Source organism: Nelumbo nucifera, chromosome 6 (genome assembly GCF_055504915.1).
Source record: "Nelumbo nucifera cultivar China Antique chromosome 6, China Antique-T2T, whole genome shotgun sequence".
In the NCBI taxonomy this organism is placed as follows: Eukaryota; Viridiplantae; Streptophyta; class Magnoliopsida; order Proteales; family Nelumbonaceae; genus Nelumbo; species Nelumbo nucifera.
In genome coordinates, this window is record NC_142654.1 from 40,186,333 (window position 1) to 40,300,872 (window position 114,540).

The window sequence follows — 114,540 nt, forward strand, 5'->3', positions numbered from 1 at the left end:
ATAGTTCTTTTTTCTTTTTTTATAAATGTTATAAATAGGGGTGGAAACGAATCGAGCTTTTTACAAGCTATTCAATATTAGCTTGTGAAAAGCTTAATTTGCCACAATCTAAACCAAGCTTGAGCCCAATAAATAGGCTTGTTTGCTAATCGAGCTGAGATCAAGCCTAATGAAACTTGGCTCATGAGGCTCGCAAGCCTAATCAAGGTTGTATACACACACACACATATAATATATATATCTATATATATATATATATTAATAAATAACTTTTATTATATGTATAATAATATTTTTATGTTTTTATATGTATAATAATAAATATTATATATAATATTTTTATTTTTATATATATGATAATAAATAATTTTAATAATTCTTAAATATTTGTATGTAAAATAAAAAATATTTTTTTACATGTATATTTTTTATAGGAAGCTTGGCTCACATTCAAGCTTAAGCTGAGCCGAGGTCAAACATATGAGTTTTTGAGTTAAGCCAAATTCAAGCTCAAATCGAGCTAGGAATGGATTCGAGCTTGACAAAAATACTTGACACCACATTAAAGGAAGAACTTTTTCCCTATTTGTCTTTATGGCATGGTGTGCAACTTCCAATACCATTGGATCCTTTATTGAGGATTCAGATAATCCTACTTCTAGCATATTCAAGACTCCAAAGAGGAAGTTGTACAAAGTATTTTCTATGCCTTAACATAACAATAAATTTGTTATTGGCCCGGGAATAGGATCTCGTCACGGGTCGGTCCACGGGAAAACCCTCTTGTTTTCCCTTGTCCCTTCCTTTTCTTGAGGTACCTATCTTGGCGCCTTAATGGTGATTTGTCCAAGAGATCACCAACTCTCCTTACTCTCTTCTTGATTGAATATTCAATATCTTTATTCAATAATAGTGGCTCCTTAAATAGGAGATTACAAGAGTCCTGTTCTTAGGGAGACTCCTTGCTGAATAGGGAGACCTCCAACTCTATCTTGATAAGATAAGACTGATAAGATAAGATAAGTCTCTCTTAATCCTAATCTAATAAGATAAATATCTTTTAGTCCTAATCTAATAAGATAAGATAATCCAATCTACTAACTTAATAAGATAAGATAAGAATAACAAGATAGTCTAATCTAATCTACCAAATGGATAAGACTATTACTGTCGAATTGGATTGGACGAGAACACCGGATCATTACTGCTGCTGCTCCCAATACGCGTCCACATCATTACTCCCCTGTTGGACTACGAGCTTGTCCTCAATCTCGAATTCAGGATGGGTGTCTTAAAACACAGTCAAAGGAATCCCGGATAGGTGGAATGACTTTGCCCTCCCGGATCAGGTTCCAATGAAGAGGGTTCATCTTCATCTTCCTCTTGTTTCACCAGGAGGCAGAAAAGTCCCTTGCACTTGTGCCCCACTGAGTAGAGTTCATCGCAATTAAAACATTGTCCCCTCGCCCTACGTTCCGCCATCTCAGCCCTGGACAAGTGCTTAATAGGGGGTGCAATGACGTTGCTCCCCACACTGGATGCTGATCTGGAATTGTTGCTCGTCTGTGGCTTCCGTTCTTGGCTAGCTGCTGAATATGGAGCCATTCCGAGTGGTTCCAGGGATGCCCATGTTGATAGAGGTTGCCCCATACTGAAGGTTCCGCGGCTGAGTTGTAGCTTGCGTTCGAAGGCGCGAGCTATATTCATGGTTGTGACCAGGTTGGGGGGATTCTACATCTCCACGTCCACCCGCAAGGGTTCTGCTAACCCAGCGATGAACATGTCTACCTGCTGGTCCGGTCGCACTGAAGATGCCCTTGCGATGAGGGTCTGGAACTGGCGCTGGTATTCTGCCACCGTGCCGGTTTGTTTAAGGTTAATCAGCTCGCCTAAGGGGTTGCTTGTCAGTGGGGGCCCAAATCTAAAAAGGCAGTAGGACTTGAACTGGGTCCAACTGAGCCCAGATTCTTCTTGATCTAATCGATAGAACCAAAGTTGCGCTTCCTCTATTAGGTGAAAGGCGGCTAGGCTTAACTTATCCCAGTCGTTTGTCCGTTGATTTCAAAAAAATTGCTCACACCGGTATAGCCAGCCCAAGGGATCTCCGTTGTCGTTGTACAACAGGAATTCCAACCTGCTGTACTTGGGGATGATTGCGGCCCCCTAGTTGACGAACTGCTGTTCGCCGGAAGACTCCGGCAGATCTGGTCGGCGGCCGCTAGTGGCTGTCACCCCTTCTGTGTTCCTCTCTTTGCTAGAAAGGAATAACTCCATCAGACGACGCAGCTCCCTGACTTCGTCCTTGATCTCACGTACTTCTGAGCTGGTCTCCATGAGCTGGTGCTCGAGTTCGTGGAACCTAGACGGTAGCTGCTCCAGATCACCCATGACACCTTGCTTTGATACAAAAATGTTATGGGCCCAAGAATAGGATCTCGTCACGGGTTAGCCTATGGAAAACCCTCTTGTTTTCTCTTGTCCCTTCCTTTTCTTGAGGTACCTATCTTGGCACCCTAATGGTGATTTGTCCAAGAGATCACCAACTCTCCTTACTCTCTTCTTGACTGAATATTCAATATCTTTATTCAATAATAGTGGCTCCTTAAATAGGAGATTACAAGAGTCCTGCTCTTAGGGAGACTCCTTGCTGAATAGGGAGACCTCTAACTCTATCTTGATAAGATAAGACTGATAAGATAAGATAAGTCTCTCTTAATCCTAATCTATAAGATAAGATAATCTAATCTACTAACTTAATAAGATAAGATAAGAATAACAAAATAGTCTAATCTAATATGCCGAATGGATAAGACTATTGTTGCCGAATTGGATTGGACGAGAACACCGGATCATTACTGTTGCTGCTCCCAATACGCGTCCACATCAAAATCCCATCACAATGATTATCGGTTGACATACCATTATTGAATATCCCAACATACCTAGGTAGTTGACCCCAAAAAGATCTCACTAATTAGCATATCAAAGATAAACAAGTTTCATACTTAATTTGATATCAATATCAAGTCTAGGGATTAAAGGCAACACTCAGTTATTCCAAGAACATTTTGGATTTGGTTCAATTCAATGTTTCTTGTAAACACTCATCCTCACACCTTAGGTCACAACCCGAGCAATTGAGACCCACTGCTCCACTACCTGGGTAGCGTGAGAATGATAACCTTGTCGAGATAGACTTCACCAAGTTTGTCTACTAGTTGTGAATATTTGAGTCCATATTATGACAACTATGTGGTGTCATACATAATACTAATATGAACTAAGGAGATTTAGCAAAACAACCCAATGACATGTGAAATAAATGTTTTTTTATTCATAAGAAAAACATATACAATACATCAGTTGAAGTTAAGGTTATACACATTGTTTAACACTAATTTCACCATCAACATTTAATTTCATCTAATTGGGTAGGGGAGGCATCCACCTAGCTGAAGAGATGTGTGTGGTAGCATTAAGAACAACATATAAGAATGTAAAAAATTATGACTAAACGAAATCAAAAGAAGCATTCACATCACTTAAGATTTGATTTGGATGAAAAGGTTTATGTTGAAAGTGGAGAGAATTTTGGTGTTTCCAAATTATCCACAAAATCAGGGCTGCATACATGAATGGATGGGAGCCTTGTGATGACATCTTTTCTTCTTCCTTCCATCAATGGTACAATCACTCAACCAAGTGTGGTTTCAAACAATTCGGAATGAACATGTAGATAAGAGCCAAACCAAACTGCTTGTGAGGCTATACAATATAACACTATATAGTGGGAGGATTTAACAAATGAATGACAAATGCCACAAATGGAATCAGTATGATTGTTTCTAGAGTTGAGAATATCCCTTGTAGGCAGCAACTACCGAATACACTTCAATAGGAAGAGCTTAATGACCAATAGAGAATGTAAGGTCTGTTAATGATGATGAAGCATCCATGCGACTTAAAATTCACACTGGATGATGTGGTGTATCTTCCATGAGGAATAGGAGACCATATTAGGCAACCAACATATGTAGTACCTAGCTATGCACTACAAGAAAAACGATTTAAGGTGGCGGTCATATAACCACCGGATTAGATCTAAGGCGGTGATCATTGGTCTGCATATAAGTAGCTGTCGGGCTAGATCAAGACCACTGCCTTAGATAAAAGAGACCGCCACCTTTAGTGGTTGGTCCGAGGCGGTCCAAACTTCTTTAACGTGGCGGTCTGTCAAAACCGCTGGCTTAATTGTTATTAAAGGCGGCATTTTTTACCATCGGCTTAGGTTTTGTCAAAAAATGTTTGGTTCTTTAGGTGGTGGTTCGAACCGCCGACTTTGTTCCCAGTTGACTGCCGCCTTAGGTTTAGTCCAACTCTTAGGTGCTGGTCTGAACTGTCGGCTTAGATCCAAATGACCGCTGCCTTAGGTCTTGTTTATGGCTAATCCAACAGTTACATGACTGCCCACTTAGATATATATACATTTTTTAATTTTTAAGCCAGGTTAAAATCTGATATTTGTTGGCACCTCCACTTTTTTAATTTATTGATTCATTACTTTAATACCTACTTAATAAATAATTCATGATAATTGATACATGAAAAGTTAAGCAACTTAAATATAAAATGCAATTTAAAACAAAATATATTAAATTAGAGATTAATTAATATCCAAATCAAATTGTTCAAATACAATATCCAATTGACATATAAAAATACAAGGACTTTAAAAAAATTCAATTTATCGAATAAGGTAGCACAACTTCCAATGAAAATCCACTTAGCATAATTGTTAAACCAGTAAATCAAAAACATATAAATTGTTAGAGAATGTAAAGTAAATGAGATAACCATAAAAAATGTATAAAAACAAGACATTCAAGGAGGCATCACAATTTAGCATTCATATATCAATAAATGAATTATGCAACTAGTAAATCAACCAAACCAAATTGTAACCTCTATGTCATGGCAGAGTTAATGTAATCAGATTGGAGCACATAAAAGCACATTTGGATGACTGGTTTGGATTTAATAGATAAAAAATGTAAAATATTCCAAATAATGAATCCAATCTACCCATTTAAAAGTTGTGCCATATATATCCTTTCACTAACCTTGTAAAGCTCAGAATCACAACTTATAGTTCTATTAATTATATTATTTTTCTTGGAAAATGTCAGTTTGCATATATCGATCATCAATGTTAGTAGCAGAAAGGCTATAGCTGAACAAGAAAGGTAAAAATATTAACCTTATTCATATGGTATAAATAAGCAATTTAGCACTTACAGAGGAGCTCCATAGAGCTCTTTCAACATCATCAAATGGTGTAAAGGAGTCCCCAACTTTGCTTAGTTCCCGTGTATAACCATCAACGAAGTAACAAATCAATCAAACCCTAATGAAATCAAAAGATGAGTTTATAGCATGCTCAACAGGATGGTTCTAGTATAAACAGAACATACACATCAAACATAAATAGCTCAAAGTCTTACCATATAAGAAAAAGTAAAAACCATACATGAGCCATTCAAGAATGTCTGCTTCATGTGAGAAACCCAACATTCTTGTCTAGAATCTTTTATTTATGAGGAGGGAAGAACAGATGATTAAGATCAAATTCAATTAGATGGTATAAAAATACTACCATAGAAAATTAGTGATTTATGGATTACCTTTTTTATTATGGTTTCCTTTTTCCATGTTTCAACACCCCTAAAAAATGTCTTAGTAGAAGTGCCTGTAGCCCACAATGACAAATCAAGAATCACAACACCATAATCAATCAAGAATTCATTCGAACTCAAATATGTAGAATTGGAGAAATGCCACTGGAACAACCATTACCTATGAATATGAAGAGGATAATGAGTAGGACTATAACCATCCAGTCAACAAAGATCACATTGAAAATTCTTTAGTGAAATTTCCTTGTTGGCCTTGTTTACTTCTATGCAAATTGAAAATTCTCCAGTGAAATTCCCTTGTTCTATGTTCACAAGGTGAAGGTTTCCAGAGATGTAAATTTAGCCATCCATTTGGTTCCCCCTTCAATACTGATTGACAATGGTTGTAATATGTAAAAAGTTGATGTCATTAACTAACTAACAAGATGATCTATGTTAAATTGCTAATGCTAAGCAAAGCTATAGAAGAACAAAAGAATAAAATGAATAAAATGGCCCACCCTGTTTTGAACCAGACCCAACACTAACCTAAACCAAACCCATAATGGTAATGCATTGGACTAGAGTAAGGACTCTAAGATATATTTTGACTTCTAGATTTTAATTTGGGCCATTATTCAACTAATATGGCCTACAATATCAAAATTAGTTGTTAATCCCATGTGTGCCTGTAGAGCTAATGGCATTTGTCCAATAATAAGCATTCCTACACAGAAAATTTTAAGATCTTGAGGGGCTGTTGGTTGTTATTGTGGTGTGCTAAGTATGTATGAGCTATTTGGATTGCTCTCCAACATGTAGAATATTCATCTGGTGAGAAAAAAAAAAAAAACAAATTTTCTAGTAGGAGCGATACCAAAAGTAGTCAACCCAAGCTTCACTCCCTTCAACCCTAATTCAATTTTCTTCATAGCCTTTCTATAACATGTGTGTGTAAGAATAGTTTCTATGTAGGGTTATACATACAAACAAGTTTGGTTAAAGCTTTTGTCATCAATGTCAATTTTGTGATTTGAAAGGAAGAAAGAAAACCCCTTGAAAATAAAAGGCATGACTTCTTGGATGAATAACCTCTGCACAAGTGGTTCCTAGTTCAAAGAACTATGAATAAATGAGGAGAGGGTCCATTCATGGTACAAAGAACTACAGCATACTGTATCTTCCTCTATCCAAAATGATAGATAAGAACCTTTTTTTCCCTAATCACAATGTTTGATAATATAATTTAGATGATGAACAAAACAAGAAAACCAATTATCAAAATCCCTTCTTTCTTTTAACCAAGGTATTTGAAATCAAATGAAAATTAAATGGAGTCAAATAATCATCTATGTATTGAAAATTTGAAAAAAAAAATAGAAAGTATGAAAGCATGAACCTTTAAAGTGAATGTTCTTGTAGCCACTTGAGCAGTCCTGCAACCATTTGCATTGACTACATTCCTCATTAATAACATGCAAATTAATTAGGATAACCAACAAAAATTAATCTACTGTTAGAGTAATCCCTCAATGACCAAAATTTAGAAATCAAGAAAGGAAATCACAACAAGATTCAATGAACTCCAAACTCCAAAACCGTAACCCCTTGAACTTTAAAGTTGAATTTCCTGCATGAGGTTAAACTATCTGTTGTCCCTGGGTTTGCAAATTAGCAAGGTAGAAGATTTAATTAAGCAATTTTTACTGATTACTTTTAGGAAAGAATCTGTAGTTGATATTAGAAACTCATATATATGATATATTCTAAATACACACCAAAATATTGTAGCCAATTAAATAGCAAACATCCAATAGCATGGGCTACTTTTGGATTTCATATAAAAACTTACAGGTACCTTTGAAATACGTTGAGTCAAATGGTCATACACCAACCAATCACTCCAATGAGGCAAAATGTTCAAAGCAAAACAACAACGTCTGACCCCAAATCCCTTATGATTTTGTAGGAAATTATAAAAAAAATGACGAGGGAAATTAGAATGAATTTACCCATTAAGAGTTCACAGATCAAGTAAAAGAAAAAGGATAAACGAGAAAGAAAAAGAAGAGTAAAAACCTGGGTAAATTGCAATCTTTAGGTTGCCACCGCCACTTGGTGTAGATATTATCAGGCCTTCCATTCTAAGAAACCGGAACCCTTCATCCAAAAATCTGAAATCTTACTGGTACAAGGGGTATTGTTCATCCTAGACCCACTCTCCTTTAAACAAATCATGCCCTTCACCATCCTCTCTTAAGAACCCTGCCCTTTCATCCCGAGCAGTAATAGTAAAACCTAATCACCTAAACTTTGACTGTCCACGAATGCGAAGCCCTCTAGTGACAACCATGTATGTAGTCCAAGTAAAAGAAACAATACATAAAGAACAAGGCTATAACAAAGAAAAACCCAGGAGTCCCCAAAGATGGCTTATGCGGTTTCAGTCGCTTAACCCTTTTCAAAATCTCCCAGTAAGGCATGGTTACAAGGTCTTGAGCAAGTGGGATTTTAATCATTTGGAAGGAAATGACTGATGAAATGGGCTATTCTTGAAGAAACTCAAAATGGGTTTTGAAAGGGACAACTATCTTCCCTTGTGCAAGCCCAACACCGATGAAACATTTCTCCACCAATGACTCAAAGAGCAACGAAGAAGAAAGATTGTTTGGAATCTATGGCTTCCTCTGCGAAGAACAACCGAGAAGAAAGATTTTCGGAATAGAAGTTAGACTCCCTCTCTTTGGACTTGAACACAATGCACGAAGGAGCAGAACATTGCGGGACTCCCTCGAATAAAATAGGGATGGATCTGTTCAAATCCGGTTCAAAATTACAAACAATGGAAAGACCGCTGTCCAATGCGTGTTCATAAATGTTTTGTTTTTCTAGGCGGCGGTCTCTTTGAAACCGCCACCTTAATATTCTGGTACCCTAAAACTGCCGCTAGAGTTTTTACCGGCAGTCAGCAAACTGCCGTTAAAAGAACTGTCCCTAAAATGTTCTGGCTGCAGTTGTAACGGCTGCTGATATAAATGCTCAACTGCCGCTAAAAGTATATATATATTTTTTCAAATAACCAATTTTTTTCTAATTTTTTCAAACTACCTGTTTTCTCTATATTCATTTATACGGAAATAAAATACAAAAAAAAAACATCAATTACAAGATAGTTTGATCAAGATCAGAATTCACCTCAAAAATTTTTCATTAATAAATATGAAAAAGAATTTATTGATTAATGTTTGCATTGGGGATATTTTCTCCTTGGTCATGTACAAAAGTAAATTTATATATGCATTGGAGTGGCAAAGTAGATGCTTAATTTGCAAATTGATCGAGTTGAAGAGATTGATTCAATGTCAATGTGCTTTCCCTGCAGGTTGCTTTGAAAACCAGAGATTTTAAGCTTGAATACTAGTCCTTTCTCAATTCAACGGCTTTGAAATATATTTTGCCTTCCCACTTCTTTGTAACCACTAACCAGCAGTGTGATTTAATTTAGACTTGGGATCTGGTGATGTTGCAGCAGAGAATGTCAACCAAGCTGCAGATCTGTTAATTCGACCTCTTCAATTGATTTGAGGCTCCTGCATTCCTCTCCTCTCATGATCACTAGCCACTCAAACGAGAAGTAAGGTCGAGAAATTGATCTTCATTGCAAGCTGCAGATCTTCAATTGATTTGAGGCTCCTGCATTCCTCTCCTCTCCTCTCATGATCACATGCCCCCAGAAAAATGAAAAGAATAGAGGAGTGCAGTTGGCTTCTTCCAACTGCCAATTCTCAGACTCCTATAGAATGACAAATCCAAAATAACATATTAATCATTTGACATTTAGCAACTTTGGCTGACTTTTGAGATGTGAAGCTCAGTCATGGATCTTTATTTTGGAGGCAAGGTAACACAAATGGGGGAAGGAGAATAAAACTAACCATATTCTTTATGGATCTCAAAAAAAGAAAACCAAATTGAGTGGAAAGGCATGACAAAGAACAGGCAAGCAAAAATAAAAGAAAAAAGAAATAATTATATCAACATACAGACTATAATTCCTTTAATTAAACAAAATGCACCCCATCATTAAGAACCATCTCCAAGGTGGAATATAAACACGTTATAAACTATAAAGCAACATTTTAAAACCCAAGCCAGAGGCTGGACTGCTTTGTCCTTTGGCTGGACAGATCACCAGTTCAACCATCTGGGTCAACAGGTCAACCCATGGCATCGTGACAAGAAAAATTTCAGAAGAAATAAAACATTATAAAAGCCCAGCAACAAAGCAAAGATTTTTTATAAAATAGTGAGATATAGGTTGATCCAAACAAAAACTGTGAGCAGCTTTCTCACTTTATCTTCCCAAGCAAATACAAAATTATATATTTTTGTACATGAATACAAGTAAAGAAATTTGTACCCCCGATGGGCTGGAAGGTCCTGTCTTAGTCTCACTTGTTTTGACATAAAGCCATTGTGGAGACAAAAGTATGCTGCTCTCTGACATTACCTGATCTGCAATATTTACCAAATAAACAACCAATGTAAGCATTAAACATTTCCATAAGAACAAAACCCACAAAGAGAATAAGTTAGGTAGGACATGCCAGAACAGGAATAAGTATGCTGATGGAAGATGGTCATGTTTCATTTAAAAAGGGAGAAACTGTTTAAGATGTGAGAAAAAAGATACAACCTTTGGATTCATCAAGAAACCCCATTAGCACCTTGTCTTCGTCATTTCCTCCAAACATATCATCATCTAACATGGCATAAAATATATGAGAACGGGAAAAACCTCCACTTTAGTTAAGTTCAATTAAAATAAAGAAGTTAGCATTGACAAATGCCACAAACCAGAGGGGTGCAAATTGGGTACCCTGTTTGGAAATTTTCTACAGCATCAGGCAGCATTGGGCCTGGGCCCTTTCAAAATTTAACAAATGCTCAATCCAGGCCCAGCCAAGTTGCACCCCAAAATCGGAAACTGATCATAAAGATAGCAGAGAAATAAAAGTCACAGAAATGCACATTTCTTATAGAGAGAGTGAACATAGAGGGAAAAATTATCCTGAGATGTACAGCTTCAGTTCCATAAGAAAATTGACAGAACAATCTCAAGTCAATTCAAACACTACTGGCACTGGCAACCTGTTTACCATTTACTGCTAAGGACCAAAGTCATGCAACAAAACTTACAGGCAAAATCCTAGGTGAAAGCAGAACTGGCAACAAAGCACTAGTAATAGAAAATGTGTAACACCATACATAATGAATTCAATGAGAATATCGAATTTTTACATCTACTTACTAGCTACTTTCCTTATTCAAACAGAAAGTTTGAATGCCTTCAACTCCAGAAAGTGAATGCCTTCAACTCCAGAAAGTGAATGCCTTCAACTCCAGAAAGATCAGTTAACTAAAGACAGAGGGATCCAACATCAAAATTTAATAAAAAAGAAAAAAAAAAAATCCAGAGTTTGAAATCCATCAAACTTCAGACTTAGGGGCTATTTGATAGCATCTGAAGTGGCTGAGGTGAATCACTAATTGTTTTTTTTTTTTTTTTTGGTGAATAAGTGATTAAGGAGATTGTGAGCTCCTTAATTATTTTACCCACTATAAGATAATGCAATAAGTAATTCAGGTCAACCACTTCAGTCATTATCAACAGTCTCTCACTATAAATATGGAGAAAACTCATAGAAAAAACTGGGCATATGCCTAATATTATATATTCATCATGTTAAACAAAAAATAAATGGTGTTAGAATCTTGCATCCCTTTCATGGTGTTAGAATCTGATCGCCACCACAGCAAACCCAAGATAGTTGCAGTAGCAAGAACTTGAGTAATTCTCAACCAACTCAAATAATCATGGCGCCTTTCTTTCAGGCCTCTCTAGAATAGGATGGAGTACTGTTGCCACCAGCTTGACCCCCATTCTCGTCTTGGAGAAGATACCTTTGATTTAAGTTCTTCATCAATGGAGATTGACACCATAAGCTTCTATTTATCCTCTGCAACTCGTGTCTCATAGGCTTCCACATGGTACTGTTTTCATCCAGCATAAGCGACAGTCAGAACCTACTATTTTCTAGTTACAGCAAGAATGACTTATTATGTCCGACTTTATGACAATTTAGCATAAAAATTGATGAGAACTTGATTTTCTAAATGTTGGTATAGAATTAAAGTAAGATTTCAGCTTCTAATATTCCAAGTGAATTAAATTCTGTTATTTTTAGAGAGATCATGTCCTTTGGAGATTCAAAGACAACTTTTTACCTCATGCACAACTACTGGAGATGGCTTCCCATTCCTTGTTTCAGTTTCCAAATTTCCCAATTGCACTTTATCCTCTAGTTCTGATGGTACAGAAACATCATTTATGTTTCCATTGGCAAGATCTAGCAAAAATTCTGCCGGGTTCATGGCTATAAGTGCGGAGCATCCCATGGACGAGACATAAACCATTGCTTCAGATGCCTTTCCAAAGTATGGCAGGCTCCCTTTCCTGAGAAGTATTTATAAATAAATACTTCTTTCTCTAATTAATTTGTACCTTTTAGCTTTTCAGCATTTATATCTTATACACACACAACTCTTTCTAATGCTTGTTAGCCGTGTTTATAAATAAACCATTGCTTCTGATGCCTTTCCAAAGTATGGCAGGCTCCCTTTCCTGAGAAGTATTTATAAATAAATACTTCTTTCTCTAATTAATTTGTACCTTTTAGCTTTTCAGCATTTATATCTTATACACACACAACTCTTTCTAATGCTTGTTAGCCGTGTTTATATTTTGTCTGTTGTTCATTATTCAGTCTTGTTTTTTTCCCTTCCCACTTTGTATTTCAAATTTGTTACGAACTTTGACAGATTTTACTCTGAAGCTAGTCTTGAGATTTCTAAACATGGTGCTTTGGCTTATCTTAGGTTGGCTCGATAGAGGGAAGAATTGGTGTTCATCACTTGGATGATGCTCAACAAAGTAAAAACTTTACTTTCAAATGCCACAGAGAGGGAAGTGAGATCTACTCAGTCAACTCTTTAAACTTCCATCCAGTAAGATGATTGACTTTCATTTTGTTTTTTTTTTTTTTGTCACAAGATGTTTTTCTTTTCATGTGTTACTGTTTCCAACAGTTTCAAGTTTGTCTTTCTTGCATTGGCTGGTAGAAGGTTGTCTTTACAGATAGTAAAGTATATTTATATACTTGCCAAGAAAAAATATATTTATTTATTTACCGATCAAAAGAATATTTATTCATTTATCCATGTTGGTAGAAATTTTCCAGCCAACCCAATAAATTTGGGAAAAGGTTTAAATGATGATGATGAGCAAATACATACTTCTGAAAAACTGAAATGTGGAGTTTAAAAATTCAAAGCTAATTTAGTTTTTCTCTTAAGACATTTAAATAATGGCAAGAAGAAGGGAGAAGAACAAAAAATCATGGTTATGGATCTAAAAAAGATAAAAAGAACTAAATTATGGAAACAACCAATAATACATGAGTAAAAGGAGATACAAATGCTACTGGTGAATCATAGCCTTTTATAATACATACAAACCACTTAAGACAGTACTTACAAGTGAAAATCAGAATGACCAAGACAAACTATATTTTTTGCTTGCTAAAAAGGTAGAAGAGAAAGAACAAAAAGGAAACACTCCACTTAAGGCAGTACTTTAAATGTTTGAGGGTGATCCCCCACTTAGATGAAAGTAGGAGAAGGGCTACTCCCTGCCTTTTATACTCATTTTTTCTTACATTTTGTACCAAAAGGTGGGGGGAGACTTAAATATTTTATTTCTTTGAAATGAGTAAACTTTGCATCGGGCGTACTAATACATGGTTTTCATTGACCAGGTGGACTATTGATACAAAGTATTATATAGCTGATGTTTTTGTATGGATGTCTCATCTTGATGAGGAGTTTTCTATTGGGATGTAGCCAATTTCTAATCAGTTGGCTTCCCTGGTGATGGTTTTTCATACAAGCAATGTTAGTCTTTCTGTTTCCTTTCTCTTTGGGAGCAACACAATTTTACACCACCTTAGTCATGCAAGTCACCCTCAAAGAATAGTATCTTGGTAATGCTAAGTATAAAGACAAAAATCCCCCTAAGCCTAAGAGTAAGAATAAACCAATAGAGCTAAACCCAAACAACCTAGTAAAAAATGCAAAGTGTGTTTGGTCTTTGCTTAGTTTTTACGGCTAAACTAGCAAAGAGCAACTGAGATAGAAGGCAAAATTTATTTTCTCCTTTTTTTCTAGAATTTTAGCAATAGAAGATTAGTTATGAACAATTGTAATTACATTCAAAATGAAATTATTAATGAGAACATAAAACCTTTATGGCCAACTTGATTGAAAACTCTTAAGTGATCTTAACCATTTAACTAACTTTCCTAAAAAAATCTGATTAAATTAATAACAGCTCTATGACATGGTCAGTTGGTCTGCATAGCTTGGAATAATATTTATATATAGTTGCATGGTTCAACAGCAAGGTGTAATGTTCAAGTTGCCCTTATTCTTCAATTCAGTAGGACCACCTTGATCAGAACCCCAATTTTCATAGCAGCTGTCGTTTGGTCTTGACTTGGGAGCAATCTGCCCCCCCCCCCTCCCTTCCCCACCTCTGTGTATGGATTTGGAAGATTAAGGCTTCCTCAAGAGTATCTTCTTCCTCTAGGTTGCCTAAACAACACAAAAAAGGGACCGATTACTGTATGGGTCTTGTCCAAAGGAGTTTCTGAACTCTGTAGCAAAACACAGAATGAACTCCAACCATATAATTCATGGCATTGAAGGCTTTTAAGTGGATCTACCTGCTCTCCTTGTTGCCTACACATTTAATGGTGGGCCCTCAACTTTGAATTATGGGAATGAAGTGTTTATTGGAAAATCATCAAGGGCTTAGATTGATGCTTGCCTTAGTACAAGAGGGTGGTCAATGGGAACTCCTAGACCACATTATCATAATGAGAGATGTTTTGGGTGGGGGTAGAGGACACATTATCATAATAAGGGCAGATCTTCACAAGATAGAAAAATTCAAAAAGTTGGGGGAAAGTTCTCAAGGAATTTCACAAATTTTTTTTAATGACTCTCCCTTAATGTTCAACTTAAAGACTAAGACATGATCTATGTCATAAGAAACTAATATAGCCTATAAATCAATAAAAGATAAGAAAATCTAGATGTCAGAACTGTTGCCATATAGCATGATAACCAAATAAAAATATAAACAAACCTGTATTTTCTCCTTTCTAGCAATGGCATACCACTCTTGATTCTTATCTAACATGCTAGCTCCCCTTTATTGGTCATAGGACTCATGGCATTAACTGAAGGAGTTGTTAGAATTAGTATGAGTATGATTCTAGATCTCATCAGATATAGAGTAGTAGCCTACTGGTGCAGACAGAAAAAGGGAAAGCAACAATGGAAGAAGAAATCCAGTTTTCAATCCATGGAAGAAGCACTCTGCAAAGCATACCATTGTCTTTCACTCAGTGGAGCAGAGTCAATATAATAAGGTTCTATCTCCCCTCTGACCTCCTCTGGAATTTTAGATAACTTTCTTGTTTGCTTATTCATCATCACCCACACACTGTATAAAGCCAAAGAAAGAGTACCAACCACCAAATATCAAGTCAGCCACAACAACCCCATTTAAAACTAAAATCTTGGATAGCACCAACATATCATTAGTGAGAAATAGTAATCAATCCAACAAAAGACTTATTAGGTTGAAATATTGAGAGTTGGAACTCAAATAATCTGTTTTAACACCAATAGAAATTTTATCCAGTATAGGAACTCCTAGCATCTATTGACTACATGATCTACACAGCCGGACTTCAAAAATAAATAAATAAATAAATAATCAACTTGTTACTGATCAAAACAATAGAGATCCAATTAACTCCCTACATCCAGATTGTCATGGGTGGAACTTACCTAGGAGAGAACAGGGGAAGAGAGATGCAACTGGCTTGAGTTTACTTGAACAGTTAGCTAAAAAGCTAATCCAGTACTTAAAGTTGAGGTTTGAAGCCAGGACTTGGGTACCAATTACCAAAATCACAAGCACATATAACTGAGCAAAGTCAAGATGTTAGGTCAAACTCCAATTTACAGTTAAAATAGCATCAGAATAACCCTAGTTTGCAGCTTGCACTTTGTACCTTCCACCAAACAATACAAAGATATGGGACACGACAAACCATGGAGGAAAACAAGCAAAACTTATCCCTCTGTATGGACAGAACATAGAATCCATCCTAAAGTGATTCCTCATATTGAATCCCTTGCATTTTTTTTTTCTAATTAAACAGAGGGACGATGATTCAAATACCAAGAAAAGAAAAACACAGGGAGAAAGAAGACAACAAACATGTGAACTAGGAATTATCCAGGCATATATCTTACCAAGTAGGATAACGTTCCACAACAACCTGCATTTTAGTAACCACCCATATAAGGTTCCTTCTACTCATTTCCGGAATTGAACCAAAACCACCACCTAGGAGTCCCACAGACATGAGAAGTCAAATATGTATTCACTTGCAAAACAAGAAAGGAAGAAAGAAATATACACATGGTGTATGCAATGACACATAATTTTAATTTTTATTGCCCACACCATGAAGAATGATTTTTCTAGAATCAAATAAAAGGAAAATGGATATTCGGTTTAACCTGTAAATGGTTCATCACCGTCTCTAAAGACACAGTTGGATCAGCACCTATTTCATATGACCTAATTGAAAATTTCTGCCAAACTAAATGGTTAACAACAAAAGGAGAGTCAAGAAGGAACCTACCTCTAATTTGTCCTTCGAGGCATTGGTTCAATGCTGTGGTGAAAGACTGAATCAACCACTAACATTGAAGTCACCGATTGGTTCTACTCGGTGGAAATCTAAGACAAACTCCACCGGTATGGATAGTAGAAAAGTGAGAGAGAGAGAGAGAAGGCGGGAAGAGAGTGGGAAAATGAAAGAGGAGGGAAAGTTATTAGCGGCAGTCGTTATACTCTCTAGTTAAACGACTGCCGCTATAAAATATTATTTCTACCGGCCTTTAGCCCACCATTTTTCTTATAGTGGTGGCAAGATAGAGCTTGTGGATTCCAACACATCTCAGCATAGTCAATTAATGCAACCACTTTGTAAGTATTCATATCAAGATTATTGTTCTCCAATTGATAGCCACCAAGCGCAGCCAAGGGTTTGTATAGACATCAACATTCTAACCATGATCATATCCCTTATAAACCATTCACAACCTTTTCTTCATAGAATCTTGACATTTCAACATACTTTACCATGTTAAGAGATGCTTCCAGTTTGTTTAACAGTCCATAAGGAACAGCCATGCTTGGCATGTAGCACGAGCACCTGAATGAATAGATACATGCATAGGTTCAATAAGAAATTTCCAATCTAGCTTCAAAATGAGACAACATTTCTTCTCTGAGCATTACAAAACCCCAATTAAACCATCTTTTTCTTTGGGTTGAAGAAGAGAGGACCATGAAATGAGATGATATTTCTTTTTGCATTATCACAATCAACCCACCATTTTTTTTCAAAGGGAATGCATGTGATAAAGATCTAGGAATGCTCTCTAATTTTGATTTTAGGAGGACAATCCTTCCTACTTGAGAAAGGGGTTTGACTTTCCATCCAGAAAGTTTCAATTAAACTTTCTCCACCGGTGATTTTCAACTTTTAATTTTTGATCTCTGAAAAAATAATAGTCCTCTTAAATTCTTTTCTGAATTTGGTGGTCATCATCTTTACCCCTAGATAATTAGATGGTAAAGTTAAGAGGAGAACCCAGGAGAAGAAAGCACCTGCATCAAGAAAGATCATTCCACTCAGCCATATACGCTTTTAAAAAAATCTAATTTCAAAGCAAAATATGATGTTTTTTTTTGTACTTTTAGCCCTTTAATTTCATCTTTAATAATAATAGAACTCATTTTTCACACATATTTTTTGTTTAATATAATGAATTTACAATATTAAATATATTCTCAATTTTGCATTCTATTTCCATCGTTAATAAAATTACTTTTTATGTGTAATAATTATTTTTGTTTAACATTATCAATATATAACATTAGAGACATAACCATTTTTTTTTACTTTTTATAAATATATAACATCAAAATGTGCCCAAATTTTTATTTGATTGTTTGTATTTTCATTTTTTAAATTTTATTATTTGACTATGATATCATTTCATTTTTAGGTTGAATTCAAATTTGAATATCATTAATAAAAATACTTTATACACATCATGCTCATTTTTGTTTAATATGATGAATATATAATATTAGAGATATGCTCGATTTTTTTTATTTTCTATATTTTTATATTTTATTTATATGTATTTTTAATTTTTTATTATATAATTATGGTACTATTGGTTAACCCATTTGACCCAAATGATTGAGTTGCTTACCCACCACTAGAAAGGAAGAAAATTTTTTTTAGGTTACTTTTTAAAATATTGATTTTTATACTATTAAAATTAATGTTGTAAATTTAATTAATAGAATTTAATGATGAGAAACAAATATACCTTTTATATATGTGACTTAATCAGAGCGAATTACAAAATGATTCATTTCTAATTGACTTTAAATTTTATGTTCCATTTTCATCATTAATAAAAATATTTTTTATTGATCATAGATGTGCCCAAAATTTTTTACAAATTTTCTTTGTTTTTTATATTTTTGTATCTTATTTACTTTTTAAATTTTTATTGTTTAATTATGACATCATGGATTGGCTCATTTGACCCAAAATGATTGAACTTCTTACCGTCACCTAGATGAAAATACGGTTTTGTTTTTGGGTTGATTTTAAAAATATAAGTTTTTTATATTACTAAAATTATTGTGTTGATTTAATTAGCGGAATTTGGTGATGAAAAACAAAAATGCCTTGGATTTATAATTCAAAGAGGGAAAGTAAAAGGTAATACCTTAATAATATGTTTAATTTGAAGGAAAAAGTAGGGAAAGTAAGGGAAATGTAGGGAAACCTTTACAAACCTTATATAGGTTTCCCTACCTTTCCATACTTTTTCCTCCAAACCAAATACAGCCTAAATGTGGAACTTAATGAAAGGGAATTGAATGAATTTAGGTGATGTTTGGCACCGATGATGATTTCCCATAAATCGATGCCATGTAGGGTCCACATCAGGATTTGAAGAATCAATGTTTTTTTTTTGTTTAGTTGGTCGATTATGCCGATTTCTAAGAAATCAACCAAAAATCAATTATTGAAATCAGCCATTTTCAAGGATCACCTTTTTTTTGGTGATTTCCTGATTTTTAACTAATTCCTATTTTTTGAGGATGACATAGCACCCAACATGACATTAAATAATAACTCTAATACAAAAACAATCGGCATTTGAAAATTAGTACCAAACAGACTCAAAGCCGATTTCTCAAAATTTTCTAAAAAATCAACGTCAGAACCCATGGAGATTAAAAACCATCATGGAGGAGTGTTCCGGACTTGTTGAAGCTATCGAGTATGGCATGGTGTACAAGCATGCATTTATGGAAGCAAATCAAGTGACAGACTAGTTGGTGTGTGAAACTTTATCTCATAGATGCTTCATCTGCTTAATCTTTGTGTTCTTCCTTCTGAATTAGTTTTCATTTGTTTGAGTGATGTTAAGGGCCAAGCTACCCACCATTTCTGCTCTTCCTTTTCACAAAAAATTTAAATATACTTTTTGGCCTCACAATTAAGAGGGACCATATTTTAAAAAGAAGGGTATTTTAGTCAAAAAATCTTAGAAAATAAATTTTATTCGTACTTTTTATAGTAGTATAGATTAAAATTATTGGATATAAATTTAATCAATAGAATATTTTGATGAGAAACAAAAATACCACAAATAAAAGATGTAAGAAGAGAAAATGATAATTAACAGCTTAATGATAGAAAATTGAAAAGTGAAAAGTAATAGTCCTTTAAATTACATTTCCCCAGGCATCCAAAAAACAAATATTAACAAGAGATGGGTAAGACAAATAGGAATTAGAGATCTCCGTTGAATAACCTAAGGTTGTCAATCTGTTAGCAGCAAAGCTCCCTTGTCTGCACGCGTGCTCTCATATGTAATCTGGAGTCCACTGCGGGTGCCAATTTCCTAGCAATCACAGATGAAATGGCACATTCCAAGGGGGATCCATACACCCATGTAAGCTGTTGACAATATTAATGGTTGAGTCTTCTCCACTAATAAACCTGCACTGCTTGAAACGAGCCACAAAGAGATGCGCTTTCACTGCCGCCCATGCTTCAGCTTCATTAATCGAGCATTCCCCAATGTCATTGCAACTTACCTATAATACTCGACCTCTATTCTCTCTCATTATTATCCCAATACACACCTATCATCTGCCCTCCTTGATGCATCAAAGTTTATCTTAATTAAGTATGTGTTTGGTTCTGTTTACATTTTTTCGTTTAATATTTTTATTTTATTTGTTTGCAAAACCGAGAAAGGTAATAATTACAATTATTTATGACAATTAGATGCCACTAGGCACCATATTAGTGTAATAATTTAAAAATGCCTAACCGCTTATAGAAGTTTTAAAAAAATAACTTCCTCAACCAATAGGTGTGCACAAAAACCAAAGTTCACTTTTACCATTCTCAATGCGTATGAAAGAGCAAGAAAGAGGAACTACCAAAATAATGCCTATACGGAACCAAACACCCTGCAAGTCGTTGTTTGGTTTCATTTATCTCACCAAAATGTTGTCTCCATGTTTCCTGTTTGAGTTATAGGGGGGCTTACATTCATGGTTTCCACATAATCATATCTGGTTTTATCCACTAAGCTCCATACCGGTTAATATTTTTTCATTAGGCCTTTTCCAAATGTTCCACAGTGCAATACTCGCACTGTTTTGGTTCCATAAATATCCACTCTATCCCACCTTTTTTTTTTAATGTTTTCATTCAAAACAGAGATGGGAATGTTTTCACTGAGGGTAGCCAATACTTGATTTGATTCCACGCAGTGAAGGAATAGATGATTCACATCTTCCTCTTCACCACAAAAAGGGGCAGTTAGCATCACTTGTCATACCCCAATTTCTCAATCTATTTTTGGATAATAAACTGTTACAAAGCATGAGACATAAAAAAAAAATTAGATTCTTGGGGTACAAATAAGCTTCCAAATATGATTTAATCTATGATTCACATTGGTTTCTCCCTGACTCATTTCCATTAATTTGTATGCTGATTTAATTGAAACTAACCTCTTTGAGTTGGGTTTCCATACCATACTATCCTCTTTGTTATGATTGGGTATGGGGATTGCTCGAATTTTATTCCATAATGATATGGGAACTCTTTCCAGAATTTTAGATTTATTCCATCTATTCTGGGCACCTCTTCAGGCCCAGAATAGATTTATTAAATGGAATAGGTTTTCCATTTCCTAACTTCCATCCTATCCCCTGTTTTAGGATATCTCTAAATTCTAGGATACCTCTTCAGGCCCAGGATGCATTCTTCTTTGGATTTATCATTTAAAAACTCTCTCCTTAGATACTTATGTTTCACCACTCTAACCCAAAGATTATTTGGTTGTGTGAGGATCTTCTAATCCAATTTTGAAATGCAAACAGCATTTACCCAATTCAATCTCTTAATCCCCCATTCACCATTAACTGTTGATCTGCACACCGACTCCCATTTGACTAAATTGTTGCCCTTAGAATCATTTTGTTTCCAAAGGAATCTTTTCTGCTTTCTTTCTATATTTTCAATTACTGTTTTGGGTAGCTTGAACACTCTCATTAGAAATTGGGGCATCATTCCAATTGAAGATTTAATTAAAGTTATTCTACCAGTAATGGATAAAGAATTCATTTTCCAACCCGCCAATTTTTTGTTCACATTATCCATTACCCTCTTGAATGTGTCCTTAGTGACTCTACCCTCAATGAGCGGGGCCTCCAGATAGATTTCTTTCTTTTTGTCTATGGCAATCTTGAGAATTCCAGAAATGAGCCTCTGAATCCGACTATGAATATTTTAGGAAAAGTAAATGCTCCATTTAATGAAACTCAAACATTGTTCAGATGCACCTGCATATAATGAGCCTCTGATTTCTTTCTTTTTTAATTTTTGTTGCATTCTCCAATGTTTGCTTTTGCAAAAGTAAAACAGTCATCTGTAAATTGCAGAATTGGAATATTAGGCCCACCCTTTGAAGCTTTGAATCCTAAATTCTTCTTATTTTCCACATTCCTTTTGCATATCATTCTGCAAAGAGCCTCACTGCATAGCACAAATATATAAGGAGACAAGGGATTCCCCTGTTTGATACCCATAGCAAGTGTAAATGATTTAGTTGGGGTCCCATTTATGAGGATTTAATACGTAACGGAAGTAATACATTGCATTATCCAGTTTACCCATTTTCCACTGAACCCTAGCTTTATTAGAGTACTTACAATGATTTCCATTCCAATCTATCATATAATTTTTTCATGTCAATTTTGTAGGCCATCAACCCTTTTGATGGAATTTATCATCTCATTGGCCACCAAAATATTGTCAATTATTTGTCTCCAGTAGAGGTTTCAATCTTTTTACTAATATTTTAGCTATTATTTTATAAATAGTGTTACAAAGGCTTATTGGCTTAAAATTTTCCACTCTTCCTGGGTTATCAATCTTTAGAATAAGGGTGATAAAATTTTTATTTATGCCCTTTGACATTTTATCAGAATGGAAAAATGCTTTTATAGTTTCCTCAACAGGTCTTCCAATAATTGTTTTATACTCTTAAAAGAAGTAAACATTCAAACCATTAAGCCATGGGGCTTTTTAAAAAAATGGAGGTGTAGAAAAGTCTAATGAAAGGGAATATGAGTTAATATCTTAGAAATAAGACTTATGAGGGGAATAGAATGAATTTACTAATAGTAGTTCAAATTACATTTTTGCCCTGCCAATAAAGAGGAATCAAATTCAAAATAGAGGTATTTTATTGAATAAAAAATCCAAAATCTAGACTTCGTTCCCACTTTTAATAGTATTTGATTCTCTTCATTGTCACACAACACATCATGAAATAGTGACCCTCCTAGCAAAGTAGAAAGTCATTGACAAGCAGTTGAATTACTAAAATTTGGAATAGTTTACACTTTACAACGGTTTGCCCAGGTTAGACGGTTTTTTGTGGTAAAAGAGGAAAAAAAACTAAAAAGTGGATTGGTCATCAGTTCATTGATTACCTTGTCCAATTCGATCTTATAACATTGTTTTGTTGTTTCTTTCATCCTCAGGAATGATTTCATATTTTCCATTTATCAAAAATAATCACAAATCACCATGTTTTTGCAATTGAAACCCCAAAACACATTTATCAATTGAACATGAATGATCAAATGAAAAATTACCACCGCACCACCTCTTCAGCTCTTCCTCTTTCTTATTCCTAGCTAGGGACCATCTCTAAATGAACGTAAAATTCAAATTGGAGTCAGGATCCCCTGCAAACAGAAACTTTGCGCACACAACATTCAACCCTACATCAAAACTATCTTCTATGCATATATGTTAAATTCATAAAGAGATGTTTCTAATGTGCAGCTGAGTGTTCATACTTTTAGGCCTCATTCGTTTTTTGGTAAGTTACATACTTGGATAAATGCAGGTACCTGGGTAAGTTTTTCCGAAGAAACATTTACCCGGGTATGTGCATTTACCCATGTTCTTTTATTTCTCATATAAATAAGGCAATGACCATTTCATCCATAAAAATTCATTATTGAAAAGGGCATTTTTGTCTCATTCAAGTGTTGACAACTTTCCCCTTAGGTGGGAAAGTTATTTACCCACCTAGGAGATAGGTAGTAAGTGATACTCAACTCAGGAAAATAAACATTCCCTGATCTTCACATAAATCTAAAAAAAAGAACATGGGATTCTTGGTCAATGAGAACCAAAAGCCCATTGACTACTTTCCCCCCTCTCAAAATCCCAAAAAAAAAAGAATGTCCCCTTAGAGTATGTACAGATCTTTTGCTTGTGAGGATCCCATTGCCACAAATAAGGGACAAAAAAATGACAGGCAGTAAAGTTTATCAAAAATTGAAAAGACAGATATTCCGCCAATGTGATGGAATAGAATTCATTTTTAAAAAGAGCATTTTTGTCTCATTCAAGTATTGACAACTTTCCCCCTAGGTGAAAAAGTTATTTACCCACCTAAGAGATAGGTAGTAGTAAGTGATACTCAACTCGGGAAAATAAACATTCCCTGATCACCACATAAATCTGAAAAAGAACATGGGATTCTTGGTCAATAAGAACCAAAATCCCATTGACCTACTTTCCCCCTCTCAAAATCAAAAAAAAAAAGAAAGAATGTCCCCTTAGAGTGATCCCATTGCCCCACCCCCCCGGATACCGGGCACCTTACCCAGATATGATACACATTGTATTGGACATGTGACATATCAACACTTTGAACCTTCGATAATGAACCAGCTACGATGTTCTTTTGCTTATTGACTCTGGTTTATGAAACTGAGGTGGCGAATTGTGATTGACCCACATAACGATGATTTTTTGAACAGTAACTTGACAGGAAAATGTGGAGCAGAGGTATATTTTGGTCGATCGGAAAAAAAAGTAGGTTGATCGACTAGACATTGCACGTTGGTTTTCTTTCTCTCTAATAAAATCGTGCTTCCATACACAAGTTTTCCGATCAACCAACCAGACGAGATGTCTCCATCATGCCATTATGCCAATCACCCACCAGCGAAGAAAAAGACCCTTCATCCAGTAAAAGTTTTTTTTTTTGTTTCTCCATAAATCCCAAGGCTTTGCAAGTAAAACAGTTATATACCAAAGTGCCCACTGCTAAGCACAATAATAACTGAACCATGATAAATAATATCATGTCAACGGAATAGATGTATCTTACAGTTAGAAGAATAAGAGAATGAACAGCATATCACCCCCTCCCCCCCTCTTTTTTCGTCATCATCCTAACGCTCGGCGGCAGTGCTGCCCTTGATCGCTGAACCCCGACGATGGCCACCCACAATCACATCTTTAAATCGAGAAATTGGACCCAGCATTCGGTTCATCTTCTGCCAATATATTTAGTCAAAAGAAATCAAAAGGAGACGGCGTTAGCATTCAAGAAAGGACGGATAGTGCTCAACACTGTAACAGAAGACTGATAATACAACTTTACAGTAAAGGTTCTACGCTCACAATTGTTATACCAACTCAGCAGAAAAGGCATGCAGGAGTTACAACTCGCATCCTACTAAGTACACTAGCCTAAAAATGTCTTCATCTTGGATCAATCTTCTGGTCCCAACCTACATGTTGCACACGTGCAATGGCTCTCCTAAATGGACAACATTGGATGTGCAACTTGGGTTGGGTTAGGTTGAACATTTGTGAAGTTTTGAATGGACCGAGCCTGATGTAGTTGAAATTCTTAACTCAGGCAACCCAACTTGCAACCCCAGATGACATATCCATGTTATGCATGCGTCAGATTTCATGGACTCTTGAGGGTCACCTCCCTGTAACATTACATTTTTTACCTTGGACATGCATTGGGTTCTGATTCCTATGCCCATGTCCATTAAACACTTCATGGATAGGAAAAATCTCCTGCGTACCAACCTTCATGTTTATGAATAAAAGGTTTTGTGTAATCAACTAGAAAAGAAAAGACACTAAAATAACATGGTCGAATGCTGATTAACTAGCAAAAACCACCATTTTTTTTCTTTTTTACCTTTTCTTTTTTTTTTTCAATCCACACCCCTCCATTTATCCCATCCTGCTCTATTCTATAGGAGGCGTCCTCTTTAATCTCCCCCTGATGTTGTAAATTATCAGACCAATGTAATGAAAGAGATCACATTGAGGTGTTTTTTGGTGACACAACTTCAAACATAGCCCTCCATATCTCCCATCCTGCTCCAATTCTATGGGCAACAATCTTCCTTGATATCCCCCTTGTCATGAATTATGAACCAAGGTAACAAAAAAGGTCATATTGAGGTATTTCTTGATCTCCAATCCTAATTGTACCCTGGTTCTTACTCTTGTTATTAATAAATTTACAATGCATATATTCGGATTTAGCCCTACATAGTTTTAAACATCTAGACTCTAGACCATCTCTTTTTTGAGAGAAAGGTAAGGTATTGTATTGATCTCCACTATCAAAATACAAGAGTGAGCCTTATAGCTAGCATGTACAGCCAGGAACTATACATTTCTAGGGCCAAATGAAGCCAGACCCCTAAAACAAAACCCAAAAAGACCCCTCCCGTAGGGAAATACTCCAGTGAAAGCTTTACACATTAGCAAAATAAAATACTAGGATCTTCTCTCCCCCTTTCTATTCACTCTTGTTGCTGATGCGTTAAGTAGATTGATTTCAAAAGCAGATAGGGAGGGATAGTGAGTGGTTTGGAGAATAGAGAGAAGTAGTGTGCCTGCAACTCACCTTTAGTTTGCGGATGATACTATAATCTTTTGTTAAGGTAGTGATTTGAGGAAGGTTAGGAACCTTAAGAACTTAATAAATTTCTTTGAAAAGGCCTCAAATTTGAAAATCAACTTTGAAAAAAGTTGTGGGGTTGGAGTCATTATGGATGATCAAGAATTGGAGGCCACTGCAGATTGCTTAGAGTGCTCCACCTCGTCCTAGCCCTTAACTTATCTAGGTCTTCCCCTAGGAGCTAACCCAAAGGAGAGCTGTTTTTGGAACCTCATTGTGGAAAAGTTTGGAAAGAAATTGGCAAGCTGGAAAAAGAATTATATCTCTGTGGGGGGTAGAGTGACTTTTATCAAATCCACACTTGCTAATTTACAGGTTTACTTTTTGTCCGTCTTTAAGATTCCTACTAGGGAAGCTAAAAAGATAGAGAAGATGATGAGGGATTTCTTGTGAGAGCCGGGGCAAGAGAAGAAAGATCATTTGATTAGGTGGGAGATAGTCGAAGCAAGGAGGAAGGAGGAGTAGGATTAGGGAATATTGTTTATAAAAATGTAGCTCTTCGAGGTAAGTGGTTGTGGAGATGACCTTTAGAGAGGGAGAGGTTATGGCATGCAGTGGTGGCGAGTATCCATGGCTGTTTCGGAAATGGTTGGGATGCAGGGGTATCCAGGCGGGCAACTCTTGCAACACCTTGGAAGGCAATTCATGGCATCCTCCCCCAATTCCTCCGCTTTGTAAGGTATGATGCGTACTCTAGGACTCATGTTCTTTTCTGGGAAGACACTTGGGTGGGAAATTTGCCTCTTAAGGACTTGTTCCCCTCTCTCTTCTCCATTTCCCTTTATAAAAAAGAACCTGTCTTCCTTTATTTTGTCCCCGTATGCCCCTTTGTCTACAAATTGGGACCTTGGCTTCCATAGAGGGTTGAGGGATGAGGAATCCTTATCAGCTTTTGAGCTCTTATTGTTACTTGATTCTGTTTGTTTGGACCCACTCAAGTCTGATAGGAGGATTTGGACTTTGACTCCAAAAGGGTCGTTTACTTGTGCATCTTTCTTCAATTCCCTTTACTCTAGTTCCTCTCCTTGGGCTTTCCCAGTTAAGGAAGTTTGGTCTAGGCCTATTCCCCCAAAGATAGCTGTGTTTTGTTGGGAATTTTTCTATGGTAAAATCAATACGATGAATAACCTGTAGAAGAAAAGACCCTTTTTGTGTTTACCCCTAACTGGTGTATTTTGTGCAAAGCACAGTTTGAGGACTGTTACCACTTATTGATTTCTTGTCCTTTTGCTGCAGCCATTTGGAACTGGGTTTTTGATTTGTTTGAGTGCAGGTGGAACTTGCCAGCTGAGGTAAATTTGTTGTTTTCCCCATCTACCTTTGTGTGGACCACAAGAAGAGGGAGAATTATGTTGAAGTGTATAAGGCAGCTCTCCTATGGACTATTTGGGAAGAGAGAAATTCCAAAATTTTTCAGGACAAGGAAAGAAGCATTCTTGAGGTCAAGGACTGTATTCTTACAAGGACTATTTTGTGGCTGAAATCCTTAAAGTTCTTTGATAATTACTCCTTTGATGATTTAATGGGGAATTGGTCTGCAGTTGCCCTCACCTCCTCTAGGAAGCCTAGAGTTCAAGTAACTTGGACTCCACCAATAGAGGGTTTTGTTAAGCTGAACTTTGATGGAAGTAGTCAGGGTAACCCAGGACTATCTGGGATTGGTGGTGTACTGAGAAATGAGAACAGGAATATCATTGCCATTTTCTCGGGACCGGTGGGAATAGGAAACTCTGTGAGGGCTGAACTCCTAGCTGCGGCACAAGGGATACAGATTGCTTATCAACTTGGAGTGCAGAACTTAATAATTGAAGGAGATTCCAAGGTGGTAGTAGGATGGTTGGCTGACCCGGGTACTGTCACTTGGGAGTTTAAGGATATCTTAAAAAAGGTCAAATGGCTATTGAGGGACATGACAGTCAGATTTCAGTGGTTGGGTAGATCGGATAATGCCTTGGCTGATTATCTTGCTAAACAAGGGGCTACTCGGGTCTCCTTGTTGGGCTTCTCTGTAATTTTCTTTGTCCATTGTTATGTTTAGTAACTAAAGGGCTGATGGTTTCCTCCATCTCCCCTCCTTAAAGGGGAGGTAGCATCTTGTGCCTCTCCCTAAAATGTACCATCTTTGGCTATGAATTAATAAATCTTACAATTCACTGATCAAAAAAAAATACTAGGATCAAAAAACTGATGATGCAGTAGACCTCTGAACTGCTCACGTACTGACAGCCATGGGTGTATAGTTGCTGTAGCCCAATGCAACACATCATCATCAGAGCTCCCCTTGGACCCAAACACCTTACAGTTCCTTTTCTTTCAAATAATCCAGTTGATTACTAGGGGAATCATACCCCACAGCTCTTTACCCCTCTTGTTCAGCTCCACCAGCTTCCAGGCTTTCAGTAGATTGCACAAATTCCTTGGAAGACACCAACTGACATTAAGAAGCTTACAGAAATGGTTGAAAAGCAAAACCACAGCCCTACAATGCAGGAACAAATGATCCACTGATTCTTCTACCTGACTGCACATCGAGCATTCCAGAGATTCCAACCCCATGCCCCTTCTAGCTAGCTGGACTTTAGATAATTAGACTCCCTCCCTTCAGCTAGAATTTTTGTAGAAAGACTTGACTGTAAATTTTCTATCCTTAGACCACTTCCAAAGTCTTTCATCAGACTGGTTTTGGGACAGTTTATACTCTTGAAGCTGTAGCAACAATCTAGTCAGGTCTTCAATCTTCCATTCGTTCAACTGCCTCCCAAACCTTGGGCGCCATAATCCTTCCCTGCCCACTATTTCCCAAAGATCAGCCACCCTAGCACTCCTGTCTTCTACTATTAAAAATAGGGATGGATATTCCTCCATTTGTGCCCTATTGTCGCACCAAATGTCTTGCCAAAAACAGACCCTACTGCCATCACCTATTTTTAATTTCATCCCCCTCAAGAAGTTCGAGTGTACCTTATCTATACCTTTCCAGATGGAACAGACAAAGGAAGCAAAAGATCTGCCTGGGTCCCAACCATCATTGCTGAAACCAAATTATTCCACTATTAACTTCCGCAATAGATTTTGAGGTTGTGCATTGAGTAACCAGAACCATCTGTCTAGGAGGGCTAAACTCATTTGCCTCACATTCCTCACCCCTAGGCCTCTGACCTCCAAAGTACTACACACCCTATCCCACTGAACCTGATGGATTTTATATTCCCCATATTTGCCACTCCACAGAAAATCCCTCTCTTAACTTTTCCAATCTGTCTGCTACACCAGCAGGAATTGGGAATAAAGACAAGGTGGGAAGATTTTTTTTTTTTAACTAGAGAACTTTTTAAAAATGTCAATTTAGCACCATTACAGGTACTTGGACTTCCATCCAGCTAATCTCTTTTCCAGCCTTTCAACCACTGGCTACCAAATGGATTTGGAAGTACATTTTGCTCCAATAGGAAGGCCCAAATATTTTGCAGGTTAGCTGCGTACCTTGCAGCCCAGCTCAGCCACCAAGTCTTGGACATCTAAGTAATACCTACCATAAATAATTCACTCTTCTGAAAAGTTTACCCACAGCCCAGACACCACTTCAAACCAGGCTAATAACATTCTAAGGTGTGACAGCTGGTTCTTAAATAAGATTCTAGACCATCTCTCAATTTTCTCCATATCTAATTTTACAGTTAATACACTCTAGTTTCATAAATTAATACTATGTTATCAGAAAACAACATACCCCATAACCTCCTGCTGCACATGCTTAGCCAACCCAGTGATTTAAAAGGCACGCCTAGGCACACAGGCGAGTCACATTTTAGGGTATGTGCCTCGTCCAGGTCCTAGGTGCACCCCTTTCAAACCTCAGCCCAGCTGTGCGCCTTTTTAAAATTCGCTTGCTTTGCTCACTCACTGAAGCTCCGAGAACCCCCTATCTGCTATTTTTTTTTTTTATGAATCCTATCTGCTAATGTTATCCATTCATTCATTCCAATATATCTTCTTAAAAGGCAACTAAAGTTATAAAATCATTATTTTTATGTGAGAAATAAGAATTTAAGACCCTAACATGGACTGGTTCGGGCTTGCCTCGAGAGGCGTAGTACAAAGGTGACTCATAGAATCAAGATTGCAATATGTTTTACATCACATTAGCTTCTTGAAGTAATGCGATTGAGGAAAAAAAGAGATTCTGGGTTTTACATGCTTGAAAATGCTTTATATGTTTGCTTTTATTTTTAAATGTTCATTTGAATAAGCTTTGCATGTTATGTTTATGTATTTTAACTTTAGATAATAGGTTTTTTAAAACATTTATTTTAAAATTTAAGTTTATATATTATTATTAACATTATGTTTAATATTTTTTGAATTTTTTGCATTTTTTAATTTTTTTGACATTTTTTTCAATTTTCTGATTTTTTTATTTTTTAGCATTTCTTTTGGAAATTTTGCACCTTGCTTCAAAAAGGCTCGTGGCTCGCCTTGCGCCTTGCGCTTTTAAAACATTGAGCCAACCTTTCCATGACTAGGGATGCTCACAGTTTGGTTAATAGTGGGCTCATTTTTTAAACCAAACCAGGGTTACCGGTTTTTGGAAAACCGATAACCAAAACCGAACTGAAGTTGATCGGTTAACCAGTTGGCCAGTTCGGTTCACCATCTGTTTGGTTCGTCATTTTTTTATTATTTACAGTTTTTATTATAAAAATATATAAGTATATAATAAAACACTAGAAATATATATATAAAATATTATATTTTAAATACTAAATAATATATTATATATTATAAATATACATATGTTTATATATAATGCATATTTATTAATTTATAATGTATAGAAAATATAAAATATATATAATATACATAAATATACATAATATATATAAATATATGTATACCAGTAGGTTTGGTTAACCACCGGTTTTCTATTTTGGTTAACCGCAACCGAGCCGATACCTTCAGTTTTTTTAAAATGTTGAACCAATCGGTTCGGTTAGCCAAATTTTTTATTCGATTTCAGCTGGTTTTTTCGGTTTTTCTTGCTCACCCCTATCCATGACTAAACCAAACAAATAAGGTCAATTGTTGAGCCTTGATGAAATTGCATTGTAACTGGATTTTTTATTTTATTTTTTGATAAGTGAACAATTTTATTAACTTGTCAAAAAGTTAAATACTGATACACTAAAAGGACCTACATATGATGGAAAATAAAATCAATGTCTTAAATAACATAAAATTTATGAATCAAAAAAATTCGTAGGGTTTAAACAAAAGTCGTCAGAATTTTGCATAAAAGGATTAGGACATAATATTCAAGGTCAATTTGGTTTCCAAGAATAAGTGTCTAGAATCAGAATCCAATTCCCATTCTTGGCAGAATGGGATTCCCACCCTAGAGTCTATTAATAAGTAATAAAGAACTTGTAACAAAAATTTAAAAAAAAAATCTCAAACCAAATATTAAGAAAATAATAAAATACTATTAATAATAAAAGGTAAGAATATATTAATAATAAAATATTAGTAAACTATTAACAAAATATTAGTAAAATAGTAATAAAATAATAGTACTATAATAAAATGTTCATAAATTAATGATAAATACAAAGATATTAATTACTAAATACAAAGAAAATAATAATAAAAAGCAAAAATTTATTCATTAAATAATAATGACAATAATAGTAATTAAGTACAAATAAAATATTAATATAATCTAACTAAAGTAATAATAAAATAATAACATATAAATTATTCAATAATAATAAATAAAAAATAATAGAATGTTAATAAACTAATAAAAATAATAATAAAATATCATTAATAATTACAAAGTATTAGTAAAATAATAATTATATATCCATAAAGTAATAATAAAATAATAAATAAACTAATACAAAATTGAAAAATTTTCAGTTGATTCCGATTCCAACTCCAAATGAACCAAACAACAACAATAGGAATATAATTTCGATTCCAAGGGATTTTGGTTCCGATTCCAATTCCGATCTTGTCCACAAACCAAACGCACCCTCAAATTGAAACCCTTGGGATTCATGATTCAAATTGTGAATCATATCGTAAATCATAAGATTTTGACAACATTGGTCAAAGTGGCTGCTCTGGAACTTAAACCTGAGCTCTCACACTTAACCAGCTTAATATTTTACCACTGCACCGAGCACCAACCCTTTGAAGGAGCACATTCATATTCAATATATGAAATCAACATCAATAAATACCATGTGAAAATTTCTTCTTTTTCTCCCCTAAACTTTTCTATCAATCACCTTGAAGAAAAGATAGATTTCATGGTTGATCACTTGATCTTGTGGATCAACTCAATATTTTAAGATAACTTTCTATCCAGCTAGTTGGGATGTTAGTAGTGCACTAGTGATGCCCCCTTCTAATAGCTACTTCAAGTTGGTTAGAGAGAGGGAAATGTGATCCTCACTTTTTCTCACTTTCTCTGAGTGTGCATCAGGTTGGGTTAGAGTGGTGTGAGTGCATCACACCCAAGGTTCAAAATTTTGATAGGATACACTTCGTATCAAGCGTTAATCATATCGTTTGGCAGCTCCACAATACACCTGTTTTTAAGGATTTTTCAATAATTCTTTTTTAAATGGTAAAAAACATTAAAATGACCATGTAAAAATATTAGAAGTTCATCAAGCTGAAACACCCAAATACATGTTTGTGCATATTGGCTCTATTATTACTATGAACCACGGTCACTCCATTTAGATGGTATAATATGAAGCTTCCCACACCTCAAAGGGAGGGTCGGAGGGGGTGGAAATAGAAACATATATGGAATATAATAAGGCAGATATATATGGTCTTTAATATACAAGTATGGAATGGAATACACTAATAAGCATACATACATATATCGTAACTTTCAGGCCAGCCCAAGTTGAGTGAGCGTAGTGTTTGTTTGGTCTATACCCAACCCACATTATGTGTGGGTCCACACCAGGCTGCGCACGGAAGAAAAAAGGTTGTCTGGGACCAGAAATTTCCGGACCAGTCCAGGTAATTAATGATCACCCCTAGTTATAGGCTGTACCCAACCCACAACCAATATCTCCTTAATTACTACCCTTATTGGATACCTAACTTTAATAAGAGAGTCTTTTTTTATCAATAACTTTAATAAGAGAATCTTCCAAAGGAGTTGGAGGCCTTTGATAAGAACAATAATTGATTGCACGTGTGTTCATCTTCTTCTTTCCTCCTAATAAACATGATGCTAGCATGGTTTTAAATGTTGGTAGAATATTATCAAAGTTTTGGTTTTAGATAGAATCATACAACCACCAACATAAAATGTAAAAAGGGCTGATTTAGGCCAATGTTTTGGAATAATGTTATAATATTAAAATATCAATAATAGTAAATAAAAATAATTAACATTTATAACAAAAGTTCATCTAAAGCCCCTAAACTTTAGAAATGTTACTTACTTGGACAAGGGTATGTAATAACCAAGATTTCTAAAATTTAAAACCTTGGATACTAGCAGAATTATAAGTTGAAATCTGTGTCATTTCAACTACTTCCCGATTGTAATCTCTTAATGCAATTGCTGATTTACTGCTTACCAAATTTATTTGCATTTGCTGAGAAATGCTTCTAGGGAGATACCTGCAATCCGAGGAACCCATCAGGATCCTCAAATGCAGTCACTGAACATCCAGCATTCAAAAACCAGTTCTACCAACTGCATGACCACTCAAGAATTATTACAAAGATAATAGGCATTAGTAGAAGATGAAACAAAAACAAGAAAAGAAAATTAGAATGGGTTTTTCAGCATTCAGATCTGCTCCAAAAGACTCAAAACACTCCCCCCCAAAAAAAAATAAAAAAAGAAAAAGAAAAAAGAAAACTCTGGGGATTGTCTTTATATGAATACCAAGTTTTGCACATGCTTTAAAAGAAACAGTAATATAAAAAGAATATTTAGTCTTCAACAATAACACATTTTACGTTGTCATAGAGCCAGTGGATAAACTTCATGGCTATACATATGATGTAGTTCCCCGTGTTATACCACTCAGCCCATGCTATGAAATCGAAAGTTCAATTTTATAGTTTCCTGAAATGTGAGAACATAATGAAAGGATTTACAGAAGTCAAAAGTTCTTTTCCCCCAGTTATATTTTCCTACTTTCTAGTACTTAACATAGAAGTTTGGACTAGATATTGCAAGTTAGCATCTTAAGTAAAGCAAATGAAATTGATGCAACGTTATGCTAACTAGGCACATAAAATATAAAGAAAATAAATGCCAATGAGAAAATGTCAGTAAGTCCAAATCCAGTACGAAAGCAACATGACCAGTGATCAAATCTTGTTCTAAAGAGCATAATATTATGCTCTGTATTCCGTATCAATAACTGTCAGCATACCTCATCACTGATGCTGAACTGCCACTTAAGCTGTTGAATTTGCCATCTTTCCTGCTGCCACCGCTGCCCAAGAATTACCAGACCCATCAAAGAAGCAGCAACAAAAACAGACCAAAATGCATTTGCCTGCTTTGCATGAGAATACAAAGAAGCCACCCGTCTCTTCCACCATGCTTCACAGGGAAGGCCAGACCCATTAAACTTGTTTTCTTTTGTAGGATCTAATGACCTTGACAAATCTGAAGCAGAACCAAAGCTTCGCTTGGAAGGATCATTGTCAGATGTAACTACTTTGTCATCATACAAAGTAGACCCACCAATATCTGCTTCACCTTGTAAGGAACTAAACTTAGATGTGGTATATATGCTCTGCTCCTCATGGACCAAATTTATCCCTTGCAAAGCAGTACCTTCCTCAAACTCTGTGGCATGAACAGATAACCTATTACCCTTTTCATCAAAGAATTGAATCCCAGGCAAATCATCCGGTACCGCCAACCCTTCGATATCCAAATTGTCTTCATTTTTCACACTTGATCTAGTGCCTTCCTCCACATCAATTCCAGGTTCCTCATTAAAACGCATGTCTTCACCACTGGGTCCATCATGGATCTCGCTATTATCAGGCTCTAATGGCAGATTTTCATGCTGGCTAGGTGGAAATACAAAGTGACCAGACCTGAACAAGGCACGAGAGTCTTCATCTTCATTCCCATAGACACCATTCCCCTTCACATCATTGTTTGGTTCAAATCCTTCAGGACCAGGGGCAGCAGCATATGTTGAGGCTGTAAGTGACACAACTTCCCATTCAGCCCCACGGGTAGTAGTCTCAGATCCCTCCTTCTCATCATCTGCCATCTTGAAAATTTTATGCTCCCTAAATAATCAAGAAAGACTTACCAAGATCAGCTTCACAATAATGAAAGAGAAAAGGAACATAAATCAATCATAATTCATTATATATTATATTTTACAGAAACCACAATGGACAGTAAAATTATAAGGCTGTTTCTGTGTGGATGGGGGTCAAAAAATAGTAAAGGATAAAAGAAGAGTCCTTTTTCTGAGAGAGGGAGGGGGTTCAGAGGGGAGGGCAATATAACAAAATCCATTTTAAAGCCCAAATGCAGCATAGAAAGAATGTAAAAAGAAGAATGATCATCACTACATATGGTATTGAGAACAAATATAATTTCTACTTCTCTGAGCAATGGCAGTGGATTTTTGAAACATTTGGTGTAATAAATGAATCAATGAATAATGTTTAAAAATTCCTGCCTTTTTTCCACAAATATGAGGCATCTCCAATCTGTTTTCTTTTCAAGTTCATCCCGCATGGTATCAATCCAAGAGCTCCATGTAATAAACAACCATATTCATTTGCCCCCTTGTTAGATCATCCTGGACTGGATTAACCCCCATTTGAGAAGCAATTACAATCATTTTACTATCTCTGACCTTGTCTTGAATGAAAACCCATTGTATCTTAATTCTTACCTCAACAGTTGATGAGTAGCTTTCATTGAGGTAACCATCTAATTAGCATTTTTTCCCTTTTTCTTTCCCATAAAGTATAAGATGGTTATATAATGTCATGACAAATGTGCTTGCAGAGTTTCAAGAGAAGAAGAGGGACGTTAACAATTACCAATTTAGCATATCTAGTCCCATTAAAACTTCTTGTCAGTTGAAAGCGGCTACTAATTTATTTTTAGGGAAAATTTACAGAACTTAGAAATAGAAGATTTACTATTTTATGGAAGATCTTGCTGAAAGGCATGAAAATGGTGACTTGAAATAAATGTATAGGGGGTGTTCATAGTCCAATTCAGTTTGGTTTGGAGAATATCTCAAACCAAACCAGTAAATTACAGTCTGAGAAATTCTCAGACCAAATGTCTGGTTTGTGGTTTCTAATATGGTTCAGGCCATTCTATTGGACTTAACCCAATTAAAAAGCCCAAATAACATACGCAATTGCTAAGTAACAAATCTAATTCAAATATCAAATTGAAATGTTAACAAGTACCACCTATTACTGTCATATAAATTAAATTCACAAATTACCAAATATACATAATGGGTTTGACTATGATACCAGAAAGGCATCATACTGGAAAAATTTGTAACCGATCAACCAGTATCATAAAAGTGGTTGCCAATCAAGTGGTATTTATCAAAATTCATGGGGCAGCATAGATCATAGATTTTCTCATACATAAACCACTTACTAAAATTCAGAAAACAGAACTGAAACCATAAACCAAAATTTGAAATTCTCACAAACCAAACCAAATTAGTAACACTATATTAAATTTTTAATGACTTAATAAAAGTTAAGACAATTGAGTTTCAACTATGAATATTTCTCGGAAAGTATAACCAAATTAATTCAATCACAATAACCACCTTACAATAGCATAACCGATGAACTCAATTATGAATTACTAAAATACAACACGCAAATTAAGTCTACTAAATAATCAGTGAGTATATTTTCTTTGTCAAGTGTCATTTTTTTATCTTTTGGCAAGTAGACAACAGAAGAACAATCAAATAAATCAATACTCAAATACTTTCAACAGACCGCAAATAACTGAGTTCGTTTACAGAAATAAATTGACGACAGATGAACTATTTTCACAAAAATAAAAATAAAAACTTCCAACACCTGATTCGATAAAGTTACTTCAAACCACGATTTATGAAACAAGTCAAGGCAAACCAAATCAAACCCTAACCAACCCGCCTATAAGCAGAATTAATTCATATTAATGAATATCTGCATCAAACCAAACACATAAAGATTTAATTATCGCCAAAAACCAAAAAGTCAAAAAGGAAACAAAATCGAATCGACTGATATAAACAGAAATCATTGAGAACATCAATCGATACATAGAATAGATTAAAATCTACGACTTCTACAGATCCAATCCACAATAAACTAATAAAAAGCGTGATTTATCAGTAGATTACCTACGACTACGGTATCGTCGGAAAATCTCCGGCGAGGAATAAAATGGAAAAAAAAGTTTTTCGGGGTTCTCCGACGAAGTTCAGGCGACGAAAACTGTCTGGGTCAGCTGCTGCACAGACAAAAGCATTTTATACCGTATTCTCGGTAAGAGATAAAGGAAAACCAGTTCGACCGGTAATTACGGAATTGGCACTAGGGTTTTACCGGATGTAGCCAGTCAAATGATGATGATGATGATGATTTGGGTTCCATAATCCATACTATATATATAGATCTTTCGTCCTCTTCTTTCGTGTCCGTCTACGCCTCCATCCCCCCTTGCCATTTCCAGATGTCCTTGCGTGTGCGAAAGGAAAATCAAATCCACCGATTCGTGGCCCACCTTATTCACTTGGTCTCACCGATTCAGCGATCAAATTTGAAGTGCTTACATCACTAAATTGATATAACCTCTATTTAAGATGGACGGTGTTCGAATTCGATGTACTAGTTACTTCTGTGACTCCTCATGCACATGCATCCGGTTAATATCTCTAATATAATTCTTTCCTTTTTATAGAAGGTGTCTGGTATGATGGTCGTTTTCAGCGACGTATTTTCACAAAATACATTTTTTTTTTTTTTGTTATTTATTTATTGGCATTGTTGCTGCCGTTTCATCTTTGACTTACAAGACACTGGCGTTTCATAAATCTGAAAAATTAAAACTGTCTGAAATCTAAAAAGAGGCATACATGTTTTTCTATTGTTTAGAGAATTTGAATAAATAACGTTGTTTGTGTTGGATAAATTGTACAACATCTTAAATTGCTTTGTTTTACTATTTTACCCCTGTCTGTAACAGGCTATTTTGTAATTTTGAAAGCAATTAACAATATTTCATATAAAATAACTTATCAAATTCAGAATAATATTGAAATTATACAAAAAAATTAATAAAAATAATCAATAATTATTTAATTATTAATAACACTAAAACAGTAGGAATAAAAATAATTCACCATAAACAAAATATTAATAAAATTAATAATTAATTACTTAATTATTAATAATACTGCAATAACATGAATAAAAATAATTCATAATTAATTAATAATCATAAATAACACAATAAAAATAATTAATCACTAATAAAAAATATTAATATGATTAAAATTTAATAAAAATTAATAATTAATTATTAATAATACTGAAATAACACGAACAAAAATAATTAATAATTATAAATAACACAATAAAAATAATTAATCACTAATAAAAAACATTAATATGCTTAAAATTTAATTAAAAGTAAATAATTAATAAAATTAAGATTTAATTATTTAATTATTAATAATACTGAAATACCACGAATAAAAATAATTAATAATTACTAAAAATAATTAGTAGCACAATAAAAACTAATTAATCACTAACAAAAAATGCTAATATGATTAAAATTTAATATAGCATAAATAATTAATATAATTAATAATCATTTAATTATTAATAATACTGAAATAACACGAATAAAAATAATAATTACTAAAAATAATTATTAATTAAATAATAATTATAAATAACACAATAAAAATAATTAATCTCCAACGAAAAATATTAATATGATTAAATTTTAATAAAAACTAAATAATTAATTATTTAATATTAATAATACTGATCCAACATGAATAAAAATAATAAAATAAATAATTATTAAAAAATTTAATCATTACAAATAACACAAGAAAAATTAATAAAAATAATTAATCACTAATATAAAATATAAATATGATTAAAAATATGAATAAATTCCATGTTTAATTTATAAAAATAAGATATTTAACAATTAAATAACGATTCGGTTGCATCTTCTTCCACTACTTAGGTGGATCCAAAATGCAAATGCTAAACGAATTAATATATTTAGAATGTAATTCAAATAAACCTCGAAAACTTGTCACATTGAAAGACTTAAAAGACAACCATTACTACCCCCGGTTATATTACAAAGATTTCAAATCCAAAAGCAAATTGCATCAGAAAAACTTCAGCCAATGAGAGAAGCTCCTGCTAGATACAAAAAAAAAAAAAAAAAAAAAAAAGAAACCCTCAAGAGAGAAGGGGACAAGCAATATATGCTATACAGTAAAAAGATGATCAATATGAGCTATATAGATCATATACAAGTTCTCAAAACAGAGGGAGTCCTTCCACTCTACCAATCACTGCCATATTGTTCCACTCTACCAAAGGTAGAAATGATTGACCAAGGGAACTCCTCCGGCCATCAGATAAGCAATAGTTTGACACTACTGCCAAAAGTTAATGAACTTGAAACACTGGAAATCCAAGACTTGTTGGAGGTTGTAACGCATCCATCAGTGGAGGAACTAGGGGTTCAGAGGATGAGCTATAACACATCTTTTGTACTCTTCTCTTCGGCCTATTGTCAAACACATTTAGGATAGAAGATACCCTATCCAAGACTTTGGGGTCATTCATTTGTCCACTTCACATGTAGAAGAGGAAAAAACCACCAAAGCAAAGAGGAAAAAAACCCTCAATAATCCTTCGTTCAACAAAGCAATCTTCCCAACACCACCAAAGCAAAAAAAAAAAAAAAACAATAGTTCATCTTCCAGAAAAACATAAATAAATCAAACAAAAACAAATCAAACGAATCAGATTATTATCACCAAAGCAAAATTATTTAAACACATAAACAACAAAATAAAGAAGAAGACATCTTCGTTTGAAGAAGAAGAAGAAGAAGAAGAATGACTACCTGGAGCTTGGATTCACCAGCGGTGCTTCCTTCCTGAGAAAACATGAAAATGACTTTGTTTTTTGGGTTTGGGGTTATTAGGGATAGTGCACGTCATTTCCAAAATATTGCAAGGGCAGCTTCGACTATGCACCAGCTCTGAAACGCATCTGAGCGCATTAAGAGCCGGCCCAATCTCTATAGTTTTCAGGTCTGAAAATAAGATTCAGATCAAGTTTAAGAGGAGAAACCAAACAAGTGTGAAGCCTGAAAAGCAATGTTTTCAGATTTAGACATCTGAAAAGTGCAATCAAACGCCCCCTAAGTACAGGTCTATGATCTGAATTATTTCAATTTTTCTAAATATACTCTATAATAGAATTTTTTTTGAGAGAAAAGCCGGTAGGCTAATTCATTGCAACAAGTCATTCATAAGTACAGGCTTGAGAAATTCAGAAGGTCTAGACCAAGTCAAAGATCTAGAGATATTACACTCCATTTTGGCTAAAGTATGGGCCACACAATTACCTATACGTGGGATAAAAGGAGACAAGGGATGAAGTAAATGAGCACAAAAGTTCCTTGCAATCTGCGATGATGGTATGCAACCACCAAGGAGCCTCAACGAGAGGGTTCGACAAGGAAAGTACAATCTTTTGTGTGTTTTCTTCAATGATAATGTGAGAAAGACACAAGTCTTTTGCCATCTGTAAACCTGCTCTAAATGCTTTGGCCTCCATAATCTCAGATTTAGCAAGTGTAAGACAAATAGAGTGTGAAAAAATAAGAGAGCCATGATGGTCTTGCATGATGATACCAATTCCAAAATTCCAAGTCCCAACTGCCCCATCAACATTAATTTTTGGGTAAAATACAAAATCCTCCCCTGATCTAAACTAATGTATTTTTGGGTAAAATACAACATTAAACTAATGATAAGATCTTTTTAAATACCTATTTTACCCTTTTACAAATTAAATCCCTTTATCTAAACTAGTCTTGATCAGCGGTGAAGTTCCTAAGCTACAACTCAGCCTTCCTGAAACTCTCTCTCCACTAAGGAACCCAATGGCGATAGCTCGAAGAAAGACAAAGATTAGAGATCAAGAAACGAAGAGGGAAAAAGCGAATACTAGAAGGTTTATTGTTCATTATCTTCAACGAATGATGAAGACCTAAACAGAGGACGTCGCCCCGCCCTGCCGTATCAGACCTGAATAGAGAACACCGCCAGAGATGACATAGTCGTCGTCCCCTTTCACTTTGTTCTCTTTATTCCTTCCCCCTCGTCTTCTATTTTCTTTTTATTCGACTCCTCCCTTGTCTTCTACAACTATTATCAATTGAACACCTCTAAGCAAGGGATTCGGCTTCAGTGTCTACTTCCTTTCCTTTCCCTATCTCCTCTGCTACCTCATTTCCACAGAGCAGACGACTGAATCATACTTGTGAAGCTGCCATCAACCCAGAACTCGATTGTCATTGATAACCCTTCATTTTAATGCCTTAAGGGCATCAATTCAGGGGCATTTTCGGCATTAGAATAGTCAAAGTGCAATGTTTTCCCAATTAAAATCAATTATGTGAACTCTAAGGGTCTATGTGCAAATTATGTAAAAAATAGGGAAGTTTTCATGGCTGAAATGCAGTTTTTGGGAAGCTGGTGTGAAGTCCAGCTGAAAGATGGGTGTTTTTGTAAAGATCTGAGAAAAGGAAGGCGCCTCCTATTTGCTAAACCCAATTGACGCCCATCCTACTGTATTACCATGCTCCCCTCTCATTAGCAAATCCTAGGGAGCCTTTTTAATCTAATCTTTTCCTCCTTAGCTAACACTAGCCACCCCAGATGTGAAATCTCCATCATTCACTACTTCTAATCTCCACCATCCATTTTAGGGCTCTCCTTTGTAGCTTCTAAACCCTAGGATGCCACCTATTCTACTAATCCTCACCATTAAATCTCAGCCAGTCTCCCCATCCTATATCCCAACCATTCAATGTAGAGCACCACATATTCTTTTAATCTTAACCCTTCAACCCTAGATGTTCTAATCTACACCCTCCATTTCTAGGCGCCCAAATCTCAGTCCTACAAAATATTAGGTGCCATCTCCTTCCATTTTTAGCCATAGGATCACCCCAAAACCATCTTAACCATCCATTAGAAACCCTAGGGCATCCCTAACTTTGCTAAATCCTAGTTGCCACCCCCATCTTTCTCCCTATTTCCAGTTGTGTCCACCATTCTCTATAAAAAGGGTTCCAGGGGCCCTGTAGAAGGGATTGGTCAATTCCCCCAAGTAATATGGAAGGCTGATCTTGAGAAGTTCAAGGGTAGAGGAAGAGGAGGACACCCAAGCAAGAGGAGGGGTTCCTATTTGCAGTTCGCCAACACCACTATTGCCACCTCTGGAATCGGATCCCAACCATTTTTTCTTCAGTTTTAGAATTACTTTTTGTTCTTTAATTTCCAGTTCATTTTTCCTTCCTACAAATTTTACTTTTATTAGATTTAATTTGTACTTTATTTCTTTTTTGCAGATCTGAAATTTGGCCAGGTAAGATGGAAGACCTAGCTCAAGAAGTTGGAGGGTCGAAGGAGAGATCCAGAGATTGCTACCTCTAATCAGATTCTTAGACATTTTTATTTCGTTCCTTTTATTTATTTGTTTATGTTATTTATTTATTTTTATGTACTTGTAATTCTCAATACTGTTTGAATTTGGTATTAATGAATTCCATTTTTTTAATTAATTAATTTTATATTTTTTACAACTCCACTTTGTGTTCTCTCTCCCGGATTTAAGTACATAATTATTTTTCCCTTGCTTCCCTGTGAATACGACCCGTTCTCATCACTTTACTGCGTTAGTAGTTGTTTGAGAATCAGAATCAAATTATAAATGTTTAAACTGGTGTTCTGAAGTGTTTAATGATGCGCTTCCGGACACACCAAGTTTTTGGCGCCATTGTCGGGGAAGCATGGAGAAAATTTTTTATTTGCTTTATTTGGATCTATTTCATTGTTATTTTATTTTCATTTTATTACTTGATCCATTACCTCAATTTAGTTATTGTTTCTCTTTGATTCTACAGGACGGAATAATGAAAGGTGGGGTACCAGAGCGTTGCGGGACTACAGGACGGAAAAGAAGAGAAGAGAAATTGGATTGCGTTTTAGGTTTAGTCATTCCATTTTATTTTTAATTTTCTTATTTTTATTTTCAAACTCTTTTTTTTGATAGAATAGTTATTTTTGAATTTTTTACTAATTTCTTTTTTTTTCTAGATCTGATTTTTTTTAGTATTATTTTGCTTCCCTTTTGTTTCTAGATCTATTCTTCGTTCTTTATTTTAATTTATTGTTTGATTTTTTTTGCTTTTATTAGGTTTGCGTTTTTCTTTTATTTTAGATTTACAATAAACAAAAAAACAAAAAAAAATCGTTTGTTTTATTTTATTTCTTGTAGCATAATTTTCATTTCTTTATTTTATTTTATTTTTGGTTTAAATTTTAGATTCATTTTTTTTTCGTTTATTTCAGATAAAACAAACAATAAAAAACAAAAGAAAGAAATAAAAAAATTTCGCTTATTTTAAATTTCGCTTTTAGATTTGTGTTTTTCTTTTAATAAAAAAATGAAAAAAAATATAAAAAAAAATTCAGTATATTTTGTTCTTTTTTTATTTTATTTTCGGTTTAATTTTTTTAGATTTGTATTTTTTTCTTTTATTTTACCTATTTCTTGCATAATTTTCTTTTTGATCATTTTATTTTCAGTTTAATTTTTAGATTAGCAATTAATTTGTTAGAATTTATTTTTGGTAGTTGTTAATTCTGTTTAGCACATTTAATTGTCGTTTTATTTTCTATTTGCAATCATTATTTGATACTTTATTTAATTTCTTTTCTTTTTTAATTCAATAATTAATTGTTAAATAGGAAATTGTTGAATTTTTTGAATTTGAGTTTAAATTTCAAATATAAATTTAAATTTAAATTTTAATTCGAATCTGATTTTGAATTTCAAATTTTGAAATTTAAATTTAAAATTTTTGAATTTAAACAAAAAATTGAAAAGAAAAAAAAGTTAAAAATAAAAAAAATATATTCAAATTTAAATTTTAGGAATTTAAATTTCAAAATCTGAATTTGAATTAAAAAATATATAAAAAATGAATATTTCTCTTTTATTTTCATTCCACTATTTAGGGTTTGATATTTTAAAGCATGCATCATATAGGTTTATTTATTTGCTGAAATTATTATTGTTAGTTGTGAATGTGTTAGGTGCTCTTTTTATTATTTTAATTGTTCCTTTTGCTTAGTTGTTTGCTTTATTCTTTTAGGTTTAATTGTTGAATTGCATCTTAGAAATAATTGTTCATGCATTGTAGTTAGTTTCATTTTGTTGTATTTATTTTGTCTTTCCATTAATTCATTTAAGGGCATCCAACCTAAATAAGATAAGGTGGGGATTTTTTCACCCTTCCTTGGCCCAAAAATCACCACCATTCACGTGTGGTTCACCCTAACCCTAATTTAAAATTTGGATAGAAAGATCCTTCAGGGAAGCCTCACATTTGGTTCAAAGGTGTGTTGAATTTTAGGAGAACTTGAAATTATTTTCCAAAACCGGCGGTTGGTGTCTAAGGAAAGAGGTTAAATGGCTAAGCCTAAGCGGGTTTTGTTGTTACTTAATTAGATCCTTGCGAGAGCAAGGGGAGCCTCCCACATCCCCACCTCTTACCTTGGCTAACCAAAGGAAGTGGTGTAATTCCAAGTGAACCTAAAAGGATTCACATTGGTTGGACCACTAGCTTAAGAAACCCTAGGTCGGCCCTAGGTCATGTGGTTGATTTGCTTACAATTTTTTTAATTTAAAAATTCAAAATTGAATTTAAATTTCAAATTTCAAAAAGAAGAGAAAACAAATAAAAATTATAATAATTTTACAATGGCCAGAGTGTGTGGAATGAGAAACTACTTCCAACCTAAGGCACAAGTAGATTGGAACCATGTGTCCCAACAACTGGACAAGATCAATGGGGAGGCAAGTGTGCATCAACTTTAGGAAACTCAACACAATCACAAAAAAAGACCACTTCCCTTTGCCCTTAATTGACCAAATTTTAGAAAAACTCGCCGGGCAAAATTATTTCTACTTCTTAGATGGGTATTCTGGGTACAACCAAGTGTCTATTTACCCCGAAGACCAAGAGAAAACAACTTTTACCTGCCCTAATGGAACATTCACCTTTCGACGGATGCTATTTGGATTATGTAATGCACTAGAAACCTTTCAGAGGTGTATGACGGCAATTTTTTCAGAAATGGTGGGTGATTTCCTAGAAATATTTATGGACGATTTCTCAGTCTTTGAGGATTCCTTCAAATCATGTCTCGAACACTTATGAAAAGTTTTTCAACAATGTATCGAGACAAACTTGATTCTCAATTGAGAGAAGAGTCATTTTATGGTCAAAGAAGGCATTAATTTAGGCCACATAGTTTCTGAACGGGGTATTGAGGTGGATAAAGCAAAAATTGACATAATCTCTAAACTTCCACCTCTCACTTCTTTCAAGAAAATCCGTTCCTTTTCTTGGACATGTTGGCTTCTACTGACAATTTATTAAGGACTTCTCCCAAATTTCCAGACCATTGTGCAACCTTCTAGCAAAAGATATCTCATTCAGCTTTGATGACGCATGTCTTAAGGTCTTTGAGTACTTGAAAGGGGCATTGACCAAGGCTCCAATTCTGCAACCTCCCGACTGGTCTTTGCCCTTTGAAATCATGTGTGATGCCTCTGACCACGCCATTGGATTTGTTTTGTGACAAAGGGTGGATAAACGTCCTGTGGTGATCTACTATGCAAATCATACCATCTTGGAAGCCCAATTGAATTATACCAACACAGAGAAAGAATTGTTAGTTGTAGTATTTGCTTTGGAAAATTTTTGCCCATACTTATTAGGCACCAAAGTGGTTGTCTACTCTGATCACTCGGCCCTAAGACATTTGTTGTCTAAGAAAGAGGCCAAACCTAGGCTCATTAGATTGATCCTTCTGTTGTAAGAATTTGACCTTGAGATTCGGGATAAAAAGGGTTATGAAAATGTAGTAGCTAATCATCTGTCCTGAATGAAAAGAGCGAGCGCATCCATGACTATTCCTTCCCAAATGAGCACCTTTTAGCTGTCTCTCATTATGCTCTCCCGTGGTACGCCCATATTGTTAATTACTTAGCAGTAGGTAAAATTCCCAAGGGGTAGTCTAAGAATAAGAAAGACAGATTCTTTTCCCAACTCAAATACTACTTCTGGGAAGACCCCGAGCTATTTCATATCTATTCGGATCAAGTGATCTGACGATCTGTCCTCGAGTCTGAACACCAAAGCATTCTTAACTTTTGTCATACTCTAGCTTGTGGGGGGCACTTTTCAAGAAAGAAAACTGCTGCCAAAGTTCTACAGAGTGGGTTTTACTGGCCGAGTTTATTTAAGGATGCCCATGTCTTTAGCCAAAATTGCCTGAGATGTCAATCTATCGGGAATATGTCCCGAAGAGACATGATGCCAGTTAACCCTATTCTAGCTATAGAAATTTTTATGTTTGGGGTATTGATTTCATGGGACCACTTCTGCCATCATCTGATCACGAATACATCCTTGTGGTCATTGATTATGTGTCAAAATGGATTGTGGCAGTAGCAACCCAGACCAATAATCACAAAGTTGTAATAAAATTTGTTCAAAAAAACATTTTCTGTAGGTTTGGGTGTCCGCAAGCAATCATCAGTGATGGGAGGTCGCACTTTACTAACGTACAATTCCGTGCTTTGCTCCGCAAGTATGGAATCACCCACAAGATAGCCACCCTCTACCATCCCCAAACAAATAGTCAAGTGGAAGTGTCTGATAGAGAAATTAAAAGTATTCTGCAAAAGTCCATTAGGCCCGACCGAAAAGATTGGTCCGACAGACTAAATGACGCACTTTGGGCTTATCGGACTGCATACAAAACTCTCATTGGAATGTCTCCTTATAGGCTGGTTTTTGGTAAAGCATGTCACCTTCCCATCGAATTAGAACAACGGGCTTATTGGGCCATCAAGAAGTTCAATCTAGACCTAGGCCAAGCGGGATCCCACTGAGCCCTGCAATTAAGTGAACTAGACGAATTGCGCAATGAGGCTTACGAAAGCTCGCGTATTTATAAATCCAAAACAAAAGCTTTCCATGATAAGTACATTTCAAGAAAAACTTTTGAACCAAATCAAAAAGTTTGGCTTTTTAATTCTAGGCTGTGTTTGTTCCCTAGTAAATTAAGATCTCGATGGGATAGGTCGTTTATTGTGGAAAAAGTGTTTCTATATGGTGCAATTAAAATCGTTGATCCAAACAATGGAAGCACATTCAAAGTCAATGGTCAAAGACTTAAACCATATGTAGAAGGAGTCTCTGAGAGCAGAAAGGTTGAGAAGATAGGTTTAAGTGATCCAGAGGGAAGTGAGTAAATGTGTCTAGTAGAATACGTTAAACTTAGCATTGGTTGGGAGGCAATCCAACATAATTTTTTTTAGTTAATTTTAAGATTAAAGTTTTTTTTTTTAATTTTCTTGATTCAAGATCAGGTGGCATACCTTGAACCCCTCAGAAAAACCCTACTCGTTGTTCCCTTTGGCCCAAATCTTCTTTGCATTATTCTAGTCATGCCATTAGGGACAATGACATTTAAGTTGGGGGGTGAGGAAAGAGAGAGAAAAAAATTAAAAAAAAATTGTGAAACTAAGCCTTTAAAGATGGAGAATTAAAATTTCACTAAAATTTTTAAAATTTTCCATTAAAAGAGATTCCTAAACAGAAAAAGTTAAGGAAACTGATAAAAGAATATTGAATTCTGTAGAAATTAATAGCAAGTGATAGGAGTCAAAATTGGTCTTGTTTGAATATTGTCGTAACCGTTTGGAAATTGAAAAATACTTCCAAGTTTGCCCTTGCGAAGATAGGAAGAGAAAGACTGAAAAATTAGACAAAATTCTTCAAATTGTTAAGAGACAGTGGACTACCCTGAACAGTGTTGGAAAAATACTTCCAAGTTTGCCCTTGCATAGGAAGAGAAAGACTGAAAAATTAGACAAAATTCTTCAAATTGTTAAGAGATAGTGGACTACCCTGAATAGTGTTGGAAAAAAAAAGAAAAAAAAGAAGAGGGGATAAAATGTCAATGGATACCCTAGACTTAGTAACCAAGTCTCTTCACCTAAGTCAAGTGTCGAGATTCGTGTCAAACAAAAAAGGGAATCCCAAAGACACTTACCTAACACTTAGTAACCGAGTCTTTTCACCTAAGGCAAGTGTTAGGATTCGCATAAAACAGTGAAAGGTAACAAAAATAATAAGTTCAGTGGAAGAAATCCACTATCAGAAATAATAAGAAGAATACCTATTTGATTTTAGAATCAATCTCATTTTATCAAGACATTCAGCATATGGAAGGGTAAATAAGATTTTTAAGCCATGTTTTATATTCAAAATAAGATAGTTTTACCCCTAAATCCCAATACCAATCTATACAGAGATTGAGAATGCTAGAATCAAGATGCTTGATTAGTTCTGTTAGGGATGATCTTGAGATGGGAAAGATCTATATACTTAGTATAATTTTAAGGCTTCATTGCTAAGGGACTAGCAATGGTTAAGTTGGGGGTGTGATAACCTTGCATTTTGATACCTTAAGGGTATCAATTCAGGGGCATTTTCGGACTTAGAGTAGTCAAAGTGCATCCTTTTCTCAGTTAAAATCAACTATGTGACCTCTAAGGGTCTCTATGCAAATTATGTAGAAAACGATGAAGTTTTCATGGCTGAAATGCAGTTTTTGGAAAGTTGGTGTGAAGTTCAACTGAGAGAGTGGGTGTTTTTGTAAAGAATTGAGAACAGGAGGGCGCCTCCTATCTACTAAACCCAGTTGGCGCCCATCCTACTATATTACCATGCTCCCCTCTCATTAGCAAACCCCAAAACCATCTTAGTCATCCATTAGAAACCCTAGGGCATCCCTAACTTTGCTAAATCCTAGCTGCCGCCCCCATCTTTCTCCCTATTTTCAGTTGTGTCCACCATTCTCTATAAAAAAGGGTCCCAGGGGCCCTGTAGAAGGGGTTGGTCAATTCCCCCCAGTAAGATGGAAGGCTGATCTTGAGATGTTCAAGGGTAGAGGAAGAAGAGGACACCCAGGCAAGAGGAGGGGTTCCTATTTGTAGTTCACCAATACCACTACTACCACCTCTGGAATCGGATCCCAATCATTTTTTCTTTAGTTTTAGAATTACTTTCTGTTCTTTGATTTCCAATTCATTTTTCCTTCCTACAAATTTTACTTTTATTAGATTTAATTTGTACTTTATTTCTTTTCTACAGATCTAAACTTCAGCCAGGTAAGATGGAAGGCCTAGCTCGAGAAGTTGGAGGGTCGAAGAAGAGATTCGGAGATTGCTACCTCTAATCGGATTCTCAGACATTTTTATTTCGTTCATTTTATTTATTTGTTTCTGTTATTTATTTATTTTTATGCACTTGTTATTTCCAGTACTATTCGAATTTGGTTTTAATGAATTCCATTTTTTTAATTAATTAATTTTATATTTCTGCAATTTCCCTTTGTGTTCTCTCTTCCGGATCCAAGTACATAATTATTTTCCCCCTACTTTCCTATGTATATGACCCGTTCTCATCACTTTACTGCGTTAGTAGTTGTTTAAGAATCGAAATAAAATTATAAATGTTTAAACTGCTATTCAGAAGTGTTTAACGATGCACTTCCGGACACACCAGTCATCCCCATCATTGAGTTTTGGTATAGCAAAATGGCATATTGCAAAATCATTAAACCTTGAGAAAGATTACCAACTCCTTGAGAAAGATCCTTGGTGGGTGTAGAAGGCAATAGGGAAGAAGAATTACCCACTTGCAAATTTTGAAGTGTTGCAAATGTTTCCCTCATAGCAAACATGGCTTCAAAGAATCGGGTACATGATGCTAGAGCAATAGGAATTGGTCGAAGCATTTCCCCCCATATAGATGGCGTCTCCCTAAAGTTTTGGCTCCACTAAAAATCTTCGACAGATGCTGTCAAGGCCCCATAATCACTTGCAGCCTTAAGCAACGGTTCTGGAAATTGTTTATGATATTCTGCTTCCACTGGAATGCAATCTAGTGAATATGGTTGTTGAAGTTGAGCAATGATGCAATCTTTATTCTGAATAACATCCTTCATTATAGCAGTAATCCATGTCAGTGATTCGCACTTCTTTTCCATTTCACTCACATGCGTTAGATGTGCAATATTCTTGTTGTCCTTTCGACCTTGGAGCTCTACTTGCAAATCTGCTATTTTTCTTTGTATGGTGGTTAACTCTCTCAAGACCTCAAGCTTTGCAGATCTTATTGGGAAGGGGGAGGAGAAACTGAAAAACCAAGATCAACTGCAAGAGACAATGCATTGACATATCAGCAATAGCAGCCTTCCAAATCAATAGTAGGCCCTCTCTCTTCTTTGGTCTAAGTGTTGGCCTGAATTTACACAATGCAACAAGGGAACCGTAGTTTCGTTTTAGGATTTGACCTCTTTGATTCGGAATCGGTCTAAAGGAATCTATTGTAAGAAAATGGAGTTCCGAGCCTGAGATTTTCAAAGTTGATGAGCAGAATGTACGTTGAAGCTAACACATCACACCAACATTTCTTCTACTCTCAGCCGGTGTGAATGATGAACGAAAGACTTACAGTGGTGTATGGGATGTTGACGCAGCGTGGAAGCAATGAGAACCGGGGCTGGCTATACAAGCACCGGGTGTTCGCTAGCACCTAGCGAAAAACACCGACTGGATTTGTTCATGTATACGATGGAGAATGGGGATCTGCCTGTAGAACTGTGCACTGCATTGTTATAGGCGAACTCAGCCTGGGCAATGGCGAAGTCCCACTGTTTTGGCCTTTCCCGGCATATGCTGCGGATTAAATTCCCTAAGGTCCGGTTTACCACTTCTGTTTGTCCATCTGTCTGCGGATGGGCTGTACTGCTGAAATTAAGTGATGAATCAAACATCTTCCACAGGGTCATCCAAAAGTGACTGAGGAACCGTGTGTCACGATCTGAAGTGATGGTCTTGGGTACCCCATGTAAGCGAACAATCTCCCTGAAAAATAATTTGGCTGTTGCGGATGCATCTACTGTTTTCTTGCATGGGAGGAAGTGGGCCATTTTTGAAAACCTATCAACCACCACGAAGACGGAGTCCATGTTCCTCTGGGTCTTTGGCAAGCCTAGCACAAAATCCATGGACAGTCCTCCCATATAGCAGTAGGAACGGGTAGGGGCATGTAGAGGCCTGTGTTCTGGGTTTGTCCCTTAGTTGTCTGACAAACATAGCACCTGCTTACGATGATAGACACGTCCCTTCTCAATTTCGGTCAGTAATATCGCCCCTTAACAGGTTCTATTGTTTTGTCCCTTCCCAAGTGTCATGCTAGTCCACTCCTATGCAAATCCCTGATGATCTTTTCGCGGAGGGAGGTGCAAGGGATACACAGCTGTTCCCCTTTCATAAGGAACCCGTCATAAATAAAGAAGTCTTCTACTGACTGCTTATTCACACATTTCTCCCATACCTGTTGGAAGTCTTCATCTTGGGCATATAAGTCTTTTAGGCACTCAAAACCCACAATCTCAACGCTGAGGGTCTTGATGAGAGCTACACGCCTGCTAAGTGCATCAGCCACTTTATTTTGCTGTCCTGTCTTATACACAATTTTATATGGGAACTTGTCTAGGAAAGCAGATCATCTGGCATGTAAATCACTTCTTAATTGCTTTTGCCCACTAAGATATTTTAGGGCTTGATGGTCAGTGTAGAGAACAAATTCTTTTGCAATCAAATAGTGTTCCCATGTTTTCAGGGCTCTAACCACAGCATAAAACTCCTTGTCATAAGTAGACAACTTTCTCCTGCCTTCACATAATTTTTCACTAAAGAAAGCAATGGGTCTTTTCTCTTGGGACAATACAGCCCCTATGCCAACTCCACTGGCGTCACATTCAACTTCAAATAACTTATTAAAATCTGGCAAGGCAAGAACAGGAGCAGTATATAACTTTTCTCTTATGAGAGCAAAACTTTGCTCTTGTTCTTCTCCCCATTGAAATTTCCCCTTTTTCAAGCATTCAGTAATGGGAGCCATGATACTACAAAAATTCTTAATAAAACGCCTATAGAAGGTTGCCAACCCATGAAATCGCCTGACATCTATGACAGTGGATGGGGTCAGCCACTCCCTAATGGCTTTTACCTTTTCCTCATCTACTTTCACACCATCCTTGCTTATAATAAATCCCAGGAATAATAAATTATCATTCATAAAGATGCATTTCTTCAAATTAGCATATAATTTATTTTTCCTCAATGTTTTCAGGACCTCCCTAATATGTCCCACATGCTCAGTGATAGATTTACTGTATATCAAAATATCATCAAAATAGACTACCACAAATTTACCAATGAAGGGGCGCAATACCTGGTTCATCAGCCTCATGAAAGTGCTGGGTGCGTTGGTTAGTCCAAAGGGCATAACTAACCACTCGAACAAGCCATCTCTAGTCTTGAAGGCTATCTTCCGTTCATCTCCGGGACGGATCCTGATTTGATGATATCCACTCCTGAGATCTATTTTTGAGAAAACTACAGCTCCGCTTAGTTGGTCCAGCATGTCGTCCAGCCTAGGAATGGGAAATTTGTACCCAATGGTGATCTTGTTAATGGCCTTGCTGTCGACACACATTCTCCAACTGCCATCCTTCTTAGGTGTTAATAAGGCAGGTACTACACAAGGACTCATGCTGATTTGAATGTGTCCCTTTTTCAATAATTCTTCTACCTTTTCCTGTAAGATTTCATTCTCCTTAGGACTCATCCTGTAATGTGGGAGGTTAGGTAGACTAGCACCTGGGACAAAATCAATATGGTGCTGTATATCTCTCATGGGAGGGAGTTCATTTGGTAACTCCTCTGGAACTACATCATTAAATTCATCCAGTAGTCCCTATATTTCAGCTGGATTGTATTTTCATCATTAACATCTTCTCCTTTTACGACTAACAAATGTATCTCATGAGTATCCTTACATTTTTTAACAAATTTAGCATGATGATGGGTGATGGTAAGGAAATTTTTCTCATGTGCCTTCGGAGTATTTGTAATATTTTTTTCTACTATGGGTAACAAAGTATAACGCGTACCTTCTTTTTCAAGTTGGTAGGTATTCTTCCTACCCATGTGCCTTGCATCTATATCAAATTGCCAAGGCCTCCCTAACAAAATATGGCAAGCATCCATATCTACAATATCACAATATGGTTCATCATGGTACTTACCAATTGAAAAAGGTACCTTGCAGCGTTCTTCCACTCGTACGCCGCCTCCTTCCTTGATCCACCCAATTGTGTATGGGTTGGGATGTTTTTCAGGAATCAGCTATAATTGTTGGATGACATCCCTGTAAATAATATTTTCCTGACTACCACTGTAAATAATTAAATTAAATAATTTTCCCTTGACAGTACATCTGGTACGAAATAATCTGTGCCTTTGAGAAGTATCCTTATTTTTCTGGGACAACATTAATTTTCTTACCACACAAGTATACTCCTCATGTTCATATGGACCCTCTTCATCCTCCCCATCAGGTCCACAATATACTTCCTCCTCAATATCTTCTTCTTCCTCCCTTTCTACCATATTAACTGCCTTCCTCCTGGGACAGTCACTGGATCTATGTCCAACCTCATTACATTTAAAACATTTAATAGGAGCAGGCCTTGCATAAGGGTTACTGGGTTTAGGAGGGTTGGAAGGATTACCTCGAGTATGTCCTCCTGTAGTAGCCTTATCAGCGTTACTTGTACTTGCCGGGTGAGAAGGTTGTACTGCCGGAACTGATTTGTTCCTATCGACAGTTGCCGGTCTGTTGTCGCTCCCGCTGTACCGGCGATAATTATCACTGCGTGCCTTGTCCTGAACATTAATTCTGCTTTCAAGGCTAGGTTCCTTGCTTCCTGCACACTAAGAACCATCTGTACCCCAATTTTATCTCTGATAGACGGTCTTAAACCGCTTAGATAACAGGCTGCCTGCTGGTTATCATTTTCAAATAATTGATTTCTTTCAGCTAATCTCAAAAATTCAGATGTATATTCATTAACATATATTGTTCATAGTCAGGAGGTAAAAATCTACCTCTGATTAATTGTTTCATGCGCCTCCAGGTTCGAACAGGACCCCTTCCTTCTCTCATCTGGGTCTCTCTCATCCGTTCCCACCAAACAGATGCGCCTCCCTTTAATCGGAAAGCTACTAATTTTACCCTTCGTTCCTCTGGTATTTCCATGTAATCAAAGAACCTATCGACTTCTATGATCCAATCCAGAAGTCCCTCTATACCAAGATCTCCACTAAAAGTAGAAATATCTACATTGAGTTTAAATTCATCATTATTCCTATGGGGGTTGAAATTACCTTGATTGTGCCAATTTCTACCGTTTCTGTCGTTGTTGGAAAGAACTGGAGCACCACCAAATTCGAATTCATCATCACTGTCGTCGTCAAGAACTGGACATCGGGACGCAGTAGCGACGGGTGGTCTGTCATGGTCGTCTCCTGCGATCTGCTGTTGATTTTCCCGGATTCGTGGGACCACCTCCCATAACAAGGTTTGCATTTGTTCAGTCACCTTTGCCAACTGCCGTTCGATGTTACGTGTGGCTGTACGTTGCTCTTCGATTGCTCTCCAAACAGCTAGGAACCCCTGATCTCCGTCACAGGGTGGGTTGCGACTGCTACCATCTGGGTTGGACATGACTGGGCGAATTCCCTGCTCTGATACCACCTGACACAGCGTGGAAGCAATGAGAACCGGGGCTGGCTATGCAAGCACCGGGCGTTTGCTAGCACCTAGCAAAAAACACCGATTTCTCTAGGAGAGAGAAAAGGTGGCGAAAATAGGAAGAAGAGATATTTGAAGAAATTCTGAAAATCTGAAGTATGAATTGATGAATAACTTTGGGAAAATAACAGTAAATACATTTGGAAATTGTAAAAGAACTAGGAAATAATAACTAGGATAGATCTAAACATCTAATTTGATAGGATCGAACTCTCCTTGGTTTGATCTCCTCCATCCGATCTCCCTAGGTGCATGGATCTCGAATTATCTTGCTAATCTTGATGCTTCTTGGAGTCTTTCTTGATAATCTTGAAAGAGTTTTGTTCTATCTTGGAAGAGTCTTGCATTATCTTGCTAATCTTGGAAGAGTCTTGCTAATCCTGGATTCTTGGATCCCTTGCTTATCTTGAATTCTTGGATCTTAATTAACTTATCCTTATCCTAGGAGCTGCCGCCCCTAGGGATGAGATGGGCCTCCATCAGATGTGAAAATGAAAAGAAGAACGGAGAAGAAAGGGAGAAAGAAAACATAAATAAAAACCAGTCAAGGGAGGGGTGTCGTTCGCCGTTTCTCTTGCTTTGTTCGGGAGGTTGGGGATGATATACAATGGCCTTCCTTCAAGTTTGGCTCTGGTTTCACCGAGAAGGGACGTCGCGCTAAAGTTAGAACCAATGATGGAGTAATGCGTCGTTGCTGCGGAGAAGTGACCGGAGAGGTGGAAGAGAAGAAAATGCCACTACCGGGATCGAGAGGTTTTTTCCACCAAGTCACTGCTGCTCCTTTGTTTTCATTCGAAGGGGGGAAGACGATGAACAGTTGATGATCTCCCCTCTCTGCTTTAGAATTTGGCCCCCCGCTCCGTTGCAACAGTTGGGTTTGCATTCTTCTACTCTGTCAAAAATAATAGAAAATTTAAGATGTTGCTCTAGTTATGAAGTGATAAAATGACGTTTAGGGGTAATTTCGTAACTATACACGTTTTCCGTTATGATTATTAATGGAAGGGAGGTTTTAGTCAAATTTTTTAAACATAGTGAGAAGGTTTTTGCTAATAGGGGAGGTTTCTGTATTTTACCCTTAATTTTAATGATATGTTGAGGAGGAGCATGGCAACGAAGGGAAGTGGATTGTTGGCGAACAATGGGTCGGATAGGCAATCTGTTATACTCTTCTAAGTGTGTCAATTCAAGAATTTGTGCTTGGGCAGCCGCTAGTACCTACTGAAAGGGGATTTAAAAGAAACCTGTTCCATAACTAATTTACACCACATGATTATCGAGCATTAGCTGAAGAGACTCAACTCATTTAATAGTGTATTGGGGATTTAAGACCACCAGTATGCCAGTCATGAAGTAACAGTCCAATTGTTACAGCCCTCCAAATGAAATCCCAAGCAAGATCCAAACCAAACCGCCCGAACTGCAGGACAGTAAAGAAATAGGTGATTGAAATCCTTAGTGTTTGAATTGCATAACGGACATAAATTATTCACTTTAGTTGAAAAACAACAAGCTGACCATGGACCGGTAAGGCTTGTTGCAAGCATCTCCATATGAAACAATGAACCCGAGGTGGTAATTCTTTAAGATTCCAAAAATCCTTCCACGAGACATCCATGAAAGCAAACTGTTAATTGGAAGTCATAGCAGTTTCGGACGATATGGGGATAGTGGGCAACCTTGTCGAAGGCCCCTCAGTGTCCACATGGGATCCATGTCACGTGGTCGTTGCAAGAAATACGTTCCAACCAAATGCATTTTTTTTTACCGTTGAACTAGAATGCCTACATGACGCCTAGGTGGACTCGAAATGACAATGCAACACCACACTACCAAGCATCATGTTAAAGGCTAACATTTATGGTCGGGGCCTTGGGGAATGAATGGGAAGTGAAGAGGAGTTCACGATTATGATCTTGATGGCCAAGAGGAGATGGTCCAATATGGAAGAAGCAAGGTGATGAAGAGGATAGTCGTTTTGTCCTTTTCCCCACATAACCATAGTTCTATTGCTGAGGCAAGGGAAACATTAGCAGGTGTTAGCTCCTCTCTCTCTCTCTCTCTCTCAGGGCAAGGGAATAAGTTGCTTAAGCCTCTTGTTGTTTTGTTGATGGAGACTAGAGTTAACCCACGAGCATCACTTCCTTTTACCTTCTCTTTCAAGCCATTTGATATGAATACTTGCAGATATGAAATTAATGCTTGATTATCAATGATTTACATAACTTACAAGACTTTTTGAAGGCCATCTGAATTTACTTTGAACTTCTTGAGCTTATAAAGGCTTCAACACTTAATGAAACATTTAATGCACAAGGCTTTCTGGTGAGTATGCTATAATCACCAAAAATAATATGGGATTTAATTCAAGGTCAATATGTCCATAACCCCCTCCCTTTGTATATTTTTGTGTTGTGCATGGAGGTCTAACAAGAGTTCACATTGGCTCCCCACTAAGCGCATCTCAGCGTGCATTGGGAACATCTCCCGAAATTGTTATTGGAAGATGTTCCCAATGCACGGTTGAGATGTGTTGTGGGAGCTTGCGGGGGCGTAGATGTGAATTTGTTTGACAAAATTATTATGTGATAATTAGAGGAAAAAATCTAATATTTGGGTTGCATTTGGGAAGAGTGCAACTATTTGTTCAATGCATATATGCACTTTGGTTCAATTTTATAGATGTTTCGTAAGAGTGTATTTGTGTTCATCATCATCATCATCATCATCTTTGCCTTATCCCAACTATATGGGGTCAACTACATGAATCCTATTCTGCCAATCCATTCTATTTAAAGTCATATCCACAGTTAAACTTTTAGTGCTTAAGTCATTTCTTACTACTACTACCCATGTCCTTTTTAGTATACCATAAGATCTTCTAACCTCTTTAATGTGTAACGCAGTTGGTGGTCTTTTATGCATGTGACCAAACCATAGTCTACTCTCTCTCATTTTTATCACCTATTGGAGCTACTCCTAGGTTCCTACAAATAACTTCATTGCTAATATTCCTTTCTAATTTTCCACTCATCCATCTTAGCAAGTGTATTTGTATTTATATTAATTATTTTTGTACTTTCACTATTCCCAAATGCAGCCTTAGGGTTTAAAGTGTTGAGAAAAGGCCTAAATATCCCTTTTCTTTAGTTTGTTGATGATTGTATTTTTTTTTCAAAGGCATCAATTGACAATGCCTTCTAAATAAAGGAGACTGTTAGCAAATTCACCTTAGCTTTGGAGCAAATAACTAATTTCTCCAAGTCAAGCATCATCTTTTTGAAAATTTAAAGTTTGCAAATAACTAAAAATTACAAACTAAAAACTAGTTTTTCTACTAGAAAAAATATTTCTCCTCCAAGAACGAATTGGAGCTTGAATTAATTTGTTTTAAACCCAAAACAAATGAAATAAATGTTACTTGGTGTGTAAATCCAAATCCAACTAAAATTGCAACTGATCACTATTGTGTTCACGCTTCAAACTGCCACTCTTCTCTTGATCCTGACAAGCAATTGGAAGTGGCACAACTAGAGTTCTTACCCCTTGGTGGATGCTCTTTGTGTTCTTCCATCAACTGCTCAATGTGAGAAAGAAGAGGGAGAATATGGGTATTCTCCCATAAAATGGGTTCATGGGTCCCCATGTGGGTATGGGACCCCTATTTGTAATGTTTTTGGACCTCCCACATTCTATAATTTTCTCATATTTTGCATTTATCCATTATACCATTTAATTGTTATCCTAGAATGTTCTAGTGGATGCAATTGGGCTATAGTTTGTGAATAATTGATTTGAACCAATCCAATCTAACTTGGATTCATGCCAGGTCAACTGAATTAATGGGATTTTATAAATCCACAATTTTACAATATCTAAATGAGACAGGGAGTAAGAATTGGTGTGGGACTCATAGGAGTCCAAATTATGACCAAAATAGGAGATCCTATAACTTCGAGATTGATCTCAAGGGTTAGACACACCATTTGCTGAATTTTATTTTAGTGTAAAGGAGAAGTTGTCCTTGGTAAATGAGCCTACTATTAAGCCCACTAATGCCTAACATTTAAGTATTTCAAGTGTAGCCACTTTCAAAGCCCAAACTATGGACCAATCCAAAATAAGTTCATTATCTTTTGAACCTTACAAATACTTATATAATCCCTCTATCATTATTACCAAATATTAAAATTTGGGAAGAACTTATTCCGTACTTTGTGAAATGCAATGCTATGTTTCCTTCCACGATGGAATTATGAGAAACACACAATGAAGTGCTATGTTTCCTTACAAATACTAGCTTTATCTTTTACATGTGATGCAATCTTACTCTTCTTATGCGGTGAAGTTTAGTTTCTTCTTTGTGATGATATTTATCTCTCATATGCGATGACATTTAATTTTTTCAAGCGTGATGACACTTAGCTGTCTTGACTGTGTTGAGACATTTTTGACAAATACCAAAGATCTTGGAAGTCTCAAGGAAATGGCAATCAATTTCACTACTTAGCATAATCGAGTGCGATGATATGTCCTGGCGGGATCAGGAAAGTTTCGACAATCCTAGCCACACTAGCAGACATTGGAAAAAAAAACCCTTGGCATACCTAAGGGAGATGGAACACCACAAACACTTAGTACTCCGAGTTGAGATGTCATAACTAAGCCAAACTACAACAATCCAAAAGGACTTCATATGCAATAACACACCCCATATCACTACACGTTCAAATAAATGATCCACGATATGCTATGACAAAGCAATCACAAATGCTCAAATCGAATCAATGTTAGCATGTTCCAAAATCTTGCACAATAAATGGGAGGCTTTCCTTCGTGCCATATTTCCCCTACCCGAAATTTTACTAGTAATGCCTTCTATTAAAGCGTAAGGGGGCTAGGTACTTTACCCGTGAAATATCCATGCAGCACCCCCCTACTCACACAGGGGTACAACAAAGGTAACTTACCCAGTAAACCTCACTTAAGTGTTTCTTGATAGAGTAATGACTTATATCAAGAAAAAAGGGGGCTAATTACATGAAGTAATGAGCTATACCTTACAAAATGCTCTTATGAGTTTTACCATCACTTACATCTTCAAACATTTAGTACACGATTCAAATGACCCGGAAAACAGTATGACTCAACACAATTGTGAACATCGAAAAAAACCGATTCACTTGCCACTTGGGCTAGAAATGGAATCGCCACCCATCGATTTAAGAAATAGAGGTGATGGAACCTCCGAGAATAGCATCAAAACAATTTTGACACAATAGTGACTTTCGTAGCCCAAGGAACTAGCTGGTCCAACAAATTCGGGTAAGTCTCAAATGGGTGAGGGAAAGGGTCCAAAGGTGAGTGAGGCCCACATGGGAACTGAGGGCAAATAATAATAACAATCAATTAATCAAATAAAAAAAAAGCTAATAATCCACTAACTCGCACATCAGAAACAAGCACCTACTCACCACCTATTCAATTCAGATTCCAATGAAGATAAAAACATAGACACAAAATAAGATCTCCCATCGATTATCAACCTTCGCAAAAATATTGACAATACTATTTTTATTAATCTAAGCATAATCATCAAAACAAAAGAATAAAAACACCAAACTACTTGAATAAAAATTCTAACTGCAGACATAAAAACAAAAGAAAATAGAAAGAAAGAAAGAAAATAACAAAAGATATTAGTTTAATCTTAGCATGCTTGAAGATAGCTTCGATAATGTTCATGATGGGGTTGGGGAAATTAAGAGATTACGGGAGCTTACAGGAGTTGATTCTCCTTCAGCTCTTTCCCTCTTAACCTCGACTAATCCATTGCAGCAAATCAGGGAAACATAATATGTATTGAAGTTGAATTGGAAAATAGTGCGGGTTCAGCTTATTTCACCTGATGTTGGCCTGAACTAGAGATCTGAGACACAAGACAAAGAAGGAGAACGATACTAAAGTCTGGCGAGCCGAAGAGGTGGTTTGGGTATGATCTTCGCTTGATTGGGATTTCAGTCTTGCTACTGCCAATCGAGCCTTGAACAAAAACGAGACAAGGGAAGGTTTCAGCAAATGGCGATCTGGGTTCGTTCACCTAAGAAACAGAGCTAATAGAAAAGGGAGACGTAAAGACTGAAGTAGGTGACGATCTTCTTCCAAGTGGGAGCTTTGCCCGAATCCAACGTGATCTACTACAGTCGGTTCTCAAGCAAATTTAGCCCGAGATGAATGTTGCGATGATGTCTGGAACAGGGTGGTGCGAATGGGAGGCCAGCTGAACAAGTATCCCCACTACTGCAACTCTCTTGCTTGCGCCGACAGTCTGATGAAGAGAGAGATGACTGATCTGGATTTCCACCGGATTCAAGAGGGATAAGGGGGAGAAATTTGCCGCTGCAACTACTCTGTTTTCATCTGAGAAGAAGGCGGACAGTGGTTCTCCGTTGAGAGAGAAGATGGGGAAGAGAGTGAATAGTGTATTTCTTTTTCGAATCTGAGAAGAAGAAGAAGGAAGAAAAAGAAGAAGAAAGGGGAAAAAAGAAGAGAGAGAAGAAAGAGAGGGGGAATAGTGGGCGGATAAACAGCCGCTGCCGAAAGTTGCAGCGGCGGTGACTGATAAACACTGAAAGCAGAGAAAGGAGGAGGAAGAAGAAGAAGAAAAAAAGAAGAAAAAGAAAAAGAAAGAAGAATAAAGGAGAAGAGGAAAGAGGGAGAGGTTGGGCGCCACTGCTCTGCCTCTACGTTCGAACAAGGAGATCAATCCCCCGAATGAGGAAGAAAGGCATGGTTAAATATGAAGGCATAAGGGTAATTTCGTAAATTTAATGAACTCAGGGGTATTTTTGTAAATATGGGCGAATCAGGTCAAACCAGTGTCAAACCGGGGTTTTAGATGAATGGCTGAGATTTTGGGTAAAAAATGGAGGGCTGAGATGGGTCTTACCGTGGAATGGGGTTGTGCAAGTGTGGGTTAGCGAGATTGGCTGAAACAGAATCTTTTTGAATGAAATTTCATGAGGCGGGGTTTTTGAATATTCTGAGTTTATTGGCGATGTCAGATTGGCTTAACTGGGCCCAGATTGGGAGGACCAGAGATTTGGTTAATCCAGAGGCTCGAAATGGAATCTTTGTGTGGTCTAGGGGAAATGACGGTGTTTTGGGCTAAGATTTCATAGGTGGGTATTTGAGGGTGTCTAGGATCTGATGATGTGGTTTGATCTGTCTTCGGAGGGTCGAGGTTATAGGAATTTGGGCCAATGGGATGTTTCAAAGTGGAATCTTGGTTTGATGGAGGGACAAATGAGGGAATCTAGGAATGAAACTTCATGGGAAGGTATTTTGGTGTGTACGGAGTCTAAAGGTATGATCTGATTGGTTCGGATATGTCAATATCAAGGTAATCTAGGCTCTGGGTGTTTAGGCTAATGAGGAAGGTCAAAATGGAATATTCGTTTGATGAGGGAGCAAATAACGGCAGTTTTGGGTGAAATTTCATAGGGTAGGGTTTTTGGGTGTCCCGAGTCTGATGGTTGTGTCTGATCTAATGGGTGAGGTGTGAGGGTCGATCGGGGTCATCGGATAGGTATCAGGCAGGTTTAACGGTGGATCTAAGGGCTCTCTGGGTGAAATTTGGGTTTTTTGGGTGCTTCTGAGAGGTCGGAAGGGTCTAATCGGGTGTTTGGGGTGAATTAGAGGTTCTGGCGGCGGACCAAGAAAAAATCGGGTGCTAACAGTTGCCCCTCTTTGTTGTGAGGTAGGAGACTACGAAACAAGAAAGACTAAAAATAAGCATGCAGAGATTTTTGCAAAGGGCAAAGCTGGAAGAAGGGCGAGACAAGGAGAGAGAGGTGGGATGAAAAGGAGTTTCCATGCGGCATCGTTTCATCATGTTTAGGCCATTTTATTCTTGGCAAAGTGACCCTTTCTTGGTATTAAAAACCTTCGGAATCAAGGTACATTTGCCGTAAGAAAACAATAAAACAATAAAACAATTGATAATATAAAAATTATTTATTTATTTTGAAAAAATGACCCCTTCTAGGTATCAAAAACCTTACGGAATCAGGGTACATTTATGAAAAGTAGATCTGGTGATAAAATTGTGAAAATTTCTAACATGGGTCAAAACATAAAGGTTGACATGACCAGTGGAATTTTCTGACATGGGTCAAAGCATAGAGAGTGACATGACCAACGGGATTTTTTGATGTGGGTCAAGGAAAACTGGTTTTGTGATAACACTGCTAAGGCTAAATCTAGGATAAAATTACTAAAACTGGATTTAGGATAAAACTGTGGAAAACTGGACCAAAACAAATCATTTATTAAGACAAAGGTTCAAAAATCTTGCAAAGCACCGTCATAAAACATCAACAACATTCTTTCCTTTTTTTAGTTTTTTTAAAACATTTTTAAAAGATTTTAGTAACTGCTTTTTGACATAGCACAATGTAAACTAAAAGTTTTACATATTATTTATCATTCATTTCATTCTTTCTTCTCTCTTTTTTATTTTTTATTTTTTATTTTTATTATCATTGGTATCATCTCTATTTATTCAATTAAAACTAGTGTTGGTCAAAGAAAGGAGATTTACAAATGGGATTTCTTACACAGGTCAAGACATAGAGGTTGACATGACCAACGGGATTTTCTAATATAGGTCAAAGCATAGAGGCTGACGTGACCAATAGAATTTTCTGGTGTGGGTCAAAGCATAGAGGCTGACATGGCCGACGGAATTTCTTACGCGGGTCAAGGCATAGAGGCTGACATGACCAATGGGATTTTTGATGTGGGCCAAAACATAGAGGCTGACATGACCAATAGAATTTTCTGACACGGGTCAAAGCATAGAGGCTGACATGACTAACGGGATTTCTGACGTGGGCCAAAGCATAGAGGCTTACATGACCAACAGGATTTCTGACATGGGCCAAAGCATAGAGGCTAACATGACCAATGGAATTTTCTGACGCGGGTCAAAGCATAGAAGATGACGTGACCAATGGGATTTCTGACATGGGTCAAAGCATAGAGGTTGACATGACCGACGAAATTTCTGACGTGGGTCAAAGCATAAAGGCTGACATGACCGACGTAATTTTCTAACGCGGGTTAAAGCATAGAGGCTGACATGACCAATGAGATTTTTGACGTGGGCCAAAGCATAGTGGCTGACATGACCAACGGAATTTTCTGATGCGGGTCAAAGCATAAAGGCTGACACGACCAACGAGATTTTCTGACACAGGTTAAAGCATAGAGGCTAACATGACCAATGGAATTTTCTGACACGGGTCAAAGCATAGAGGCTGATGTGACCAATGGGATTTCTGACATGGGTCAAAGCATAGAGGTTGACAATACCGATGGAATTTCTGACATGGGTCAAAGTATAGAGGCTGACATGACCGACGTAATTTTCTAACGCGGGTCAAAGCATAGAGGCTGACTTGACCAACGGAATTTTCTGATGTGGGTCAAAGCATAGAGGCTGACATAACCAACGAGATTTCTGACATGGGCCAAAGCATAGTGGCTGACATGATCAATGGAATTTTTTGACGCGGGTCAAAGCATAGAGGATGACTTGACCAACGAGATTTTCTGACACGGGTTAAAGCACAGAGGCTAACATGACCAATGGATTTTTCTGACGTGGGTCAAAGAATAAAGGCTGACATTGTTGACGGAATTTCTTATGCGGGTCAAAGCATAGAGGCTGACATGACCAACGGAATTGTCTGGCCCGGGTCAAAGCATAGAGGCTGACATGATCAATGGGATTTTTTGACATTGACCAAAGCATAGAGGCTGACATAACCAATGGTATTTGCTGATGCGGGTCAAAGCATAGAGGCTGACATGACCAATGGAATTTTCTGACGTAGGCCAAAGCATAGAGGCTAACATGACCAACGGGATTTTCTAACGCGGGTCAAAGCATAGAGGCTGACATGACCAACGAAATTTTCTGACGCGGGTCAAAGCATAGAGTCTGACATGACCAATGGGATTTCTAATGTGGGCCAAAGCATAGAGGTTGACATGACCAACGAAAGACAAAGTGAATATCATCAATGAGATTGGGATTTAGATATTTTAACTGACAAAACTTCAAGCAAATTATGGACTCAAGAAGCAAAACACCAAAGTGTGAGATAAACACTTGAAGGAATCGTTTGAAAGATGAGACAATTGTTTGCACGAAAGAGCTCAGAATAACCAACATGTAAGCAAAAGGATACGATGTGATGGTAGATCCAGGATGGAAGCTGGGTATGTACTGGAAAGGTCAAAACATCTCATCAAATTGTGGTACCAGAAGTATTCAAATATCAAGTAATACACAAGAGTCATGAAATAATGGAATGGTAAGAAGGAAAGCTTCAAAATTCAAGGGCAAAAGTGCCTTCAAACTAAACTCATATGAGAGTAATTACATCCAAATGGGTTATATATCCGGTTCGCATCAGATGAGAGTGTGTATCCTCTCTTCCTTAAATTCAAAAGTGTGTGTGATGGAATTGTAAGTTGTTAAACAAGGGATTCACCAAAAGAAAAGCCTTTACCATAGGGGGTCGGACCTTGTTTTCTTTTTTTTTTTCTTTTTTTCTCTCTGATTTTTTTTTTGTTTTCTCTCTCTTTTTTCTTTTTGGATAACAACAATGGTGGGCTACGAAGCTGATATTTAAATGGAGTGAGTGACGGTTATGGTCCTTCTTTGCCGGTCAAATAGGTCTATCCAGTGCTGATTTGCGGATTTTTCAAAGGTCGAGGAGGTCTTGCTTATTAGGACGAAACACGGTCTGGGATGGAGGTTACAAATGATGGGTTAAAAAGGCCCAAATAACAATTAGTAGAAGGCATCAAATGCATGGATCACCTTAAGGAAAACCTAATTCAGGGTATGCTCTTATCATTACGTTTGCATCTTCTTTTTTCTCTTTTTTTTATTTTTTTTAATCAAGGCTCTATTCATAGCCATATGGATAGAAATTGTTCTTCATATTCTTCATCATCAGGAATCGCGTCTTCTTATTGATCAGGGAGGACTTTATTTTGGGACAAAATGTAAATGGGCAGCGAAAATCAAACTAGCGTGTAGGTGTCATCATAAAAGCTCCCATAATGATAAAATCATCTTAACTACCCCAGTTTTTCTAACTGTTTCTCGATTCTTCATTTGCCAATTCACTTTTGCATCAATCTTCTTTGATAATTGCCCCACTTTACTTGAATATTTCATTCTCAGCAAAGTTACTCAAAGTTCATTTTCTTCTTTTTCCTTCTCTTCTTTTTTTATACACTTCTCTTCATTTATTTTCATTTTCTCTTCTTTTTTCTTTTCTCCTTTTCTGAATTCTTGCTCGATTACTCTAACGCATTCTACTTGTTTTGACACCCATTCGTCGGAAAGTGTTTATTGTGAAGAAAATGCTGATAGGAAGGCCCAAAGGTCTAAGTAGGAGATTTTACTTCATATTATCAGGATCAAATGCACAAGGTCAAACAAGCAGCCAAGGATGGCCTCCCTTCATTTCATTATCAATTGCACATTGCATATTGAAGAATCATATGTCGAGTAGAGCCTCCTTGGATATTCTCCTTCTTCTTTCTCTTTTTTGCTTTTTTTGTCTCTTTCTATCTTTCCTTTCTCTCTCTCTCTCTCTCTTTACCCTTTGGTGATCCTTGAGGTGTATCTTGTGGGTTTGGCTAGTTTGCCAAAAAAATGTCTAATGCTTAAGCTCAACTGGTTAACTAGCAACTTTTCTGAATTTAATGGATCATTAAGGAAATAGGAACGGTCGATGATGGCCTCCAGTCATTTCTTTGATTAATCGACAGAGCACTAGGTTAGGATGGTGCCTTTATTCTGTGCCGACTCAAGCAATATTCAAAGAGAATGTGCTATGCTTTGGCAGTTGCAAATCTACCCCAGTTTAGACAAGGATGATGGCTTTATTATGGATTGGGAGGTCCAAAGGAAATTCAACTATAGAATTCTTTGATCAACAACTAAGTTACCTCAAGCATGCTTTTGGGATTCTGAGAGGATGCAAACCGTGCTTTTTTCTATGGGTAGACAACCCCTGAACGGAGTAATCACTCTCTTTTTATTAAGCATCTTAGGCAAGGAAATAGGACAGGGGGAAAATAATATTTTATTCATGCAAGTGGTCGGACACATGAGATGGGCTGCTCTACGTACCCCTTTGAAAGGGATTAGACCGAACGTAGTTCAGAATGCCTTAGAATGGCAAAGAAGAGAGAATAACAAACTAGATGCCATAACAAAAGGAGACTCTCGATGGCTTGAGGCAGGGTAGAGAGCATTGACCCCCTGTCTCAGAGATTACATTCACATTGACGCAATTGGCTCAACATTACAGATGATACTCAAAACTGACCAAATAGGACATTCGAACTATGTTGATGAAAGGGAGGACTTAATACAAAGATGACTCTTGGGGCTCAGGAAATGCAATGAGACCTTGATCAATTAGCTTTTGAACTGCAATCTTGAGCTGATGGAAATTGTTAGTGTCATGCCTCGGGCTTCTAGGATAGTCACAATAGGCATTGTCATCGTAATGCTTTGGCTTACACACCAAGAGAGGTCTCTCTTCAGGCAACTCTAGATATCCATTATTCAGCAAGGCAAGTAATAACTGAGAGTATGAACAAGGAGGTGGAGACAACTCCTTTTCTGTTTGGGGAGTTTGTTGCATCCTTGGGGTGTGTTGTTGTTGATGTGAATGTGGACGCACTGGAGTAGGCATCCTAAAAGAAGGATTAGATGGATTTGTGGCTGCAAAGTTGGCTGGGTGTCCAGATTTGAACTATACTTCACTCCCTCTTTGATGCTTGGTTCCAAACTTCTTTGTCTCAGAGGTGGTTGCCCTTACTCCAACCATTAGTGGGTTAATCTATCCATGCCTAAGAGATTCTTCAATTCTGACAGCTCCTTTCACCACTTCACTGATGTCCCTAAGTGGTTGTACAACCAATAGAGTATGGTAGGGATCTTTCAAAGTCTTGACAAAAAACCGAACCATTTCTTCCTTGGGCATGGGGTGTCATAATTTGGATGCCATTTCACGCCACCGATAGACATAATCTATGAAAGATTCCCCAAAATTGTGAGTCATGGACTCAAGATCTGCTCGATCTAGCACTAATTCTATGTTATAAGAAAATTGGTCTAAGAATGCTTCAAATACTTGTTTCCATGACCTCTTTTTCTCTTCCTCAAGATTGGTAAACCACGTTCTTGCACTCTCAGTCAAGCTTTTCTGGAACATTTGGATCAGAAGCTTCTCATCGGAACCATACTAGAACATATCCCCACAAAAGATTTTTAAATGAGTTTGCGAGCAACCTTTTCCATCATATTTCTCAAAATTGGGTATCTTGAACTTTTTCGGGCAATTTGGCATTCGGGTATAAGCATAACTCCTTAAAATCTGTGATTCCCAAATTGTGGACCCCCTTTACTTGCCTCATCTCTTCCTTCAACTTTTCTACATCATCCTTCAGGGGGGTTTGGATAGGGGAGGTGGTGTAGTGAACTTGGGATCACCCTCGCCAAAAAGGGTTGGAGAGGGTTGAGCATAGCATTGTCCCAAAAAGCTCAAGGTTAGCTGACTTGGGGGTTGACAGTAGGATTGTTCTGCAAAGGTAAAGATTAATTGGGGTGGAGGCTGGTGTGACGAAGCAGTGAACACAAAAGGGGGATGTGTAAAGGTAGTATTGGGTGTGGTGGACATTGGGAACAAAGATTATGTAAAAGGTGGGAAAGTTGCGGATGTGCTTTGAGATGTGAAGGCTAGAGAGGTTATCGACGCTAATGAACGAGTGTTTTGATCTGATGAGGAAGGAAGAAGCGGTACTGATTAGGCATGCTCTTTGTGAAAGGCCGCAAATTGGGCTATTGCATCTTCTAACTACTTCCAATGTTTGAGATAATCAGTAGATGGAACTGAGGTTGGTATGTTTGGGTCCGCCAAAACAAACAAATCTATAGATGATGTGGCAGGTGTGGGATCATTCTCGATTGAGTCTTTTTCCATGGCTCAGGAAACCGATCGGGTTACTACACGAAGGGTTGGAGATTAAAGACTCTCAATAGCATCCTTCCGTCAACATAACTTAGTTAGCAACTCCTTTCTTTATTTTGCTCTCATTCATTCTCTGTCTCTTTCTTTTTTTTTCACTTTTTGAAAATTTTGAAACTTTTTTGTATTTGATTTGATGATTTTTTTTTAACTTGATATTTCTCCTCTCTTCTTCCTTTTTTTGATTCTTTCTTTTCTTTCCCATTTAACTCCCCTTCTTTTTCTTTTTGAATTTTGGATTTCCCCCTTTTTTTCATTCTTTGTTTTTGATATTTTGGATTCTTCCATCACTTCTCTTTTGAATTTTGGATTTTTTTCTTGACTTGTTTCCCTTTTTATAGATTTTGTATTTCCTTTTGATTGTATTGTCCAGATTTTGAATTTTCCTATTTTAGTTTGGATTTTTTATTATTATTATTATTATTATTTATTATTTATTTTGGATTTTCCTTTTTGTACTTTGGATTTTTTATTATTTTTTGTTTTTCTCTTTTCTTTTTTTTTCGATTTTTGGTTTTTTCTTCTTCTTCTTTTTTATTGCACATTGGATTTTTTTGTTATTTTTTATTTTTTTTGAATTTTGGTTTCTCATTTTCTCTTCTTTTTTTTTATTTTGGATTTTTCCTCCTGTTCTTTTTGTTTGATTTTGTATTTTCTCATTTTTTTATTTTATATATCCCCATTTGTTATTTTATATATCGCCATTTTTGCATTTAACCCTTTTTTTGTATTTTGTTTTCTTTATTATTTTTGTGATTGATTATATATTTTTGTGTCTTTTTCTCTTTTTTATTTCTTCTTTCCCTTCATTTCTTATTTTTCTTTTCTACCTTTTCTTTTTTTTTTGAATTTTCCATTTTTATCCTTTATACTTCCCTTCACTTTCTAATTTTTTGGATTTTTGGATTTTTCCATTTTTATAATTTTTTGTTTTTTGTTATTTTCATCTTTTATGGCTTTTCTCTTTTCTTTTTTTTGCATTTTCCTTGGATTTTGGAATTTTCCTTTTTTGGTCTTTTGTTTGTTTTTGGGTTTTTGACTTTTCAATATGTTTTCATTTTTATTTAATTTTGGATTTTTGTCTTACTTTTATTGAAATAATTTTGATATTCTTTTTGTTTTTACCTTTATTTCCCCTTTTTTCCTCTTTTACTTATCTATTATCTCTCTTCTCTCTTTTCTTTTTTTCTTTTTTTTGTTTTTTTTTTTGACTCCTTGACTAATCTGAAGTGATTAAATTTGTTTTTTTATTTTGGATTTTGAATTTTATTTTTGTTTATATATATATATATATATTTTTTCTTTAATTATTTTTTTTGTTTATGCTTTTAATATTTTTTTTTCTTTTTCTCTTTTTTCTTTTTAGATTTTTAATTCTTGGTTACTTTTTATATATTTGTGCTATGATTAATTTTCTTAATTGCCCTAAATAAATATTCAGAATGATTTTTGTTCATGTTTATTTTCTATCTTATTCATTTTTTTATTTCTTTTTCTTTCTTCAATTTCTCTCTTTTTTATTTTTATTCCCTTTTATTTTTCTCTTTCTTCTACTTTTGATGATTTTTGAACTTCTTATTTGATTTCCCATATATTTATAATTTTCTTAAGTTGTTACATTATGCTTTTTATTTCATTTTTAACACATCTTTTTATTTTTGTATTTTTCGGAAAATTGTTTTTGGTTTCTTTTGTTTTCTTTTTTATGTTTTTATTATTTTTTTAATATTTTTTCTTTTTTACATTTTTTCTTTTTCTTCTTTTTTCTTCCTTTTCATTTTTTCTCATACATTTGTAATCTTTTGCTTTCAATTATGATATGTTTTTTTTGTTTTTTATTTTATTTTATTTATTATTTTTTTAACTCATTGCTTTTTTCTTATTTTTCAAAATTTTTTATATCTTTTTCTTTCTTTACATTTTTTTATATATTTATTCTTCTCTCTCTCTCTTTTTTTTTATTTTCCTATTTCAAAACTTTCCCTTTAATTTTCTCTTTGAGTTTTTTTATTTATTATTATATTTTGACTCTTTATGTAATTTTGATTTTTCTTCTTTTATAAAGGAAATTTTAATTTTTTTTAATTTTTCTATTTTTTATCTTTCTTCTTTTTCCCTTTTCTCTTTTTTTTTCTTTTATTTGAATATATTTTTTATTCGTTGTTTTGTTTTTTTATTTTCTTTTATGTATATTTGATTTGTTTGTTTTTTTTTCATTTCACCTTATTACTCCTTTTTTATTTTTTTAGACTCTTGACCTTTTATTTATTTTTGTCTTTGTATCCTTTTTATCTTTTTTTATGTTGTTCTTTGATGTGGGCCCCACAAGGAGCATCCAAGTAAACAAAATAGGGGTGGTTGACACCCTAACTGACTAGGCTAATACATGGACAATGATGCATGAAGGGAGGGTTTGACACCTAGACTCAATGGTTCCAACAAGGTTGCCAGCCTTCAAACCTCCACCCATCGGACAAATGGGCTTCTCAGGTTGGTGGCTAGTTTGTGGGTTGTCGGTGCAATCCAAATGGTCTAGCACCTACTGGCCCCCCTCCTAATAGGAAATAGGATGCTAAAATCTAATGCAAATAGTGTGTGAAGAGTGTGGACAAACAAACAAGAAATCACAAAAATAAAACAATAAGCACATATCTACTAATCATCAAGAAACAAGCAATTATTATTTGATAAGGAAAAGCACTATAGAAGCATGTGTATATACAAGAAAAAGCTATTAAACCAAATGGGCCCCGTAGGGGCCCCACATATGGTCCAAGAACTCCCTAGTGGAGTCGCCAGTCTGTGAACATCGGAAAAAAACGGTTCACTTGCTAGTTGAGCTAGAAATGGAGTCGTCACCTATCAGTTTAAGAAATGGAGGTGATGGGATGGACCTCCGAGAATGGCATCGAAATAATTTTGACATAATAGTGACTCCCGTAACTCAAGGAACTGGCTGGTCCAACTAGTCCCAGTAAGTCTTGGATGGGAGAGGGAAGGAGTTAGGCACCCCTCTCTCGAATCCAAAGGTGGGGCCCACATGGGAAACTGAGGGCAAATAATAATAACAATCAATTAATCAAATAAAAAAAGCTAATAATCCACTAACTCGCACATCAGAAACAAGCACCTATTCACCACCTATTAAATTCAAATTCCAATGAAGATAAAAACATAGACACAAAATAAGATCTCCCATCGATTATCAACCTTCGCAAAAATATTGACAATACTATTTTTATTAATCTAAGCATAATCATCAAAACAAAAGAATAAAAACACCAAACTACTTGAATAAAAATTCTAACTGCAGACATAAAAACAAAAGAAAATAGAAAGAAAGAAAGAAAGAAAAGAACAAAAGATATTAGTTTAATCTGAGCATGCTTGAAGATAGCTTCGATAATGTTCATGATGGGGTTGGGGAAATTAAGAGATTACGGGAGCTTACAGGAGTTGATTCTCCTTCAGCTCTTTCCCTCTTAACCTCGACTAATCCATTGCGGCAAATCAGGGAAACATAATATGTATTGAAGTTGAATTGGAAAATAGTGCGGGTTCAGCTTATTTCACCTGATGTTGGCCTGAACTAGAGATCTGAGACACAAGACAAAGAAGGAGAACGATACTAAAGTTTGGCGAGCCGAAGAGGTGGTTTGGGTATGATCTTCGCTTGATTGGGATTTCAGTCTTGCTACTGCCAATCGAGCCTTGATCAGCAAACGAGACAAGGGAAGGTTTCAGCAAATGATCGAAATGGAATCTTCGTTTGATGAGGGGCCAAATGAAGGAAGTTTTGGGTGAAATTTCATAGAGTAGGGTTTTTGGGTGTCCCGTGTCTGATGGTTGTGTTTGATCTAATGGGTGAGGTGTGAAGGTCGATTATGGTCATCAAATAGGTATCGGGCAGGTTTAACGGTGGATCTAAGGGCTCTATGGGTGAAATTGGGTTTTTTGGGTGCTTCGGAGAGGTTCGAAGGGTCCGATCAGGTGTTTGGGGTGAATTAGAGGTTTAGACGACGGACCAAGCAAAAATCGGATCCTAACAACGATAAACAACACCCTGTCAAAAGATAGGGGGCTAAATCATAGAATAAATGAAAGTTAGCTCGAAACAAACACTCCTGGTTCCCATCCAAGGACACTAATAAGTCGAATGCCAGAATGCTTAGTGACAAGTTCACACTTGTCAATAAGCAGGGGGGCTATCAACATACCCAAATAAAAGTTTTTGTATGCAAAGTTCGTAGAGCATCTCATCAAGAACAGGAATAATCACCAGACCTAACTAAAAAAGATCAGGATACCACAACATCTACAACCTTGTTCTACATCACCCCATCACAAAACCCCAAAGTGAATGCGATGACAAAAATGCTTATTAGTACGTCCCCACTTACCGTTAAGAAGGGGGCTAATGTAGGTACATAGTGGTCACTAAGACCATCAGAGTACAGAGGGTGTCAAACCAACACTACACGGATGCATGTGATGAATCCAAAACCCATCGCATGTTTGTGATGACTACATAACTCATCGCACATCTGCGATGAACTCATACCTGAAACAGGTTGCGATGAGCTTTAGCCTACGCAGATCTATGATGAATTTTAGACACACGTGAAATTGCGATGAGCTTTAGACACACGCAGAGCCGTAATGAACTTCGAACAGGTGTGGAATTGCTGTAAGACGGGAACAAATAATGGATGCACGTGCATCGCACGTGATGGGATGCCCTGTGGGCCTACTAAAAGCGAGAAATGTAAATAATGACATCACTCACGCTCCATCGGTTTAAAATGGTCACAAAAGGAAGTAGCATGCGTGGATTATGAGAATCCTAGAGCATGGAAACCATGTGTTCGAATGATCTCGCTGGACACATGGTGAAACCCCATTGATGCTCCCTTAATAATCATCTTAAAGATAAAGATCCCCTTTCCTAATAGAAAAAGGTCTCCTTTTAGATCTTTTTCCTTATAACCTTAGGGTTTTCTCTATATAAAGGGGAATAACTCTTCCCCAGGGGGAAGGATATCAGATAACCTTGACCTAGGGTTTCTCAGAAAGGGACTCTCCCTTCTCTCTCTCTCTTCTTTTCTCTTCCCCACGTCCCCTCTCTTTTCCATCGCCTTCTTCGGACCTTCGGAGACTTGACCAACCTCCATAGCCTTACCATTGCACCAACGCTTATTTATTGTGTAGCTATTGACCTTTTAGCCTTCTGAATCGATTCTTTTGCGATTGAATCCTAGATCTAACATTAATTTGTATGATATTATTTTAATTGGTGTGTCGTTATTTATCAATTCATCATTTATTCATATATGATCTCTAAAGGGTCCAGTGTTGAGCGAAGATCTAGGAGATTGCCATGACTAGTGAATAGACAGTGAAAATCTAAGAGATTGGATTAAGACCCATTGAAAGCTCGAGAAAAGGTCTTTGGGACTATTGCAACTAACAATTAGAGATCAACAATGGAAAACCAAGCCAATATTTGGAAGACAATACATCAAATAAAGAAGATTTGGGAAAATATTCAATGCGAACAAAGAAGACATGGGAAACAAAACATTAATGCAGAGATGATTCTTGGAAACTGATGTGCAATACCAATTAAATGAAACTCCCTGTGATTCCTTAGATTTTTGCATAGGGCTTGTTCCACATGAACTCTCTGGAACATGTAGTGAGTTTGTCATTTCGGTGTTATTCCAATGGAGTTACAACTCTTCCATAGCTTGATGGCTCACATAAATAAGTGAATATGCTGTGATCTCTCTTGCTTTGAATTTCTGGCATGCTTGAATAAATGACTATACAGTCTATCCTATGCTTTGAATTTCCATTTGGCACTAATTTGGTAAGATCTTGTTTGGCCTGATGGACCAAGTAATTTAGAGTCCTACTCTTGAATAATCTACTTAGGACCAATGTGATAGCATCACAACACAACTTTTTTTTTTGGTTTGGTGGAAACCTACCTTTCAAGTTGCTTGCTATAATTGAAGTAATTGGACTTTCTGTGTTTCCACCATGATTTACTTATTTTATCTCCACCAAATAATCTATCTAGATCTTCGTATGTGTATCCAAAACAACCTAGCTTCCCCAACGATTGGGACTTGAGGTTCATCTTCTATGGATTTCTTTTAAGTTGCCCTGCTCAGGATATTCATACCCCTGATTCTTAATGAGATCTTGATCTTTCCTAGCATGAAAGGAAATGGTACCTGATGTTGTTAAGGTTCAGTTTGTTCCCTTATGTACTCTAGGAGAGAAAGTTCTAATGCTTGGTAGAGCTTATGGTTTTTAAGAAAATAAGCATTGAGACCCTAATTAAGTTAAACTACAACTTCACAAGGTCACATTCTTTGCACCCATGGGCTGCCTGTCTCCTACAACAGAGATTAAGGCTGGAGCCAAATGATTGGGATTTTAGTGAAAAATGTGGTAAGTGATATTTGAATGATAATAGACTGGGCGACCCCATGTTCTCTTTCTCTTTACTTATTATTTCTCTATCTTCTGTCCAATCTGCTGAAGCATTAAGACTACACTAGCAAGTGCACTAGCTGACCAAGTAGTATACTGATGAGTAGAGTATCGTTCCCACGAGGATTAATCCAACAGCTACTAGTACTAAATCTGCCTTATGTTATCTGACAATCCGAAAATTGAAGATTTACTTCCTAATTAACGAACTATCCTATGCATTCTCGAATTAAACCACCTTAATCAATTAGAGAAAGTGCTTCATGAAGGTGCTTGCAGAATTGGTTCAGCAGTTATATCATTAAGCTATCCAACTGAAGTTGGTTTCAATTGTGGGTTGGCGATTTCCTAATTGTTATGAACAACCTCTTTCGAGCACATGCCAATCTATCTACGAGTAACAACCCTTATATCTCTATCAAGAATTTAATTACTATAGATGCATTAAAGACAAGAAAATCGAAGGAAATCAATTCTTGCTGAATGGATGCCAAATGAATCATGCAAATTATCTCTAAGATACATTCAATCCGTTTTCTTGATCAGTTGGTCCGATTACCTAAACCCTTTTTCAAGCAATATAAGTAATCCAAGAAACAAGAACAGATCGGTCGAATCTACTCTTACTATCAAAAACCCTAATCAAGAAATCCAATACTGAATCACTATCAAATGGATTAGCTTAAAAGATTAATCACAGATCTGAAATAACATCAATCATGGTTCACATGGTAGAAAGAATGAAAGATTCAAACAAAAGAAAACCCTAGTTGAACCTGGGTTACCGAATTCGCTAAAAGAAAGAAGAAGACAACCTAAAACCTCTGCATGAATTTTCGATCTCCTCTCCAATTCTCCTTTGGCAGCCTTGTGATCCTTCTCCCAACACTTCTCCTTTGGTTCTTGTGTCAAGGGGTCGAACCATAGAATTTCTTTTTCTTTTCCTTTTATACTCTTTCTTGCAGCTTTAGGGTGAGAGTCCTACTTCCCTTCGAACTCTACTAAAGTCAGCCGCCTCCTGGAGCCTCCCAACAATCTGCGGTTGTGCCTCTATTCTCCTGGGCCAAATTGCTCCTTTGCAGCAATATCACCATGTCTTCATGCTCTTTTAACCCCAAACTGTTCCAAACTCCTGTTTTCCTGAAATTCAGCTCAATTAGGGCAAGAACCATTAAGATTTATCATAAAAACCATGCATGAGACAATAAAAACAATGTGTAGCATGCACACGACTTGCTCTTCTTCCATCGATGCTTGCTACTACTGGTTCCTTCATCTTCTCGCTTCCTCTTTCTCCATGCTGGATCTCTACTTTGGACCCGAGGGCCTCTTCCGTCCTCATGAACTTCTCGGCATTGTCGAGGAACTTCTCGATCATATTTGGTGGGTACACCCCAAGCTACCAGGAGAATTTGATGTGCTGAACTCCTTTCTAGGTTGCGGTGAGGCGTACAGCCAGGTCGAGGTTGGGTATCTGTAAACACTTTGCGTTGAAGCGTGCGGCGTAGCTCCTGATCGATTCGTTCTCCCTCTTTACCATGTTCAGAAGGCTCGCTGTGGATTTCAGGCACTTCTTTCTTGTGATGAAGTGGGCAGTAAATAGGTTGGCAAACTATGCCCAACTCTTGATCGAGCCCGGGGATAAATTCCTGTACCACTATTTGGCTAGTCCTTGGAAGGTGATAGAAAATGCTACACACATGGCTCATCTACTCCAACAAGGAGCATTTGAGACTGGAAAGTGTCGACGTGGTCATTGGGATCAAGGTTCCCATCATAAGTCTCCAGTGCTAGTGTCTTAAAATCTTTTGGCCTTAGGGCCATGACAATCTCTGGCGCCAGGGGTGAGGGCTGGCTCAAGATGGGAGCTGGCTGTGTAGCAGCCATTAAGCTCATTTCCTCCCTCACCATGCTTGGTACTGGAAGCATGTCACTCTTCGGCCGGCTATTTTTCACCAAGGTTTGGCAAGCTTTGTGGCGACGTCGCTTCTTCAGGGTTTCAGTGTTCGTGTTGTTCACTTCAATGTTGTCAGGCACCTCAACTCTAGTGCATTCTCACTCCCGGACAGTATCGCGAGGGGGAAGTTGGTTCCTATTGCTCATGTCATCCCAATCACGGATGGTATGTTGGTCGTTACGAGGGGCAGAGGGGTCTCGGTGCGAGCCCGCGCCTCGTGCCCCGGGCTAGTGGTTGTTGATCTAGGGGTCATGGTTCTCAAGCCGTGAGTGCTGCTGCTGATTGGTCTCGGTTTGCATGCTGTTCTCAGGCCGGTTTCTATGATTCACTCCCTGATATGGTGGGGGCATGCGCTGATCCTCAACTCTGTCTCAAGGTGGGGTCCGGACCCGTGGAGGGGCTGAGACCCGAGATGCTCCCACATCTCGAGAAGGAGATTGGTGTACACCCTGCGGACGTTGATCCTGGTTTTGGTTTGGTTGTGGCAGCGGAGGGAACTGCTGTTGTTACTACTAGTAGAGGTGGTATTGCTGGGGCAGTGGGGCATGCAATGGTTGGGTAGTAAAAGTCTGGTTCATCTGAGCTCCTGAGACGGTCAGGGGGATAGTGATCTGGCCAATGGTTATTGAGGGGCCCTCATTGTAAACAGTAGTGTGGTCTTGCCCCCCAGTAACACTCATGTCAATGGCCTTGTGGGTACTACTTGATGATGCCATCAAGTACAGAAGAAAGTGAGTAGGAACTTAGCTTTTATGTAGCGTATTCCCACATACAGCGCCAAATGATTGTGCATGACCTGGATGCTCCTAGCTGGAGAGTATTGTTGTTGTCACTTGCTTAGTGGGATGGTCAATCTACAAGACGAATAGATTAGAGAACCCAGGGTGGCTAACCCGGCGAGGTTACTTTGACGCTTAAGTCATTACTTGGGTGTGCGAGCTAGAAATTGTGCGCTAGAGAGCTAGAGAGCAAATAATTGTGCATACCTGGGTTTTGGGTGGTTGATGCTCATATATAGGTGGGTTGTCGTTGGTCTCGCGAAACGCTCCCAGGATCTTCGCCCTGGGTCGTTGGGGTCTGTTTCCGGAAGGTGGGGATTTTGCTAACTGACGTTACCATTTCCTTCTAATTTGAACGGGATAAGATTAATTCCTACGATTATGCGGTGTGCCCCTGAGAGGATCGGAGACAGTTGTCAGTCTTCTAGATATCCACAACGTGTTAGCTTGATAAGCTTGGTCTTCTAAGATACCCAAACCTAGGTACTAGCCGAGGTGGCCTAGGTACCTGAAGTGGAGCGACCTACCGAGGTGGTCAGGGTGGAGACCCGACCTGTCAAGGTGATCAGGTGCGCAAAGTTAACCTGCCAGGCAATTGGTGATTCTAAGTCACCCGTCCAATCACTTGATTGAGTTCACGTGTTTGCTGTTTACTAGGTTGGGCCAAATCACTCTTCATCATCTCTCATTGTGTTTCCCGTCCTTCCGGTGGGTGGCCGGCTAGCAATCTTTTCCACCCACTGGTATAATCCTTTTTGATGAGACGTAATCTGGCTGCTCCTAGTTAGAGATGACTCGGCTTCCAGTAGATGACAGACTAGGTGGATCTGCACAGAGAGAATCAGAGAACCTGGGGGTGCTTACCCGATGAGGTCGCTCCGATGCTTAAGTCAGTAACTTGCGAGCTGGAGGTAATTTAGAAAGCTAGAAAGCTAGTGAGCAGTGATTATGCGTACCTTTGCCCCCAAAGGGTTGGGGTCTTTATAACTGGAGTCCTTGCAGGTTTTTCGGAGTGGTTCCGGGATTCTTGCCATGATGAGGCCCGTTACCGAATTAATAGGAGATAACGTCACCAACTGATAAAGCATATTGTTGTCATCCGAATCGGTCGAAGGAGATAAGGCCAACTGTTACGAGGCGTGATCCCGTAAAATGTGGAATCCGGTGACAAGATCTTCGGGGTTATCATGTGGAGGTCGGTCAATATTACCCGAACTAATGCCACCTGGGTCCGACCTGCTACAGACGCTAAGGTGTTTGGTAACCAAAGTGATCTTGATGCAGTCGTGCCCCGAAGTGAACTTGTCCCAAGGCGGATTTGCTTCCGAGGTGGGTCTGCCCCGAGGTGGTTCGGTTATCCGAGCTTGGTCCGTCGCAGACTTGGGTATGTTGGGATGAGCTGTCGTTCTATCAGCTAGGTCGTGTCCACGTGTCCCTCTATTATTAGGTCGGGCCAAATCACCCTACATCAATTGCCCCCCCACTCCCCGGGCCTGGGGTCCTGACCTGGTGCGGGGAGTTTGTGACGAGCCAAGATCACTTCATGGCATGATTGCATCAAGATCACTTCAATTACCAGGCACCTTGGCGTCCGTAGCAGGTCGGACTCAGATGGCATTAGTTCGGGTAATATTGACCGACCTTCACATGATAACCCCGAAGATCTCGTCACTAGATTCCACGTTTTACGGGATCACGCCTCGTAACAGCTGGCCTTATCTCCTCTGACTGATTCAGACGGCAACGATATGCCTTATCGTCTAGCAATGTTATCTCCTATTAATTCGGTAACGGGCCTCGTCACGACAAGAATCCCAGAACTACTCCGAAAAACCCGCGAAGGCTCTAGTATATAAAGACCTCAACCCTTTGGGGGCAAATGTACGCGTAATCACTGCTCACTATCTTTCTAGCTTTCTAAATTACCTCCAACTTGGAAGTTACTGACTTAAATATCAGAGCGACCTCGCTGAGTAAACACCCCCGGGTTCTCTAATTCTCTCTGTGCAGATCTGTTTAATCCATCGTCTACTGAAAATCGAATCATCTCCAACTAGGAGCAGCCAGCCAAGTCATCTCCAACTAGGAGCAGCCAACGTCACATCACTTTTGTTTTCTGTTATTTGTATTACTATATTATTTTAGATTTTTTAAGTCATAGAATCCCTTCCCACTGCACCATTCTTCGGCCCACTCAAACTCCAACAAATCTATCAATAGACGAATCCCTATCACAGTGAAACAAGTCATTAAGTCCAGCCATTGAAGATTCTATAGTCCAACATTGCAGTCGAAAATTGCAGTGCTGAAGTTCCTTCCACTCACATGTGTGGTTAGATCCATTGCTTTGGTTTCTTCTGAAAGCCTCTCACGAGGTTTACCAATTACCACCCTGATGACAAGTGGTAGTACTTGTCTCTGACATGGTTGACACATTACTACTTCTTGGTTTCTCATTAAAGACTGTGTCTCACATTTCAATTCATGACTTTTTTGGTGCTTTAAATTAAGGAGATAGTGAAATGATCTGAAAATTGAACAAATCAGTCACATAGGCTCAAATTGGTTGAACCAGTTCAGAACTACTACTCTTCCATATTTTGTCCCACTGAGGCACTTTTATGTTGGCCGATGCATAGTGGGCCCTTCTCGATACAGCATATTGAGGCATTTTGCTGATCCATTGAGATTTCTTGACTCTTGTTGGCCCATGTTTTTTTCTTTTTGGACCAATATGGTCCATTTGTATTGGCTCAGGAAGCCAGCCCATGTAGGAAATTTTCATTGACCCAGTGAGATCTAGTATTGGCCTGATTTGGCCCATTTTAGTTTTGGCCCATGGTGGCCCATTTTTGGTTCTCTCTTCATCAAAGTAGTAAGTCTCTTCCTCTCATAATCAAATTCAGTCATCTCCTATTTTTCATGTCATCAACTTCATGGTAGGATGCAGTCATCAACAAGTGGAATTGGAGGATAATTATCAGATCCATGGGAAATATTTTTCAATAACCAGCCTTTGGAGGCTTTTGTTTTATTTTGAAGTAGAAGGAAAAGATAGACTAAGAATATCACCTTGCCATATCATCATGATAGCAGGATTGCAGTATTAGCCAGCATCATAGTTATCTTACTTGAGGGGGGTGTATTAAGGATAGAGAAATGATTGAGTTTGTTATGTTATGATAGAGTTTGAGATGGATTGAGATAAACGAATAGAACCAGTCTTAATTTATATTCACGTAATGCAACATTTCTACGTTTCTATATTATTTTACAATTCTCCTTTCTCACAGATGTGCATATTTATTTTTATATTAAATCATTAAAAACCTCATGGATCTTTACTGTCTCTCATAAAATCAATATTTAATCTCTAATAAATCTCTCTCTCTCTCTCACACACACACATACAACTTAATAGTCAATGTTTATAACATCTCCCCTCTCCATTAAATCCTTATTTTCCTCTTAAAGATTTCTTAATCCCTTTTGGCTCTCTCTAATGATGTAGGGTGTAAATTAGGTGGGTTGGGTTAGGTTAAGGGTCAACCTAAATATGAACCTTAGCTTGAACCCAAATTTGCCCATGAGTAAATGGGGTGAACCACTCTAAACAAATCATTGCTCATTTCCTTGGGTCATCAGGTTTTTCCCTCTATTTTGTTCATTTCCTTGGGTTCAGGTTTTTCTGCTTTATTTTTATTAATTTAATTTAATATAGATTTATTTAATGGATTCTTCTGGTTCAATAATAAAATGTAGTAAGAAAGAACTTAATGCGAGCTTTTTGTTATCTTCACCAGTCTAATTTTGAAATTGTATGTCTTTTTTAACTTTGGTTATTAAAATGCAAAGTATCACTCTCTATGGCTCCTCCAACTCTCAAAATAAAAAAAAAAAGAATGTTTATTTTTCTTTAAAACAAATCTGTAATAGATTCAAACCTTCTCTGTCCATTTTTTCTCAAAACCCTACCTCTTCTAATCCCTATCTCATTTTCTTCTTTAACATGGCCCCTCCAAAACTAATTGGGTGGTTATTCATCTTCCTCAAGTTATTGGACCAGGAGAAGAAAACCTTAGTAAGTTTGAATGAATCTTTGAATCTTAAGTTTAGGTGGGCCCTACTGGAGGCCAGCACCATGAATTTTCTTTTATGATGTTGATCCACTTGAAAATGTATTCATTCCATGCTTGGCCTTCCATTGCTTATGGAATGTCAACCTTCCACAAGCAATACATTGGTTATCACATACCAAAAATCCTTAAAGACTATATTTGGTTTGGAGAAAAATGTAGGGAAAGGAAGACAAAGGTAGGGGAGACCTACTAAGAGAACTCAAGAAAGTTGGAACCAAAGAAAGCCAAACACATCAACTGAACATGTTCCACACTTCCCAACAGGACTGAAATTGTTTGGTGCTTCCTGTAAAGTATGGCACAAACAAATGCCATCCCCTACTACCAAACACCAAAACCTGAAACTCATCAATCATAGCACAAATGCAAACCCTGTAGAACATAGATGAAAAAACAAAACCTAGTAAATAAATCTCAAATGAGAAAAAACTCAAATGAAATGCAAAAACAAAACAACGAAGGAGAACCCAAAGAGTTGTTGAAACTTACTGAAGCTCCACCATCACCACCTACTCTGGAAAAGGAGAGAGAAAGAAAGACAAAAGAGAAATGTTGTGTCTGTGAAACAAAACCAGGGATTCCTTCAAAACTTTCCCTGTTTGGTATTACTTATTTTAAGTACTTATTTTAAAATAGGTGGTGGAACCACACAATAGTAAGTGGAAAATAAGCACTTATTCACATTTAATGATACAAACCGATCAGATCAGATTTGAATCAAGGTATATCCGAATCTGATCTGACACTGTTACTTGCATATTCGATCCAATCAGATCTGAAAAACATGAATCTGAATTTGAATCCTATGAGGAAGTCAGATTTTTAGATCTGATCCGATCCAATTTGATTTTCTAAAAAGTAATAAATTATTAAAATAAAAACAAAATATAACAATTTAAATAAGAAAAAACAAAAACTACAAGTATCTTTTCAACTATTTTCATCATACATATACATGTTTTTTATAAAACAATAAACAATACAACAAATTTACAAAAATAAAATATAAATAATATATTTATAAATAAATAAATAATATATATAAGCATTATAAATATTTATATATATATATATAAATAAATAAATAACATATATATCGGATCGGATAGGGGGTGATCCGATTTCTGATCGGATCCAAAGATTGGAAATAGACCTATCCGAATCCGAGAAAATAGGATCGGTCTTTGGATTGGATTGGATTGGATTATGATCCGATCCATTTGCACCCCTATTCATGCTTGGCAAAAAAGCTAGGAATAAGTGCTTATTTCGAGAATAAGTGTTTAAAAAATAAGAAACTCTAGGGCTATTTATTTTAAGTGCTTATTTTTTTGTGGGATAAGATTATCCCTAAAAACTTTTAATATACCAATAATATCCCAATGAATGGAGAAAACCCTATCGTCTTCTCCATTTGCACAGGTACCTTGAAGCAATGGCAGGTGGTGTCCAGTAGGGTGACCGACGACTGGTTTTCCGACTTAGCACTCAGGTATGCAACGAATTTTGGAATTTCTTTTGTTCCTCAAGCATTTATAGTCCAATTTGGACTTGCTTTTTAGAAGTTTTCGATGTCTAAAACTAGATCTGCGGCATTTTTGCACTGATCTAGTTTTTGAAGCAAAAAAAGCACAACAAATCACCAATGACAATATGTAAAATTGTTTCTAACAACTTAATATGGTTCATTTAGTGTTTTTATTTTTCTTTTTTTCATATTTCTCTAATAATATGCCATTTACCATATTATTAGTTATGGTAATAGTGCCACATGTGTGACATGTGGGCCCACATGTGGTTCCGTGTGAGTCTGAGACAGGTAGGGCAGTAATTTTTATGGAAATGAACAAAATAATATTCAAAAACCAACATTTATATTCATTTGTAAAGTAGGGAAGAGGACTTGATCAAGCACTGTGTGTGAAGGATCTCATTCAACTTGGAGGTGCCAATTCATCCTAGAGGGGCAAAAGAGGATAAACAGTTTTCAAACAGATACATCCATAGAGACTGAGAAAGTAATCAAGCATTCAAGCTACAAACAAAGGTCATGATCATGAGAAGTCTATGAACCAAAACTTTAAATAGAAGTTAGAGCTATATTTATTGTATGGATGGATATTGCTGGGATAGAATCAATCACCCCAGCACCCTTTGCTTGATGTTATCTTCCTTTTGAAACAAGAACAATGCATCCAAGGCTATATGATTTCATGATTTTAGTCCATCCCTACTGTAAAAACTAAGGCAAAAGGCAAACGCAGAATGGCTCTATTTAACTTCATTCATAATAGGCTATACCATTTTAACTCAGTGACTGAAGTTGAACTCTCCAGAGTGAGAGTGAGTGCTACATATGTCCACCAGAAAGACAAAGCTAAATAAATATAGGGAACGAGAACTTCTTACAACGAACCAAAATAAAACCAACATCCATATCCACTCAATATTTCCTTTTATATAATATATATATATATATATATATATATATATATATATATATAGATATGGAGATTGTAGAGTTTCCCTTTCCCATCAATCACTGAACCTCCAAAAGAAACTCCTTATCTTCCTCCAGGTTCTCCATGGCCTGAGCCTCTAAACTTATCTCCACGTCGATACTCCTCCCTCCTTTCTTCCCCTGATACAAGTACACCATCCCATCAAACTTGTTATTTGATCCACTCCTCACCGTCTCCGGCTTCCCCCACCCGAAATCCACGTCGTACACCTGAAACCTCGGCGAGCTCCCCACTGCCACGCAGTTCACTCCGGCATCTTTATACTGGAACAATTTGGGTGCGCTCTCCCACTCTTTGTTTCGCCCCTCGATCGCCTTGGCATCGTGGGTCTGGATCACTTTCTGCACCATTGAAGCCCCGAACTCCGGCGGGTTCGCCAGCAACAGCCCCGTCGCTGTCACGGTGAACACCGCCTGGATTAAGTTGCCGAAGTAGTCCTCCGACATCGGTGGATCGACCCTTTTCCGGCAATCGACGAACACGGTGAACACCGTGTAGTCCTCCGGCTTCAGGTTGCGCGCTCGTGTGACGGCGCGCCATAAGTGGATTCCCAGCGACTGGAAGGTTGAGAAAGGCTTGCAGCCGTCGGATAGATTAGAGTTGACATCCGATTTGATCTTGTCGATGGCCGACTCCGGGAATCGGAAGATCCGCTCCCGGAGCCGTGGGCCCGGGCTCATATCGGCGAGGGAAGGTATGGATGCCGGTAGATCCAGCTTCACGCGGGTGTCTCTCGCTTTGGTTCGGTCGTGGAAGGGCTGGACCGAAATGGATTTGGCCCCACGACAGATCTCAGCCCAGGAGCTCATGAAATGCCACGTGGAATGACCGTCCAGCACAGCATGGTTGAATGCGCACCCAATGGCTAATCCATCTCTCAACTTGGTGAACTGCACTCAAGATTAGAAAAACGAAAACCCAAGGATGAAATTAATCCCCTTTCTGTTTACCATGCATTTGGAAACTACTGGAAACAACAATCTAATGGACATCACATCCGTCGGATGGGGGCTGTCCTCCTGAGGACATCCGTCGTCTGATCTGAGTTCTGAGACTGTGAGACCGAGATGGACAACTTGATCTCTCTCTCTCTCTCTCTGTTTTATTTTTTCCACAATCTCATCCCTCTCACTCACTCTCACATGCAAATCCACAGATGGAAAAATGCATCAAGCTGAAGAGTGCTAAAACCCTAAAACGAAGGGTTTTGCGAAGGATCGAGATGAAACGTTTACCTGAATGGCCAGCAACGGACGATGAAGCCCCTCTAAGTTCAGGACACCGGAGTAGGGCACGATCTCCTGCACTAAACTCGGAGCTTCATCTTCTTCTAGCTCTGCAACCGCTACCTCCTCCGCCACCGCTTCCACAACCTCCACCCCGACGTTCTCCTCATCACACTCCACCCTCAGAACCCCTTCTTCATCCTTTGCCAGTTTTCCGGCCAACGGATAGAACTCCTCCAGCACTACCGCTAACCCCTCCTTCAGTTTCTCCACCGCCTCCGCAAAGTCAGCCCCTTTGTACACCAACAGCTTCTGGTTGTAGAAGAAGGTCACGTAGGGAAGATCGAATGTGACCAAAGGGCATTCTCGCTTCCCCACTAGCTTCGGGACGACGGTGGCCTTGTTGACGACCTTCACCTTGGAGTTCTCCTTCACCACCACCACCGCTTCTCCATCCTTAGTCCCATTTTCAGCTCCCATGGTTGATTTTCAGACCTCTAAGCACTCACTCAGAAGAAAACTCAAAAGAAAGATTTATTTAAAGCAAAACCCAGAATTGATACTTAAGAAGGTTAAAGCTTTCTGTAGATTTATAGACGAGAAGGATTCATTTCATATGGTTGGACTGCATTTATGATCCCACTGAAACAGATATAGCCCATTAAATACCTCATTCTCTTTCTCGTCGTTGGATCTGGTAGAGAGACAGAGTGATTTGTTTACTCTGATATGGTTAAGGTTAACCATTTTTTTTTTGATAAATTATTTTTGTTAACCTTTTGTTACAGAGAAAAAGGAAAATGTAACTTATTGGTTTGCTGAAAAGCCGAAGTAGACTGAACGTAGAACAACAATAAATACAACACCACCCAAGCTTTCAGTGCTTTCAGTGCTTGCTTTCAATAACTCATTGATGCCAAACTTTAACTTCTCTATAAAATGTTACATAAATTAGAAAAAATAAAATTATTTAGTATATATTGTGATTGGTAAAAAATTAAAAAAACCTAGGGGTGTTTGATACAGTGTTATTGGGTTGTCATTGCATTTAGGATTTGATCATCTATGAGGGTCATTTCAATCAAAAGAAATGTATGTGTGTGAAAAGCATCAAATTTAATGATTTAGGTAGAAATTACAATATGTACTGATAAATTCAAAATGTTTTCAAAACATTTCAGATAGAAAAATGTAATGCCATACTTTATATTGAGTTTATGATCTGTTGAATTTTGTACTAGTTGTAGATTTAAGGGAAATTTTCATATTAGTATGCGGCTGTACTTTTGGGCTTAGACTCACTTTTGTCCCCTGTCAATCCAGTACTTAAATTTTTAAAATATGCCAATTAGTTTCTATTGGTTGTAGTTTGTCAGTTATCTTATCATGTGTTGATATGTACGATTTAAAACTTTTGAAAATATTAAAATTGCACTTTGACCCTGTTCATCATCTTCTTCCTCAGAAATCAAGATTAAACCAAAGCAATAGATGGGTTTTTGATAAATTATTTTTCTCTATTGGCTTCTAAAAAATTTGAGCATTTGGATGGTTGATAAAGAAAATTAGATGATACCCAAAGGAGGTTTTCATCCTTTCATATGTCACTTAATATCAGTTAATGGTTTTGTACTAAATTAACGCATTTTAGAAATTTAGGTATTGAATTGACACATTTTAAAATTTGGAAATCAAAATAAGACTAAACCCAAAATATAAGGTACTAATCTACAATTTTCCCTAAATTTAATTGATGCTTCTTTCATCAATGTCCATGAACAACCATTGTATTTCTTTCTACAAAAAAAAAATAAATAAATCTTGCATTGTATTTCCTCCAAACAAATGGCTTTCAGTTTATAAATTGCTGAGGGGGCAAAGCAAAGCCTATTCACATGGTTAATTAACATGGACCACCTTTTTATGATTAGGGGTTTGCTACTCACTAAGATGATACTCACATGTACCCACAATACACTACAGCCCACATTTGTAACATTTCAATTCAACCCCCGACCATGGACATATTTCAAATGCATGCCTGTAGTATCTTGTGGGTATATGTGAATATTACCTCAATGGGTAGAGGATTCGAGCGCTTTTTAATAGGTTATGTTTGGTTTGAAGGAAAAAATAGGGAAAGAAAAAGAAAGATAAGAAAACTTTTACAAATCTTATAAAAATTTTCCTACCTTTCCCTGCATTTTCCTTCAAACCATAGGATCTACTATCATAAAATTCTCTCACATGGCTACCCACAAGATACTATTATTTCCATATATTAAAAGCATCTCTCCATATTCATACTGAGGGTAGGGACGTGGGAAGAGTTTATAGGCAATAAGTCTTCTTGCATCGAGGGTGATGAGTAATAACTGCATAGTTATGGCTTTGTGTCCTGTGTCTACACAGCTAATTTCCACAAAAAAGTGTGTCCACACAGCTTTATCTTCGCAATTTTCTTTCATCAAGCATATCCAATAATTAAAAGGACGAGTACGAGCATTCCATTTCAAGCCTGAGATTTCGGTGCTATACTTTCCAACAACCCCACCCCACCTACCCATTTTAATGCTGCTACTAGAATCTCAATGAATTAAAGAAGAAAAAGAAGAAGTTCTAATAAACAGAGTTTTGGTGCTGGATTTCGGTGTTCATTGGAGCTATAGACTTAGGCCCCATTTGGTTCGTGGGAATAGGGGTTGAATGGTAATGGGAATGGATTATTCTAATTTCTAACTGTTTGGTTGGGTCGAATCCGAATCTTATATATTTTTATTCCTGCTAGAATAACATTTTCTCATTTGAGAAAATGACCATTCTATACATTTTTTTTGGGAATGAAATCCTATTTCTATTGATTTCAATTTCCATTTTTATTTTTATCTGAACCAAACAAACTATAGAAATGAACCATTCTGATTCTAATTCCGAAGAATTCCGATTCTGATTCCGACTGCAAACTAAAACATGCCCTTTATAATTATTTTTAAAGGATGTTAGAAATTTACATTATGATCACCTTTCTGATTCCAAAGATATCGACATCCAGGCAAATGGAATAGACATAAAAGCTAAGAAATTGGCTGGATGAGCATTTACAATGGTCGTTGATACATCATAACCCTAAAATTCTTTCTTAAAATTATAATTTCAGAGATGGCTCTAGAGTAAGGGCAATCTTGGTTTGTTTTAAGAATTAAGTAGAAGAGACCCGTATGAAACATGAACTAGTATTGATGTTCATGTCCTATAGAGGAGCGATCACATTCAATTTCCTAATAACAAGGAAACTGAATTAGTTGTTAGTGAGTTTAAATAGCTTTATGTTTGATTTTTTTATCAGTTAAAAATTCAAAAAAAAAAATTATAAAACTCTGAAGTTTTTACATTGAGAAACAATATACAGAGGAAAGAGAATAATCTGGCATGGACAAATCACTCCTTATTAATCATTCCATTAACTCTTTCTCCTAACAAATCACTCCTTATTCTTTTTGTTTTTTTTTCTTTTTTTTTACATAAATGCATATATATTTATATAATTTTAAAATGGATTCATTGACCAATTTGAGCCTGGCCCAGGCCCGAGCCCAACCCGAGTGAATCAAATTACAATGTGGACTGGGCTCAGGTTGGGAGGACTAGGCTTGACCTCGGGCTTGGTCAAAGCTCAAGCCTTATACCCAAATTTTAGGATCGGGCCTAGATTGACCACAAACCCGGCCCAATTTGCTCGACATGCACCCCTATAAAAAACAAATGAGGGTCAACCCAATCACTCGTATAGGTGACCATTTGACTATTTTTAAAGTATTAATTATTAAACTACTTAGTTAATTAATGATAACACAATTAAGTCATTAATTGATAGGAATGGCAACGGGGCTAGTTCGGGGTGGGAATTATATTTCCAGTCCCCGACCCCAATTATAAAATTGACCCTCGTCCCCATCCCCGGACCCCGTCAAGGATAAAATCTGTCCTCCATCCCCGATCCCCAACGGGGATGGGTTCCCTGTGAGGACCCGAATCCCTGCAATTTTTTTAGATAACAGTATTTTTTTGAAAAATAACTTTACTTATAATAAATAAAAAATTTAAATTATAAATAATTTTTTTAAATAACTTTACTCAATCCCCATCCCTTACTCCAACCCTGATCGGGGATTCCTACTAATCCCCGTCTTCATCCCCGCCTCGCCAAAACAATCCCCATCCTCGCCCCCATCGGGTCGGGGAAGTCGGGTCCAGCCGGGGATGGGGAAAATTGTCATCCCTATTAATTGCATAAATCTTCAATTAGTAAACTTCAAAATAAATAATTTTAATTCAATTTATTTCATTGACTTAATTAAAGCCATTACCTTAATTAATTAACTTTGTTACCTTCATTAAATTAAATTAACTAATTAAGATTAATTAATTAGTTATTAGTTAACTTTTTGTATGTCGAACCTATATAGGGTTATTTAATCAATTATTTTTATTTATTTAACTTACTTTTGTCAATTAAAGTAGGAAATTCTTAATTAAGCTTCTTAATTACATTAATTAACTTAACAAATTTAGTTAACTGAGAAAATGATTATATAGTTAAAAACGTTAACTATATAATAAGATAATTATATAATCAGTTAACTAGTTATATATTAATTACTAAAGCTTACTTATTTAGTTAACTAATTAATTAATAGCATAATAAAATAGTTAACTGATTAAGTTAATAATGCAATAAAAATTATAGATAAAAATAATATGAATTAAAAAATTATTTTAATATTTTTTATTAATACAAGATTTTATTTAAAATGAAGTTAATACAACTTAATAATTTTTTATTAATAAAACAAAAAAAGTAAGAAAATTTTAGTTTCAAAATTAAAAAACAACAACAATTATTAGTTTTAGACTTAATTATTATTAACTTAAAATCCCCTAATCCATTTAAAAATAACAAAAGTTAATACTAAATAAAAATTTAGTAAAAGTTAAAACAATTTAATAAAAAATAAAAACTAATACAATTAGGAATGTCACAATGCTCCTTCTTGGGATACAACTTGGGTGGGTTTGATTGGATTAAGGGTCAACCCAAGCTCAACTCTAAGTCTCGAATCTCAAGCTCAGGCTTAGAACAACTCAAGGTTAAACCTGAGTTGGGGTTAAGGGGCTCAAGCTACCCAAGACCAACCTGAGTTTAAGTTAGGCCTGAGTTTTTAGCTCAAGCCCATCTTGAAGTTCGAAAACTCAAACCCAACCTGTGCTAAAGCTTTATTGAGTCAGATTGGGCTCGGGTCGGGCCCATCCAAGTTGCACTGCCTAACTCCTTTTGGCTTAAGGGCATGTTTGGTTGGAAGGAGTAGTAGGGGTCTGGGATTGAAATCGGAATGGGCAATTAGATTTCAATCGTTTGGTTGGGCAGAATCAGAATCTCATTCCCCTTCCTAGTGGAATGGCATTCCCCCATTTGAACGAATCCCTCTTTTGGGAATGAAATCCCATTCTGACTAATTTCAATTCTCATTCTGATTCCTATTTGAACCAAATAGACTATGGATATAGACTATTCCAATTCTGATTCTAATATATTTTGATTCTAATTCCAACAGTGAAGCAAATGGACCCTAAATTCTTTTAACAAAATGCAAGGTCCCCGCTAATACATCTATTATCAATATCTAATCCAAAAGTTATTATACTAAAACAAAATGCATATGATAAGAATCCGTCTACGTTCGACACTTGTCGCTTATGGTTGTGACACATATCCTTGTGTCAGGTTTCATTTCCTTTTTTTTACCCTTCACAGGCGTTCAAAAGTTTTGATTCCATGGGCTTGCAAGGGAATCTTCTGAGGGGCATCTTGAGAAGCCCTCTACAATACAGCAAAGGGCTTGATGTAATTCAGCAGGAGGCACAATCTGGAATAGGAAAAACAACAACTTTCTGCTCTGGAATTCTGCAGTAGCTTGATGTATTTGAGAAGATGATGAGGGCTTTGGGTGACTATATATCTTGGTGTATTTGACATGTTGTGGAGACAGTCACTATGCCTTGATTACGTTAAGATGTTTGTATTGGATGAAGTTGATGAAATGCTTTCACAAGGTTTCAAAGATCATATTTATATGATATTTTCCAACTCCTGCCATCAAAAGTCCAGGTTGGAGTCTTTTCTGCCTGTGAAGGATAAATCCTAAGAGTTCTCAGATAATTCTTAGGTCATCGAGATCTTATCTTATCTAACCTCTGTACAGTTGTTCTTATCTAATGTAAACAACCTACTCAAACTCAATCACCTGTAAACCTATATAAGCAATACAATCTTTGCTCACAGGGTGTGCGATTTCTATTAACCTCTGTTTTAGAATTAGTGTTTTCATGGTATTTGAGCTCCCAGTTGATCCAAGCTCAGCTCTCATGGCCTCCAGCAATAGCACCAATATGTCTAGTAACAACCCCTCGGCAGCATCTACCTCAACCTTTGGTTTTTCACCAAATCTTACTTCAATACCCAGTGTAACGCAGCTGTTCCCCATCAAACTCAATGGGGACAATTACAACATCTGGCGTGCTCAGTTTTATCCTCTCCTCAACTCGTGTGAATTGATGGGCCTAGTAGATGGGTTGATCACTCTTCCACCAAGAAAGATCCCTAATCCATTAGATAACACAAGAACGGTACAGAATCTGGCCTACTCTAACTGGCATAGGTACGATCAATTAATTCTTAGTTGGCTTATTTCCTCTTTGAATGAAAGTGTTATTGCACAAGTAGTTGGCTTACCTACAGCTGCAGCAGTATGGAAATCTCTGGCCTGATCATATGGCTTTCCTTCTCGAGCCCGTATTTTACAACTTCGGTGTCAACTATAGACCATTAAAAAGGGTGCTCAATCAATAAATGAGTATGTCCAGAATGCCAAATCCTTGGCTGAATGCCTTGCTACTGTTTCTGAACCTGTCGCAGGACAGGATTTCATACTTTACCTTCTTGCTAGCCTCGGGCTAGAATATGAATCATTCGTGATGTCTATTACAACTCGTATGAGTGCTGATGATCTTTCTGTTGATGATCTCCATGGCCTTCTGATAAATCATGAAATCTGGTTAAAGCATAATCAAACCTCTGATTCGTTGCTCTCTGCTAATATGGCCACTCTTCGACCACAACAACAACATCCACATCAAAATCATTCCTTCTAGTCACATGGTGGAAACAATCCTCAAGGAGGTCATAGCTGTGGTGGCAAAGGTGGACGTTCTGGTTCCAATTCTTCTGGTAATTCCAATAATAATACACCGAAACTTATCTGTCAGTTGTGCTCAAAGCCAGGACATGCAGTTCAGACCTGTCGTCGCCATTTTGACATTTCTTATACAGGTGAAACCGATACGTCTACTCCCATGCAAGCCTACCAAGCCTCCACTGCTCCTTCATCAAGTGATCTTGCATGGTACCCTGATTCCGGTGTGACAAATCGCATGACTCCTGACATCAACAATCTTCAACAATGCTCGGAGTACTCTGGTACTGACCAAGTCTATGTAGGAGATGGTACAGGTTTGGGTATTCAACATATCAGTTCTTCGTGCTTCTCTCATAATAATTCTACCTTTCATTTACACAATATTCTGCATGTTCCTACCATCTCTAAACATTTACTGTTCATTTATCAGTTTACTTGGGACAATAATGTGGTTTTTGAATTTCACCCCTCTCATTTTGTGGTGAAGGATCCTACGGGAATGGAGCTCCTTCGAGGACCTAGCGTGCATGGTCTTTACCAGCTGCCTGCTGCTTTTTCCATTCAAAATGCTCAGTCCTTTTCTTCCAATAAATCACCTCAGACGTTCGTTGGTGAAAGAATATCTGTGTCTCAATGGCATGCTCGTCTTGGGCTTTCGGTTTTGTCTATTGTTAAAAGAGTCCTTACTTGTTATGGTTTTCCTTCTATTAATGAATATTTTACAATTTATGAGTCCTATCAGTTAGCCAAAAGTAAACAATTACCCTTTCTTCATTCTCCACATTGTTCTAAAGCACTGCTTGATCTCATTTACTCTGATGTTTGGGGCCCCGCCCCTATGATTTCTCGCAATGGCTTTTGCTATTATGTTATATTTATTGGTGACTATAGCCATTTCTCTTGGGTGTATTTACTTACTCATAAATCTCAAGCTATTTCTGCCTTTTTACAATTCAAGAAACTTGTTGAGAATTAGTTCTCTTCTACCATTAAGGCCTTCTAGGGTGATTGGGGTGGGGAATATCATGTCTTTACTAAACATTTAAGTGAATTTGGCATCCAACATCGTCTCTCCTATCCTCACACCCACCAACAAAATGTGCGTATTAAATTAACGCACAGGCACCTAGTTGAGACAACTCTTGCATTACTAGGCTATGCATCTCTTCCCTTCTAGTTTTGGGATGATGTTGTCCAAACCGCCACTTTTCTCATCAACTGTCTTCCCTCACTAGTAACCCATCATGTTTCTCCCTTTGAGAGGCTTCTTGGCTCGGCCCCAGACTATTCCATTATGAAAGTCTTTGGTTGTCGTTGCTATCCTTTCCTCCATCCTTACAATAAGCATAAATTCGATTATCGTTCCCAACCATGTGTGTTTCTTGGCTACAACCCACATCATCGAGGATATAAATGCTATCATCCATCCTCTAACCGCTTGTTTATTTCTCGCCATGTCATCTTTGATGAAGCAGTGTTTCCCTATGCTGTCCCTCCCCCTCTCTCCTCACCTCCTACACGATCCACTGATACTTATGTTACTATTCCACTCAAACCTCTGCCTCCTCTTACATCCGATTTTAATTCAGATACTAATGGCTCTCATGAGCGTTTGCAGGAGTCTACTACTCTGTTGCAGGATACCATGGCTACAGTCTCTCCTACCTCTCCTCTGCCTTCGGGTACTACTTCGGCTGCTAGCTCTCCATCGTCATTTGATGTAGAATATTCACCACCACTGCCACATGGCATGCGTTCCATTTAGGAACTCCTCGATCGTACTGCACCTATTCCACCTCCACTGCATTCTCACATAGTTGTTCGTTGCAACCAACATGCACTCTCCACTCGTTCTCCCCTATCTAGTGCATTAATTGCCAAACACACTACAACCCTCTCTGAACCCAGTTGTTTCTCTCAAGCTAACAGATCTGCTGAATGGTGTGATGCCATGTCCACAGAGTTTAACGCATTATTGCGCAATGGTACCTGGTCCTTAGTACCTTCACCCTCTCATGGTAATATTGTTGGGTGCAAATGGGTCTATAAAGTTAAAAATAAGGCTGATGACTCCCTTGAACTATACAAGGCTCGTCTAGCCACCAAAGGGTTTACTCAACAACCTGGTGTAGACTTCACTAACACTTTTAGCCAAGTTGTGAAACCCACCACCATCAAAACAGTTCTTACCATTGCTTACTCTCACGGCTGGCCCATTCGGCAACTTGATGTTCAGAACGCCTTTCTTCATGGTGAACTTCATGAGGAGGTGTACATGTCCCAGCCGTCGGGTTTCGTGGATCCAGATCATCCACACCATGTTTGTCGTCTTCACAAGGCTATTAATGGATTAAAGTAGGCTCCTCGGGTCTGGTTCTTTCACCTATACTCCTTGCTTCAGGAAGGGTTCATTGCTTCTACATGTGACAACTCCCTGTTTATACTGTCTAAGGATTTTGTCACGGATTTTGTCACCATTTTTGCCTTGGTTTACGTGGATGACATGATCCTTACATCCAACTCTCAATCAGCTATTGCTCATTTGTTAGCTCAACTACGGTCTACATTTGCCATCAAAGACTTGGGTCCTCTTCATTTTTTTTCTTGGGTTGGAGGTTCATGACAATGGTGATTGTCTCTTTTTATCTTAACAGTGCTACATCCTCAACTTACTTGACAAGGCTAAAATGCTTGGCTCCAAACCGATCTCCACACCAATTCCCCAAAATGCCTCCTTGCCGTCATCTGATGGTGTACCTCTTAATGATCCTACCTTGTATCGGAGCATTGTTGGATCACTGCAATATGTGACATTAACATGACCGGATCTCTCATTTGCAATCAACAAGGTATGCCAGTTCCTTCGTCAACCCACATCCGTGCATTGGCAGGCTGTCAAACGCATCCTACAGTACTTAAAGCACACCATTTCACTAAGCCTTGTCATCCACCACTCTTATCTCCTCTCCCTCACTGCCTTCACTGATGCTGATTGAGCTGGCTGCCCAGATGATAGAAGATCTAAGGGGGGTTTCTGTGTTTTTCTTGGTGGCAATTTACTATCTCAGAGTGCCAAGAAGCAATCGACGGTGGCATGCTCCAGCACCGAATCTGAGCTACGGGCACTTGCGAATGTTGCTATAGAACTGATATGGCTTACCTCTCTTCTAAAGGAACTTCATGTCACTCTCTCCTCGGTGCCCACCGTCTGGTGTGATAATGTTAGCACCACGTACCTCACTACCAATCCCAAGTTTAAAACCTGCACAAAGCACATTGAAGTGGATTTCTACTTTCTCCGCGATATGGTTCTCAATAAACAGTTGGATGTTCGATATATCAGCACTCATGATCAAGTAGCAGATATCTTCACCAAAGGGTTGTCCTCCTCCCGTTTCACTCAATTGCGTTCCAAGCTCAACCTTGCCCTGTTGAACTTGCGGGGGGATGTGAAGGATAAATCCTAAGAGTTCTCAGACAATTCTTAGGTCATCGATATCTTATCTTATCTAACCTCTATACAACTGTTCTTATCTGATGTAAACAACCTACTCAAACTCAATCACCTGTAAACCTATATAGGCAATACAATCTTTGCTCACAGGGTGTACGATTTCTATTAACCTTTGTTTCAAAATTAGTGTTTTCACTGCCAAACACAATTTTGAATTTTCCCTTCCCTCTCATATTCGGATTCACTTCCCACAGTCCCACCCTCTCTCATCCAAACCTTACCCCATTACCAAATCACGGGTGACTGACATCAACCTGCAATTGACGGCAAATTCCTTTTCTTCTTCGTGTTTCCTCCTCCTCCTCCTCTCCCTCTTCTTCTTCTTCTTCTTCTTCTTCTTCTTCTTCTTCTTCCTCTGTTCTCATTATTATTATTTTTTTTTATGTTATCTCGGTGACCACATTGGGCTTTGTGTTTTATGTGCTCTCTATGACCACGTTGAGCTCTGTTTGGCATCCATCATCTGGACGGATTATCCAGTTGTATCCTCTTCAAATTTTCCTTACAGTTTCCTGATATTGCATTTTCTCTTTATTCCCCATCGGGCTTTAAGCCATCTTCACTTGGAGTATTATGAACATGACCATTAACTTCAATTGTAGGTGATGAGTGTTTCACATGACTGAGGGGAGTTTGTTCTTGCTCAAGAGACCTACATTCTATTCTTTGCAAGGAAGGGTTCACCCTGGTTTTCAAGTTTAATGGAAACACTGAAGTCATGAATGGACACAAACAGTCCTACCTCCCCAAAGTCTGTTCTAGATGACTAGATGTAGAGAGGTTGTGTGTTCCACTTCCTCTCAAGGAAAATAATTGTGGAGAGGCCAATCAAGATGATTTTCACAAATTATTATTGAATAACACAAATGGTTTGCATAAATTATTGTGGAGAGGCCAATGAAAATGGTTTGCACAAATGATGATCCCATTCCACTTCCTCTAGCTCAAGGAAAACAATGAAAATGATTTGCACAAATTATTAGAATCATGGTGGTAACTGATGGCATTTCTTAGAGTGTGGCATGACTAAGTTGAAACTGTGAGAAAGAAGATACGAGATTGATATACCCTGATTAATTAACAAAGGGATGATTTAAAAGCTCCAAAATTTAGTCTATGTTGATGACCGCATTTCCAAGTGTGCAACATAATACTGAATTCTGGGTCGTTTCTATTGTGTGCAATCTCATCTAGTAATTCACAAAGCAAAACAAATTTGGAGTAAATCTATTACGATCGAGAATGGGAAGTTGGGATCGAACAAGATGCAAACTGTAAGAGATTGCATTTCCCCATTTTAAATAAAAACTAGTAGCATATAAGAGCTAGCGGAAAGCTTTATGCATTTCACTCTTTTAACATCCACTACATTTTGATACTTGTAACAAGTTTTCAAACATTCCTGAACTTGTTCATGCTACTATCTTAATGATGATGATGGCAATAACAATTACAAGTCATTCATTATAGGATTCTATCTAGAAAATCTGATATAAAGCTAGAAGCCAAACAAGTGAGCTTCGTCCTTGTCTTTCCTGCAATATTCTTAAGGAAAGAGATAACTTGTGACACCTGGGAAAGAACAATAGGAAAATATTAAGCCAAAATGAGCATAATTTTAGAATCGTTTGTTCTATAACTTACTGTACAATGAACTCTAAATTGGAACGAGTGTGTGAAACGACCAAACCGGCAGTACCCTATCACTTTGTTCCTTTTGTAGGGAAGAAATCTTAAAGGAAATGACACAGAAGAAGAACTGAGTTTGCAAAAAAGATAATGAAGAATGAACTTATTGTCGGCCGTCGGTTGGTGTTGGTTGCCGGTAATCTGGTAACAGGTTAGGTTCAGATGAGAGAGGGTGGGAATATAGCTCAAGTGTGAGATGGGAAGGGTTAATTGTGTTTTGGAAGCTTCAAGAAAAGGTACTTTTTTTTTTGTCTGTAAGTAGCCGGTTCAACCAGCCGAATGAATGTTAATGTTCAAACCCCGTTAGTTTGTAGGAGATTTACCTTCACCGTATTGATCGTAGTGGACGGTTTGGAAGGAAAGGTGTTGTTTGACATACTGAAGTTTTATACTGTAGTTATTGAGGCTCAGTTTGGAAGGAGTACAAATGCAAATTTGTATACATACCAAATATAAGGTTTTGCACTCTACATAATTGCATTTGTACTCCTTCCAAATTGAGCCTGAGGAGATGCCATCAAATGTTGTTGATCTCCATAGAAGGTAAGATCTTCCTATTTGCTAAGTACTATTTAATGTGGTCTCTTTTATAGGTTTAGTGTCTTAATTTAGTGTCCTTGAACTTATCTGACTATCGAGTTAAATGGGTCCTGCACATTTGCAATGGGGAATTTTATTAATATTGCCCATTATGGGTGTGGGTGGGCATTTGTTATTGCAAATTTTGTTGCAGGTAGGGTTTTTGTATCTTATATGTGTCCTTATTTTACCCAGATGAGGTAGTTTGGATTGGTTCTTTCTCCCATTCTGCTTTGGTTTTCTTTTTAATATGGTGAGGGGAAACTTTGTAGAATGAACACATGATTTGTTATTTATGTTATTTATGGGTGTGGGAAGCAAGAGTCTGGATTGAGTCTAGATTGCATCAAACAAACTGAAAAAACACTTTGAAGACATGAGGGAGTAGGGCGTTGGGGTTTCTCTACATTTTCACCAGCATCCCCTTCTTCATGGGGAGCAGGGCGTTGGGGTTATTCATTCCTTTATGTTTTAATGGCTTTTCTTTGGGAGAATGATGGTTCAGTGCAGGGTCAGAATTTGTAGGTTTAAAGTACTGTTGGAGTAGGTGCCAACTCGGAATTGATGCCAATTCACGGAGAGACATTGATGCATAAAGTGTAGGTTATTGGCACTTTGAATGTTTATTACTCTGCAGTGGAAATCAGAAATCTGCATTGGGTCTATTCATACTTTTCCGCTTTTCTTTTCAGGGCAGCGAAAAGAAAATCTTTAGTTACTTTGTTTATGTTGATTTTCAACAGGTGTGTTGCTGTTTCTTTCTCCCTCTCTTAAGTTGTTTATATATTTGGGTTCTTCTCTCATTTGCTCTATTTCAATTTAGTGAAAAGTTGTAACATTGAATGGTTCATGTGTTTTAATAGTGTTAATTGTTTCTCTGCTCTAGCTTATAAATTTTTCTAAATGGGTTGACTTATCTTTTTAGGTATCGAGCTTTATATTTCTTATTTCTGGTACAATGGTTATAGAAAACAATTGCATTCTGAAACCACTTTCCCTTTTCCTTTGACTTTTCACAAGTTTTTTTCTGAATAGACCTACCTTCTCCAAATCACCAACAAAATTAAAACTACCATTTATTTTCCCGTTGTTCAAGTTTAATCTAACTTGAGTATCTTCCAAGATTAATCTCCAAATCATCAACTTGGGTATCTTCCAAGCAACACGTTGAATGACTGAATGCTTCTTGTAGTTTTCATCCTAAATCAATTCCTTAAAATTGTTTTGATAGCATTTTGTTATCTTTCTTTTCTGGGCCCTTTATTTGATACTCTCTCTGATCTCTATCCTTGATCAATCCTAAATCCTGATTTGTATCATTTTTGTGATTCGAGTGGACCTGAAATGGGCCTTTAATCCTTTTATGTTTGCTCGTTTGTATTGTTTAATTAAATACGGACTTGACTTTGGTGGACCCTAATTTCTATTATTGTGTACTTTCGGTGGGCCTGAAATAGCCCTTTAATCCTTTTTTCGTTCATTTTTGTATTGTTTAATTAAATACAGACTTAAGTGGCATTTGATAAATCTGAAAATTCAGATCTGAAAAATTAAAAAGATACTAAAAGTGTCTGAAATCTGAAAAGAGGCATAAATGTTTTTCTACTTTTTAGAGGATTTTAATCCATAAGTTTGTTTGTGTTGGATCATCCTTTACAATCTGAAATTTATTGATTTTACTATTTTACCCCTAAAACATACTATTTGGAAATGTTGAGTTCAATTTGCATTATCTCATTAAAAATAGCTTTCAACCTCAAAATAATATTGAAACAATACAAATAATAAATAATAAATTAATAATTACTAATTAATAAATAAAATGATTAAAATTAATAATTAATAAAAATATTATTATTATTCACCAAACCACCTCTGCTACATGTTGCAGTTGCGGTGGTAGTGGTGGGAAGACAAGGAAGAGAGGGAGAGAGAGAGAGAGAGAGAGGAGTGGTGGTAGGATGTGGGAAGACAGGGAGATAGAGAGAGCCGCTGCTACAAGTTACAACAACAGTGGTGGGAAGACAGGGAGAGAGAGCGAGAGCGAGAGAGAAACCAAACGAGTCTGAGCGCGCGAGAAGATAGGGGTAATGCATCATTTCCAAAATATTGTAAGGGTATTTTGGACTATGCACCGGCTCTGAAATGTGTCTGAGGCGTTAAGAACCGGCCAATCTCTATTATTTTCAAATTTGAAAATAAGATTTAGATCAAGTTTAAGAGGTAAAACCAAACAAATGTGAGGATTTGAAAACAACATTTTCAAATTCAAACCACTAAAAAGTGCAATCAAACGACACCTAAGGGCTTGAAATAGGCCTTTGGTTCTTTTCTACTTGTTGATTTGTATTTTGTATAATTAAATACTGACTTTACTTTGGTGGAGCCCTTAGATGAGGGTCCGGATGTAGTAGGCACGTTAGGTAAGCACAATGAGTGAGCACATAATAGCTGGGTGACACATGTCCTAGCTAATGCGTCTTTCATCCAAATGTTTTTGCTCCGCTAGACAAAAATTATTCATTATTTTATTCTTTTTGTCAAAATAATTAGAAATAATAAAATAATAAAAAAGGAAAATGTAAATGAATCCCTCCCAACATATTTAGGTTTTTTTTCATTGTTTTTATTTTTAATTATTTTGACAAAGATAATAAAATAATGGATAATTTTTGTCTAACATAGCAAAGACGTTTGGAAAAAAGACACATTAACTAGGACATGTGTCACACATTTGTTACATGCTCACTCATTGTGCTTACCTAACGTGCCTACTACATCCGAACCCCTTAGTTGATACTAGGCCTAAAATGGGCCTGAATTTTTGTGCCTGATATGGGCCCAAATGGGCCCCTGTTAACATTGGAACCCGCTCTTTTTTTCTTTTGTTTTTTTTTTTGGAGGGAAAAGCCCTTAGTTGATACCAGGCCTAAAATGGGCCTGAATTTTTGTGCCTGATATGGGTTCCATTATTAAGCAAAATGGGCCTGAATTTTTTGTTTTTATGTAATAGAGGAACACGTGGACACGGTCTAACTAACAGAACGACAGCTCATCCCAACGTACTCAAGTCTGCGACGGACCGAGCTTGGATAACCGAACCACCTCGAGGCAAGCCCACCTCGGAAGCAAATCCACATCAGGACAAGTTCACTTCGGGGCACATTTGCATTAAGATCACCTCGGTTACAAGGCACCTCAGTGTTTGTAACAGGTCAGACCCGGGGGGCATCAGTTCGGATAATATTAACCGGCCTCCACCGGATAACCACGAAGATCTCTTCACCGGATTCCACGTTTCACGGGATCACGCTTCGTAACAGCTGGCTTTATCTCCTCCGACCGATTCGAACGACAGCGATATGCCTGGTCGGTTGGCAACATTATCTCCTATTAATTCGGTAACAGGCCACATCACGACAAGAATCCCGGAACCACTCCAAAAAACCCACGAGAACTCCAGTATATAAAGACCCCAACCCTTTGGGGCAAAAGGTATGCATAATCACTGCTCACTCGCTCTCTAGCTTTCTAAATTACCTCCAGCTCGCAAGTTACTGACTTAAGCATCGGAGCGACCTCGCCAGGTAAGCACCCCCAGGTTCTCTGATTCTTTCTGCGCAGGGCTCCTCCACGTCCATCGTCTATTGGAAGCCAAGTCATTTCCAGCTAGGAGCAGCCAGATTGCGCAGCATCAATTGGCGTCGCCTGGGGGAAACACTTTGAAAAGCCTTTTTCCACCAAGCATCTTTAATTCATCTTCAATGGCATCTTCCAGCAACGCCGGACAAAACACCGACATGAACACCTCCGGGGGGCAACTTCGGGTCCCGACTGTCTGCATCGGACAGTTCACCGTGCCTTTCTCTGCGGACGGAATCCCCACTCTAAATGTGCCTCAAGTTCTTGCACCGATGAATGCCCCACTCCCTCTGATAGTGGGTGCAACCTTCGCCGAACCTTCTGCCATCCCCCTGGCGGTCGGACAAAATCAATTGGACGACCTGGTACACTACATGCGGGCCATGCAATCCCAAATGCAGCAGGTCCAGCAGTTTCAACTGTACCAACAGCAAGTCCTACACCACGTTTATCAGTAGCAGTACCAGTAGCAGTTCCCCCACTACCACAGAATCAGCAGACTCAGCAGCCGGTTCCACCTCAGCATCCGACCACACAGCAAACCAAGCCTCGCCGCTAGAGCGAGCGCCCTGCTCGCCGGGGAGAGACCTCTCAAGTTTAGAACCCACTTGGGAACCAGGTCTCGTCCCACGGTAGGAGGGAGAGACAAGTTACTCCTCCCGGCTCGCAGCAAATGAACAGGTCGGGATAGACTCAACCTGCTAGGGCTGTGTCACCTCGGCCCTCCCAGTTCGAAGTTTCGCTCGCGGAGAACCGATTTGGGGTTCTGGTCGCGGATTCCAGACTAGGCCCCTCAGTTCATAGCAGTCGCTGCCAGCTGGATGAGCAGCTCCCTACAAGAACCGTTCCTGATAATATAGAAGCCAGTAGCACTAATGCGGAGCCGGTGAAGAAGCAATAGAAGCGGCGTCGCAAGGCTCACCGAGCTGCAGTTCCCGACCAGCCCAAAGGAAAGGAAGAGGCGAGCTCGGAAACAGCGAAGACTACCCCACTCCTCTCTGTCTCCCCTATCCCCCGAGCTCTTGGCAGTTCAATGTCCAAGGACTTCAAAGTACCTCCCATGGACAAGTACGACGGGTCGTTCGATCCGAATGACCACGTAGACTCGTTTCAATCACAGATGCACCTAGTCGGGGCTGATGAACCCTGTATGTATGTGGCTTTCTCCACAACCTTTAAAGGAGTAGCCCACACATGGTATAAAAACCTCACGCCCGGGACAATCAAGAGTTGGGCGCAGTTTGTGTAGATTTTTACCTCACACTTCATTACAAGCAAGAGGTGCTCAAGGTCCCAGGAAAGCCTTCTCGGCATAGTCCAAAGGGAGGGAGAATCAATCCGCAGCTACATCAAGAGGTTAAATGATGTATGCTTGCAAATCCCTGATCTAGACCCCGCTGTGAGACTCACAGCGGCCAAAAGAGGCATCACCCACAAAGAATTCAAGTGGCACGTGGTTGCCAACAAACCCAAAGATGTCACTGAGCTCCTCAAGCTCACCGACCAGTTCATTGAAACAGAGGAAGAGATGAACCAGAAGAGCGAGAATCCACCAGAGAAGAGGAAAAGAGAAGGTGAGACCTCGACTAATGGGGATAACAAGCGAAAGAAGGACGAATCAGCCAAAGGAAGAAGTAAGTCGGATCAGTCTTTCCAAGCTCCTCCCGCTGAAAGAACAAACTACACGCCCTTGAACGCGAACTGAGCAGAGATCCTCATGGTGATCAAGGATGCTTCTTACATGAAGTGGCCACCTCGGATGAGAGGGGATCCGAACACCAGAAACAAAAATGTGTACTGCCACTTCCACAGAGATCACGGTCATACCACCGAAAATTGTAAGAACCTCCGCAACGAGATAGAAGAGCTCATCCGTCGTGGATATCTGAAAAACTTTGTATCAAATGAAAATAAAAATCAAACAGGTCGGTAGGGAGAGAAAGGTAGAGATGCTCCCAAATCCAGTAACAGACAGAACGAGCATCCGTAGAGACAGCTGCCCGAAGAGAGACCGGTTCGAGGAGTAATTCACATGATCACCGGTGGATCGATTGTCGCGGGCTGCACTTCAACCGCGGGGAAGACATCATCTTGTGAGATGGAAAGAGAAGAGTAGAATCCTCCGAAGCGGCCGAAGATAGAAGAGCCTATTTTCTTCAACAAAGATGACGCGCGCGGAGTCCAGTACCCCCATGATGACGCGCACGAAGTCCAGTACCTCCATGATGACGCGCTCATCATTAAAATAAGAATCAATGACTTCGAAGTGAAGCGCGTCCTGATCGACTCAGGCAGCTCAGCAGACATATTGTTCAAGGATGCCTTCGACAAGTTGCAGCTCTAGGAGAGTGACATCAAGCCCGTGAACACTCCCTTGGTAGGCTTCAACAGAGAGGAAGTCAGGCCCCTGGGAAGAGTTACAGTACCTGTAGAGGTCGGTACGTGGCCCAGCATTACGAGGTTTGACCACACTTTCTTAGTAGTCGCAACTCCCTCCCCGTACAATGCCATAATAGGTCGACCTATCACCCACGCTCTACGTGCAGTGGTGTTCACCTATTACCTGGCCATGAAGTTCCCTAAGGACTTCGGAGTAGGGGTACCGCGAGGCAACCAGCTCGACTCTCACAAATGCTACGTCGTCGCCCTCAAAGGGAAAGCCAAGGCAGTAGACAATCTCAAGTTAGAGCGACCTACGGAGTACCATGACGAGCGAGTTGTTAGACAGTTTTGTATGCCCTTAGCTTCAATCAGAATGATGTACTTTACGAGTTTATTGTAAATCAATAAAGATACATATTTGATTCATGTTCCCTTGGTATGTTTCTGTGTAATACCCTTAAACTGGACACTTAATGAGACTCGTGTTAGTTTAGAATGTTCACAGCCAGTGGGTCGGTCTGGGGCGGCAGCCTTAAACTGGACACTTAATCTGATTAGGAGCTGATCCCTTTAAGATTATAAAAGGGGAAGGGGGCGGCAGCCTTGAAAAACACATCATAATCAACAGCATTCTTCTCTTAAAGAAAGAGAGATTGAGAGATTTCCTGCATACTGCGAATTCTCTCCTACCGCCACCTTCCTGCCATTGCCATTCCTTCAGTTCGATCTCCAGTTCTTGGGAGCAATCAAGATTTGATCTTGATCTCAATCTTTTGGGAAAAGATTGATTGGAGCTGTACTCACAAGCCGTCCAGTTGATTCTTGCGAAGGGTCAAGTTCTTTTGAAGAACATTGTTGATTCTGCTCCATCCTTCACTGCGTCATCTTCAGTGGGAGCAGATTTTGGATCCTTCCTTGGGCGTGAACACCTCCATTGGGAGATAGTGTTTCTCCGTATCAGGTATAATCCTCTCCCACTCCTTTTGGTTCAGATCTGGTTCAGTTTATGGTTCAAGATTGATCCTTGAAAATATGATTTTCTAAATAGGGAATACGATTCACAGTTGAAGGGAGAGATAAATTCTTGAAATTCGCCCCTTATTCCGCAATCTTTAGGCGTCCATAGGAAGGATCTCTCATCCCTTCACGAGCTTCACCAATAGAGGAAATGGTCCCTATACCCATTTCGGCAAAAGATCCAGCCAGGACTCTCCAAATCGGCGCGTCGATTGAAGAGCCTCTACGTTCTCAACTGGTAAGCTTCCTACTTCAAAATTTAAATGTGTTTGCATAGTCCACGGTAGAGATGCCCGGCATAGACCCTAGAATAATCACTCACAAGTTGAACACTGATCCTATAGTTAGGCCTGTTAGACAGAATAAACGCAACCTGGCCCCGGAGCGTTAGAGAGCAGTCGACGAGGAAGTCAGGAAGCTTCTCGCATCCGATTTCATCAGGGAGGTCCATTACCCGAGCTGGGTGGCTAACCCCGTTCTGGTAAAAAAGGCGAACGGTAAGTGGCGCATGTGCGTCAACTATACCGACCTGAATCGAGCTTGCCCGAAGGACTGCTTCCCACTTCCCAAGATCGACCGTCTGGTGGACGCGACCTCAGGGCACGAGTTGCTAAGCTTCCTGGATGCTTATTCGGGCTACAGTCAGATTAGGATGGACCCTGCTGATGAGGAAAAAATGGCATTCATAACCGAGCTAGGACTGTACTGTTACAAGGTCATGCCCTTTGGACTGAAAAATGCCGGGGCTACATTCCAAAGACTTGTAAACTGACTGTTTGAGCCGTTGATCGGCAGGAAAGTAGAATGTTATGTAAACAACATGGTCATCAAAACCCAGTTTTCAAATGACTTAATAAAAGACTTACATTGTGTTTTTGAAATTTCGCACAAGTTTAATATGAAATTAAACCCTAACAAGTGCGTCTTCGATGTCACCTCGGGTAAATTTCTGGGTTACATTGTTAACCGACGTGGTATCGAAGCCAATCCCGACAAAATCAAGGCCATCTTAGATATGAGACCACCTCGTAAATTAAAGGAGGTTCAGAGGTTGAACGGTCGTATAGTCGCTCTGAGCTGCTTCATGTCTAAGTCGGCAGATCGCTGCCTACCTTTCTTCAAGCTGATTAAAAAGAGCAAAGACTTTGAATGGACCGAAGAGTGCCAACTCACCTTCGACGGGCTCAAAAAGTATCTGACCAGTATCTCAGTTCTAACCCAACCCGAGGAGGAAGATATTTTGAAGTTGTACCTCTCCGCGAGTGACGAGGTAGTCAACTCGATACTGATAAAAGAAGTAGATCGGGTTCAACGACCTATCTAATATGTTAGTAAAGTTTTGCAGGACGCAAAGACGATATATCCAGAAATCGAAAAGCTGGCGTACGCGCTAGTCACCGCAGCTCAGAAGCTTCGATCGTACTTCCAAACTCATACTGTCATCATTCTCACCAACAGACCCCTGAGGCAAGTCTTACTCAAGCCCGAGGTCTCCGATAGGTTGACGAAGTGGGCCATTGAACTCAACGACTACGACATCCAGTACGAGCCTCAGATAGCAATCAAGGCCCAAGTCTTGGCTGACTTCGTCGCGGAATGTACTTTCATCACTGTAGTTCCTAAACCGATTGAGCCCGAGCACAGAGGAGAAGCTTCAACCAGTGTGGAACCTCCCCCGGTCAGAGCAGTGCCAACTTGGGAGGAGGAGCCATGGATCCTCCATGTGGACGGCTTGTCAAATCAGCAAGGTAGCGGAGCTGGTATCATTCTGTACGGGCCAAATGGGGTGAAGCTGGAATATGCCCTTCGCTTCGAGTTCATCACGTCCAACTATGAGGCAGAGTATGAGGCATTGATAGTCGGGCTTGCCCTAGCAAATGAAGTAAGAGCCAAGCATATCGTCATCTGCAGCGACTCCCAGCTTGTGGTCAACCAGGTCATCGGCGAGTACGAAGCTCGTGAGCCAACCATGGTCGCCTACTTAGCCAAAGTCAAAGAGGCTCTATGTGATTTCCAATCGTACTTCATCAGACAGATCCCGAGATCCGAGAACGCTGAGGCCGATGCTTTGTCCCAGTTAGCTAGCACAAGCGACAACACCATGCGGACCATGTACATAGAGAACCTGCCTCGGCCTAGCATTCTCGGGGGGGGGGGGGCAGAAGTGGTCGCTCCTGTTTTACAAGCAAAGCTGAGCTGGATCAATCCACTCGCGAGCTACTTGCTTCACGGGACCCTCCCTGCAGATCGTAACGCAGCTAGAAGGGTAGAGCGATAGGCAGCCAAGTAAGTCATAATAGATGGACGACTGTACCGAAAATCCTACACGCTCCCCTACCTGCACTACTTACGACCCTCAGAAGTCGAGCTCGTTCTCCATGACACTCATGAAGGTCTGTGTGGCGGACACTTGGGGGGCAAGGCTCTTGCCCAGAAAGCGCTTCGATAGGGTTACTACTGGCCAACGATGAAGGCAGATGCACTAGAACTCGTCAAAAGATGCGACAAGTGTTAGAGGCACGCCAACGTCCACCACCAGTCTATTGCTAACTTGAAGTATCTCACTAGCCCATGGCCCTTCGCATAGTGGGGAATCGACATCCTTGGACCATTCCCGCTAGCGATAGGACAGAGGAGATTCTCAGTGGTAGCGGTGGACTACTTCACAAAATGGGTGGAGGTCGAACCTCTAGAGACGATCACAATGTGAAGCGTCCAAAACTTCTTCTGGAGAAGTATAGTGTGTCACTTCGGACTACCTCGAGTGCCCATCTATGACAACGACAAACAATTCGAAGACATCAAGTTTCAGAATTGGTGCAGCCAAATGGGGATACAACAGAATTTCACCTCGGTGGCACACCCCAGGCGAACGGTCAAGATGAAGTCACAAACAGGGCCATCTTCCGTGGACTGAAAGCACGCCTAGCCCGAGCTAAAGGGCTACGGGTAAACGAGCTGCCCAGTGTATTGTGGGCTTATCGAACCACTGTGAAGACCGCCATGAGATCAAGGTGCCCACACTACTACGCCTAGAGGCATACAATGAAGAGGCAAATGACGACGAGCTACGCACCAACCTCGACTTAGTTGAAGAGGTACAGGACCTCGCATACATCTGGACTGCGGCATACTAGTAGAGAGTGGCTCGGTACTATAACGCCAGAGTCAAGAAGCAGAATTTCCACGTTGGAGACCTGGTGCTTCGTAAATTCATGGTGTCTGAGCCCAGTATTGGTAAGCTTAGACTGAATTGGGAAGGACCCTACCGAGTAAAGCGGGTGTTCGGTGAAGGTACGTACGAGCTCGAAACCTTAGAAGGGAAACACGTGCCTCAGGCGTGGAACGTCAGCAACCTAAGGCAGTACTATCTGTAATCGCCTAACTGGAGAGTGGACTGTAAGTCACTCCCAAAGTCTAAGGACTAAAAGTGCCGAACTGGTAAAAGTCCTGGGCATTGTATAAGTCCCAGTCGCCTCTTTGGCATGGGCAGAATCAAGAAGGATGGACAATAAGTCGCCCCCAAAGCCTAAGGGCTAAGGTACCGAATTGACAGACTCGTCACTATATAAGTCCCAGTCGCCTCCTCAGCATGGGCACCCAAGACCCAGTTGCCTCTTTGGCATGGACATATAAGTCCTAGTCGCCTCTTCGGCATAGGCAAGATACCTCTAAATGCCTAAGGCATAGACAGCTTGGGTATAAGCCCTACGATGTCTAGCCCACTTCGGCATATAACAATAGGTTGGACCCGTTAGGGACAACCGACATTTAAATATGTAGCCCATGCACAGACAGGTCGGGTATATACCCTATAACGCTGCTCACCTCGGGGTACATTACGTGAAGTTACTCCTACTAATCTGAGTAGACAATTCGGGGTAATCCCCACTTAGAAAATTTATATGGTTGGTTATCCTTACTTATTGTCCAGCTCGGTAGCTCAGCAATTCGGGTAACCTATAAATCTGCTATCTAGATTGGGGGACACTCACACTTAGAATATTTTTTACGCAAAGATTGATCAAAAGGTATATTTCATTGACAGAATGATTGTAAGTACAGAAGATTTCATTGTGACCCGAGCTCAATGGCTTCGGGGTGTACATCCATGATCCAAAAGAAACAAAGAGAAGGGAAGACAATCAGGCAGGAGGACTACCAGCCATGTCCAAGGGGTCCACTACTTCGACCTCGTCATTGCTCTCCTCCTCTAACGAGTTAGGTTCCTCATTCGTTGCCATAGCCACTTCTGGAGCTAAGCCCGCCGTTGTGATGGCACTAAGATCGAGATCAAGAAACTTTTGTCAGACTAGATATCTGCATAGTTTGAATCTGGAGCAGTAGGAGCTTGAACCGTACTCGATATGAAGAGCATGGAATTCTGAGGACTCCTTGAAGCATTCAATGGCCTTAGTTCTCTCTTCTGACTGCGCCTCCTCAATGGCAGTCTCGAAGATCTGAGTTCTCTCTTGGACCATTGCTTCGAGGTTCTCGATCTCTCGTTGAAGTCGCATCCTCTCCTTGGTCATTTTCGCGATCAGCTCCTCTTCCTTTGCGGCCATCGCAGAAATATGCTCCTTGTACTTGGTATTCTCCTCGAACAACAAGGAGAGTTGCACCTCCTGGTCCAGAATTAGCTGCTTCTAGCACTCAACTCCCTTCTTTGCCCAAAGTACCTCACCCCGGGATAAATCCAGCTCGCGATGGAGCTTTCACACCTCCACCTTGGTGTCCCGAGCCTGCTTTGACTGGATCACAGATTGGCAAGCCAATGTGTGAAGGGCGGAGTTGACCTATCAAAAGTAAATCAAGGTAAGTACAAAAAAAGGGGGAAGAGAGAGAGAAGCCGAAGGCAGAATGCTTACCACCATGCAGTGACTAGAAGCTAGCCCCAAAAGCCGTCTCAGGAGCGTCTCAGCACATTGCGTGACCTTCTTCGGAAAGACAGCGTCCCGGCTCTTCTGCACCGTGAACATATGGTTCGTAATACTCTCTTCCTCGTTATCAGGAGCGAGCTCAGACTCGGCAGCAGGCCCTTCGGGCGCAGATGCATCCTCCGGTTCCTGAGGTTGGACTTCCTCCTCACAGCCCTCCATCGCAACAACTTCAGTGTCCGTGGATTGGGCCTCCTCCCTTGGCGGTTCGGTGGAGATCGGCTCCATGGCCTAGACCTCGATTGCTCCAGAAGTCGAAGGCTCGATTTCCTGACGAAGTCTCTTCGCAGCCTTTCGCTTCTTCCCCTTCCGGGAGCTCATCAGGAGGCTTCCTACATCAACCTCGACATCGTAGCTACAAAGAACAGACAGTCAAAAAAAACATAAAGGGTGTTTTAAGCAAAGTATTTTGAAAGAAAACCTACCAAGAGGGCTCAAACAGCTCGCACCAGCGCCTCCTCGGCCAAGAAGCTCTTCATCTCGAGGCCGAGGTCCCTCCAAGAGTTAATCATCACCCTGGTCTCCGCATCCAAGATCACCCCAGGGTCCTAGGTAGCCACCCTCTAATGGGTTGGAAAAGACCACCCTTCCGGGTTACGGACGATAAGGTATCATCTTTTTCAGGCTGAAACCTTGTTCGGGCAGTCGGACAGGATTTTGAATCCAGGCCTGGGGAGATGTAATAGATCTGTCGTACGTCCTCGCGAAGACAGGCTGAGTTTCACTTGATTGCGTAGATCGAGCTAAAGACATCGACCTTTAAAGGTCGGTTATAGGCATGGAACAAAGAAATAGTACCAACTATGTTCCGAATAGAGTTCGGATGAAACTAATCAATGGTGATGTTATAGAATTTGACTACTTCTATCAAGGGGTGAAGAGGGAAGCGCAGCCCTGCCGCGAGCTACTCCTCAAAAACAGCGAGCTCATTATGGTCATGATCCCAAGGATACAGACCTAGTGGAAGACTGAAGACCAAGTTATCAGGAAAACGATAACGAGACACTAAGTACAGCAACCTATCCGAAGATAGTTTAGAAGGCCCGAAGTCATCAACCTTCTGACCTCGGGAAGAAGCCGGGGCCTCTGACCTGGAGGACGGGCCCTCTTCCTGAACATCGGTCTCCCCGAGTCGAGATGGCCCAACTTCAGGGTCAGAGGTTCCCTCTACAGACCGGTGAGGGGAGGCACCCTACCGTGGCAAGAACAACGGCGCCCTCCACCTCGCTAACGCTATCTACAAGCCTACCTATGCTAGAGCTCGACATAATTGGAAATAGGAAAAAGCTAAGAGACTCACCGAAAACAAGGAACAAAGTTGGAAGCGGAAGGAAAACCGAGCTGGAAGACTCTGACGTGACCTCGGGAGAGCTCAATCGCAGAATTTGTGGCGAGGAATGAGTCGCGGGCCCTCCTATTTATAGCCGCTATGTCCGAAAACTAACGGTCAAGATTAAAGCAATCCTATGGCTCCTAGGAAAACTGGTTGTGCGACCCCTGAGGGTAAATTCGGTTTAACGTGTTTTTTGACGTCCGCAGAGTTTATAATTCGTGTGATGTCTACACGTAAGCCAGACGCGACCTACATTTTCCTGGTTGAGTCGGGTGGCCGAACAGGTCCGACCCGTGAGTCATCTGACTAGTTGCCCGGTCCTCAGACCAAATCCACTTGGCTCGTCATGAACTCCCCGCACCAGGTCAGGACCCCTGGCCCGAGGAGTGGGGGGCAATTGATGTAGGGTGATTTGGCCCGACCTAATAATAGAGGGACACGTGGACACGGCCTAGCTGCCAGAACGACAGCTCATCCCAACGTACTCATGTATGCGACGGACCGAGCTCGGATAACCGAACCACCTTGGGGCAGGCCCACCTCGGAAGCGAATCCACTTTGGGACAAGTTCACATCAAGGCACGTTTGCATTAAGATCACCTTGGTTACCAGGCACCTTGGCGCTCGTAACAGGTCGGACCCAGGGGGCATCAGTTCGGATAATATTAACCGGCCTTCACCAGATAACCCCGAAGATCTCGTCACCGGATTTCACGTTTCACGGGATCACGCCTCGTAACAGTTGGCCTTATCTCCTCTGACCGATTCGGACGGCAGTGATATGCCTTGTCGATTGGTGACGTTATCTCCTATTAATTCGGTAACAGGCCACATCACGGCAAGAATCCTGGAACCACTCTAAAAAAACCCGCGAGGACTCCAGTATATAAAGACCCCAACCCTTTGGGGGAAAGGTACGCATAATCACTGCTCACTAGCTCTCTAGCTTTCTAAATTACCTCCAGCTCGCAAGTTACTGACTTAAGCATCAGAGTGACCTCGCCGGGTAAGCACCCCCGGGTTCTCTGATTCTTTCTGTGCAGGACTCCTCCACGTTCGTCGTCTACTGGAAGCCAAGTCATCTCCAGCTAGGAGCAGCCAGATTGCGCAACATCAAAACTATTAATTGATATTACACTGTTTATTAACTAATTTAATATATTTTTTAGTATTTATTGTATTTTTGTAATTATTGTATCTATTGTATTTTATTGTTATTCATTATATTTTTATTACCAATATATTTTCAATAATTGTGTTTTTTTGTATTGGAGATTTAACTATTTTTATTTATTAGAGATTAGACTATTAATTTAGCTAAAATTAAGAGTGTTCATGGGTTGGTTCGATTTGGTTGTAGGTTGATTTGGTCAACCTAGGTAGGTTTGGGAGTTGGTTAGCTGAAACTAGAGATGCAAACAGATCGGATCGAATTCGAATTAGGGCATATCCGAATTCGTTACGATATTGGTAATTGCATTTCCAATCG

General features: G+C 38.3%; 3 protein-coding genes, 2 long non-coding RNA genes and 1 pseudogene across 27 annotated transcripts; 1 reads left to right on the forward strand and 5 right to left on the reverse strand.

The window, feature by feature from the left end:
* Nucleotides 1–326: 326 nt before the first annotated feature.
* Nucleotides 327–17,456, reverse strand: LOC104610628 (uncharacterized). Of its 17 annotated transcripts, none has more exons than XR_016077948.1 (11): nucleotides 16,517–17,009; nucleotides 16,392–16,438; nucleotides 16,122–16,215; nucleotides 15,187–15,300; nucleotides 14,941–15,034; nucleotides 10,552–11,726; nucleotides 10,369–10,434; nucleotides 10,093–10,187; nucleotides 5,854–9,465; nucleotides 5,682–5,746; nucleotides 327–5,404 (listed from the first exon to the last, which is right to left on the reverse strand). It is a non-coding gene; the product is annotated as an uncharacterized LOC104610628 (long non-coding RNA). The 17 variants fall into 17 exon arrangements; XR_016077956.1 differs by having other exon boundaries at nucleotides 331–5,404; nucleotides 7,752–9,465; XR_016077944.1 differs by having other exon boundaries at nucleotides 327–5,746.
* Nucleotides 17,457–23,065: 5,609 nt separating this feature from the next.
* LOC104610629 (ATG8-interacting protein 1-like) lies at nucleotides 23,066–37,930 on the reverse strand. Of its 7 annotated transcripts, XM_088889896.1 has the most exons (4): nucleotides 37,706–37,928; nucleotides 34,724–35,603; nucleotides 33,914–33,956; nucleotides 24,550–24,864 (listed from the first exon to the last, which is right to left on the reverse strand). In XM_088889896.1, the coding sequence occupies exons 2-3, from the start codon at nucleotides 35,582–35,584 to the stop codon at nucleotides 33,945–33,947; spliced, it is 873 nt and encodes a 290-aa protein (XP_088746022.1). In that variant the 5' UTR covers nucleotides 35,585–35,603; nucleotides 37,706–37,928; the 3' UTR covers nucleotides 24,550–24,864; nucleotides 33,914–33,944. The 7 variants fall into 7 exon arrangements, with proteins under 7 accessions (XP_088746018.1, XP_088746020.1, XP_088746022.1 ...); XM_088889892.1 differs by lacking the exons at nucleotides 24,550–24,864; nucleotides 33,914–33,956 and adding an exon at nucleotides 23,066–23,215 and having other exon boundaries at nucleotides 37,706–37,930; XM_088889894.1 differs by lacking the exons at nucleotides 24,550–24,864; nucleotides 33,914–33,956 and adding an exon at nucleotides 23,201–23,266 and having other exon boundaries at nucleotides 37,706–37,929.
* Nucleotides 37,931–50,251: 12,321 nt separating this feature from the next.
* Nucleotides 50,252–55,230, reverse strand: LOC104610665 (AUGMIN subunit 2 pseudogene; annotated as a pseudogene).
* Nucleotides 55,231–85,214: 29,984 nt separating this feature from the next.
* LOC104610631 (BAHD acyltransferase DCR) lies at nucleotides 85,215–87,276 on the reverse strand. The gene is made up of 2 exons (XM_010277343.3): nucleotides 86,715–87,276; nucleotides 85,215–86,369 (listed from the first exon to the last, which is right to left on the reverse strand). The coding sequence occupies exons 1-2, from the start codon at nucleotides 87,183–87,185 to the stop codon at nucleotides 85,497–85,499; spliced, it is 1,344 nt and encodes a 447-aa protein (XP_010275645.1). The 5' UTR covers nucleotides 87,186–87,276; the 3' UTR covers nucleotides 85,215–85,496.
* Nucleotides 87,277–93,317: 6,041 nt separating this feature from the next.
* On the forward strand, nucleotides 93,318–93,914 carry LOC148790791 (uncharacterized). Its single transcript, XM_088890362.1, has 2 exons — nucleotides 93,318–93,509; nucleotides 93,627–93,914. The coding sequence occupies exons 1-2, from the start codon at nucleotides 93,318–93,320 to the stop codon at nucleotides 93,912–93,914; spliced, it is 480 nt and encodes a 159-aa protein (XP_088746488.1).
* Nucleotides 93,915–98,798: 4,884 nt separating this feature from the next.
* On the reverse strand, nucleotides 98,799–99,416 carry LOC148790792 (uncharacterized). Its single transcript, XR_016077145.1, has 2 exons — nucleotides 99,172–99,416; nucleotides 98,799–99,044 (listed from the first exon to the last, which is right to left on the reverse strand). It is a non-coding gene; the product is annotated as an uncharacterized LOC148790792 (long non-coding RNA).
* Nucleotides 99,417–114,540: the final 15,124 nt, after the last annotated feature.

Bases quoted from the DNA above. Each gene is read 5' to 3' on its own strand.
- LOC148790791 (XM_088890362.1), top strand. From the start codon at position 93,318: ATGGGCCTAGTAGATGGGTTGATCACTCTTCCACCAAGAAAGATCCCT. The intron at 93,510-93,626 runs GTATGGAAATCT...GAGTATGTCCAG, and splicing joins GCTTACCTACAGCTGCAGCA to AATGCCAAATCCTTGGCTGA.
- LOC104610631 (XM_010277343.3), bottom strand. From the start codon at position 87,185: ATGGGAGCTGAAAATGGGACTAAGGATGGAGAAGCGGTGGTGGTGGTG. The intron at 86,370-86,714 runs GTAAACGTTTCA...TCTTGAGTGCAG, and splicing joins GTCCGTTGCTGGCCATTCAG to TTCACCAAGTTGAGAGATGG.
- LOC104610629 (XM_088889892.1), bottom strand. From the start codon at position 35,584: ATGGCAGATGATGAGAAGGAGGGATCTGAGACTACTACCCGTGGGGCT. The intron at 23,216-34,723 runs GTATGCTGACAG...ACGTTCATTTAG, and splicing joins AGTTCAGCATCAGTGATGAG to AGATGGTCCCTAGCTAGGAA.